The sequence below is a fragment of the Coffea arabica genome, chromosome 5c (genome assembly GCF_036785885.1).
Source record: "Coffea arabica cultivar ET-39 chromosome 5c, Coffea Arabica ET-39 HiFi, whole genome shotgun sequence".
Taxonomy (NCBI): Eukaryota; Viridiplantae; Streptophyta; class Magnoliopsida; order Gentianales; family Rubiaceae; genus Coffea; species Coffea arabica.
The window spans coordinates 40447347-40573342 of record NC_092319.1 but is presented as its reverse complement, the minus strand read 5'-3'; the positions used below and the strand labels follow the sequence as shown (position 1 = coordinate 40573342).

Below are 125996 nucleotides of genomic sequence, written 5' to 3'. Positions count from 1 at the left end.
GAAGGGTTCATCTCTTGTTTATAGCTAAGCACAACAGCGAAGTACAAATAAGTAAACCGGTAAATTTTTGTGTTAAAAGAAAAAGAAATCCAATTTCACTGCAATCTTTTTTTCTTTCCTGTTTCATTAAAACAAATGATAGCCACCATATATACCCAGAAAAGTACTAGGTACCCTTTACCAAATTTCTGCTTAGTGTATTCTTCAAAAAAAAAAATTAAATAAATGCATATATTATAGTATTAATATAGTATATCACCTCCATGTAGTGTTGATCACTTTGGCTTGCATGTTGATAGATTTTCTTAGGCAGAAACATTAGTAAACACTATACTAAATACTTTATCTTGTATAACGAGATTTTTACATGATTGTCACCGAACCAATTAAAGTGCATTTGAAGAACCATAAGCAGTGGTGAAACCAGCACAATTTTCAATTTTTCTCTGGAGGCACAAGTTCTCTATTTTTGATAATAGAAATAGACAATTATAATATTACATAGTGCATAACAACACATAATAACATAAATATTATGTAACTAAAATACGATGATGCAAAAAAAAAAATCCATTAATGCCCTACAGCTCAATATTGTACAAATTTTTATGTAATAAAAGATCGCCGCTGGACTAGACTCCTTAAAGTGCCAGGGTTATATTTGTACTTTTGTTATCATTAGTTATAATGATAGGTTACATAAAATACTTGTTATTTTATTAAGAACTGCAATTAAATGATTTTTTGGCATACATATATATATTGTAAGTGCCATATATAGGTATATTGACTTTCAATAAATTACTTGACATAAAAAGCAAAACTTTTGAAAAATTCAATACCTAAAAATAAACATTCTACTTTGGTGAGTGGGGCCATATCTACAAATATTGGGGTTGATAAGTGACTAATTTACGTAATAATTGTATGACATTTTATATTATTTTTAGTCACTTTGGGTATATTATTGGAAGAATATGAATCATTTCGGCTATAATTGGTGAAAAATGCTTTTAAGTGATTAAATGAGGTTTTTATCACTTTTTACTTGGATTTTGTGTATTTTGACAGTTTTGACACATTTTCGTATTTCGGTTATAACTTGAGCTACAATGATCGGATTGGGATGATTCTTGAATCCATTTGAAGATAAGAGATAGATCTACAACTTTGGTGAAGACATCCGAATCCAGTTTGAAGGTTTTCCAGGTCAAAAAAAAGTCAAAGTACAGAGTCAATTGCTATTGGTCGAAACTGGAACAAGGCATGGAGCAGGCAAGGGTATTTCAGTCATATCTCAGCCTACACAGATCCAAATGAGGTGATTCTTGATGCATTGGAAATATAAATCAAAAGGCTACAACTTTCGTGTTTTAGGCATGAGCTGGTTCAGCCTCTAACATCAAGAAAAGATCGGTTGAAGTTGGGCCAAAAACAGAGCAAGTGATCCACACTCGGATCCACTATTCATCCGAACCCTCGGCTGTTTCTGGGTTAGTGGATCCGAGGCACTGTAGCAGCTCGGATCACTGGTCAGAAAAGGCTGCTTTATACGCGTAAAACTCAATTGCACCTCCACCAACTCACATGTGATGCTAGACATGTGAGAGACATTACTAGCTGTAAGGAGAAAGTGTAAATCTTCATTTCTTGACCACCTTTCATCATTAAATAGCCAAATTCATTGCAAAATAGAAAAAAGGGGGGATGATAGAGTAAGAGATAGAGAGACATACGGGAGAAGCTTGGAGTCTGCAGAAATGTAGCTCTTTCATCTTCCTAATATTAGTTTAGCTTAGTATAGAGTAGTATAGTTCATCCATTCTTGTTTATTATCTAGATTAGGATGAAGATGGAGGATGAAGAAGGCAAGGAAGAAAGCTCATGTGACAAGGGTTGTATTCCTTCCAAACTCTTTATCTTTTGTATTTGATTCCAAGTTTAGTTAATATACAAGTTCTGGATTTTGTGTTTAATATGTGTATCTAAAGTTTAAGCCTTGGGTTTGGTTGAACTTTCTATGATTGTTAGTGTTTATTATTTGGTTATTTGATTGCTATGATTTGAGCAAGTTATTTAGCACTTTGGCTTCTTAAATCATGATTAATCTGGTACCATTGATTGTGATTCTCTAAGGTGTTGTTTCTGCAATGAAAATTGAGATTTAACACTAGTTCAAGAGGTGCTAAACATAGGGAGTACACTCACGAAAGTAGAGGTGCACTTATGTGGTTTTTAGTGATTCATATCATGTAATTTCATTGAAGAAATGAACTTGTAGCTAATTTCATAACCATGAAAATAGGTATGGATTAGTTATAAGTATAATTGATTCACTACGAAAGTAGGATTCAATTGCATAAGGAAATTACACCATAATTAGCCTAAATGTAGTAATTAATGATCCAAATATAGCACTTGCATGAGTAGTTAGGGATACCACAACCTAAGGAGCTTTTATTTGATATTTTGTATAATTTGAGTAGGTTAAATTTGTTATAATTCATTGATAGTCTAAATAATAGAGAAGTTTGAGTAATACCGGTAATTGCAATCTTCCTTGTGGGATCGACCCTTAATACCCTATACTCGCTCACGATTCGTATACTTACGATAAATCGCGTGTGGGGTGTTTAGGAGTTTATAAATGTAAAACTTGATTAGAATGAGGTTAAATTGATATGTATACCCTGCCCACGTCAAGTTTTTGGCGCCGCTGCCGGGGAAGATTTGGCAATATCGGTGTGAAGAGCAACTTTATTAATTTAGACAATTTCACTTGTTTTTGTTGGTTAAGTGTCTTGTTTGTTTTGAGTCTTGTTGAGTCTTTTATGTTTAATGTCTTGTTTTTGTATGTTTAAAGTCATCTATTCTTCTTGACTAAAGTTGTTTTTGAGCTACTTTGAGAGCATGTTTAGGGGATCAAGGAGAGTAGAAAACAGGGGAGGACAATGCTTGAGAAATGGAGGTTTGACAATGGATGGTTACCAAGTGCAAAGCTCCTTCAACAGAGGTAACCAAGAATTTACTGAATGTATGTATTTTGAAGATGGTTTAAGGTGCTTAAAGGCAAAATTTGATGTAATTAAGTTACAAGTTCAAATGGACACCATAATGCATGAAATTGAGCAAGGGAGGAATGCTAATGCTTTTAATTCTTATCATGTGATTTGTGACTTGTGTGGAGGTTATCATGCTACTAATACATGTATGCAAGCACAAAATGTGGATTATTATTATGAATTAGAGCATTACAATCCTTGTTTTGATCAATATAGTGCTAATTGGAGCAATTCTCCTGCTTATGGTTGGGATAATCAATTTACTTATAGTAATTCTTCATATTTTTACGATTACCAACCTGAATATGTCCAATATGAATCAAAACCATCTTGGGAGTTGGCAATTGAAATGGTAGCTAACAATTCTAAGCCATCTTGGGAGTTAGCTATAGAAAAATTAGCTAATATGACTTTCGACCGTTTTGATAGGATTGAGGAAAGAATAGATGAATTAGCTTCTCACTTTGGTCGAATACATGAGCAATTGAGTGCATTGTGTGAAGTTATTTCCTCTAATAATGTACAAAATGATCCTAGCATGAATGGTGGGAATGTTGTATGTGAAAATGGGTTGCATTTTGATGAAAATGATGAACCTCAAGAGTGTTTTAATGAGCAAATATCCATTTCACATGATAATATCTTTGGAACTAACTTTGAATCTCAAGAGGTGAGTTTTAATGACTCATTTTTCACCCCTCTTGAGGAGTGCATTGAAAGTATAGGTTCTAAGGGTATTGCTGCCCAAGATACTCTCATGGCATTTCATTTGGTAAGTTCTCAAATGGTGCATATTCAAGGTAATATCTATGAAACACTTGGGATAGGTAAGTCACTTCCATTTCTCACATCATTAGATCATGTGGCTTTTTCTATTAAGTCACCTTACAATGATCCACCAAGGCCTAAAATGGTGGATTATTCGCTAACTAAACCTCCTTGAAAAATGAGGTGAAATAGTCAAGCTATTGACTTTAAAGAAGCGCTTATTGGGAGGCAACCCAATGTTTGTTTAAGTTCATGTTATTTTGAGTGATTTTATGTTTAAAGTATGAGTTTGAGTTATTTTGTTATTTTTCATTTGTAGGTTTTGGAAAAAAATGCAAAAGTGACCAAATGAGGTGAAAAGGGCGAAGTTTGATCAAAGATCTCAATACCTCAAATTTAGTAATTATGATTTTTTATGCATTAAAGAGGTTTAGAATGCATGTTTAGATCATTTTACATGTGCGTGAATGGTTTATTTTGACATAGAAATGATCTAGGGTGTATTTTGAAGAATTGAGGTCAAACTGAAAATTGCAAAAATTCTGCAATAAGTGCAGATTTAATGGATCCAAGGCCTCGGATCCACTTCTGCAATCAAAGAAAACTTCGAGCTTCTTGATCCGAGCTCGGATCCATATGGATCCAAGGCCTCGGATCCACTTCTGCAATCAAAGAAAACTTCGATCTTCTTGATCCGAGCTCGGATCCATATGGATCCAAGGCCTCGGATCCACTTCTACAATCAGAAAAAATTCGAGTTTCTTGATCCGAGCTCACTTATCATGATCCGACCTCGGATCCTTTCCAAACGAAGCCTCGGACCACTTTTCCTCATTCTTCCCTCTTTTTCCTCCTTCAACTCCACTTTTCTTCTTGTTGGTTGCAAGCTTTTATTCTTAAGAATTGTATTTTTATTTTTTTTTCAAGGTGCATTAATTGAAGTCTCCATTCTTTCAAGTAAAGTTGGAAATTCATCACATTGCCATGGATTCGGATCGCGCAAGTTCATTAGGGGAGTATTACTTTCTCTTATTTTCGTTATTTTTCCTTTCTCACATTGAGGACAATGTGAAGTTTAAGTGTGGGGGAGGAAAGTATTAAACTTGCATTTACTTGCCATGTGATGATATTTTGTGAATATAAATGCTTAGAAATGTTGGAATTGTGTTGGAATTATTTGCCATGTGGATAATTTGCTTGAAATTGGGTTTGTTGGCAAGGAGTTTTCATCCATTTATAAGGAGAAACTCTGTAAAAAATTTTCTAAAATCTTTTCCAATATTTCACTATGGCCCAAAAGTTCTTCAAATTTTTGTATTTTCATTCAAAAAGGGCTAAATTGTTCCAACCTTATTCTTCCAATTGTTGAAATGTTATATGTATTTTGGAAGGTTTAGTCCTCATTTAACTTGGAAATAGTATTATGAAATTAGAATTTTTACATTTTAGAAAGTATATTTGGTAAAGTGAGGAAAATTATGCCTATAATTTTACATGTTTAATGAGATTTCTTCTCTTTACTTAATTTTGCAAGTAAGTGATTGATATAGTCGATAAAGGTTATATTCCTCCTTTGATTATTCTTATATATTTTCTAAGAGGGGTTATTTATTTATTGTCCTTTATTTCTGAAAAAGAAAAAAAAAGTAAAAAAAAAAAGAAAAAAAAAGAAAGTAAATAAAAATTGTTCTACTCCAATGATTCATGTACCGAGTAACCAGGGGTTGGCATCAACAAATGTCGACATTCGCGTAAAAAGGTACTTGAATTAAGAGTATGCATAGCAACTTGAATGAGTGAAATGTTGAGTAACCGGGGATCTTCACCTAAAAGTGTCGATTTTCGTGTAAAAAGGCATTCTCACTATTTAAGTAAAATTTGTGTGAATAAATCCCTCTTAGTTATAGAATTTTGAGAAAAAGATGATTATAGGAGGAGGAAAGCTATAAATTGACTATGTGATTTGCTTATTTGTAAAATTAAGTTAGGGTAAGAGATTAAGTTTAACTTGTTGAATTTAGGGTATAATTATCTTTCCTTTACTTGATATTATGAGTATTTAGTGTAAATTGAATAATTGTATAATGATTATTTTCCAAGTCTTGAGGAATTAAATTGGACAAAATGCATATATTGTTTCACCTCTTGAATCATTGCATTTGATTATGTGTGAATTGCTTGAGGACAAGCAATGATTTAAGTGTGGGGGAGTTTGATAAGTGACTAATTTACGTAATAATTGTATGACATTTTATATTATTTTTAGTCACTTTGGGTATATTATTGGAAGAATATGAATCATTTTGGGTATAATTGGTGAAAAATGCTTTTAAGTGATTAAATGAGGTTTTTATCACTTTTTACTTGGATTTTGTGTATTTTGACAGTTTTGACACATTTTCGTATTTCGATTATAACTTGAGCTACAATGATCGGATTGGGATGATTCTTGAATCCATTTGAAGATAAGAGATAGATCTACAACTTTGGTGAAGACATCCGAATCCAGTTTGAAGGTTTTCCAGGTCAAAAAAAAAGCCGAAGTACAGAGTCAATTGCTATTGGTCGAAACTGGAACAAGGCATGGAGCAGGCAAGGGTATTTCAGTTATATCTCAGCCTACACAGATCCAAATGAGGTGATTCTTGATGCATTGGAAAGATAAATCAAAAGGCTACAACTTTCGTGTTTTAGGCATGAGCTGGTTCAGCCTCTAACATTAAGAAAAGATCGGTTGAAGTTGGGCCAAAAACAGAGCAAGTGATCCACACTCGGATCCACTATTCATCCGAACCCTCGGCTGTTTCTGGGTTAGTGGATCCGAGGCACTGTAGCAGCTCGGATCACTGGTCAGAAAAGACTGCTTTATACGCGTAAAACTCAATTGCACCTCCACCAACTCACATGTGATGCTAGACATGTGAGAGACATTACCAGCTGTAAGGAGAAAGTGTAAAGCTTCATTTCTTGACCACCTTTCATCATTAAATAGCCAAATTCATTGCAAAATAGAAAAAAGGGGGGATGATAGAGTAAGAGATAGAGAGACATACGGGAGAAGCTTGGAGTCTGCAGAAATGTAGCTCTTTCATCTTCCTAGTATTAGTTTAGCTTAGTATAGAGTAGTATAGTTCATCCATTCTTGTTTATTATCTAGATTAGGATGAAGATGGAGGATGAAGAAGGCAAGGAAGAAAGCTCATGTGACAAGGGTTGTATTCCTTCCAAACTCTTTATCTTTTGTATTTGATTCCAAGTTTAGTTAATATACAAGTTCTGGATTTTGTGTTTAATATGTGTATCTAAAGTTTAAGCCTTGGGTTTGGTTGAACTTTCTATGATTGTTAGTGTTTATTATTTGGTTATTTGATTGCTATGATTTGAGCAAGTTATTTAGCACTTTGGCTTCTTAAATCATGATTAATCTGGTACCATTGATTGTGATTATCTAAGGTGTTGTTTCTGCAATGAAAATTGAGATTTAACACTAGTTCAAGAGGTGCTAAACATAGGGAGTACACTCACGAAAGTAGAGGTGCACTTATGTGGTTTTTAGTGATTCATATCATGTAATTTCATTGAAGAAATGAACTTGTAGCTAATTTCATAACCATGAAAATAGGTATGGATTAGTTATAAGTATAATTGATTCACTACGAAAGTAGGATTCAATTGCATAAGGAAATTACACCATAATTAGCCTAAATGTAGTAATTAATGATCCAAATATAGCACTTGCATGAGTAGTTAGGGATACCACAACCTAAGGAACTTTTATTTGCTATTTTGTATAATTTGAGTAGGTTAAATTTGTTATAATTCATTGATAGTCTAAATAATAGAGAAGTTTGAGTAATACCGGTAATTGCAATCTTCCTTGTGGGATCGACCCTTAATACCCTATACTCGCTCACGATTCGTATACTTGCGATAAATTGCGTGTGGGGTGTTTAGGAGTTTATAAATGTAAAACTTGATTAGAATGAGGTTAAATTGATATGTATACCCTGCCCACGTCAGGGGTACAAACACATTTTTTTTTTAAAATTCTATGCGTAAAAATTGAAGTTACCCTTTGACCAGTGGTAGCACGTGCCCAAGAATAACTCCGCCCTTGACCATAAGTGATCAGCGGTGCTGTTGATTCATCACAAGATTATACAAAAAGGGTTTCTTTTTTTTTTTTCTTGTTACTGTTTTTCCTCTCAAAATGAAGGTAGTACATTTCTAACAAAAATGGGCAAATTCCGCTTTACTCTCCTGTGATTTAGAATTTTTTTATATAACCCCCATATTATTTCAAAAGTTATACATAACTCCCTCATGATTTAGATTAAAGTGTCAAAATGACGGAAATTATCATTCTTAACGAAGTTACCTAAAATATCAAAAATACCCTTATATAAAGTTAAAAATTATTTATTAACCAAGGGGGGTTATGTGTATATTTTAAAAACCATGAGAGAATTATATGGTAAAGTATTAAATCATAAGGGGGTTATATGGTAAAATATAAAAATCATGCGGGGTTAATGTGTCATGTATTTATAAAGGCAATTTCGACATTTTTAGAAGTTCCGTTACGAATGACTATTTCCATCACTTTGACACTTTAATCCAAACCATAAAGGGGTTATGTATAGTTTTTGAAACCATAGGAGGGTTATGTAAAAAACGCTAAATCACAGAGGGGTAAAATGTAATTTGCCCAACAAAAATAACAAACTTGTAAATGGATCGTGTGCATGGATCAACTTGTAAGAGATTGTTTATATATACCTCAATATCTTGCTCATTGGCTAAGCCAAAGAGGACATGATTCCAAGAACTCGGTTGGTAGTTAGCTGACCTTCTGTCGATCAGCTCTGAGGAATGATGATGAGCTTCTTCTGCGTTTGCAACACTGCATCGTGTTTGCAATTTTTTTCTATTAATAACATGAACGTGATAGCAGAGGGATCCCCCTGGACAATCTTTGAATAGCCTCCCCTTAACATTTACGTAACTTGGAGGCAAATATTCAAGAATTTGAACCATTTCAAAATGAATGCGATAAAGAAAAGCTAGTTCCTGAGTTAGATGAATATTTTGGTAAGTGTACTCCTGGCGTGAGAAGCTAGAATGAGGGGATTCTTATATAAGGATACATTGAGCGTCAACCCTCAACTTGGGGATTAAAAAACGATCAACTTGAGGATTATTTATATAATTATGAATATTCCTTCTCCAAAAAAGATTTTCATATTGCTGGTATTTTTTTGTTAAAATTTATTGAATTTGTCTTGTTTCTTTTTTTTTTCCTCATGTCTGGACAATAATTGAACTTTTATTTTGAAGTTCGGAATATTCATTGCTTTCACTCACTCTTTTTTGCCTACACCATACGTTATCCCAAGCACTTGAAACTCATGTAATTACAAAGTAAATGCCTCTTGATTTATTTATGTCATATTTGATTAGGGTGAGCTAATTCGCAAGATACCATGAAAATAATCCATTTCATGGTCCTTAGTTTGTAAACTAACGACCATTAGAGTAATAGAAGTTAATTATTAACTTAGATACCAGCCTTGCTACATTGTGATGGGGAAAAAAGACAAAAAATCATAAATGTATTCAAATAATAAATCAAATAAAAGAATATTGTCATGGTGATACATTTCATTACTACTACTACATCTCTATAACAAAGTAGTTTTGTAACATGCAATTGTAATACCAAAAGCTATTTCGACATCTATTGTAATAGTTCCACGCGTAAAAACTTACCATACAATAAACCTAGCTTATAAACTAAAACAATATTAATATGAAATGCACACACATTAAGAATTTTAAAAAATTATAAGTGAGATGAAATGTAGGATATAATAAGTGGAAAATAAATAAATAAGTATGATTGTACATATTATTCAAAAGAACTAAGTTTGTATTGAATCAAAAAGTAAATATAGATCATAGAGTTATATAATTCGTATTATAACCGCAACTGGCTCCAAGTAACGAGATCGGGGTATAACTGTAGAGAGGTTACTTCAATATTATATGTGTCATAAGTACGTCATATATGTCATGTTGGGAAGATTATGCCAACCGTTCCTCACATAGTATTGAAGTGAAATTTTAGTCCCTTAAAATCAAAACGAGTGAGTTTGGTTCCTAACAAATAAAAAAAAAAATCCTTACTTTTGATCCTTGCTCAACTTTCCATGGAATTTTGGCCGAAATTTTGGTCCTTTGTTTATGGATTATTGGGTTCAATTTTCTCATGGGTTTTTATCTTTAGGATCCTAGAAATCATTTGGATGTAATATGATTGCAACTTTATTTGAGTCCTATGGAGAAACTAAAGAAAGAAAATTTGGAGTTTTGGATTTCTGTTTTGATTTGTGTTTATGTGGTGATTTTTATTTGATTTGAAGTTTTGGACATCTTTGAAATGATTCGAGAACTTGATTGCTGCAAAAATCAAGTTGTAAAATTTGTCAAAATAACTTTCCAACAAGTTGGGCCAACAACAAATGTACAAAATCCAATGGGGAAGATGATGGGATCCAATAGAATTATGTCAAAATTCAACCGAAAAGTAGTGTTGTTAGACCCAAACTAAACCAGCTGAACCAACCATGAACCAACCTTTTCTCGATTTTGTTAGTAGTAAAAAACTACTTTGGTTAAAAACCAATCAAAACTGTCAAGAATTGATCAAACCAGTGATCTGGTTCGACTGTTTGACTTGATTATCAAATTTTTCTTTCTTGTTTTTTCTAAACATAATTTAAATTACCTAAATTGTAAAATTGTCATTTATTAATAGGAATAAAAGAAGCCACCACGTAGTACAAACACTAAAATCACTTACACCCTAAATGATCTCTAAACCAAGATTTTTTTATCCCTATAATCTCATCAATTTATCATCAGTGATTCCAACTCCGATTAGAAAGCCATATTCCAAATAAAAAGATCTCGAATTGGGTATGATTTGTTTTAATTTAGTTTTTCAAATAGTTTTGGAGAATGGACCAATTTTAGACATGAATTCATATTTTTATATATAATTTGTATGTTTATATTTGATTGCAAACCTAGAATTTTTGGAACATTTTGGATAGTTGATCAAAATATAGCCAAAAACATAATTTCAATATTTCTAAAACTTATAAAATATAAAATAATTAAGACATCACGCTGACGTCAGTGGATTTTTTAGAGCGTTCCTGATAAGTGACTAATTTATGTTTTAATTGTATGACATTTTATATTATTTTTAGTCACTTTGAGTATATTATTGGAAGAAAATGAATCTTGTTGGCTATAATTGGTGAAAAATGCTTTTAAGTGGTTAAATGAGGTTTTTATCACTTTTTACTTGGATTTTGTGTATTTTGACAGTTTTGAAATATTTTCGTATTTCAGCTATAACTTGAGCTACAGGGATCAGATTGAGATGATTCTTAAACCAATTTGAAGATAAGAGATAGATCTACAACTTTGGTGAAGACATCTGAATCTAGTTGGAAGGTTTTCCAGGTCAAAAAGCCAAATTACAGTAGCTAATTTCTATTGGTCGAAACTGAAACAGGACAGTGAGCAGTCAAGAGTATTTCAGTCATTTCTCAGCCTACACAGATCCAAATGAGGTGATTCTTGATGCATTGGAAAACTAACTCAAAGGGTTACAAGTTTTATGTTTTGGTAAAGAGTAAATCAGCTTTTATCATTAAGAAAAGTTCAGTTGAATTTGACGCAAAATCGGAGAACAAAAGTGCACCAAAATGTCATTGTAGCAATCCGGCCGGAACCTGGCCGGATTGTGGTCAGAGAAGGCTGCTCTTTACGCGGAAAACTTATTTTCACCTCCAATAAGTCACATGAAATGCCAGACATGTGAAAACTACTTTGCAGCTGTAAAATGGTGGTGTAGCCCTCATTTTCTTGACTTCTTTCATCTTTATATAGCCAAAACTTGCAAGATTGAAGGGAGAATAGAGAGATACGGGAGAAAGCTTGGAGTGCAAAAATGTAGCTCTTACATTTTTTGAGTGTTAGGTTAGTTTAGTATAGAGTAAATGTAGTTAATCCATTCTTGTATATTGGCTAGATTAGAATGAAGATATAAATGAAAAAGGAGGAGTTGAAGCTCAAGTGACATGGGTTATCTCTTCTCCAACTCTTTATCTTTTGTATCAGATTTTTAAGTATAGTTAATATGCAAGTTCTGGATTTTGTGTTCAATATGTGTCTTTAAAGTTTATGCCTTGGGTTTGGTTGAACTTTCTATGATTGTTAGTGTTTATTATTTGGTTATTTGATTGCTATTATTTGAGCAAGTTATTTAGCACTTTGGCCCTTTAGATCATGATTAATCTGGTACCATTAATTGTGATTATCTAAGGTGTTGTTTCTGCAATGAAAATTGAGATTTAACACTAGTTCAAGAAGTGCTAAATATAGGGAGTACACTCACGAGAGTAGAGGTGCACCTATGTGGTTTTAGTGATTAATTTCATTGAAGAAATGAACTTATAACTAATTTCATAACCATGAGAATAGGTATGGATTAGTTATGAGTATAGTTGATTCACTATGAAAGTAGGTTTCACCTGTTTAAGGAAATTACACCATAACTAGCCTAGATAGTAGTACTCAATGATTCAAAAATGGCAATTGCATGAGTAGTTAGGGATACCATAACCTAAGAAGCTTTCATTTGTTATTTTTTTGCATAAGTTCAGTAGGATTTACTTGTTATAATTCATTGATAGTCTAAATAATACAGAAGATTTAGTAGTGCCGGTAATTGCAATCTTCCTTGTGGGATCGACCTTTAATACCCTATACTCGCTCACGATTCATATACTTGCAATAAATCGCGTGTAGGGTATTTAGGAGTTTATAAATGTAAAACTTGATTGGGATAAGCTTAATGTTATATGTATATCCTACGCCCGTCAGGTCCAACCAATCCAACCATTTGACACCTGACCCAATAAACCGAATTGCTATCCGATCCGATTTTAACAACGTTGCCGAAAAGTTGAACAAGGACCAAAAACTAGTATTTTGTATTTGTTAAGGCCTAAAATCTCTCATTTTGATTCTAATGAACTAAAATTTCACGTCACTAATATATGATGGACAATTGATGCAATTTTCTTCATTATATTCAAACCAAAGTGCCACACCATAACTGTTACTTCGAGACTCATCAACTCACAAAAGAACTCATCGTATCCAATTTGGTTGCGACATTAATGGAGTACAATAAGTTATTTAACTCGCCTATTAAGGCTTCCTCCTTTTCTCTTTTAATAAAATTCACTCCTAGAGTCGCCTCCTTCTTAACAAATTAAAAGTCGTACTTTAATTATAAATAAAAAAAAATTCAAAGAATGGACCAAATGTTTAATATCTCATACTTTGTCCTCCCACCAAAATCCAGCCATTACAATACATTTTTCTAGTAAGTTGCATCTTCATTGACGACACCATAGAAAGGAATCAAGGACGTTTTCTTTAGGTTAAATGTCCTTCCAACTAAAGCAAATTGATTGATTTTTCTTTTTTCTGAGCAAATTGATTGATTTTTCTTTTTTGTGAGCAAATTGATTGATATTTAATCCTTCGACTTGGCACAAGTGGCCAGTGCGTTGACATGCAACATTTGACAAGTTAATCAAAAGTCTACTTGGGATTAACATTTGAAGAAATGGAATCAAATTATTCATATTCAAAGCCAAGATCACATGTTACTACTTCCTTCCAAAGGCCAACGGATGATCAATTATTGAAACTCTCATAGTTATTAAATTCAACCCAGTCCAACAGTTGAACCAGTTGGCCCAGTGATCCGACCATTAGACCGGGCCGGATCTCTAGTTTGACCGGACAAGAAATTGACCCGATCAAACCCAGACAAACTCTTTTGATTCGGTGGTTCAACTGAGAATCCATCCGATTTTTCAATTGACCCGATTTACCGCTTTTTTTAAAAAATTGTGGGTCTTTGTTTTTTAAACAAAATATATAGATGCTTTGATAAGATTTGTACATTGGATTTTCGTTTAAATATGTATAAACTTTACCACTTGCTTAGTTTTTTTATAACTAAATATTTTTTAATAAACTTGTTTTTTTTTATTATATAATTAATCCTTTTAACTTTTAAACTAGCAATATTTGATTAGTTAGAAAATTGCTTTGCTTTTAAATAAAAAATAAAATAATGCTATATTTTTTAAAACAAGCGATATAAATTTTTATTTTATACTTGACTATATTATTTATTTATTTAAAAGTATGATAAAATGAAATTAAATCTTCTATTAATATCTATATATTTATTATATATCTTTCTAAGTATAATAACTACTATTTAAAAGATCTTTATTATATATTTTATGTATATTAAAATTACTATTTTATATTTATAAATATTAAATTAATGCTCACCAGTTTAACCAGTGATCCGTTGATTGAACTAGTGATCCATTAACCCAATCTCTCTACCGGGTTTCTTAGTGGGCCGGGTCTAATAACTATGCTCTAATATATAGCGTAAGGTCCCAATTGGCCAGATTTCTGCTTGTTAGGGAAAAAATTTAGAGTTTTTTGAAAATATTCCATTTGACACATTTCCCCTATTACTTTTTTTTATTTAATGAGAGACTTTAATTCTTACAATGAGGAAGGGGAAAAAAGGAAGACTTGATAACCGAACAAGGGACTTCAAGGTCACCTAAATAATGTTCTTACCAATTAATTTGCATTTTGGAGACTCCTAGTCATCTTTTTGCCTGAGATACATGCATCACATCTTAAAACAAAATGCAACAATATTATTTTTCTACAAAAACTCTCCAAGAATGCACTCCAAATAGAACCCTTGAATTTCCCGGTACCTGGCACTACAATTAGTAGAACTCCACTTGTACAAACCTAAATTTTCTTCACTTTTACAAACCTAAATTATCTAACTGACAACATAAATTATTTCTGTTTTATATCTCCACCTTAGGTAATCATCCAAGGGTTTCAAAAATGGATCGAAAATGCTAGTGCCCAGGGAAGGAAAACCCACTCGCAGATTCAAGATTCAACTACTAGTCCCACGAAGCCTTTCCTCTAAATGTAAACTATACAAAAGGAGAAAAGAAAAAGAAGAGCAAATTTATGAAGCTATTACAACATTAATAGCTGTTTTAGATTTTTTGTAAATATTACAAATTTACAATACTGGTAGATAAAAGCTACGTCAAAGAGGGTAGATAACAAGATTGACGTGTGAATAACTTTCCGGTTTTAGGTGCGCTTTCGTGTGGTACCGTACTGTTATTGTATTTGTTATTTTATAGGGTGTACAAAATTACAATTAGTCCATTTAAATTGTTATTTTCTAGAGTTTTAGTAAAATAATATACTACTACGATTTGATGTATGTGAGATAAAAAATAATTAAAAATACGTTCATAAAAACCGTAAAAATTTTTTAGAGAAAAGTTGCGATTCAAACAAGGCTATATTTGAGACTATTGTATTGATGAACAAGTTGATGTACATAATATAATGTTTCAAAAATCTTTGAGGCTAACAATATAATATGATTGTACATAGCAAATACAGCAATCCAACAGAATGGGATAGAATACATCCATAGAGACTTAGGTTTTAGTTGACACAAGTTAAACTTGTTTGATATTTTTTCGAAGAATAAGCATGCTTGCTTGTACTATAATTCTGGTTGTCATGACAAAGCTCAAGATCATTATTTTATTCCACGATTGATTTCGTCCCCTCTCTCACATCATTTCATCCATATTCAACTTTGTATGCAAAAAAAAAGTAATTTTAAGTATGGATTGATCATATTTAGAAGGAAGGGAATTCCTAAATTACTGCAAAAGTAAATAAAGAAAGGATAATACACACACAAAAACATACACACACTCATACTCTAGTTATGCTATTTATGCTTTAGAGACTTATAAAATGCCAAAAGTTAAGAGCAAATTGGCAAACAGTTGGACTTTTTAAAAGGATTTCCCAAAGGGTGATGTTTTATCAAGCCTATTCTTTTTTTTTTTTTTTTTGTCAGCAACGATACATTAACCACTGGGCCAATGGCTCAGTGGCCACCACCAGCAGCGAAAAAAATTTAAGAACTGTGCCATAGCACTTCCTTGGTCTAGTTGGGTCTGTATACCCACTAGCCCCTACAACAGCCTCCTTAGGCTCCCCCTTCCCCTAGATTAGGATAGAGTAAGTTTGTCAAGCCTATTCATAAAGGTGAAAAGATCATTGTTGTTCAAAAGACCTATTCAAAGCATGCTTGGATTTCTTCAAACATTTACTTCTTACAAAAGGCATTTAATGTATTTTAAAAGTCTCATGAACTGAATATTTTTTTTCAAAACAATCACTAATTGTGAACTTTCTTATTATTTGTGAACTTCTATTAGAAACTACCACAATTTGATAATTACCTCCAAAAGTTTCCAAACTGCTACTATTTCTTACTCGGAACAAAAAATGAAAAGGAAAATTACACTGTTGGAATTCATTCATTTTTCAAAAAAAAAAAGGAAACTACATAACATATCAAAGTTTTAGCATTTTAGTTAGTTCCTTCTAAATTTCATGTAAAATTTTCATCAAACGCTTCAATTACCTTGTTATGTAGTGAACACAGGACTCACACTTGATTGATAGACGCAGCCTGAAATGTTTTGTTTTTGGACGTTCATAAGGCCCGGTACAAGGCAGTCTTCTTATATGTTGAAGGCCTGTTTTTTCGTTTCGCTTTTGGAGGCCGATTTCAGCCCAATACACGGACGCAAATGTTTTCTCTCCTACATTCTTTAATTAATAGTTACGCAATTAGTTTGAAAAGTGTATTTGGATAGCCATTATTTGGTCAAAACTAATATGCTTGCATTACAAACACAATTTTTAACACACCTTTTTCTCTCACATACATCACATCACAAAAAGTGCTACCGTAATTATTTCAAATAATCTCCTACCACTTAATCTTTGGAACTTTTAGTAATTATTTCTTTCACCCGGATGAAACTAATAATTTACTAAAATCCTTGGAACATGGGTTTTTACCACTTAATCCATTTGCAACTTTTGAGGCCATAAAAGAAATTAAATATGGAAAAAAAAGATTGAAAGTATTGAATTAAATTACAAACTAAGCGAACTATAGCGCTAAACATATATGCAACTTGAAAGATGCTGCAGACATAGAGTATGTGGTTCACATTTGCATTTGGGTAAAACTTTTAAGTCACCATTGTTTTAAGGATTAATTTTCTATTATTGAAAATGTATACACTGTTAATATTGAATAAACGATAATAATGCAAAATTTGAATTTGAAATTTAATTCTTACACGTGTATCATGGGATCCAGTGGTGATAGTGTATACACTATCAGTGTATATAAAATTTACTCTTTCTTTAATATAATTGAAGCTTTTTTATTGTTAATTTTTTCTATGTCGTCAATTTTTTCGTAACACACTAATAGGTGTAAGTGCAGATGCATGTCACATATACAAAAGGAAATTTTGAAATGAAATATACTTATGTGTCATGAATCTACATTTACTAGTGTAAACAAAAATTTGAAATTGATATTTTTTGAAAAGATTATTCTTTTTTATATATAGAAAATATAATTAACGAATGTTTTTCATTGGCAGATTTTCTGCAGATGCGTGATATTTAATGTATTTATAGTCTAAAATTTGAAGGGCTCATCTATTTATTTCCCTTCTTTGAGGTTATTGCATGCGGAACTCAAACTGCCTAGGTAAAAACTCTCTGAATTTAGCAGGCGCAACTCATGGATTACTAAAGCAAAACACCAAAACTGGGCCAAAACTGCAACAACAGAATTTCTTAATTTTTGACTTTTTTTTTCACTTGAATTCATTATCATTCTTAGAAAACCATTGAATTTATTGGGTTAGACTTAATCAGCATGCACAATTAAGTAAAAGGTATATATCAAAACATTGGAAAGAGTAAATATTTGCAAAACTACAAAACTTGAGAAATGTGTGGCTAGCAAAGTTTTACTACTATAAACTATTTTGACCTTGCTTTTGACCCTGAAACATATGTAGACATTGGAAGGTGAAGTAAGAGTAGCGTCCAAGTAATTTACCTCCAGGACTTTGGTATATTTCGAACTTCAAAACAGAATTAACCTCAAACATGTAGAAATTACTAACAAATTCCATATGGATTAGTGTGACATTTACTAGGATTGGCAAAGTTTTCTCGTTGAGCATAATGTAGAAACTAAAAGGGATGGTTGCTTAGGAATAACATGTCCTTCAAACTTAAGCAAACGCACTGACACGGCAAAATCATAGCGCAAGGAATTCTTTCATCATTATTTATCCTTGTAATTGGTTCATTTGGACAGGACTTGGCGCAACATTTGACTAGTTTTTTTTTTTTTTTTAGTGCATCATTTGACTAGCTAATCATATGTTTAGCCCGAAAATTTCCCGCGGTTAACCCAAAAAGTGAAGGATTTAATTTACGATTAAAGTTATGCTGATTTATTATTGGTTATGAGTGCGATATTAGAGCTAGGACGAGATAAACAAACTATAATTGCTGAGGAAGTGATGTCAAAGCTAGATAAGAACTTGTGGTAATTTATTAAGAACTATTAATCCGATATAATGTAATGCTAAACAGGGTTTTGCTTTGTTGATAAACTGCTGCATTAACCAGCCAAGAAAGGGAGGGCAAGGTAGTTAAAGACGGACCATGAGTAAAACATGGTTGCTAAAAATTGCAGACTTTTCCCTGCCAACAGAAGGAATCATAATTAGGTTCGTCAACGACAAAAATTTGCATCATAATGCAATAGTAATCAGTGAAGCATTTGCCCCCGTGGGTAGTCGGACTGGTTCTGTAGTCTGATAGTTATCAGTAGGTTCCGTGATCTATCCTCGTATGCTATTTCGCTGTGTATTCTTGAGACAAAACTCTACACGGCTTTAGAGAATTAGTATGGCCGAAAAGTTGAAATTCCCCTAAATGAAAAAAAAAACAGTGAAGCATGGGAAACTACCATTCAGCACACCCAAAACGAAGGGAAAATGATCATGTAGAGTTCAATATATTAGTAGCACTTTTTTTGGTTTTTCCTTTAATTTATGTAATATAGTTGGCTGTTATATCTTTATTATGCTTTTATAGAATTCTGTACAAGTCAACTACAAAGTTAATCATTGGGATTGGTCAGTGACTAGAGGAGGATTCATAGAATCTTTCTCTTTATAAAGTTCAGAATTCAAATTTGTGCTAGTTGGAGATGGGGGAAGGTGCAAAGAGGGATGGGAGGGTAAAAAAAAAAAAAAGAGGGAAGAAAACTGAAAAGTTGACTTTATTTCAGTAGTACTAGTAACAGATAAGATGCTTCAGCGGTTTGGGTTAAAGATGCTTTGATTGAGTTGTCCCCCAAAAGCTAATTATCAAGGTAAGCTTTATGATTGTTAAATCATAGGTTACAAGATGAAAAAACTCACTTTTGGCAAAACTAGGCCGAATGAAAGTTTAGGATGATGGGGTTAATGATGACAGGGCATTTTCTCAATTAAATTGTCTAAAAGCTCCCTCTAATGCTGAGATTACAGTGCTCTCTCTCTCTCCCTCCCTCCCTCTCTCTCTCTCTTTTCTTTTTTTTTCTTTTTTGTGGAGTTGAGTTTTACCACTTTATCCTTGTAATTTATTTTGAATAACCACTCTGCTCTTTTTGAAAACTTCACAAACACCAATAATCTTGGAATCTGCAGACCTACCTTTGGCTAACATGATCAAGAAAGTAAAGCTTACACAACTTCATATTGAAAACTGAAATACAATGCTGTAACAAGCAAAAGGAAGGAAGGCCACTGTGACAAGGACAACCCTCAAGAAATGTCAGCATAATTTGCCTGTGCCCAACCTATCTTCTGGTTAGATAGGGAGGTGGGAGGAAGAAAGTGCAGAGAGCACTATTAGAAGATAATTGTCTTCTTGTGGACAAAGAAGATAAAAGATAAATTCAAAGACTTCTGAGCCTTAGGTGAAATCTCTTTCTATGCATCCCAATTGCCTCGAGCATCATGCATTGTCTCCATATGAGAATGATGTTGAAAGTGACCAAACCTTAGGTCTGTTATACACAAATTACAGAGAATAAACAGTTTCTGCAAGAATGTACAACACATCTTTTTTCTGTTTTTCATCTTTGTGGTTTATGTACAGCCAAGAAATTTATTCTCTGTAAGGCAGCAGCTTAACTTTATGATGCAGAAAACAAACTTTTGGTAGTCCCCATGGTGACTATTCCTCATGCTATGTACAGAGACAAGCAATGGAAAAAGGAATGAAAAATTGAATCTCATTGACAAATCTTAATCAAGAACATAGCCTGGGTAAAGATTTAGCATTGCTTTGGGCAGATAACTTTGATCTCATCATCTTTGCCATTTGAATTTGCATCTTCCTGCAAACTTTTTCCAATTCTAACACTCTCCATTGCATGCCCTGCAAATGTGCTCTGAGCCTTTCGTTCTCAGTTGAAATGTCAAGCTTCCCAGCATAAAGCACAATTTGTTGACAAGATTCATCCTTTTTCGCCTTCCCCTTTGCTTCCACCAAGCTAGAAGGTGATTCAGTGAAAGAACATGGCCTGTTGGTCTCATGAAGCAGGCTTTTGAGTTTGCATTTCTGAGAGATAAGAGCTTGCACTGCTGATCTTGATGGGAACCTTTTGTTCTTCGTGAGATGGCTACAAGCTTCTGATGATAGCTTCTCGTAATTTAGTCCACTACATACAGTCAACTTTTCTTCTTCAGACAACCCTGAATGAACCTTCATGAGATAAACAGAATTATCAATACTAGATAGCCCTTCCAAAATCAGAACAGACTAATTAGCTTGATAAAATAGGAGGACACAAACCGCATGCTACGAAATAGATAGTAATCAAAATATACACATAATGCATCAAAATACAAAGTACATGCCTCTAGATAAATATCAATTGCACTGTAAATGCCATCATATGACATTCTTGTTGAATCTGGCAGGGCTTTAATTAAAGCCAAGAACTTGGATGATTTTAGACAAGGATCTGGGGCTACTTCTGCTACATACAGATCCATCAGTGTAGCAACTTTTCTCAATCGAGTCAGTGGCAAACAACATGCCCCTTTGCCGATAAATGATTTCACTAACCTCAGCACCAGATTCACATCATAAAGGTATTTTGTTCCGGCTGGAGACGGAATTAGCAGATTATCCAATGTTGCTTGATCTAACTGTGAACCAATCAGAGTCTCCAACTGGTTCCTGCAGCATTTGCTTTTGTTCACATTCAAAGCAATTCGAAGCAATCCAAATAAACTCTTGAAGGAAACAAGGGCTGGATCTAAAGTGTGAAGCATCTGAACAACAGCCTCAGTTATTTTACATTTTTCTTCAGATGTGGCAACAGCTGCAAATCTTGACTTTTGGTAATAGAAGAGGAACTTACTGACAATGCTGTGGTCAACATTTTTGGATAACATCGACTTAACTAGCATCTCAATCAAAGAGGGGTCTAAAGCAACAAAATCTTCAAACCACCATGTTCCTTTAAATGAGCTGTTTTTCAAGCTCTCAGTACTTCTTGTGTCGCTAGATAACCTAAATCCAGAGCTTTCTGGAGAAGAAGTGGATGGACATGGACTTAATTCAGCCCCGGAGCAAGCAATCCTTCCGCTGAGAGAATCCATGTACTTCTTTAGTACTCCAGAAGTGGTTGCAACAGGTTGTAGATCTTGACATTGCCTTACAGCTAACAACAGCTCAGACCATGTCCAGTATCTAACTTCTTCCAGTGACTTCTCTGTTTGCTCAAGTAGATTTGGATTTCCAGAATCAGACCCTTTCATTTCCATGAAATGTGCAACGCAGTATAACGTAGAAACATTCACAGGACTGATATCAATCTTGCCCTTATTGTAGCAGAACCTTGTCATGAGCTCAAAACTCTCAGCTCCTCCGGGAAAGTCATTGAATATCACCTTCAGAGTTCTTGATAGACCTTTTGATTTACTGAACAATTTGTTTATTCTTCCTGAATAAAAGGACACAACTTTCTGCACATATGAGCGCGAAGAGAGTTTCAGATAACCATGCGACTTCAGCTCATAATGTAGCAAGTCAATGAAATCAAGAAGCAAAAGTTTATCACTAGCAACTAATGAAATTAAGAAGAAACGGTAGCAACCTGACAAAGTTGAGTAATATGGATTATCACATAGCAGAAATGCCAAAAATAACAAGTGAAACACTTATTACTGATTCAGATTAAGCGCCATTAAATGTAAGTGCCTAAAAGCCACCAAAATTGATTGCTAGTTGAAAATCCCAAAAAGGGAAAACAAGAATTACAGGACAAATTCTACAATTTGTAGCAATTTGCAAAAGATTGCTGAGTGGTCGTTATAAACAATAAATTTTCCGAAGGAGAATCACAAAGAGATGTCTGTTGATATTCCCAGCAAAAGGGGGAAACAACAGTAGTGACTACTGACTACTGACTGGTGAGTAAATAGAATGAGAATGAGCACCCCCTTTTTCACTCTGAAAAGATGTGAAAGTAACAAATAAAGGCTTGAACATTTAATCCCTCATAATAACTCAATCATAAATTAAAGAAGGCATGCAGGAAAATAACCCTTGACTCGTGGAAAACCCCATATTCCAGCAGTATATGCTCAGGGGGCAATTCTACGAGGAGGAAAAGGTTAATGACAACAAATTATAGCCCAATAATGCAAATACACAAAAGGGTGCACAGAGAATATTGAAAAGGTAAAATGTGAACTCAAAATTTGAACTTCACATGGAACTCATCATTAATGCGCGGAAAATTTCTCGATTTATCGTTGGATGCTCAAATGAATGTTTCCAATTAAGCAATCAATGCTCAACTGACAACAGAAATCAGTTGAAAAACCAACCTTTACTGGATTTTCATGATTTTCTCAGGAAGGAAACAGAAAAGTGCGACAGAGAGAAATGCATTTTTAGTAGAAGCAGACAAAGTAAAATCAGACAGACAACAATTAATGAAGCAGAAGACATTTGAGCAAGGAAACAAAAAAAGGAAGGATTTTAGTTTCACAAAGACAAAACAGAAGAAGAAAGACAGTAATACTCCAATTTTTACCTTATCCACCATGAAAACCTCTTCTCCATTGACATCTACTTCAAGATCACAAGAGACATCCATACCCCAAATAAAAAAAGACCAAAATCCCACTTCAAATCAAGATTCTTTATGGCAACTTATCTTGGAAAACTCGAACTTCTTGGCCCTCTTTGAGTCCTGACCTGAGCTAAATGAGAACAAGGGATGGGGGCAACAAAGCCATACTCTGAGAATATACAAGAAGACAAGCAGAAAAGGCCAGTTCTTGGTTCTCAAAAATGCATAGTCAATTACTCCTCCCTAACCTGTTCTCTGTACTATATGGTTCTTCTCAACTGGCTTCACACTTCACAGACAAGAGTGTATGTGAAGCAATATGCAATGTGATGTGGTGTATAAAAGGACAGAGATAACACACATACTTATATTAGTCATATGCATATTATAAGAGGATGAAAACAAAGAAAGATTAGAGTTCAGACAAGTATAATAGGTAAGACTAAGAAAGTAAAAAACAGAAGAGTTAGCTGAGTAGCCCACTAACTAATCTCTTTTTTTTTTTCTGACATTTCCTTCGGAAAAAGAAAAAAAAATTGTTCAGCTGCTTGATTTTGATCACAAAACATGTGATTTGGGATACCCTCTAAGGCTTAGATTGGAAGCTTTTGCTGGCCTTGTACCATCACTCTCATGAATATCTATTATTCCAGCCCACAGCAATAAGTATCTTTAGTTACTTCAGTACCTTATCAGCACTTAATTCTTAATTAATTTTCTAAAGTATATATTCTTTTCTCTTTGCCGGTTTTTGATGGTTAGATTAATGAAATAATTAAATATGGTCGTGCCTTTTCTGATTTTTAGTTGTTTCTTTTAGGGTTCTAATTTTAATGTGGTTGAAGTATGAGGGCATCTATGGAGTTAAATAGTAGTGAGCCCCACAAAGGTATTAGTATTTAATTAAGAGCCAATTGATCAGATTGTCAATCGACTGCTCTTTGGTACATATGTCTTTTCATGGTACTGTTTTTGAGTTACACCTAAAACTTTCTGAGGGTGTTAGAATGATGTGAATCTGATTGCATTGCCTTTGATTTTGAAGGAATAGAAAGGCTGTAAAATTTTTGAGCTTTCCACTAGTGATGGTAGTGTTTCATGTTTTCCTTCTTGATGCCATATGCATTAATTATGGTATAATGATTCCCTCTCAACCTTTCGTTTACCTCAATGCCTACTCTGGGAAACTAAGATCTTGCTTGGATTGTAATTTTTTCTACAAAAAGTTTTTACGTTTTCTATAAATATATTTTTAATTATTTTTTTATTTTATATATATTAAATTGTTACAGTTTATGGCCCTGCTTGGAAGCTTGGTTTTTTATCAAGTTTGTATAAAACTAGTTTTTTAACAACTTTTGCTACAGGAACCCCAAAAAACTTATCAAAATTTTTAACCTACACACTTAAAATATCCAAAATACAACAAAAAAAAATTCCCTTCCCCTTTTCTTCTTCTTCCTCCCCCACCACCACCTCCATTGCCGACTCCGTCACCAATTTCCGGTGTCGGTTTTTTTTTTTCCCCCTTTTTTCCCTCTCCCCCTCTTCCTCCCCTGCCATCATCCTCTCTTGTCTTTTTTTTTTTTTTCTATCTACGTCCGGCACAGAGGGGGAAAGGGGTGGCGGGGGAAGGGGGAAGAGGCAGAGGGGGGCGGCGCAGAGGGGGGCGGCGCAGAGAGAGGGAAGGCAGGGGGAGAGGAAAGGGGAAGAGGGGGGAGGCACAGAGGGGGGCGGCGGGGGAGAGGGGGGCGGCGGGGGAGAGGGGGAAGGCGGGGCAGAGGGGGGTCGCGAGGGGGGGGAGAGGGAAGGAGCAGAGGGGGGCGGCGCAGATGGGGGCGACGGGGGAAGGCGGGGCAGAGGGGGGCGAGCGGGAGGTGGAGTTGCTACTGGGGGTGGCGGAGGTAACGGGGAAGAAGAAGAAGAAGAAGAAAAAGAGAGGAAAGAAAAGAAAAAGGAAAGAAAAAAAAAGAAAAAGAAAAAGAAAAAGAAAGGGAAAGAGAAAAAAAAAAAAGATTTTCACTTTACAAAAACTTCTACAAAATTTTTTCAAAAACTTCTACAGTACACTACAGTAAAATTTTAGACAAACTCCCAAAAAACTCAGGTTCTAAACAGGCCCTATATTTCTATAAGAGAACAGAAAATAGAAATCCAAATCAGCTCATTTTAACCATAATATGTCTTCTGCTTTAGTATCACTTCAAAATTATAAAAGGAACGAGGAATTTTATATGAGATATGAGGCAAGATGACCCCCCCCCCAATGTTTTAATTCGTAGAAATGTACACTTCATATCACATCTAGTACATTGTTGAACATGCAGCTTACAATTTCTTCAGACTTTAATCATTTGGAATAGTTGAACTGGCAACAACTTACCTGCTCTTAGTACATCTAATATGGCCCCATCTGGTAAGTGAATTTTTTGAGTGTTTATCCAAAACTTTACTATAGTTTACAGTTTACTGTAGAAGTTTTTTAAAAAAATTTTGAAGTATGTTTTTTTTTTTAATATTTTGAAATGTATAGTTTAAAAACTTTGAGAAATTTTTTGAGGTTACTGTAGTTAAAGTTTTTAAAAAACTTATAACAGACAAACTTGGTAAAAAACTTGTCTGCCAAACAAGGCCTATATTCACACGTATAATTCAAAAAAAATTTATATATTTTGTGCTTTTTAAAAAATATTCTAAAAAAGCACTCATACATCTCACATAACCATATAAATCATATAACAAAATTTTGACATAATATAATTCTCGAATTCTACTTCAAATTTACAAAAAAAAAAAGAAATTCTTAATTTGCATAATAACAGTGACATGTCTTTTCAGTTATACATTAAAAAACACATATGTATTTCATAAACTTGTATAGACTTATACATGTAAACATAACAATGTAATAAATTTTTCTCCGTTTGGATTAGTTATTTTTGGGGGTGTTTTTGAAAAAATTTGCTGTAGCAGGGTTTCTATAGTATATTTTGGAATATTTTTAAAAAATACTTTGGGATATTTAAGAGTAGAAGAATTTTTAGAATATATTTTGAGATATTTTTTAAACATAAAAAAAATTTAGATTCCTTTTTAGAGTACCTTTTAGAGTATTTTTTTTTTAATTTTAATAGTATTTGAAAAACTAATTTTTAGTTTTTAACAAACTTAATATTTGATACACAAGAATAAGAGTTAAAAACGGTAAGTTTCTCAATTTTTAAATATATTCATACAGTTCACATACGAGTTTGTATGCATAATTTTATCAAATTTGAATTTTTACACCGAACTCTTAATCGAACTTTTATTTTAAAAATCCGTACAATATAGATACATAATATATTTCGTATTATACGTTCCTCGCATCACACTAACTGTGACTGATGTTGTGTTGGTAGCAAATTAAATTCAAATTCCAATATGATGTCTAAAAGGTGATTATATATATATATATATATATATATATATATATAATATGACCCTTTGCTTAGCCTACAACATTGTCGAGACATGTATATAAAACAAGAGGCAGCCATCTTACCTTTACGGTGAATATGGAAAATTTCTGAATATGTAGGCAGGAGCATCACGGAGCACCAAACTCCATATGGGCCCAAGCAACGAGCGATTGTGAGACAAGCACATCAACAATCTCGTGGACGATATTAGTAGTTAGGGGTGGGCAAAATTACTCATTAACTTGAAAATTCGTCATATTTGATTCAATCAAATCTGAAAATTAGAATACCTGATTTTTATAATTTGATCGAGTCAAAAAAGAGTTGGATACCCGCTAAAATGTAAGGCGAGTTAGAATCACATAATTAAAAACCCTATCTCAACTAATATGTGAGGTGGGTAAAAGTTAGAAAATAACTAACCTACAATATACGAGTCGAGTCAGCCAAATGATGGACAGGACGAGTACTCGATCCGTGCCCACCCCTACTAGTAGTTGGATAATCAATCAAATCATGCTGGACAATTTGCAGCTAGTTTATTAATAGGAATAATTTCAGAAACCTCTCCTGAGATTTCAATTGTAGAAATCTCCCCTCAAGTTTATTAAATTACACCTACCTCCCTTGCTTTTATTGTTTAGATAACAATATAGACTAAAAAGGCTATATCTTTTTCTCAAAAATCCTAAACTACCCTTTTGTACAAAAATTATTTTGCCGATTGCTTTTTTTCATATTTCAACCAAACCCACTATACGAGCAAAGTAACCTAACAAATAGTCTAATTCCAAATCCTAAACCCAAACAACTCCATCATCATAGTCATAAAATTGTTTCTTCCAAAGCATGCATTCAATTTTGAAGATTCGTTCCATTTTTCAGAAATATTCTCATCATATGGTTCTATGAAATGGTAAAACTCATAATCAATTGCCCTTATGTTTGCATAATCTTCAACATAGGATGCCATGATTTGGTTCCATATAAGTGGTTTAACTCCTACTACATGAACCACATTTTGGCTTTGAAGAAAATCCTTAGACGAGATTTAGGCATGGATGGGATTAATCAAATTTAAGAGAAAGAAATGCATCATTATAACTATAGAGATTTTCAAGAAATTCATTTTGCCAAAAACCAAAATTCCATTTACAACTAATCACACCCGAAATATCAAACCCAATGCCCACACCTTCCCAAAACAAAATAATCTAATCTACCATTAAATCTCCAAACATGTTAACGTCTTAAATATAAAGAAGAAACTCTATCTCCATAGCGAAACCACAACCAACAATTGTCAAGCATAAAAAGAAATATAAATGTACTTAATAATATCTTAAAAAGTATTTTGGATGGATAATAGACAAATTAGCAAATTTACCAATTTCAGTCCCTCTTTCTCTTTTGGCCAATGATTGCATTATTTGTTCCATTATTATTGTGTGCCTCTTCATCTCCTTTAGTTTGACCATGAAATCGAATTTTATTTTAACCATCAAATCTAATCCCTCGACTAAACTTGTTATTTGGTAATTCCAATGAGAAGAAATGAGGAATAGGAATATATAGTAGAGTTTGAGGGATTACTAGTGGTGTGATTGGCTGCTATTACAAACAATGATTGGTGGTAATTTGAGAGTGAATTATAGGAGGAAAGAGTTGATGGATGAGAGTCGAGTGATAATAAGTGAGAGATAATTGTCTATAGCTATAACTTGTAAACAGGATAGTCGAATAGGTCATGTTTCTTTTTCTTTTTTTAAATCTCATTTCATTAAACAGTGAATTATTTATTAAGCGAAAGTCATTATAGTCATTTTATTGTCATAAGGGAGGTCAGTGTAATTTGTAAAATCTGAGGAGAGCCGAATGAAATTATCATAAATCTCAGGGGAGGTTTGTGAAATTATCCCTTATTAATAATATTGACTTGTGTTTTATTAAAAAAATAAAAAGAAAAAGAAAACTGTATACTGCCACACGCCTAATAGATTCTCTCAACCAACGTGACGTAGGGGGAAGTTTTACGGAACAACTGAAACAGTGAGTAGTTGCGGCCGCAATTGGACGTTTCCTTGGGTTCATGCACCAACACATCAGCTGGATCAGCCCAAATGGAAGCGGGCATGAGCCACGTGATTGACTTTTTGTTAAATTACTATTGTAGCCCTAATGGGAATTTATTTACGGGCCAATTTATCTTTACGATAATAAATAATTAAACAAAGAAAAGGAAGGGAAAAGTTACAACAAAAGGCGTAACTTGTGATCTTTTTTTTGGGTTCATGATGCACCAAAAGGGGTGAAATCATTGGCTAATAATCTCTTTTCAATTCCAAAGGTGAAGATGGTTTAGCTGCAGAAAGGGCCAAGTCAGCTAGTAGCAGTGACGCAACATAGAAAAGGGAAGGGAGGGTTGAATTGAACGGTAAGATGGAAGAGATTGTAAATAGAAGGTATTGGGTTCAAAATCTTCCAAATTTTTCTTTTTTTTTTAAAAAAAAAAAGAAAAGAAACGAAAAAAGAAAGGGGATAAGATTTATACATTCCATTTAATTTCTTGTACACCATTTCACAATTTGTACACACAACATTTCCGCTTTAAAAGTGTGTGAAAATTAGGAAGAATGTGAAAATACCAATTACCACTCTATCTACGAATTGTGTACACTTTCTTTAAAAAAAAAATTATATTTTAATATAAAAGGTGCCACTGAAATCATATTTTATTCTGTGTTTTGAAATTGCAAAAGGCCTCGTCTGGATTGAAGAATTTCATGAAGGATTTGAAATCTACCAGTTTGCTTTAGTTATTTGGCTTGTTTAAGAGGTATTTAGATTTATAATTCACCAGTTATCAAAATACATTTTGAACACTACAACAATTTGTTTTTTATAAATTCAAATACCTCCTAAGTAATATAAACAATTAGAAGGATTTAAAAATTTTTCAAAATTTTCATCAAACTTTCAATTAAACACGTATTTGATTGAGATAGCAAATCTTTTTTTTTTTTTTGAAGCAATTGAGATGGCAAATCTAACTCTACGGTCTTAATTTCTTTGTTCCCTGGGACATGATCAATCCACATCAATATCGGAATCTCATTTTGTTTTCCTATGCTACACTTACTACGTGGCATTTGGGCTCAGTTAGTTGGTAATTAGATCTTGTCATGCCGACAACAGAAAAAGGTGATGCCCAGTTTCACAATTATAGTTTTGTGACTTTTATGTAAAGAAATTAATTTTTTGTTGGGCATTAGACTTTAAATTTTGCATCAACTTAATAACTTGTTTGGCTAAAAGTTTATTTGTTTCCTTAACTTTGAGGTCACGCTCGTTTCACTCTTCATTGAATGATTTGAACCTAGAACATAAAACACATCTATGGAAATTATAATATTTATGTCTGACACTTAAATTCAATATCAAAATGTGAACAAAATAATTAAATTTTGCTTTGCAAGGAGTCATGATAAACATAATAATCAAGTCAAATTTGAGGGGAAAGGAGAGTTATAGGTTGAGCAGTATATAGTGGGGAAGGGAGGAGAGCGTAAGTGAGAGATTTCGAATTCAAGTCCTCCTACTTATGCTATTAAAAAAAATTAAAATCTGAGTGAAAAGGACGAAGGTTGAGTTAAGTGGTAAGGGAGAAGAAATTGTAAATATAAGGTCCCGAGTTCAAAACCTTCCTCTTATTAAAAAAATTTTAAATGTCAAATTTGTTGAAAAAAAAAGGGTCAAATTTGTTGAAGATATATTAACCTAATAAGCATAGCCTTAAAAAAGGTGATTTCCACAAGTATCCATCATTTTACCTTATGCCTTCATGCCTTATCCAACTTGCAGATATATTGGCCATAAAAAGGTATCGTTAGCTGAAGCGTGCACGAAGACTGATAGTAATTGTTTGTTGAAAAAGCTGCGTTGTTCACTCGAGCCATCTATACTTGAGATTTTATATCTAAAAGTTCAAGCTAAACTATGGCTAGAAAAGTCTCACTATATTTAGACATTCGATATATATATTCTGTACTATGTAGGGATTTAGAAATTTAAATTTAATTAATAGATAATCATTGAATATCATCAATTAATAGTTATTAAAGAATAAAATAAATCAATGATATACATGTCAAAGTATTAAAAATAATCTAGGATATCTCAACAAGTGAATAAGGTATATAGATAGATTTTAACCTATTTTTATTAAAGTCATCTAATTAACAGCAATTGGCATGCAAAAGAAAAGAATGTTGTAAGTCACGAGCTGTGTTCCAAGTAGGGCTTCTTTCCATCAGCTATTGAAAATTATATGCATTTTTTTTGTTATCTGGAACATGCCCCGACCCGAGTCCTTTAGATCCGAGTCAAACACACCAAACCGAAGGACAACGCTGCGGCCCCACGCAACATTTACCCAAGCAAGTCACGGGTGCTTCAGTGAGCAGTTTTGATTTCGAAACCTTTGTGTCCTAAAGGATCGCTGCTACTACCGGACCAACCCGTGAGGGCAAATTATATTCATTTTGTTTGAGTTAAAGTGAGAACAAGGGAGAAGTAGCATTTCAAAACGGGGAGACCGTGGACCATCTCAAATTCTCAATGTATATAGCTTTAAGTTGACCTTTCTTTCTATTATAATTCATCAGTCACAATCAGCAGATTTAATGTTTAAGGAAATGAGGCCATATCTAAAGATATTTTAAGTTAAATACCCCACGCTAAAATTGAAATCTTTCATAGATACGTAAAATGTATTTAATATGAAAATTCATATTTTATGTGGGATCATTATGCCACATTTTACATGGATAAACGCACAACAGTCTTTTATTGGGCATATAGAGACGACATAACCAATTGAAGTGCATGTTTGCATTGATGCAAATCTCATTCAAATTCTTTCACATTTATGAGATTTAAAATTATGTGGGAAGATTTGAAACATCCATCAAATTATTTAGTTATTAATTTTTTTTTTCTTTTTGCAACTTGTTGTGTGGGACATGAATTATGAAGACCAAAATGTTCACAGATTAAAGTCCTTGATGGTGATGCCTCCCTTTTAACAAATTGTTGTATGGTGATTTCCCATATGTGGTGTGTAAGACCAAAACTGAGAGACTCCAAGTGGTTCCAAAAATATGTATATATATATATATATATATATATATATATAAAAGAAAAAAAAGAACGTCTGATTTTGGTCCAACCAACAATTTTTCTTAATTTGGATGGGTTAGACTGATAAGTATTGACTATTGACTGCTGAATACATATTTTGTCCAGACTGGTAAACCTATTTAGACAATAATGTTTTAACTAATATTATTTTTCTTTAATTTTTCAAATAATTCTTGGTAGCGTTATATTAGAGGGCAATAGTAAGCTCTGGGAAAGTGTCAATACTAAACCCCTAGTGTTGTCAGGAAAGTGTTGTCAGGAATGAAGGAAGAAGAGCCCGTCAAGTTTACAAAGTGTTATATCAAGTTTGTCTGCTACAAGTTTTTTAAAAATTTTAACTACAGTAATCTCAAAAAACTTCTCAAAGTTTTTAAATTATACACTTCAAAATATTCAAAAATTTACACATTTCAAAATTTTTTTAAAAAACTACTACAGTAAGTTGCAGTAAAATTTTAGACAAACATCCAAAAAAACTCACTTACCAAACGGGGGCGAATGTAAACAATCCGTACACCCGTGATTTTTTTACAAGTTACAGAACACATCATAACTGACCTTTTTTTTTTTTTTTTTTGGATAGAAGGGGGAAGGTGGGGAGAGGGCTTTTATGAACTTAGATGGTATTTGGCACCCAACGTAGAATGTAATGTGGATCACTCCAACTTCTTGATCGATTTAACGATATTTAGATCTAATCCACATGAATATTGGAGAAAAAGGTTTCTACCATAGCATGGATATGGGATATCTGATGAAAACTCAAGAGTGCAATAAATATGAATCTATATATTCACATATTAAATTAGGTGTGATTTATGTATGATTAACGGACACTTGTTCAAAAACTCCTTTATGAAAGTGAATATACCTTAAATGTTGTTGTTATAAGGTTTGAATCATATATGTAGATGTTTTCAAATCCAGACCGAGGAATGAATCGAAAGAGCTTTAGATTGGCAGTTTGATCGATTCAATCCGGTTCAAAGATTTCATTATTTTTTAAATTTTATTATAATATTAAATAATGTGAATAAAGCTGAAATATTTATTCCAAAAAATAAAAAGTTTGCAACTCCAGTAGACAGGTTTGATATAAGATGAGTGATGGCTAGATTTACCTAGTAAGTGTTTTGAAAACCAGACTGGATCATTCAACTCGTTTTATCGAATTGCAAATCGCAGTACGATTCAATAATTGGTTCAAAAATTAATTCGGTTAAAAGTCGGTTGGCCAGTAAAAAATTGGTAAAAATTGGACAGTTCCCGGGATCTGGTCTAGGATCTTATCACTGTAGGGTTCTATAATGGAAAAATGCAACAATTACACCTATTGTGCTCTTGGGTCTGTAGTAGCGTAGCATCCAAAGCTGCTTGCTGTGGGTTCTTAGCATGTGAAGTTGGTAGCATCTAAGGCTGTCAATCATGCAGGCGCTGAAATTACACCCACCAATACTTAATTTTGAGTGCCAACCTTAGAGTTAGGGCATTAGGTATAATTAATCCATTTAGTACGATTATTTTCAAAATATAGTCCAAAATTCCTTCAATATATATATATATATATATATATATATATATAGTCCAAATGAGACAATTTATCAGCAGATACATACTAAGAAATTGTATGGTAGGATAGTGGGGTCCTAAGGTCCAAGCTAGGGTGCCGCTAAATGAATGTGGCCAAAATTGACCACTTTCATCAGTAATGTCCGTTCTCATTGAGCTAGGATTGAAGACCGAATAAACGATCCGACATATGAATTAGACTATAATTAACCATATAAATTTCATAAAAGTATTTCACTAAATCTATAAGAAGATTTATTTTTGTATCAAGTCTATAGACTATAGAATCTTTGGGTGGTGGGACCCTTTGCTCAACTTATAAAATTCTTTTTTTTTACGAAAAAATTCGGGCCATCCTGTAAAATAGTTTATTTTAACCGAAATCATGTTATACAATTTCTTAAGAAATACACATGATCTTTTTTTTTTTTTTTTACGAAAACGATAGGAAATATATTGATTTCAAAAAACAAGCTATATAAACTTGAGCAAAAGCCCATCACGAGCTTTACAATTGTGTCGTTTGACACAGAGGATTTAGATATTCCTCATCTTGCGCTAAAGCAGTAGCATACTTGCTAATTCTTTTCCCTAACCTATTACGTTGGTTTTCAGCCAAGCTGGATGAGCAGTTCATAAACAAAGCTTTGAGCGTATGAATGTCTTCCAATTGAGCAAAAAGTCCGACGTCTTGTGTCTTGTGCGTCCGCAACATTCGGAACAACTCATTCAGCAACATTCGCAACATGATCTTGCCTATTATATTTCCTGTGTCCTGTTCTATTAGACTTCAATTGCTTGTGCCAGCATGCAGTTAAATATGGCCCGGGAAGTCTTGGGCTGATAACTAAACTTAGGATCTTAGATTTGGAGTTCAAATCTCCCTTTTCCTCCCTATTTCTTAGAATCTCATCATTCCCCTCCTGAAAAAAAAATATTAAAAAAGTTTAGGGGGCATCGAATTAACCATTTAGGGTCTTTGGCGTGGTTTTTTTTTTCTTATTCTCATTGGGTTACTGGGAATGAATTACATTTACTATTTCTCTCTGTATTTCAATGATATTAAAAGCACCATCTATTAATTCTGTCTGCCTCCTTGATTATCCAACGTACGGATCAAAATATATATAATACTCTTTTGCCTCGTTTAAAAAAAAAAAGAAAAGAAAAGAAAAGAAGAAGGTCTGCCAAATCATCAGATGCTGAATGCTTCTTAGTCCTTACCGATCATAATATACTAATAATTTTAACTTTTCTTTGGCAGTTGTCCTAGTACATGACATAACAAAATCTGAAGAAATGGAGAAAGGGATACGTACGTGTTTAAAATCTCTATCTACCCATCTAAAGGCTCAAATAAAATCAACTGTACAAGAAATGTGGATAGAAATTCTATCTAAACTAGAAGCTTTTTATATACTTGAGAAATTAATTGACAAGTCTCCTCCCTCTCTTTTATGATCTTGACGTACTATTTACTGGATGACATGATCTTGAGATTCAATCTGCTATCACTGTTCTGCACATGTTTTTCAGTACATGATAGAAATCTATCAGAAAGACTGGACGATGTTCTTTGGGTCTAGGCTTCAATACTAGACTTCTCATGTGGAGGTTGGAAATGCGGACAATCTCACATGAAGCATTTCTGAACCCAATTTTATGCATTTAGGGATGTGGATAAATCCGAAAAACATAAAAATTTAGTACCATCACGTTATCAGCAAATATGGGTTACAAGGAATTATTTCCTGAAATGATGGATAAGCAAAGAAGAGGTGGAGAAACAGCTAGCAAGAGCAATGGATATGGCCATATTCAAATAACCAGGTAAAGGTATGGGTAGCAGGATATGGCAGTTTGATTCACCAACTGTAGATTCTCTATATGAGTTTCGTTTAGTTGTAGTCACGATATGGTGTCACCTTCCAAGAAAATAAGCAGGCGAAATCATGGGGTAGTCATGATAGAGTTAAGATTGCCCTGCAAAAGGAGAAAGAATATATATATATATATATCTGAACTGCTACTATTCTCAAATATTTCACATGTGGATTCTTGTGATTTAATTTAATTGATGGTGAAATAACTACTTCAAGGATATTACCTGAAAAAAAAAAAAAAGAAGTTAAGCGTCCGTTCATGCTAAACTATATAGGGTACATTACACTTCCACCCCTGTGGTTTCACACTTTTTCCTTATAACCCTCGTATGATTTTAAGAGCATAGCACATATATCTCTCATACTTTGAACTAAAATAATAAGCTGGTGGGCACTATCTTAGTAATGCACCCAATTTAAATGTCAAGATTAACCTCATGTCTAAAGAAGACAATTTCCTCTAAATGGTAATATTTTAACCTCATGGTAATAATATCACCCACTCCAGGGTAAAATTGTCTGCCAAAAATTAACACAAAAATTAATATTTTACCACAAAAATTTATACCAACATGAAGTTAAATTTAATTTAACAAAAGTTAAACTTCCCGGGTAAAATATTACCAAAAGATTAATTTTTGTGGTAATTAATATTATCAGCCAAAAATTGTCTAAAGAAGACAATTAACCTCATGTAAAAACACAAGTTAAAGTTAATTTACCAAAAATATTGTAAAAATTCTTTTTTCTAAAAGGATTTTAAGATAAATTCTTAACATGTTAATAGAAGAAATTTACTTTTGAAAACTTTTCACACCATTGATCAAGCTCTAGAAGTCTATATTTGGGTTGAATTTATGAGCTTGAGTTCGAATTTGAACGAAAATTTGGCTTCAATCAAGTTATGAAAATCGAGCTCAAACTTGCTAATATTTGGTTTGAGAAGGTTTGAAAACTTTTTTATTTATTAATAAATTTAAATTATTATTCTAAAATACACATAATATATTACACTTATTACTCTATTATATAAAATAATAAAAGAATGAATTTTTTATTAGTGTTCGAGTACATCAAATGTAAGATTGAATCAATATCGAGCCCATAATTTAAGCTCGTATAGAATTCAAGCTCATATCCAAGTTTGAGCCTAAAAGCTTAAAACTAAAATTTGATTCAATTTGTTTACAACCTTACAAAGAACAAAGAGTTGATATGTTAAGGGTGAGAGTTGAGTTGGATGGTAAGATGGGAAGGTTTATAAGTAGGAGGATTTAAATTTTTTTTTCTATCAGAAGAGTGGGATTTAAGAAGCGATGAGGGAGTACGGGAACTAAAATTCAAAACCTCCGGGTTCTGGGTCTCAATCTCAACTATTAAATCAAATCTTCCTCTATAGATTCTAAGTTCAAAACTTTCCGCTTACAAAAGAAATAACTGATATGTTGCATAACTCTACATTTTGACTTATTTTATCATTTATATAGATTATTTCTTACATTTAGACAGCCACCTGCATGTAGTAGTTATACTTCTTTCTTTGATGACCAATATTTGTTGGATGAGCCTGAGACATTCAAGGAACTTGGCCGATATTTGTTTTTTTTTTTTTCACGGAAACGTTAGGAATTGTATTAATATCAAAACAAGATATACAACTTGAGCAATGGCCCATAAGGAGCTTTACAATAGTGTCGTTTGACACTGTGGACTTAGATATTCCTCATCTTGCACTAATGTAGTAGCATACTCGCTTATCCTTCTACCTGTCTGATTACACTGGTTGCCTACCAAGCAAAAAGAGCAGTTCATAAACAAAGCTTTAAGCATGTGAATGTTTTCCAGTTGAGCAAAAAGTCTTATATCTTGTGTCTTGTTCGTCCTCAAAACTCGCAGCATCTGAGTAGATGAAATTAACAATTTAACATCTGGCCATGGCTTTTCTCTAATTTTGCACAGTGTTAATTTAATCGCTGTAGCACAGTCCAGTAACCCATCCCCTGTGCTTTTGTCCTTTATGGCCCATGCAGCATGCATGTTGTTGCCTTGTTTAGCCACTATGCCAATGCCTAAAGGTTTCCATTCCTTTTGCTGGCTGACCTCCACTGCAATGATCATCATGTTGCTATCTTCATTGTTATACTGTTTCTCTTCAGCCCTTGATGTTGTTTCCTGACTGCTCTCCCACGTATTTCTACTTTGCACTTCAGTGTACTCTAGCCATTCTAGATGAGCTTTCTGTACAATGTCAAAGGATGACAGTATCTGTTGTTGAAAACCTTCTCATTCCTGGCTTTCCAAACTTGCCAAAGAATGTTAACAGTAAAAGCTTGGTGCTGATGTCCTTCAGTTCTGCTTGTTGCTTCCATCAGTCCACTTCACCATTTGTTGAAGTTCCCTCTATTGTCAGCAATTCCATCCCACTGCACTGGGGCCAGTCTCCATACTTCCTTTGCTTGCTTGCAGAAAAAGAACAGGTGTTCTATTGTCTCCTCTCCTTTGCCACATACTTGGCATATTGGCTCACCCATTCTGGTTCCGCAATATATTAGCTCATTCACTGGTAGAGCCTTGTTCAGACATTTCCACATAAAATTCTTGAGTTTGCCTTTGATGTCTATTTTCCACATCTTCTTCTAGTCATTTTCTTTTTGTCCATAGATACTTGTTTCCCCTTGCCCTCTAGTTTCCTGCTGCTGACTATTCTCCCCCTTACTCAACAACTTGTAGGCTGACTTGATAGAGTAGTTGCCATTATTGCTTGCTATCCAATAGCTGCAATCAGCCATTCCTGCTAAAACTAATTGGAATTTTGAGGATTTCTTCAGCATTTTTGCCATTGAAAGTTTTGAAGTTCATGTGTCTATTCCATCTGAAGTTTGTTATCAGCTCTTCCACTTTATGTAAGCTACAGTTTTGGGGCTTAATAGTAGTTGGTTTCCCTTCTTTGTTGTTTGGGATCCAACTGTCTTCCCAAATGTTGGTACTCTTGCCATCCCCAATTTTCTTCCAGATGCTCCTTCCCACTTCTTCTCTAACACTGGTCATACTTTTCCAAATCCATGAAAGCTGTTTGGCTCACCTTGCATTGGAATATTGACCTGTCTGGATAATACTTAGCCATCATGATCTTGCTTATCAATAGATTTGGGCATGTCATAAGTCTCCAAATTTGCTTCCCAAGTAGAGCTTTATTGAAATCCTGCAAGTCCCTGAACCCCAGTCCCCATCTACTTTTGTTCTTTGTAAGTTTAGTTCAGGAACACCAATGTATCTTCCTTCTTCCACTTTCTTCTCCCCACCAGAATCTAGCCATCATGGCACTAATATCTTTACAAAGTCTTCCTGGTAATTTGAAGTAGGACATGACGTATGTAGGTAGAGCCATTGTGATGGCTTTCAGAAGTATTTCCTTCCCTACAATGCTCAGTAGTTTGTTCTTCCAACTTTCCATTCTTCTCTGGCAGTTATTTCTGATGAAACCAAATAGTTGTTCCTTTGACCTTGTGATGACCATAGGTAAACCAAGATATTTTCCTTGGTTTACTATTTGGATGTTTCCCAACTTCCTGCACACTTCTACTTTCTCTACCTCAGGTACATTCTTACTAAAGAAAACAGAAGATTTGTCATAGTTTACTATCTGACCTGAGCTTTTTTCATATTTTGCCAAAATCTTCATAAGCTCCTCAGCTTGAGCTGGAATTGCTTTACAGAAAACTAATGTATCTTCAGCAAAAAATAGATGGGATATTGAGGGACCCCTTTTACTGATACTATTTCCTGAAAGCAGCTTCATCTCCTCAGCTCTTCTCGACAGATTAGATAACCCTTCTGAGCAGATTAGGAATAAGTAGGGGGAATGAGGATCCCCCTATCTTATGCCTCTTTTGGGGATGACAAAACCCTTCTAATCACTATTTACCTTGAAAGAGTATGAGACAGTTGATAAGCAATTCCATATCCAATTGATCCATGTCCCAGAGAAGCCCATTTTCTGCATGATGGCCCCTGAGAATTTCCACTTGACATGTTCATAGGCTTTTGACATGTCAAGTTTTAAAGCCATACAACCTACTGATCCTTGTCTTTTGTTTTTCAAATAGTGGAGGTATTAATGGGACACTATGACATTGTCTAAGATTTGTCTCCCTAGGACAAAGGCTGCCTGATTCTTGCTTATGCAACAGTCCAGAGTTTGTTTGAGTCTGTTTGCTAGCACTTTGAAAATGATTTTATACAAGACATTATGCAAACTTATGGGTCTATAGTGCTTAAGATTGAAAGGCACGTCAATTTTAGGAATCAAGGAGACAACCGTATGGTTTACAGACTTAAGCATGAAACCTAAGTGGAAGAAACGTTGGATAGCTTGAACAACATCAGATTTGACAATACTCCAGAATTTTTGGAAAAATAAAGGTGTCATCCCATCAGGACCAGGAGCTTTGTTGGGATTCATGGAGAAAAGTGCAGTCTTAATCTCATGCTTAGTAACAATTCTAGTCAAGTTAGTATTCATTTGATCAGTGATTGTTTAGTATACCCCTCAGAATTTCCTCAACACCTTCAGTTCCTTGACTATCAAAAAGCTGTTGGTAGTAACTTGCCACTTCCTTTCCTATTTCCTTTTCTGATTTTGTCCATGTCCCATCATCTCTTTGTACATTGGACATCCTGTTCCTTCTCCGTCTACCTTTGACACTAGCATGAAAGAATTGTGAATTTTTGTCACCCTCCTTCAACCAAGTCACTCTTGACTTTTGCGACCAATACATTTCCTCATTATAGTATGCTTTCTTGAGTTGATTCTTAAGCTCATCCATAGCCCCTTTATTGAAGTCAGGTGAATTTTTTAGCCTCTCCATCATAGCCTTGATTCTGTCTATTTCTTTCCTAGAGTTATTTTGAAAGCTGTTTTTCCATTTTAACAGTGCAACTCTGCAGTTTGAGATCTTTCTAGTGACTTTGTACATTTTTTATCCTTCCACATCCAACCTCCAGGCCTCATCAATCACCTGTGCCACCCCTTCTTTCTGTACCCACCTTTTGTAAATATGTACTTCTTCCTTCTTTTGTTCTCCTCAGGCTCAATATCAACCACAAATCATACTATGATCTGATATTTATTTGAACGATATTTGTTTGAATGCTAAAAATTTTAGACATCCTCCTTAATCCATCCATGCAGTAAACAGTACTTAAAGTATTTTTGAATAGTTCCTTAACTCTTTGTGGTTATTTTTCCATAAATGTATTCCTAAAATTTCAAGACAATTCATTAAATATTATTAGAGTTTCTACTGTTTATAACAAGAGAAATCTTGTTTAACTTTTCTTAACACCTGTGTCAGGCAACCAAAAATAAATCAATTAATTAATTAAAGAAAAACACGAAACCTTTTGCGCCATCCTTTTTTCTTAATCTCTTGGAACTGATACATGAATCAAAGTACTGCATACTCTTGAATCTTGATTACAATTAGTGTCCAATTATTGTACTTAATGAAGACAAAATGGCAAAAAATCTTGAATGATACTTCGTAGAGTATCTTCAATTGGTGTATTATGATTTCTTTCATGTTGTTTATCAGTAACTTACAGTAGTTAATTACCAATTCTAGGAAAATATCCAACATTAATCATCATTGATTAAAGAATGTAAAAATGTGTACTCCAACTAATGTTATCAAAAAAGAGCTTAGCCAATTAAGGTTAGTTACTTCAAACTTGCTCATACAAAGCCCGCTAGATGAGAGAAAACAAAAGTGATAGCTTTTGTCTTTCATGAAAAGACAATATGTACAATGTTTTTCCTTCTGCTTTTCACCAAACAACTCTTTCATGTGACCGTAGGTGAAGAGCTCGAACGGAAATGTTTTGCTGAAGATATTATTCTAAAATTCATGTCCCTCTGCCCTGTCTTGTCTCTTTGATCTATCTGCCACCAGGAAAAGGAACATATTTTTTTCATTGCCACTTTTTCCCCCCAGAAGGACCACTGATACGCAAAATCCATGTCGTGGTAGGCCCCCAAGAAAACATGGAAATTGAAAAATCTGCCCATGTATTATTACAATTTCAGACCTCTTGAATCATATTGTATTCAATCATTAATCGTCAAATCCACAAGGGACCCAAGCTGTAGCGTATACAGAGTTGTGACCCTTCCATGTTAGCACTAACATGTCATCTTCTTTCTTCATTCCCCAACCGCTGGCATGTTCATCTAACAAGAATTTAACTTCACTAATGGTTTCTTCACAAAATGGAACACTGAAAAAACCATTGTTTCTCATCCTTTGAGAAAATTTGGTCCCGGATTCTAATCTTTCTATCCTTTGAGTTCCTTCGAATGCAATGATGTTTTCAATCTTGTGACCAATATCGGCCTCGTACTCTATCCTTTGGGAATTATCCTTAGACAAGAACGTCTCCAAGGCATCAAAAGGAATCCAAAGATAATTGAAGCAAGTGGTGATTCTTGATGTAAGATTTGAAACATCTAACTCTGAATCCTCGTCCACCACAGTGATAATACATGGATTTAGATCTTTAATTCTATTGAGAAAAATATCACGACACGAAATCTCTTGAGACGCTCCATTATTTTGTTCATCAGGCAAGTAGCGTAGCCAATTTTGGCAATTGATCACCAAAGCCTCGTCGTCCTCAAGTTTCAATGTTGAAGGATTGAGGACTTGATTTAAGAGAAAATCATACTGCAAACTTGAGCATTCCAGAGTGCTAATGCAAGGAGACGAGGGTACTGTTGGCTGCTCTCCAATCACATTAAACTCGAATGGAACATCTTTGAATTTTGCGAAATTTCCTAACCTTTGGCCAACTTCTTCACTTGATACATTAAGCAAAGGAGGCACAGGTGGCCTCCAAGAAGGCACCGATATTCGAACCGATGGCGGCCCTTCAGGCCTTTTAGCTAATGTATCTATAAGAGTAGGCCATTGCATGCAATGAGTGATACTGAGATCTAATATATGAACTTTGTTGTACCCTTGAATGGCCTTAAAAATGGCACTATTTGATGCACAAAATCCAAATCTGTGCCAAGGGATTAGATCAACGTACCCGGCAAGCTCAGTAACAGTCATCAATCTTCTTTGAGGAGAAGAATTCCCATTCAGATTCATTGGTGTTGGACATACTCTTGAAACCCTTGAAATAAGCGCTTTTAGGAACCACGAGGTTAGCCTTTGGTTTGGATCGCCAACTGGAGATGCCACGTTATTTAGAACCCACATCACCTGTTGAGCCAAAGTTACATCATTGCTCTCAAGAGCACTTGCACAATGAAGTAGAAGCTTCTCTATGCATGCACCATCAAGGCTGCCTAGGCATCCCTTTAGCGCACCAGATAGTATTGAGCTTTGCGGACTGTCGAAAAGATTAGGGTTTTGTAATGAAATGGGAGTGTTGTTTCCTCTGAGCTCAGTTTTCATTTTTATTTTTTGTTTTAATGATGAGTTTGATGGAGACGAAGAAAATGATGAACTAGGGTTTTTTGGTGTTACCTTTCTCGCATGGAGATTATAGGCCTCAGCTGAAGAAAGGAGAAGAGACAGGAGTCATCCGGCCTTTTTCTTCACAAGCCATTTGTTAAATAATGGAGGATGTGATATGAAAGAAAGTTCTTTTTATCTGTTAAAAGAGGTGACTTTATATGATGAACAAACACGAGTCTTGCCAAAACTTTGTGTGTGTGTGTGTGTGTGTGTGAATGATTGAGAGGGAGAAGAATCAAGAAGTAGATTTTTTCCAACTAGGAAGGAACATACATATAAACACCAAGAAAGGAATGCACGGTTAATTATCACAATAATGAAGGTATAATAAGGACAAAGATGATATTTTCAACTTTAGTTTTTGAGTTAATGGAACTATAATGACAACACTGCCTAAATTTTTGCCCATATCCATCTTCCCCTACAGCTTTCTAGCGGACAAATTGGATCTGTTTGATTGTTTCTTCTACTGTTTTTCCATACCAATCATGCAAGATGACCAGTGCATGCCTCAGCTTTCAATACCTATAACTATTTCCTGACTATTTCCTGTTTAATTGGACCATGTTTTCACACACATACACATCTAATATCACAGCGGTTTTGCGGACAGCAGGATCAATTTCCTTTTTTTTTTAAATTATTGCAAGAAATTCCGTCCCCTGATGTAGTCACTTTGATTTTTCATCTATTTATGTGGCTTGAATTTTCCAACATGTAATGTATTATCGTTCTTTATCTTAGAAGAAAGATTGTATTGATAAACATGAGACCCTAAGTGGCCTGCCTTTAAATCAATCTTACTTCCCCAAAAAATGAATAACTGAATTTTGGGGTACTTTAAGCCGCAACTTTTGTTTTCCATGGAACCTAGACTCACAATATCTAGTTTAGGCATGCATTGTTGTACGTTATTTAAGTTCCAATTTACGTGTGACACTAAGCTAGCTAATATGGTGGAATGGATGGATGCTCGAAAGATTAGTGGGGAATGAAACAAAATTCATATTCCCATCTCATGATTAACTGACTTTTCTACATTGATTAAAGCCAATTCATATGTAGATTCCTTAAGTGGAGTTTTTTGGTTGGCCACATCTAAAATTCTTAAGCTGCCTTCTAGAGAATGAACATTTAGGGTTTCCGGTCTGTACGTGGCTCGATGTATCCGTATTAGCAAAGGCAAAGAAACGTTTCAAGAAGCTGTCTTTGCCGGCCACCTTTTTTGTCCAATTCCACTCAAAGAATGCCAATTAGGACAATTTTTCTTCTTAGAAAATTAATTAGTTAGATCTTATCTTTCAGTTTCGTGATTGATGGTAACCATTCATTCTCATCCTTCTACCCGCATGATGTCAAGTTAATTGTTAGTGTCATATAACGCCAGAACAAAAGACAAATGGACCTCTTAGTGTATAAGAAGACAAACTATATGTTATTTCACTCAAAATGTCATTCCATCCATCTCCTGAGGACCGTAGAATATTTGCACAAACTTTCCCAATTTTGTTTCTTTTCTAATCCATGTCTTCCGTTTATTAGTCATATGTACCTGGGTAACAATTGAATGATGACGGTTGTCACGAGATATGAGTAAACAAATCATACTGCAAACCAAGTAGAATGCAAATTTATTGGCCTTTGTTCTTTTTCATAATGTGGAACTAGAGACATTGGCTTTTCTTTTTGAGCAGTCTTTTACCTTATTGACAAACAGTTTCGAGCACTTACTATAGTTTCCACAAGCAAACTGATCGGAAACAACACCAATAAAATTATATTGCCTATATTATCACGCCTGTAATTTCTCAGTATAGTTTTTCTGATGGTGATTTCTTCGTTTACACACTTTACAAGGTAATATTACTAGACAAATGTACATGTTGAGATGGGTGGGAGGGGGGAAGTATCAGATCATTAGCATCAAAAAGTACGACATTAAAGTCGTGTTTTCACTAGGGTTGCCAATTTTAAGCTGACAATGTTGGCAAATTTTTCAATCTGTCAATAAGTTAACTCTTCATTTACCCTTCTAATGACTTGAACTTGTGACCTTTTAAGTACAGATTTTACTAATCAAGCTGTGCTTCATTGTCAAGTTCCCTTGCATATTGGACTTTATAACACGATGAAATGTGTTTTCATTAGAATTAAAGCTTTTCAGATTATCCTAAGAGTTTGTTTGGATTCTGTCAAGAGAGTTTTCAGGTATTAGTTTCTATACAAAATTAATGTTACGTATAGAAAGTGTTTAAATGTAGAAGGAGAATAGATAAAAAATTGTTCACTCACATGGTAAAATTTTGTGTGTAAAGTAGAGTTATATCATTGTAATGCACGACATGTCTACTGTTCAAAAAATAATACTATCGAACTACTTGTGAAAAAGGAAAAAAAATGAGGATTTAGAAAATGAACTTGTGGTATAAATTTAGATCTATCTTTTTTCAACTTAGATCTTTATTTGATAAATTATGTATCATGGTACCAATAATAGACCAAAATTCACTCCCCATCCTCCTTATCTCACTAGGTCATCCCTATCTACCAACCCGCCATTATTTTACTTCCTTCAATAAACTTGTGTTTATTTAATTCAGATTAAAGTTTATTTGAAAAAAATAGAATAATACTGTAGCAATTATGTAACATGATATACTTGAGATAAAAAAAAAGTAGTTGAAAAATAAAAGAAATGATTGAAAAAAGTATTTATGATATAACTAAAAACTTTTTGAAATAAAACTTTACCCAAATTCCAAACATTCAGGATTGTAAGTAAATTCTTCATGCTGATATAAACATCATACTTCAATTAAATTAGGGTCATGGTAAGCAATAAAGAGAAAACATAAACCTTATACATAAGTAGATCCATTGCACTTCTCCGTGTTCCCTCTTCAACTAATACTTTACGTTTCTTCCATGCAATCTTCCAACTTCAATTTCTTTTTCAGAAAACAAGTTTAACTAAGACAATTTTCTAGATGTCTTTAAAAGAATGTTAAGCTAAAAAAATCCAATGCTAATCTTAGCCCCTGTTTGATAACCCAGTTTCGCATTTAAATTTAATGGATTCAGATCTTAATATATCCATACCATTTGATAACAAAAAATTGAACGCCTGAATTAATGAAATGACACTGAATTTTCGAGAAAAAACTTGCTCACAAAGTTAAGTAATAAACTATTCACTTATCACTAAATGTGATATGCACTCAAATGAATTAAATTTAATACTTAACAATTCAATAACTTAATGAATTTATATTTCAGATTTCATATATCCGTTTTCAAACTTCAATTTTATTAAACGCACCCTTAGAATGGTTTTTCCTATAAGTATACCAAAAAAAAAATGGATCCAACCATAAAATCCTTACACGATCATCCACCCCTAACTTGTGCACAATTCAGCATTAAACTTTTACTTTTTCAGATAAAGTTACACAGGATCCATTATCTTTTGACCCAAACTAATATATAGCTAAAATCTGACGTATTAGCTATCACAATACAACCATAGTGCAAAATGAGGAATAAAGAAAAGACGAGAAAAACACAAGGAGAAAATCTTGGTTAAGCAATTGCCTTTCTTTTTCAAATCAGACAGATATATTCAAAGCCATTTCTATGGTCATTCTGGAATGTAGTCTTTTCTCTTTTTTTTTTTCCTAAGAAGTGCCACACATATACATTTTTACCATGGCATTTCAAGAAATACATTTCCAGCAAAAATCATTAGATTGGATAAAAGATGTTGACCACTTTAGCACTAAAAAATGTTAGGTATAATTTCAAAACTGAAAAGTAAATGACTAAAGATATTAACTTAAGAGTATGCCATATTTAATTCATTTAAGGAAAACTCTCATAGTAATGTTGGAAAGCCATATTCAGAATTTTAAGTTTTAGCTGGTGCTCCGGCTCCCTAACTGTGGAATACAAGATTAGTGAAATTGAAAACATGTAAGTGATTCATTAGGAAGATTTTAATTGATTTGCCAAAAAATAATAAAGATTTAAGGAAGGATAAATGCAAAGAGATTTTAAGAAGTTAGTATCATCTATATTAATTATAATTAAGAAAAAAATTTTAATTTTTAAAATAGAAAATTAAAAATAATTTGAAAAGAATAGTCAGAGACTGTAATGCTTTCTTGGCTCTAAATTATTGTATACATAAAGAATGGATCCTCCGAATTCATATAGGATTCCCGTTTCACCATCCTTGGAGATTATGTCTATGTTGAAGTATCATGGTTAGGATATACACACATGAACAGGACTGACAAACTAGGTACAAGTCTGCAGAAGCAGACATGTTTAGTCATTTCGATCGGCAGCATCCAGCAGAATCCACTGAATTTTTATCGAAGTTTTTGCCACTACCAAAAAGTGCATGTATTGTAGCTAGTTCTATAATGTTAGGAAACCATTTCGGTTTCCATGGTTGAAATTAACAATTAGAGCACTCTTGCTACGTGCATTGTCAGCATATTTGCTGTTCAAATGATGAAACAATATCAGCTTGATTAGGGCTTCGAATCTGATACTTCTACCTTAATTAGTTACTTTCACAAGTTACAAGAATCATTAATTAGCATATAAATATTTGTCAATTGATAGTAACAAGAATTATGGGATGCACAACAGACAAAACTTTGTTTTAGTAATTAGAAGACACCCTGAGAAGTGATTTGCTCGGCTCTTTTCCAAAGAGATGGCCAATTATGAAAGCAACACCATGGAAGACCTTTGAATCCTATCTTGTTTTATTTGCTGAGATTTTTGTCGAATTTCTAGAGTTTTAAGAAACTGTGAGGTTGAATCAGCAGATATATTTGCCCAGTGCATAGTATGCCACGTGCAAGTACAGTAGATGAAGATACAAATCAATGAACCAATGGAACCCAAGTGAACAACTTCTTCCAATTTCCTATGAACTGAAATAGCAATTTATTCCGTGAAGCCAATGGACAAAGTTTTGATACATAGTCCAAACTCCGAAGACTTGGAATATATCATTTATATGTGCTCTCAAATTTATTAACTACTTTTGCATCTAGATATTTTTGTAATTTAACTTCACGCCTCTAAGAAATTAATATCTAAAATCTCTCTTAACGAAACTCAATGTACCCATTATACAAATTGTTCTCTAATTTATGATTTTTGTAGTACGATTAATATCCTACTAGGATTTCAGGGAGAATATCATTTCTCATTAGGGTTTTTTTTTTTTTCCGGGTTCAAAGCTTGGGAATCAATTTATGAGTTTACCATCATTTTAGGTCAAATGGGATATAATTTAGGTCAAGTCATGCATCATTTTAATTGATTACCACGGATAGCTAGGAATGAAAATGAGTAATTACTAGTGACTAGTGGGAATGAAAAGCTTATCCATCGATACTTTGTCAAGCAAATTTAAAGCATTGTAGTTGTCACCATTTTTTTCACTTCACATATACTTGCTTAACCTCAATAATTTGTCTGTATCAAAAGTAGTTCTCCTCTAAAAAAGAAAAAGAATTGTTTTGTAGCACCTCTCACAAACATATATCTAATATAAATGACATGGAGTTGCTTTTGCAGTTTCGTTCAAGGTATATGTTGAAGGTGGCAATGTGTTGGGGGGATCCAATATAGGGCAATTCTTCTGATTTTTTTTCCTTTGATTTGTCGGAGCCAAAGAGGAAACAAACACAAAAATCACTAAAATGATCTTTAAAGGCCTGCAAGGCCGTTAAGAATTTTGGTATGGAGATACTGGACAAAAAGAATTCAGTAGAAGCTGCTTTGAGTGACAATGGTGAAACAAGACATGAAATAGGTCAAAAATGAATTAAGTCCGGCAACTATCATTGATTATTTGTTTCCCTAGATAAAAATGAGAACCAGATTCTGCTAATTATAAACTAAAGTTTTGAATTACGGCACATGACCAAGTTTCAATTGTTAAAAATGTTTGCCTAAGAGGTACTTAGCTAGTATGTGATTATATAGAAAATGTTCGAGTTTCTAGTGTTTATTTTTTAGAAAAATAAAATTGAACATGGAAATGCATAAATACAATGAAGACAACTAACGTAACTGTTCATTGAAATGGAAATTTAGACAACGAGATATCAGTCCATAAACATTGGAATGAGATATGAAGTGCAATGGATAAAAATCTGTTAGGAAATTGGTTTAATTTCTTTTTGTCAAGATTTCTATTTGGTGTGGGAAGTAACTAGTTTCCTAATTGGATTTAGTTACTTGAAGTAGTAGTCAAGTAAATTCCTATTTACCTAGATACTATTTTCTACTCTATATGAATTTAGGAAATAGTATTTGGTTTCCAATTGTTATTTGATTTTTTGGCAGTAATGTTCTCTATAAATAGGTAGATTGGCATATTACAAAGATACACAAGAAATGAGTGAGAGAGTTCTTAGTGGGTGAGAGGGTTATACAAGAGTTGGGGTTTGAGAATCAAGTTATAATCTTGTGGGATTTTTCTTCTCATAATAAGAACAAGTTTTTCTCTCCGTGGACGTAGGTTTGGTAATTAAACCGAACCACGTTAATTTTTGTGCATTGCTCATCGTTCGTGCTAGATATTGTTTTTCTATTAAATTGTTGGTCTTTTCTTTTTCAAATAATTGGCCTGATACCTTAACAAAATCTAATTGTGAGTAAGAATCTTCGTTTCCTGTCTTTTAATCCCATTTGATGGTAGGAAAAGAATTTTGAAGGGAACATGGACGTAATAAGCATAGAACAATTTATAAAAGAAATTCTTTGTTGCAAGATAATTTCAATTAGAACATCAATTAGAACAAGTGCTTTGGTCACTTGTACAAACTAAAAATCGATTGCTCTCCAATATCAAATTTTGAAAAAAAAAAAACTACATATTAGAGTTTTAATGAGAAGCGTAAATTAAATAACCTTATTTTTGAGGTAAGTAGAAATTAAATTAACTAATCTTCCTATATGCGTTCCTATTTTGACAAAAAGGATGTAAAAACTTTTATACTTTCAATTATTGAGATAATTTGTGAAAAAAAGAAGTAGAACCAAGTCATGATATATTCGTTAGAGACAAAATTGCAATATTATATCCAAGAGTGTGCACGATTAACCTGATTACATAAATTTTATTCAAGACCATAAATCAAATTTATAGAAAGTGGATTAAGTAGACAAATGCAAATTCCCAAAACATTTGAAGAAGAGTAAGAAGTAATAGATTTTTAAGGAAAAAGCTTGAGGAGGGGAGGAAATGAAATTTTGCCAAAATTGTGGTGGGGAGGGGGAGCGAGGAAAAAAAATCCTCCCACAAAGGTTCAACAAATTTATGGGGGGTTAAAACTAATATTTTGAAACTTCAGGCGGCGGCTGGCGGATTAGACAGTCGTATCTCTGGCTGCTCAGTCTCACGTCCATCTTAGTTCCAGACTTCCAGTGAAGGATTCTGCAATTTTTTATAATTACATTATTTATTTATTTATTTATTACTTTGTTGTTATTATTATTATTATTTTCTATGTTTTATATTTTTCGGTTCCGGGCTGGTGCCTTAGCGTTCTTGGTAAGATCTGGACCAGTGCAGTTTAGTCTACAAGAGACTGATTGGATTAGTCTTGTCATGGACCGGTTTAAAGTTTCCTAACGAATCGAATCCTAGTGGATTGGAGGAGGATAGTGTATGGGCTATTCGCCGTTGGACATACTAATACCGAGGATTTGAAAAAGCCCAATAACGATCCCGTCTAACAATTTTTACTTTTTCAATAAAAAGAATAATTTCATTGTAATATTTGTATCCAATAATTTTTAGTTATTTTCCGATTTTTTTAAGTGAGAGAATCTGAATTCTAGACCTCCTACTTATAATCATTTCCCCCTTTACCATCCAACTCAAATCTTGTTTCAATCATTTTTAGTTGAATAATAGTGCATAGCAAGGATATTTAGAATTTGACTACACCTATCATCCTATAGAAACAAATGTAGAATTTAGACATATATCTATATTTTCCAATTTTTTAGTTAAAATTCACACTATAAGAGTTTCAGAGTTTGAATTGTGTATCAACACTCTTTTTACTTTTTATTTGATAATGAAGAGGCACGAATCACAATCACAAATTGATCAACTACTTGTAGAAATACAAACCAAATACATAAACATTTTTTTCATTTGAAGAAGTACGAATAAACTTCATAGTTCACAAAGTGACCTAATCTTCTCAATTGCAAATATAGATATTGTAAAATCTTTTTTAATTTTTAAAATTTTTAACAGCACAGAGATGAGATTCAAAAAGCACAGAGAGAGAGAGAAGGAAAATCTGAGTTTAAAATCTCTAATTTTTAGACGCCTCATAACTATTGTAACATCTAATTATACTTGAATATTTTTCATAGTCCTTCAAGGAAAAATATTTCATCGTCTCACACTCAAACCCTACATTTTTGGAATTTATGCCCACAAATATAATCTGCGAAAATCAACTATGAGCCATTCTGCATTCAATATCTGAAAGCAACCAAAGCTACGGATACCTCGATTTGATAGTAATTTTACCACAAATTTCATGAAGAAACAATCTCGACATGGGCCTATATATCATTCACCAAGAGTCTTAAATGTGTAGAGTCATTTTTAGGTTTCCACTACCTTCTGTCTATTTATATTCAGAAACAATTGGTATAAACTTTTTGGACCACAGAGCCCAATGAATTGTCAAATTAACAGGTGGGCTAGCTAGAAAACGACCTTAAAAAAATTTATATATAGGAAACCACAAACAGCATTGCCATGAAAAAGAGGGATGGTTATTATCAGTGGAAAATTTTTTGTGGTGGATATAGAGTTTTATAAGTTCCCTTCAGACAACGGTACTGCACTTCTTATCAATTTCTTGCTGATTTTTTCTTCTTTTTCTCTCTTTTCTGGGCATAAATCAACCTTGAATTTAATGATGTATCTTGATTTTTCTTGATGAAATATTCTCAGCGTCAGACTTGACTTTTTGCACTTTCTGGCCCAAAGCATTAAAGAAAATTGAGGATCCTAAGGGATGAATGCGTTGCCATTCTGAAAGATGGAGACAGTTTTGAACTTTGATGCATGGACCAGTGATTTGCTCATGCTATTATTTCTTCTCTGAGGAAACAATGAACTTCTGGAATTAGCCCAAATAACTGTTAGTAAACCATTAAAACTCTGTCAAGAACAAGATGCACTGCTTCTGGGTAGGGTTTTATATCCTTTTTCAATGCATACTCTTTTGCAAGTTGCTTAATACAATCTTGTAGAAGTCCGTATCAAACTGTCCACCATATCTATGTCATCTTCAAACAAAGAATATGGAGGGGTGAAGAAAAAAAGGAAGTAATTTACCCTACATGAAAGAAACTTTCCCTTAGCATTTTTTGATATATAAGAATCAAAGTTAGTTTATTTTTTATTTTTCATTTACAAAGAGGACCAATAGTCATTCCTTAGATATTTCCTTGATTACTCGAACTCATAACCTATCCGTTACAAGTGAATCTTCGTATTCACTAAAAGTTATGTTTTATTGTCTATATATATATATACACATTTATCTTCTTGTGATGCTAACTTCGTGCTGTTTGCTTGCCTGCAGATCTGAATCAAAACAATGTGCCAAAGCACCTCAAAGCTAGCAACGTATCAGTTGGCTTCTGAATGTGCATAGAAGTACTAAAATGGTTTTCAGAAAACCATTTTCAGGGTTTGTACACAGACGAGCAATGACTATTTAGTAGGTTAGGCATTTGAATTGGAATAGTATGGCCTTCTTCATTAAGCCATTCAAATTACAGGCCAGAGCCCGAAACATAAAATTTTTGTACGAAGATTAGATCTGCGAATTTAGGATGAACTTAGGATGTGACTTTCATCAATTAGGTGACACTTAGAAACTTTTAACAATTTGTTCTTCACAGTCTGAATCATGCATATTATGTTTCACATCTTATTGCACGGTTGGAATACTCTGTGCCATTATTCAGTGTCAAATACAGTGTCAATCCCATTTATTATGTGAAATTAGAAAAAAAAAATTTTTTTGTACACATTATTGATCAAATCGAAAGCCCCACAAAATTTAGACAACCAACCTGTCTCTGTATTAGAAAAATGCTTGTAGACTTGTAGTAACCATTTATGGCTGTAGGACATGCGTTTTAATGGCAAGTGTCCAATTATCTTTATTATATGGTAGCAGAAAAAGTGGGGAAACCTAATTGCAGTTCCTAATTTGTTATCTACCAGTGAAAAGTTTTGAGGTAAAATACAATGGAAATCAAGTTCCTTTCCGACAATGATGCATGGGCTATCTTACTTCTGGTTTCCTATGCTGTTTCACTCATCAAGAATGTCAATTTTCACAATTCATCTGAGTAATTAGAAGAAAATACACTATATATACTGCATGTTAGCTGGTAATATCTCCTGTCAATTTTCCAAGTTGATAAGATAAACCAATCCGTTAATTATAAATTGATGACTGAACAACTTAATTGATCAGCTACAATATTGGACTTAAGTATCAAGATTATCCTAGGCCACATCGACTTGATTACATGCATTGAAGATGAACTCCCACAAGAATTAATTAGGTCAATTTTTTGGTTTTTAAGTCCCATGACATTAAGGCCCGATTTTCCTCCTCAACATACGCCACTGCAGCTGCTCATGCAAGCGACTTCGCTATACTTAAACAACTTTATAATTAACTAATCTGTTGCATTAGTTCTTGTTTAAATACAACAACTAAATTAATCTGCATCTTAGGCTTAATATAAAATGATAAAACTGCTTTGTAGTGATCAAAATTCATCCTTTAATTTAGAATTGACTTCTTCAAGCAGGCATAGGGAAGGGGTTGTAACTTGTGCATTGGTCCATTTGCATTTTGATATGTCCAATTGGGTACAGTTGACTAGACATTTTGCAATTTTCCTCAAGTTGTTGGGGTGGTGATTCCCAAGCATCAGCTCCATGTGGCTCTGTCTCTGATACAGACAGTTGTCTAAACTGTAAACTTGCACAGTTTAAAAAGACATAGTACACCAAAGGAAAAAAAAAAAAAAAAAAAAAGTAGATGGTGATGATTGAAGAAAAAAGAAAAAAGACATAGTACCAAGAAAAAAGAAAAACAGAAGAACATAACCTAGAATGTAATTGGCTTTTGAGTCTAGAGTTAAATAGTTCATTAGTTCTCCAAGAAAAGATAAAAAGCGAAAAATGTTAAATTAAATAAATTCAAACAAATTTGCTATGACATATTTGTTGGTAAATTAATGTATTGGTGAGGTAAAAATGTGGATTAGAAAAAATTTGAATTTTTTCTAAAACGTGTTTTTGGAAAAAGAGTTGGTGTGTAAGATAGAAGATTATTTGAGATAATTCTTTTTAAAAAAATACTGTAACATTTTTTGATGTGATGTATGTGAAATAAAAAAATAGTTAAAAATGTATTTATAATACAAGCAAATAAATTTGTGCAAAGAATATACTATCCATATAAATTCATGGAAGAATTCAGGTGAAAGCAAATTGAACTCAAATAGAAAATTATAATTAGTAAAAAAAAAAATAGGATATCCAACCAATCACGACGTTTTCTTTATTTGTTTTCACATTTTCTTCTAAACTGAAATAAGACTGGAAACTCCAAAATATATCGAAATAAAGCAATAACCCAATCACTCATAAGAAAAGAATATTTAAATGAAACCCAAAAAAACGGGAACCAACAAAAAAAAAAAAAAAAAAAAAGCAATCATCAGATTGGATTGTAAAAAATAAAAAGGCTGCTGTAAGCCCGTAAATAAACCAACCGTCAAACCAATGAAGTCGATTCAGGCCCAAACCCATTATTTTCACCTGAAATCTGTGGGACCACAACGGAACAAACTTTTGCTGCTCCACCGGCGGCTCTCCGAAACCACAGGCTGAGGCTGTCTCAAAACTAGTTTTTTGCCAAAATAACACTCTTTCTAAAAAATATTCTCACTATGATTCACTTTCAAATTTTATTCCCAAATCGATGTTATTGTTGCCACCTAATTAGCCTGATTGCCATGTAGTATAACAATAAAGGAAGGCTCCGTTTGGATTAGTTGTTTTTGGGGTTGTTTTTCAAAAACAGCACTGTAGCATTTCGTTTTTGAAATACAAGTCCGTTTGGATTAGTTGTTTTTTAGGTTGTTTTTCAAAAACTATATGAAAAACTTTTACTGTAAATGTTTTTTGGATTATTTTTAAAGGTATTTTTAAAACATATTTTTGGGTATTTTTATAATTTTATTTTTACATACATTTATGCATTTATAATACATTTATAAATATTTATAAATAAATATATTTATATATTCGCTAAAAAATATATAAATGTATTATATATAATACATAATATAAATATATTTATAAATGTATAAGTGTATATTATTATAAATGTATAAATTATAAATGAATATTATATAAATGTATAAATTATAAATTTTATATTTTTATATAAATATACATTTATGGATTTATAATACATTAATAAATATTTATAAATAAATATATTTATATAAAAATTAAAAAATATATTATAAATTTATTATATTATATATAATACATACTATAAATATATTTATAAATGTATAAGTGTATATTATTGTAAATTTATAAATTATAAATGAATATTACATAAATGTATAAATTATAAATTATAAATTATATATTTTTATATAAATATACATTTATAAATAAATATATTTATGTATTTATATAAAAATATAGAAATGTATTATATTACATATAATAATATTATAAATATATTTATAAATGTAAAAGTGTATATTATTATAAATGTATAAATTACAAATGAATATTATATAAATGTATAAATTATAATTTTATTAATATATATTAATATTAAGTATAAATGTATTAATATAATTAATATAAATGTACAAATGTATTAATATTATGTATAAATGTAAAATTAATATTATGTATATTAATATAAATGTATTATATTATGTATAATACATAATATAAATGTATATTATAAATATACATTAATATATATATTATGTATAAATGTACATTTATATAAATGTAAAATATATATTATATTATATATCATTTATATAATATATAATATTCATATAAATATATTATAATTATGTAAAAATATTTTTTAAGTAAAATAAAATATTTATAATATGTAAAAATAAATATATAAATATTTAATATATATAATATACATTAATATTAATTATAAATATTATAATATTATAAATATGGTGTTTATATAATATCTCAATTTGTAATATTTATTGTATATTTCATTATATAAATATTCATATAATATATAATATATAAATATATAATATATAATTTTCAATTTGTATAATATACATAATATTGTATATATATAATATAATATATTATACATAATATACATTATTACATTATTACATATTATGTATATTATATATTATACCTAACATTATTAGACATTATTATACACAATAATGTACATAATAATATTATACATTAATAATGTATATATTATAATATAATGTACATAATATATTATGTATAAATATTTACACATTTATGTATACAATATTACATATTATGTATATTATAATATATTATGTATAATATTAATGTATATAAATATTTATATAATATATAATATATATAATTTTCAATTTGTATATTTCAATTTATATTAATATAATATATATATAATATACATAATTGAAATATATATATGTAGTTGTTTTTTATATAATGTTTGGATATGGTGTTTTTGGAGTTGTTTTAGAAATACACATTTACTGTAGCATTTGGGATGTGAAAAACAGTTTTTCAAAAACAGCTCAAAAAACAAGGATCCAAACACACCCGAAAGTTTTAATCTAGTCTATACTTTCCAACAAAAACTAAAAATTTAAACTTTTTTATTATAGAGGCACAAGAAGATTGCATAACTTTAATAATTTCCTTATAATTATTTAAAATAAATTCTACCATTATTGACCTTGCTATAATTGCTCTCTGTAATTTTTTTAAATGTATCAAACTTATTGCATATATTTTTTGAAAATAAATTTGCAAAATACAAAATTTGCAATGAAAATTGTAAGCAATAACAAGAAAAAGTTACAAAAACTTCAAGGCTATCATATTTGTTTTATGTTATGCTTCCGACTCCTTGAAAAGAACTTTTACAAAAAGTAATCAAACTATTGCAATTGAGATAATGCTAAAGTTTCTTGAAAGTAACACAAGCCATTAATTGATGTTGAATAAATGTACAAAAATACTTCAAGTATACGAGATTATTTGATCATGTGATAGAGAGGCGCTACAAATGAACATGCTTATATATGTGGCGGAAATCAAACATATTAAGTATGAATCTATGTTGTTACGTAGTTTTCCTATTAACATTTTATCAAACACACGGTGTGAGAAATCATTTGTTAAAACAATTAGTATTCAAAATTTTTGAAGGCTATAGGAATGTTCCAAAAATTGCACAATAAAAAAGATAAGAGAATAATCTTCGTTTACCTTGAGATTATCAAATTGAGGAGAATATTTTCATCCACAGATATAATATCAGGAATGACAATGAAGTTTTATATGTTGTTAATATAAATATTGGCTTCTGGCAATTACATTTGACAAGGAAAAATAATGAAAGAACAAAAAATAACGAATCGAAAAAAAAGGTGGGAAGGTTCAAAGAGAGAATCGGGGAAAATATTAGTTGGGAAAGAGAGATGGAATGTGCCTCTATCTCTATCCTACCACATATGCAACCTATATGACAAAAAAAGAATTATAAAGGTAATAAATTTTAAAACTAGGTTACTTTGGGTATATGTTTCGAAAGAAGAGTTATTTTGGCAATAAACTCGTCTCAAAACTGGATAAATTTATGAAGGAACTTTCCCTAAATTTTGGCATAATCACCAAAATATCCCCCCCCCCCCCACCAAATAGATTTTTAAAACTAAATTTTTGGTCCACAAAACATTTTTTGTTCTTTGCAAATATTTTATTGGCTGCAAGTAAACAAAAACGAAAAAAAATTGAAGGACAATAGAACAAGCTTGCTATCTTACTAAAAGAAGAGCACCTGGATATGTTGCATTTCTTATTTTTCAAAGGGTATGTCAAAAGTGTCTATTACACACTCGTTAAGGCATATTTCAAATATAATAATTTATAAAATGTAATATTAATTGAGTACAGGTATGATTAAATAGAAAAAGTATATAAATATAAGGCAAGATAATAATTATTAATATGTGTATATATATATATATGGTAGGTTAAGTCAATTTTAGACGTGTTAACGAGGGCCTGATGAGTACCCATTAACAAAAATTTCAAAATATTTTTTGAGTTTGTTTGATGCGTGCTTAAATAGGCATTTGAAAACATAAATTTGAGTTTAAAATAATTTCTAAATGCAATGGAGCTTGAGTTAAAAAAAAAAAAAAAAAAGAGAGAGAGAGAAATTAGGTATTCTATAGACTAAACAATGCAGATTAAGTACCCCTTGAGAAAATCATAATCTGTCTTATGCGGATCAACTAATTAAGTAACTACCAAATGCCTTTCAAAGAAGAAAACAGGCAACTACCAAATGCCCATAACTTCCTTTCCCTTTTTTTTTAATTATTTTTGCTGAGCTTTCCTCCTTTTAGTTTTAAAACTTTTAGAAAAGCATATAAATTTTCCAAAAATGGAAAAACTCTTTCCAAAGAACAAGAAAAGGCAATAAAATTCAATTCCACGTCAGAAATTGACATCCTTCTAGCCCTATCCAGCGTACCTTCCTATTCCTGTATAAAACACCATGTACCATTGCTGTCAACATTACATACATTTTGCAAGCTACCATAAAAAAATCCACCCTGTAGTCCCACGTTAATTATTTCCCTTAATAATCCCACTCTTTAAATACTCCTCTCATCTTATTCTTCCCATCTTCATCACCAATCCTTCATTCTCATAATACTCTATTTCAAGTTTTCAAGAAAGCAGTTGTGACAGGTCATTCATTACCATACATTCATCATGAGATTCTTATCCGAACTGGGGTCTTGCTGGGGTGTCGCCCCCGTTACACCGGCGGCGGAAACCACCCCTTCAGCCTTGACTTCACGGAAGCAGGAGGAGGTGGTCGGTGGTGGTCTAGGCCAGGTAGGAAACAGCAGCCATGCAGCCGTGATGGCCCCTGCAGACAGCCTAAGAAGAGTGAAGTCCGCAAGTAGGCATTGGAAGCCTAGTCTTCATATGATCTCGGAAGATAGTGTACTGGTTTCTGATAAGGGAAGAACATCAAGAGTTGGATCTGATGATAAAAAATCTGCTGCTAAAGTCAAAGCTAATTCTAGATGTAAGGCAGCTAAACCAACATATCATGGAGAAGATTACTGGTAAATATTTTATTTTCTTGGTTTTCTTGATTCCTCTTTTTTTTCTTGTTTGTATCTTTTCTGAAACTCTTCACAGTTTTTCTGATTTTTTTTGTTAATTTTAACATCAAGATATAATTTCCAAGTGTTTTTTTTTTCTTGTTTAAATACATTTTCAAATAACTTTTGGGGTGATATGGGCTAATTACTGATACTATAATTTGTGAAATTTCAGGAAATCATCCTCCTTGTGGGCCATACCAGCCTTCGCTCCGTCGCCGTTTTGATTTCTGGCTAGTTTGGTTTTTTTTTTTTTTTTTTTTTCAATGGTTCTGGATCTGAACAAGTGCGTACAGATTTTGTAAGGATGAATTGTAATTTTGCTAGTTGCTAATGTATATGCCTCATCATTTTATGTTGGCGAGTAGTTTGGTATTTGTGGTCAGGAATTTCTACCCAAAAAAAAAATATTTGTGGCCAAGAAAAAAAGGATAAACAAAAAGAAGAAAAATGGTTGTTAGAGAAGAAGATAAGGGTAATTATATGTATTAGAGAAGAAGATAAGGATAATTAGTCATGGATGAATCTTTTTTATGCACATACTAATGGAGTCATGCCACATATATAAACTTTGATCTTCAAATTAATTAAGATGATGTTTCTGAGGCACGAATAGTGTAGGAAAAGATTAATCCATTAGTTATTATAATTGACATGAACTGCTATTGTCACTATATTTCTGCAATTTTCCTTTCTTTCACTAATAAGTGGAAAATCTGATTTTTTTTTTCCTGAGAAAGCAACAAAATGAATCAACATTACTTGGGGGAAAAAATGCTTTTTTACATCAGAAGAAAATGGCATCATCATTGGCTCTTCTTTACTTTTTCCTATATTTCATAAGAGGATGTCCCATGTTAGGTACGTTTGGTACTGGTTTGTTTCAATTCCAAATTCGTTCATTACCACTTTGAATTAACCGTTAACATGAAGCTTGCACATAATTCAGATCACATTATAAAAACTCATTAATAAATGAATAGATTGGTTCCTTCTTGACAAATGGTTTTTCCTTCTTGAGAAGCGATATGGATAGCTTCAATTAAAAAAATTAAATTATTAAGTCCATGTAAGTATATGGATCTAGATTTGAGTCTTCTCGGCTGTAACAGCCATAATTCTGATCTTGATATGTCTAGTCGCTTTTCTTATGGCTACTTCCTTACAGTTGATCATTTTTGTACCTCAATTTATTTAATTTTTTTTCTCTTAATAGTCTTCTGCATGCCATTATCTTATTTTTCCTCTCAGAATTTCGTACTTAATATATGTCCGTTGTTTAACTAGCCCAAAAAAGGAGAAAACTACTTCTCTCCTCCTTCTCTCTAGCCAAAATTTCTTCAACTCTCCCATGGGAGAGAGATTATATTTTCTGATATTTCCTCATGATGGAAGGAGCCTTCTTCTTTTCATATGTTTGAATAAAATCTCTTTTAGGGTTTTCTAGTGAGAGTTTCTTCTCTCCTAAGGTTATGTAGTAAGAGTTTTCTTCTCTTTTAGATTTTTCTAATAAGAATTTTCTTCTCTCATAAGGATTTCTAGTGTGAGTTTTAAGTAGTTTTTTCATTTTTCTTTTATTAAATCTAAGTTTTCTTAGATTTTGAACGTTAGATCTGAAATTCTCTTGGTCTATTCAGCAGATCTTACTATAATATTTGGACTTGAAATAGTTAGTTAATAGATCTAGAGATTGAAAATATGCCCAGATATTCATGGGCTACAATTATTTTATATCATTTTTAAAAATTTTTTTGGAGTTTTATAGTGTAATTTTTATCTATTTTTCAAATGTTTAGTATAGTGTCCATTCTTTAGATCTATTGTTTAATATTTATGTATATTTTTTTATATCTATGTGTCTGTTTGATGGTGGAATTTTTACCATTAGTGCAGATTTTAATGAAATTATGATGTTTTATCCAAAAAAAAAATCTATCAATTGTTTAGTTCTTATACATGGTCCAATTCCTCTATTAAAAACTAATTATCTCTTCTTTCTTTCTAAAAAAATTCTCTAACCAAAACTTTCTCCAACTCTCCTATGGGAGAGAGATTAGATTATTCTGATATTCCTCATAGGAGGAGTCTTCTTTCTAAAATTTTTTTTTTATAAAGTCACTTCTAAGATTTTTTATTTTAGTGGGAGTTTCTTTTCTTCTAACGTTACCTGGTAAGGATTTTTTCTCTCATCAACTCAAGTGAGAGTTTTTTTCTCTCATGGGGACTGAGTTTTAGGTAGTTTTTTCATTTTTCTTTTATTACATTTGAGTTTTTTAGATTTTATTTATCAAATCTAAAATTTCTTGGATCTACTCAGCAAATCTCACCATAATATTTGAACTTGAAGTAGTTAATTAGCAAACCTGGTGATTGAAAACATGCATAGATATTTGTGGGACTACAATTACTTTATCTCATTTTTTGAAATATTTTTTTGGAGTTTATAGTGCAATTTTTATCTGTTCTTTAGATGTAATATTCATTTTTCAGATCTATTCTTTAACATCTGTGTGTTTTTTATGATGTAACTTCTACCATTTGTACAAATTTTAATGAAATTAAGATGTTTTATATATATATATATATATAAAGGTCCAGTTCATAAATTGTGTCAATCCTTGGTAAGATTGCCAATGCATCATCAAATGTAATTCCAACACTAAACCTAGATCATTTTTGCTCTTAAGCATGAATGATTATTCTTCTTTATATAGTCATTGTGTCTTATTTAATGTCAAGGCACATATAAGCATTGGAATACTGCTTTCCTACCATACCTACTTGAAAGAAAAATTAATGAACTACTGCTGTACCTACTCGAATTGAATACTGCTAAGGAGAAAATGTACCCAAAAAAAATATTAGGACACCAAATCACAATCAATTCCACCTTCATTTTCTTGATGTGACGCCTAGGCGAACTGTAAACCTCGATTAAATGGCAAGCGTCTACACAATTAGCCATCCTTAATGATCTCTTGCAACCAACCCCACGAGTGGCTATTTTATTACAAGTGGATGTTAGTATTATAGCTATCTCTTACAGTTTTATTGGAGAAGGAGAAAGATATGTATCTTGTGCATTCATCAATCTTAATCTTAATTTGAGGTTATCCTAATACGAGCTTAAAATAAACATTTGATAATACACTGTTGAAATTAATGTGGTAAAATTTAAAAACTTTATAGGAGTGGCCCTCTACAGGGCTTCCACTTGCTTTTTTTTGTTGTGTATAGAATCCAAAAAGTCAGAAAGAGGGAGTGTCAATGACACTAATTGAAGAGAGCCAATATCATTAATTTAAGTAACTTAATAACTGTTCATTAAAAAGGAGCAAAGGCTTTTGCTTAAATAAACCACAAAGGCTCAAGTGGTTAAGAAAGTGGAGTTTCAATTAAGCAGTTTGAATATTTGTATGTCTTAGTGGTGTGCCATACAGATTAAATAGACATCAAAAAATTACAGTAGCATCCAATAGAAGCATGTAACCTAGCAACAAAAAAAAAAAAAAAAGAAAAAACTAATAGGAGACATCATAATTATTGTCAGATATGTAGCTGATTCAAGAGTGACGTTGAGGTTTTACCAAAATGTAATCAATTAGCATAACATCTTTAAGAAATTTCCACATGGCATGATTTCTTTATCCTTCTTCCCATCAATCCACTAGGGACAAGGAATAGCTTCATTATTAAAAAGAAAAAAATGGTACGTATAAAATATTAATGCCATTGCTCATACCGTGAAAAGAAAAATAAAAGGATTATTTGTCTCTATCCATTTACCAAAGAAAATTACAGCTCCTAGTAGTTCACTTAATAAGACCTTTAGAATAATATTGAACGCTTCATCCTCAAAATTTTTTTTTAAAAAAAAATGGAAAATTAATTATTATTTGATGTGAGCGTGACAGTAATGACGTGTGAAATAAAATTAATGCAAATGCTAGCGCCAATTTCGGATCAAATATGGTCAATTGATTTATACATTGGAGCAGTTAGCCCGTTTAGGTGGATAGACTCAACCAGTAGTCCATTAGGTCTTTTTTGTGTTGACCAGGCCTACTTACTTGCTTGAATTACCAAAATTGCTTTTCAACCCAATAAATTTCACATACACTCCCTCTCTCCATACCACCTAATCAGTCCCTCCTCTCACAACGCCCCGATAGAGGGTGTCAACGGGTCGAGTTTGGATCCGGACCTGACTCGGATTCAATAAGTTTTTTCAGGTTTGGGTTGAAAAGTAATTTCGATGCCCAGATCTGGATTTGAACCCGTTTGGTCTAACAAAAAAAGGGTCGAATATGAAATATAGGATTTCGATTCTATCCCATCCGGACCCAAACAATATATTAATAATTATAAAATATAAAGAATGTATTTACTAGGAGATGTGATTTTCTAAATATATTTCTAAAATGGATAGCAAATATAAATATTTCTAAATACATTCTTTTACCAAATTAACAATTTAGTAATGACTTTATATATTGATTTGTGATTAGTTTTGGATTGACTATTGCAAGTTTTTTGTGATTTAATTTTGTAATTTGATTTGTTTAAGTTTGGAGATTGGATTTGTGATTGGTTTTGGATTTAATTTTGGTATGTCTAATTTTGAACCTTTTCTTTTTGGATAGACCCAGATTAGACCCGGGACAGTTGAATCCGGTTCCAAAACGGGTTGGGTCCTGATCTGCTTTATAAAAAATGGGTTCGGGTCTGGAATTTTCAATTCCGACCTGTTGACATCCCTAGCCCCCAATACCTTCTTTCTTTGGGAATGATTACATTAGTTTTTTGAATTTAATTAGGAGATTTAGAGCATTATTTCTTTTGTAAAATATAAGGGTCAAGAAATCCTTGAAAAGCAGATATAATAAAATCATCAATTGGTTAATGGACTTAAATCTTTTTCTATTTTTGTTTGGGCAATGGGAGGCGGAGAGTTTGGGCCTTGGGGTAGGAAAGTTAGAACAAGCCCAATTTGATTTATCTTTGTGAACCAGGCGGATTCCACTAGGCCTACGCAAACAGAATGATGGATTTGGCCGCCTAGTCGGAACAAATTCCTTTTTCTTTCTTTTTTTTTTTTTTTAGTAAAAATGTATCCGTTAATCTTCCATTTTCCATAATACTAAAACTATATCATCATTGGCGTCCTCTAGACTAGTTTCATAACATTAGACTTAGGCCTTGTTTAATAATCTAATTTAGCACTTAAAATTAATAAAATCAAATCTTAATATATTCAAACCGTTTGATAATCAGAAATTGAACATTTGAATTAATTAAGTGACATTGAATTTTTTAGGCAAAACTTACTCCCAAAATTAGGTGATAACTATTCACTTATCACTGAATGTGATATGCACTCAAATGTATCAAATTTAATATTTAATAATTTAATAAATTCAGATTTCAAATTTCAATTTTATCAAACGCACCCCTAATTTAAGAAGAGATTCCAAATAAACTCTTGCCATACCACTTACTCAAGTATGCATACGCGGTTTCAATCCCCGCTTAGTTTCTAGGTAATGGACCTTTGGCCCTCCATTGTACCGAAAGAAAAAGAGATGTCATTGTGATGATTATGTCAAGTTTGCAAATCAATAATCAGAATTTGAGATTTTAAAGTGGGGTAACAAATACGACGGTAATAACAAGTTTACCCAAGTAATTGACAAGATGTAAATTGTTTTTCCTACGGGACGTGAAGAGAACAAACTCAAATAGGCAATTGCAAAGGAATTGGAGTCTCTCAGAACTTATTTTCTCCAAATGATTTGTTAACAGTGGAGTATCATAAATGTTATATGAGTGAGACTGTTTACTGCATAGGATGTTCAATCTTGTTGGTGTTGGATGTTTGGTTGAAATTTGTGACTTTGTTGGTCGGTTTGTGGCTGGGGTATGCCCCTTGCATTTTGTATTTTTCTAGTCATCTAATAAAGCCTAGTAGATGAGGGACTTGTTTTTGGTTGATCGTTTTAACTAGATTATAGAATCTGATTTTTGGATAATTATTTTTTATTTTATGTTCTTGTTCACTTTTGCATCTAGATATTAGACATTTTAGTGAACAAGAAAATTTTAAAATTCAATTTTTATCAAGTTGTAGCTTTAAGTGACTCTAATGATTGTCTACGATCAATTTTTGGAAAATATATAACGAACAAGAACAAGCCCGAAGTACAATGCAACAATTTTGTCAATATCTCTTATGTCCATTAGAAATCAAATCCATATAATACAACGAGTTACAAAAGGGATGTGAAGGGGGATGCAACTATTTAAGAAGATTCACATAGGAACAAATTAATTGAAGGATTCAAATTTAGGGTATTTTAGTCCTAGTATGTTTCACAACAAACACTAGTGTTGGATTGTATCTTTTAATCACAATCCAGATATGTTGATCGTCCAAACTCATCCATGATAAGTGAACTTGAATGTGCAATGAAGTTTAGATGGATCTAAGTAGATGATCTAATTAAACCCGTTTAACTAACTGATGGATACTGGACAGTGGTTTAATTCGCATCATCCATTTATACCTATTTAAAAATAATTACATATTTAAACTCAATTTTATGGGTGTAAAGAGAACAAATTTGAATTTTCTAGCACTCCAACAATAATAACATATCATTATTCCTCATCAAACAATATGCAAAAACAAAAGAGTAAATTTTCAAACAAGTCCTACATGAATAATTGGGTATATTCACACTCATTTATTAAATAGGTATAAATAGGCAGTCCCATTTTGACCCATTTGTTAAATGATATAAATGATTAATCTAATTATACCCATTACCTAATTATAATCCGTCCAAGCCCGTTAGAATTACCCATTTTGGCACCTCTATGAATCAAATAACTCCAATTGCCTTGTTGTTCGTAATGTACGCTTGTAATCAATTTTTAAACCATGATATTCGCACAATATATCTACAAATATAAACAAAAAAAAACTTGATTTGAATTCTTTTGAACAGAAAAAGTAAACGAATAACTGGGATTCCTATGCGTGTCATTTTCCATCTTGCTATTGAGTTGGCTTTTACACCTAGATGTTACAATCAAATATGGCCTTGAGGTCATTAATTAGCTAATTACAAAAAAAAAAAAAATTCCTGAATAATTCATCAGCCACTTTACAATCCACATGGAATTAAACTAATTTCATGACTACATTATGGATCACTGTTGGCTGCGTAATTGGATTTTACCATTCTCTAGGAAACTGACATAAAATGGTATCCCAATTAAGATGTGACACCGTGTTGATAAAGCTTGTTTATGGCATAAATTCAACGTTAGACTCTCTGTTCATATTTTAATTTCGTTTTCACCTAATTACTGTAATCATCAGTAACTAATTTCTGATTTGAGATGGTTTAAACCTAATATTCCATTGTAATGCATAGGTAAACCAATGGTTCTGATTTTGCTTTTTACCAATTTTATCAAACCCTAGATAGTAAATACCAAGTCCATTGAACCAAAAATATGTAACAAGATTGGAACTTGGTTTATTATATAAGTTAAAAACAAACAGTAAAAGACCCTAAGTAAATAATCAAACCAGGCTAATTTTGTTTCCTTAACAAAAAAAAAAAAAAAACTTTGTTTCTGACAATTATAGAAGCCCACTTGCAAAATTTAGTGCTACGTCAGAAATGAAATTTTCTGTTATATAAACTTTACCACAAGTACGGGGTTCTTCTCGGAGTGGCAACCCTCTGGCAAGTTTCCATAAGAAAAGCTCCAGCAATCCTACGTACGTTAGTTCATGATGAAGTTTTTCTTAATACTGGGTTCCACTTGTGGTGGCTCCGCCGCAATATCCACGGCGGAGACTCCCTCCATAGACCACATAGGACAAAGCCAAGCAGGGTCTAGAGAAGTAAAGTCTACTAGCACTTGCTCGAGGCATTGGAAGCCAGCTCTGCAAGTGATCGGTGAGGATAGTCAGGCGGTTTATGAGATGGGAAGGAGGTGTGGTAATGAATTTTCGAAAATAGTCAAAGCTAGAGCATGTGGCAAGGTTAAATTAACACAACATGAACAAGTTTATGGGTATGTTGTCTTAATATGTCACAAGTATTCCTTTTTGTTTTGTTTTTTTTTATTTTTAAACACTTAATTTGCACATGATTTACTTTTTTCTTCACATAATCACACTTACTATCCCTTACATTTTGATACTTTTTATTTAGTTGAAAATTTCCCCAAAAAAAAAAAAACACATGAAACTCCAACCCCAAACACAAGTTCTAGTTTTTCTTTGGTAAATGGCAAAAATACTCCAACCCCAAACACTAGTTCTAGTTATTCTTTGGTAAATGGAAAAAATAGTTACTAAACTTGTCTTTGGATTGCAAATTTTTTTGTTTTTTATGGACACATTTTCCAATCATCTTTTACCTCATATATATCAAATTGCTTCAGTAATTTTTCTACAAAAAAAATCCAGAAAAATGCAATTCAAACAAAGTCGCGGGTGTTTTGTGCAAATTGTGGAATCAGAATTGGAGTTGGAAAGAATATGCTATGAGTACGGGTTGAATGTCGAATAACTTTCATTCTAGCAAAGAGTTAATTAATTTGAAGTTCAAGCACTAAGTGACTAAGTTAGAAATGAAAGGGAACGAGATCTAACACTTTCATTCCTATTGAATAATATCCATACTGGTCTAACAACTGATAGATTTCATACTTTTTCAACTAATTTTCATTGTTTTAACAATTAAGCAAAAAGGAACTGATGGTCTAACAACTAATTTTTTTTTTGGGTAATGGTTAAAACTTGAGTGTGGTGTTAAATAAAAGTAATATTGCACCTGATTAGGTTTTCTTTTTTTTTTTTTTTCATATTGAATGAAATCCAATCAGTTATGAATATGCCAAGATCTACAAGTCCCTTCATTTGTTTCTATCCTTTCTTTTTTCCTTTTTTGTCCTGATGATTATGTTGAATCTTATGTGGCCTATAAAAAGACAGAATAAGTGTTTATATTGAATTTCTGGTGTTCATCATGGAAATTATCTTAGATTTGATGTCTAATAATTGAGAGTGTAATATATGTTTGGAATGCAAAAAGTTTTAAGGATTTCATTTGACTCTTTTCGTACATACATGCATGAGCTTTGACAGTTAGTGATTACATCAAAAGTAAAATATTCGACTAACTGTAGTGTTATACGTTCAAAGAAGACTACTCATCATCATGATTGGTCAATATGCCTATTTTAGTTATTTAGAAATTTACTTAAAGGTTCAATTTAAAATCTTTTATTTATAGAATTTAGAGAATAATTGAAGTAAAGGATCTAAAAAGATAAAGAATTGATGAAAATATTATAGGGAAAAAATAAAAAAAAATTCTTATTTATGCGAATTGTTAAGTATTAGTCTGTGTCAGTAATTTTTTATTTTTATATGGACTAGTTGTCAAAATTTTCTAAATTGATGCACACTCCTAGGGTACGAATTAAAGAATTTTGAGGCAATAATTCCACCTAAACAAAATTTTCAGGCTTAAATATTTTGATTAACCTCACTATTTCGCTAATAGAGGTCAGCTATGATAAAATTAACTCAATTTTATGGCTTCATAGATTAATTAACGCTTGAGTTCCGGTTCCCTGCACTTGCCCAATGTCTAAAAGCTGGGGATGTTTCCAATCGAGCCCAATTGAAAATTTGGGCTGTACAGCGATGGATCTACCACATTTGGTTTTTTGGGCCAGACATGGAACAAGAACAGAATGCACCAACTGACTGGATGTAATATAGGCTCGTGTTTGATTTTCCGTTTCAGCACTTAAACTTAATGAATTCAAATCTTAACATATTTAGATCGTTTAGTAACAAAAAATTGAATATTTGAATTAATTAAGTGACACTGAATTTTCTAGATAAAATTTGTTCTCAAAATTAAGTGATAAGTGAAAATTAAGTGATAAACTATTCACTTATAACTATATGTGATATGCACTCAAATGTATTAGATTTAATACTTAAAAATTTAATAACTTAATGAATTCAAATTTCAGATTTTATCACTTGGTATTATTTAGTGCTTTGTTGAGATTCATAATTTATTTTATAATAACTAGAAAATTAAATTTCTAATTTTTAAGAATTAGATTGATCTGTTGTCTCATACAATCCTTTGCATTTTCTTTTCAGCAGTAATAGTTTGGAATTTTATATAACTTTTGTCCTAAGTTTAAAATCATTTCTAGTACGGTGTTCATTAGCACTAGTATTTGTTTTGTTGATAGTGGCAATTGTGATTGGAATAATTGCATTGCGAAGATATATTTATGTAGAACAATAATGATGGTATAAATGAAACAAAGAACAAATTTAAACATTCCCAAGGAAAAAAAAAAAGGCATAAAGAAAGGAACTGCTTGAAGCATTGAGAAAAGCTAGCCATCCAAAATTGAGGATATTCCTACCGATGCATACAAATGTTAAGTTCAGATTTTTCTATGACAAGACTCTACATCATTAAGGCTTATTTTAGGAAGATTTGATTATTTTCTTGTCAAAATGGACCTACTCTTATTTTCCAAGACAACTCTGTAAAAGCTATTGGAACAAGCAGGGGTGACACAATTTTCAATCACCGTCTTAATCATATACATTAAATCAGTACAATATATATTTTTTACAAAAAACCCTTAAAAAAATAGCAATTCAGACGGGCGTGTATATTTGAGATTCGAACAAAAAACTGTTTTTGCCCCTCTACCATCTCCCTACCCAATTCCTTTTTTGTCGCTCAAGGCAGAAACACCACACAATCCAAATGGGAATGTAAATGTACATTTGAGATTCGAACAAAAAAGTTGTTTTATTAGAGTAAAACAATTTATTCTATGACAGAGAGAATATCATAACTTGATAGGAGCTGTACTCAAGAGTTGCCGACTTTTGTGATTAAATTTAATATTAAATTTAATTAGCTAACTTCAAAAGTCTGATAAAAAAAAATAGGAGCTGTACTCCACTAGTCTACAAGAACGGGTAAAAGAAACAGACGTAGTAGTATAATCCCCGTTGACTTCTAGCATTGTTGTTATCCTTGGTTCCGTTCCAAATGTAAACACAAGTCCAACCCAAGCCACAAAAATTTCCCAAAAAATAGGCTAATCCCACTCTTATGATCTTTGTCTGGAGATTCAGATTCTATTTCAAAGTCCAAACTCCAATGTCCAAATTCCAGATCTTCATGAAACTTTGGAACTCCCTCCAATTAGAATATTTTGGGTCTAAAAGTTTGAGCGCCAAAACAAAACACCCCACTTTACCAAATTCTCCCTACCCAATTTGTTTTCATCATCCAAAAATGCAGAGAAAGTACCATTACTTGTTAATTGACAATAATAGCCTTCTTGAGATTAGATGGGCATATATGAATAACCACTGTGGCAGTAGGCCATCTTTTGCCAGTGTGGCTCAGAGTAATTTACTTGATTTCTTAGCTTAATACCTCGTGGAATCTTACTTGTAATAATTACCAGCATCATACTTAATTAACTACTGAATAGATTGATTATTTTTTTTTTGCTTTACTGCTAAATTGGTCAATGATAAGCACAATTGAGTATTACACCAGGTGCAATCCATTTCTTGACAACCCAACTGGCAATCAGTATGAATTATGATGAACCATCAAACCCCAATTTTTGTTTTGCCACAGATGATGATGATGATGATAGCAAGGCAATTATTGAACAGTCAATTTAAGAAAGGGAAAAAAAAGGTATTAAATCGATTAACTACAAGACTCAAATTTGTTTCTTAATTCGAACAGCACATGTATCAATCGACAGCACTAGTGAGTTATAATATTCCTTTAAAATACTAAGTAGTACTACCATTAGTATCCAACAGTTTTGCTTATCCACATAAGTAGAACATACTACCAAACCAATATAAATAGAATATGATACAAAAGAACCAAAAATCCAGAAGTAGTAAAATAAAGTACTCCTTGATTAATTACAAAAATGCCCTCTAAAGTATATCTATTTTTACACTTTGCTCCCTTACTTTTTTTTTTCTCACTTCATAATCTAAATCGTTAGTTGACTCTAACATTACGAGACGGTAAAGCCAAAAACATATTTATATTCTTAATAGTTAAATGCAGTAATTCCACCAACTAATTTTACACGTTATCCCCCCAATACCATTTTTCCCAATTTGTCTGTTTATCACTAAAACCATTAGTTAAACTCCAATATTTTATAACACCCGAGATAAATAATGTCTAAAAAAATCAATATTCCTAACATAGTAATGAAAAAGTCATGTATTTATAGACACGGTCCTAATTAAATTTCGTCCTATAATTATACTTTTTCAAGATTGAGAGAAATATCTTGCTAATTTCAAGTAATAACGGGAAAAAATAACAAAAATTAATATATGAAATTAATATTAAAAGTCTAAAAATACTTGAATATTGTTAGTTTCTCGTTGTAATGTGCATATGGTTGCATTTTTTGTTTAATAGCTAGATATTTTCTTTATATGGGAGTAAGTATACAGTTTTTTTCTTTGTTGGTAATACTTAAAAAATAGAGAAATATGGTTGTTTTAGGTTTAAAGTTTCTATGGTCATTTCTTAATATAGCATGGTTAGATGCTATTAAAAATTGTTTGGATTGCTAAATTTTTCTAAATTTTTTTTTGTTTCATCATAAGCATGTTTCTCAATCATCTTTTTATTTTTTAACGACTTTTATATTTCATAAACATCAAATAGTAAAAATTGTTATGGTATTAAATTAAAAATTTTCAAGTAACTTTCAATCCAAACAAACCCAATCTATAGACCTTTTTAATAATACTTTTGTAGTTTATTTTCTCACTAATAATTTTTTATTCTCCCCTTATCATATAAAATGAGCGAAATATTTTCCTCTATCTAAAAATATATAATTATAGTGATAAAATTTAACAAGATCTATATCCATAAATATACAATAATTTTTATTATTATGTTAGGGATACTGATAATTTAAATATTATTTGTCTTGAGTAGTTTTAGGGACAAACAGACAAATTAAGAGAAAATAATACTAGAGGATATAGTGCAAAAAGGCAATATAACTTAAGGGGATTTATTGGAGTTAACCTTTAGGGGTATAGATGTCTTTTTGATATTTTTCATTACACAGTGTTAGAGTTGACTAACAGTTTTGGAGATAAAGTAAGAAAAAACAATATTAGAGTGTCAAATATAAAATTAGTTAAACCTTAAGGGAAGCTTTTGTAATTAACCCTAAAATAAAATACTCTTTGCTAAAGTTGGTCCTCAAATCGGAAAATGACCTCCAATGTCTTGAATCTACATTCTCAGCCTCTTTTTTTTTTTTTTTTTTCCTTCCTTTATCAAAGAAGGGGTAGGATTAAAGAAGCGATGATGGGATAGAGAGATTAGAATCTAGAATCTCTAATTTCTAGAACCTTAACCTAAACTAAAGCCTTATCACTGCATTCTTAACCTTGTATATATGAAACCTTAAATATGGAAAAGAAAAATTTCCTTCAGTTATAAAAGTGAAAAATGAAAAAGAAAAACAAATATAGAGTCAGAAGGATAGAAAAAAGATGAATATGTGCATCTGGATATCTCATTATTTGGAAACACGTGAAAAATTACTGACATTATAGACTCGTTTTCTAAATTTTTTTATCTTTTCGATCACTAATTTTATTTTAAATATATCACATTATAAAAAGTGTAATAGAATTTTTTAAAAAGATGTTTGTTGTCTCAACCTTTATAAATACACACTAATGTATGCCAACAAGGGCATCATTCCTCGGAAGGCACTTAAAAAAGAAACTTCAAAAGTCATAGGGGCCAATGACTTGGTGTTGCTAGCACCATGGAAGGCTTTGTGATGGTTTGCTTTGAGACTGGAACAATTGTCAACCATAGTAACATAGGAAACATATAACGTATTTTGGGTTTAATCACCCGGTATCCCTTTCGGACTAATCCGGATTCGGCTCGGGGAGCGCCCGCAGAGTTTGACTCTTACTCGAGGGTGAAGGCCTGACCCTGGAGTTATCGCAGGAGCGCAGTGAGGATCGAATCTTGGTCGTCCTGCTCGCATTACCAGCCGCTTACCACTGGCCCCAACTCCTCGGATTTCATATAACGTATTTTCATAGATTAGAAATCACAAAACTTGTAAGCATTGTCCATAACTTTGTAAACTTTAAATAATGTTCAAATGCATGACCACAGATTCATATTCAGAAATTTGATTACACTTTTCAAATTTGTAATCGGTTCTAACCACCAACTATGAAGGACGGTTACCATTAAGATACTATTCTTGTGAGTTGGTCTATATACTCGACCGCAACCAATATATAATTGGTCAAAACACTATGGGATGTGTTATCGTATGACTGAATTTGAGTGAAACAATTGTCAAACACAGTTTTGTATAAACCATAAAAATTTGTTAAACCATTTTCCTGTGGCTGCAAAATTCATGTTGTGTTAATGATAAGTCTAACCTTTCACTAAATTAGATTTAATCACGAGATGTGGATTAATACTTTTAATTTTATTTGGTTCCTTTTAATCGATATGATAGTTGTCACTAAAAATGATAACGGACCTTGCCTTCGACCACGTCCAATACCTCCCCCACCATCCCCAACAAAAATACCACGGTGCCCCCTCCGCCTTGCCTCAGTTCCGGCAGGCGTCTATGGGGGAGAAAACACTAGTACACAACGAGAAAATGCTACCGCTACTTCAAGTTTTCGAAGGCATACATTACCAATTGACCTAACTGAAGTAACACCATCATCTCCAACCAGCTATACTTTAACCAATGAACATCAACTGTCCTTTAACCAATGAACAAGCCAATAGAGTAGCTTCTATAAAAGGGCTAAAAACGAAACAGATGAGGAGCGGAAAATATATATATACATAGACATATATACACACACACATGTATATATACACAACCCTTATCACATAAGAATAGCAACGGTTGACTAGTAAAATAAACAATTGTATTTGTTGCTAGGCAAGGTTGAATGAATAATCCCCGATCCTTTCAAATCCAATGAATTATAACAAAGCTAAATCTTGAACTTATAATTATTAGGATATTTAAATTATATTTAATTTATACAGGGGATGGGTAGAGAGTATCCTCGCCTCTTCGTCGCTCGATCCATCTCCCCCTCTTTCATTCTCGTCCTATTATCTCCTCTATTCGTCTTCATTGTCATCTCTAGTTGTTATTAGGATACTGTTCTTATGGGGCGATCCATATGCTTGGCAATGACCAATTATGGATTTACGGTTATGCCCTTTTGCTTTAACAAAACAAAAATAGAAAATAATATCCCAGCCGAAAAAGGAAAATAGTAGAAAAAAAAAAAGCGGATTTAATCTACAGAGAGGAGAGAGAGAGATTCGTCTTCAGCTATTCTTATTTTTCGTCTCTGTCAAAAAAGTTTTTAAAGAAAATAAAAAACAAATCGATCTTTCCTTCCTTCCTCGTCAAAGGCTCTCTTCGCCTCGCCCTCTATTCTTCCATTCTCTCTCGACCTGGTTCAATTCGACTCGGTTATCTGAACTCACCGGCGATTCTACTCGTCTCAACTCATCTCAACTCCACAGTCGATCCCTCCGTGCGTCTCAACTCAGCTCTCCAAGTAAGTCTGCAGATTTCAAAACCCTAGGTTTTCTAATTTTGAAGGAAACCAAGGTTGAATTGCTATTTATATTTTCTTTTCCAATCCCAAGACCCTACATTTTTGGAGTTAAATTGAATTTCCAAAAGGTTTGATGCAGTTTCGTATTAATTCTTGGATTTTTATGTGGTTTTATTGCTGTTTATGGAAATTCTAGGGTTTTGATTGCTCGGAGGCCGGTTGGAGGCTTTTTTTTGCCGCAGTGGAAGAGAAGTATGAGCAAGGAAAGCCCAGGAGAAGTGGAGAATTAGGGTCCATTTTCTGAAAGGTGATTCCGGGGATTTCGGGTAGGGATTCTGGCATTCCATGGGCGATGGCGGTGTTGCATGCGTGCCTTCGCAGCCACATATTATGGAGCGGTTTCCGATTTGCGGAGGCAAAAATAATGGTAACAGCACCAGCGGCACCACTACCAGCACCAGTAGTAAGAGCAAGCTTAGTTCATCTTCTACAACAACTGTTGTGAAAGTGAACGGGAAGACTATGAAGAAGGTGAAAAAAGTGATTAAGAGAAAACGAGAATTGGGTCCCAAGAGTAGTGTGAATAGTGAGAAAGAAGTTGTGGTTAGTAATAGTTGCAATAGTAATATTAATAGTAACAATGGTAGCAATGTTGTTAATAGTGAGGTTAATAATAAGGATGAAGTGGAGGAGGGTGAATTGGGTACTTTGCCAATTGAGAATGGCGAGGTGATTGTGGAAAGGCCAACAACTAGGAAGCATGAGATCAGGAGTGAGATTGAAAAGGGTGAAAGTGTTGTTGATAAGTGGAAAAAAAGTGGGGAGGTGGAGAAGGGGGAGTTTTTAGGTGGGAGATGGCGAAAACCGGAAGAAAAGAATGAACCATCATCTGGGTCGTGGAGGACTTCATCGAAAGAAGAATTGGAAAAAGGGGAGTTTGTACCAGATAGGTGGCGCAAAAGTGAGGTGGTAATGAAGGATGATTACAGCTACTCGAGAACAAGAAGGTATGATTATGCCAAAGACAAAGGATGGAAAGGTGAGCGTGAGTGGACGCCTCCACCTCTGCCTTCTTCTGGGAAGTATTTGAATGAGAAGGAGCTCAGTAGAAGTGCGAATCAGCTTACAAAGAGGGGTTCTCGATATGAAGATGGTATTTTTGACAGGACTCCAAGGATCAGCTCAAAAGTTGTGGACGAAGATGGTTATGAACTCAGCAATGGCAAGAGTTATGCTAGAGAATACACTTCAGGTAACAGGCTAAAGCGCCAAGGTGCTGATATGGACAGCAGTGACAGGAAACATCGTGGTGACTGTGATGACTACACAAGTACTAGAAGCCGAAAGCTTTCTGATAATGGCACTCGGTCAATGTACTCATCAGAGCACCATTCACGCAGGTCTGTGGACAGGCAATATAGAAATTCTTCTTCTTCATCCCGGAATGTTCTCTCTGATAGGTACTCTTCTAGGCATTACGAATCTTCAAGAGCAGGTTATGACAAGTATAACAGCAGTCCACATCACTTTGAGAGGTCCCCACATGAGCGGGCCCGTTACCATGATCATCGTGATTGGAGCCCGGCCCATCGTGATAGGTCTCCATATGATCACAGCAGGTCCCCATACGATCGGAGCCGCCACTATGATCGCAGTAGGTCACCATATGATAGAAGTCACCACTATGATCGTAGGAAGCGCAGCCCGAGTTATTCAGAGTGGTCTCCACAAAATCAAGCTCGGTATCAGAGGGGTCGAAGCCCAAGTTTTTTGGAACGGTCTCCTCCTGATCATGGGAAGCCCCGTGAACCCAATCGAAAGAATGGGGCAAGTAAAAAGAGTAATGGTGGAAATAGAGGGGCAGATGAGAAACCTCCCAACCAGAAGGCTCCAATTGGAAGAGATTTGCGGATGTCAGTTAAAGAATCTGAGGATAGAAGTCACATGGATATTGTTGATGTTTCCAAGGTTAGAAATGTAGTTCCGCCCTCAAACAAGGAAGAACATTCTCAAGTTCCTGAAGTGACGGGTAAGGAAGTTCCTCAGGAAAATGGATGTGCTGAGGAGCTGGTCTCAATGGAAGAAGATATGGACATATGCAATACGCCACCACATGAACCTGCGGTGGATGATGCAGCCACTGGGAAATGGTTTTATCTTGATCACCTTGGAGTGGAGCAGGGCCCTTCCAGATTATCTGACTTAAAGAAATTAGTGGAAGAAGGTTTTCTTGTGTCAGATCACTTGATCAAGCATCTGGATGGTGATAGATGGGTAACTGTTGAAAAGGCAGCCTCTCCATTAGTGACTTCTAATTTCCATTCAATTGTTTCGGATACTATCACACAGCTGGTCAGCCCTCCTGAAGCTCCAGGTAATACACTGGTCGATAATGGAGATTTGTCTGAAATTAGTAGTCAGGTTGGCCAGGAAAAGCCACCCCCTTCCTTAGATCCAATATCCTGTGGGGACAATCTGGCGTCTGTAGAACCTCTGGAAGACCTTCATATTGATGAAAGGGTTGGTGCATTTTTAGATGGTTTTACAGTTATTCCTGGCAGGGAACTTGAGATGGTTGGAGGTAAACAAATTCTCTTCTTCTTTTTAGGTCTTGATTATTTTGCTTATTTTTAATTTAAATTTTCAATTTTGTTCTGGTGATATCATATTTGAATTTGAGTCACAAATTTCTTGCACCTTGCAGAAGTGCTTCAGATGACATCTGGGGATGGGGAGTGGGAGAGATGGGGAAAAATTGAAGGTAATATCTTTTTTTTCTTTTTTTTTTTAGGTAAAGGTATTTTTGTTGCTTGTATCTATCATATATTTCTGGGTTAATTCCTTTTGTAGTTAATAGTAATCTTTTATTGGTTGGAAGCTTAGCAGTGTTGATCCATGTAGTCTTATACAAAAGTATGTTTATAAATGTTCTGATGGATGAGGTGTTTGCTTTGTTATTCTTGGTAATTATGTAATTTGCTTTGATCTGGTGTTCAATTTTCATTTTACTCTTATTATTATTTTTGCAAAATTATCTTTTATTATTATTATTATTACTATATTTATGTTTGCTCTTTAAAGTCAAAAAGGAAAAGAAACATGGTTTTAAGTAACTCTTATCACATAAGATTTCCCAATACATTTATTGCCTTTTAATTGCCTGTGCAAGCTTTGTGCTATTTTGCATGTTCTGAAATACTCGTTTTGATTTTCATTTTTTTTTTTAATATTTAAGCTATTAGTCAATTTTATCCATTCAAGTACTAAGCTAATGTAACTGCCTTGGGATTTATGTCACTGCAACATTTTGTCTTGTAGCTTTGTTTAGTGAAAGGGAGGAGGTGGGCAAGCTGTATACTGGGGGCATTTTCAATCTGTTATACTGAATTTGATTTTGGATCATGCACAGGTTTCACTTGGCATCAACTTCACCTGGGTGATTACAATGATCAAAGATCTAGTGAGGTTATGCTCAATTCTGAGTCTGCTTCCAGAGAAAGTGTGGAGTTGAGAGCATCTTTGATGATACCAGCAGAGAAGGATGGTGCTTTTGCTTGTGAGAGTGGTGGATGCTTTTCTGGCCATTGGTCTTGCAAGGGTGGGGACTGGAAGAGGATCGATGAAGCTTCTCAAGATAAAACTTGGAGGAAAAAGCTTGTTCTCAATGATAACTATCCTCTGTGCCAGATGCCAAAATCTGGCTATGAGGATCCTCGTTGGCAGCGAAAAGATGAGTTGTATTATCCTTCGCAAAGTAGAAGGCTTGATCTTCCACCTTGGGCTTTTACCTCTCCTGATGAATGGAATGATAATAGCAGTGTGAACAGAACACCTCAAAGTAAAACTAACATTGCACGAGGATTTCGAGGAATGATGCTTCCTGTGGTCAGAATAAATGCTTGTGTAGTGAAGGACCATGATACACTTCTCTCTGACCCTCGTGGCAAAGCTAGGGTTAAAGACAGATTCTCTTCAAAGTCCTCAAGAAACTACTCAGTAACTAGTGAAACAAAGAGGTCATCGTCAGAAGGTCTTTCTAGAGTGAAAAACACACATGAACAGGGCTCACATTGTTCATGGAAGAGTTCCACATCCTTAAGTGTTCCTAAAGACCATATCTGCACTGCAGATGAGCTTCAGCTGAATTTTGGTGAGTGGTACTACTTTGATGGTGCTGGGCACGAACGAGGACCTTTATCATTTTCAGAGCTGCAAGTCTTGGCTGATCAAGGTGTAATACAGAAGCATAGCAGTGCTTTCAGGAAAGTGGATAAGATTTGGGTTCCAATTTCCTCTCCTAGAGAAGCTACTGGTCCCACTAAAGCTCTAGGAGTAAATGGTGCCTTGAATGATACAGCTGGAGCTTCTGGATTGGAAGCAAGTGATGCTATACTTGGTAGAAGTAGCTGGGCTTCCAGTATGTTTCACAGCATGCATCCACAGTTCATTGGGTATACTCAGGGAAAGGTCCATGAGTTAGTGATGAAATCCTACAAGAGCCGGGAGTTTACTGCAGCAATAAATGAAGTCTTAGATCCGTGGATCAATGCAAGACAGCCAAAGAAAGAGACTGAACGACATGTATACCCCTCTGCTCTCAAATCTGGTATGGTAATTCTTTTTTTTTTTCTTTCCATGGCGTGTTTTGCTGTGACGTATTAGTTAGTCAAAAATCATACCCTCCTAGAGTTCTGATAATTTGTTTAAAAAATTGAATTTGATCACGTATGAATGATTAGTTTCTAGTTGTGTGGAATTGTAGTGGGCAAGCCATGTTTTTAGTCTCCTCTCTATAACTGCAGAATTAGTTCCCACCTTAATGCCTACCTGACTATATCCAACAAGCTTTTACAAAGTATATTGCAGACTGCTGGCTTCTCAATTTGGTCTGCCATTTGATACTTCCTGCAAAGAAAAAGAGAGTACTTAAACATATAGCTGTAAACAATATCACGAATCTATTCTTCTTGGATACAATATGCTAGCTTGAAGTGATCAAGCAACCATGATCTATCCAGCTCATACTTTTTAGTCTTATATTTTCTTGGTGTCACCAATTCACTCTGGATGTTTGTGCAATCTGTTGAGAAGTTTCACCTTCTTCAAAGTTGCCACATAATATCTGTTCATGACAATATGCCAATGCATTACGGTCCATTGACTATTTTCTTTGCACAATAGGTTAATTTATATGCTGTCTCTGTAGTTTCTAACTGCTCAAAGATGCACTATTCCATCTTCACAGGACTAAGTTCCTCTTCTGCTAGGGGTGTGTATTCTGATGATATTAGTTGGGTTTTGTATGGGTTTCTTGTGCAAGTATCATGTTTGTTTGGTTAAAATATGTGTAATTTGAACCTATGAGATGGAAATGAGATAAAGACTTTAAGCTGAAAATTAGAAGGAGGACTCTGTAAAGCTATGGAGGCCACCTCATTTCAAGACAGTGAACTGTGCTAAGAGTTAATTTTGTATGTTGAAATCTGGATCAGTGAAACAAAGTGTATCCCTTTCCAAAATCTGCAGAATTGTTCTAACTTAAGGTAGGCGGCATGTCAGTGGTGGTGATGTCTTGAGGGTAATTGTGCTTACCATGTGAAATTGTGCATCCTATAGCATTCATTCTCTCGTTTTTCCCCTCTAGTCCCACCTGGCAATTACTGGAAAACATTTAAAATTCCATTTTGTTGAAATTTAGGTAGAGTTTCGACCTGATATTGTCATGTGGTGCTTGCAGATCAAATGCGTGCTAGTAAGAGACTGCGGATTGATGGTAGCGAGGATGAGTATGAGATGGAGGATGTCTCGGCTCCATTGAAGGATGAATGGTCTTTTGATGACATATGTGGTGATGGTAATTTTAGTGAAGCTGAAGCTGAATATCAAAATGGAAGCTGGGCTGATTTGGGAGACCGAGTTCTGGCACGAATCTTTCATTTCCTTAGAGCAGATTTAAAATCTTTTGCTATTGTTGCTTTGACTTGTAAACACTGGAGATATGTACTAAAGTATTTCAAACAAGTCTCTAGACAAGTCGACTTGTCGTCTATTGCCTCAAACTGCAATGATGCCAGCCTGTGGAATATAATGGTAATCTCGTGTTCATACAAACAAGTTCCTTGTTGTGATTGTTTTCCGTGTATGCACCATACGCGTACACACAGTATTTCTGTGATTCCTGGGGTTTTATGGGTGGGGATGTGTATGGACGTTTGAGTATTCTAAATAAGAAAGAAACTTAACTTCTTACTGAGCTATTTTATTTCTTTGCCTGCAGGATGGATATAACAATAAAAAGATTAGTACCTTGATTCTACGTGGCTGCACCAAAATTAGTTCTACTATGCTTGAGGAAGTTCTTCAGTCATTCACGAGTTTATCTTCAGTAGACATTAGAGGTTGTAGTCAATTGGAAGACTTGGCAGCTAATTTTCCAAATATTAACTGGATTAAGAGCCGGGGACTACATTCAAAAACAAGGAGTCTCAAACAGTTAACTGATGGAACTTTGTCAGCCTCTAGGAACTTCAGTGGTCTAGATAATCAAACATATGATTCCAGTGGATTGAGAGATTATCTGGAAAGTTCTGATAGGAGAGACTCTGCAAATCGGTTGTTTCGACAGAGCTTGTATAAACGTTCAAAACTGTTTGACGCTAGGAAATCTTCATCTATCTTATCTAGGGATGCTCATATGAGGCGGTTGGCCTTGAGAAAGTCTGAAAATGGGTACAAGAGGATGGAGCAATTTCTGGCTTTAAGCTTAAAGGACATAATGAAGGAAAACACTTTTGAATTTTTTGTGCCGAAGGTACACATGGTTTGCTTCTTTGTGGTTTGTGCCCCATATATACTACTGTATGCATTTTTACCATATTTTCTCCTTGTTGATCAGGTTGCAGAGATTGAGAACAGAATGAGAAGTGGTTATTATGTTGGCCGGGGCTTGAGTTCTGTAAAAGATGATATTAGGCGTATGTGCAGGGATGCTATAAAGTAAGTGCTTTCTGTTTCTGACTGGTTTGGAAATATGGATTTTTATTTTATTGGTATTGAAAGCCCCTGGATTTCCCCATTTTTATGCTACTGGAAGGATAGTCTATTGTTCAGACGCTATAGAAGAAAATTGGTAGTTAGACCTCTTAACCCTTTTTAAACCCTTTTTTAAGTGTCCCTAAAGCCTTGACATTATCTTTAAGGGTTTCTTTTAACTTGTTTTGGTTTTAATGTGTTATGACCTTAGGCTTGGTATTGGGGAAGCAGGAAGTATGGTTGCCCCACGCTAGACTTGATGTACTTTGTAAATATGATTTCTTCTTGACTGTGGTACATTGAATATTATTCCCAGTTAAAGTATCTTTTTTTCTCTCTCTTATACTAATTGAATCTCTAATTTGTCTTTCTAGCCAGTTCTAAAATATTGTCCATTTTGCTTGTGCAGAAGCTTTAAACTGAATATTGATTTTTTGGCTTTTCATCTCTATGTAACCAAAATTTGTCAATCCACATGTTCCTGAATTCCTCTTTAAATCTCAATTTTCTAGTTTGGTGGTTTCAACAGAGTTACAACATTTTTTACACCATAATGTATTTTAAACACACCACTCACAGTATCTAGGTTGCATAGTCTTTTTAACATTCGCTCTTTATTTTAATATTCCCACTTATCACATGTTCACTAGATATGATGAAGTTTTGCATTTTAATTTAATGACTTGCTCTGTGAACCAGATCAAAGAATCGAGGTGATGCTAGAAATGTTAATCGTATTATCACATTGTTTATTCGTCTTGCTACAAGTTTGGAGGATGGTTCTAAGTCATGTAGTGAAAGAGATGTGAAGATATGGAAGGAAGATTCTCCTCCAGGGTTCTCATCGTCTTCTTCTAAACACAAGAAGAAAGTTACTGAAAAGAAACACGCAAACAGGAGCAATGGGTCCTCTTCTATTAATGGTAGTTCGGATTATGGAGATTATGCATCTGATAGGGAAATCCGGAGGCGTTTATCAAAATTGAATAAGAAATCTATGGACTCAGAAAGTGAAACATCTGATGATATGGACAGATCTTCAAATGAGAGCATGACCGACAGTGAGAGCACCGCTTCAGACACTGAAAGTGACTCAGATTTAAGGTCAGAGATTGGACCGGGAGAAGCAAGAGGAGAAACATACTTCCCTCCAGATGAAGTATTCGATTCATTGGCTGATGAACGTGAATGGGGTGCTCGGATGACAAAGGCAAGCCTTGTGCCTCCTGTTACTAGGAAATATGAAGTCATTGATCACTATGTTGTAGTGGCTGACGAGGTGGAAGTAAGAAGAAAGATGCAGGTGTCTCTCCCTGAGGATTATGCTGAGAAGCTCAATGCACAGAGAAATGGAACTGAGGAGTCTGATATGGAAATCCCTGAAGTGAAGGACTATAGACCTAGAAAACAACTGGGAGATCAGGTGGTAGAACAAGAAGTTTATGGCATTGACCCTTACACTCATAATCTTCTTCTTGATTCCATGCCAGAGGAATCAGATTGGTCTCCCGTTGATAAGCATGTGTTTATTGAAGATGTGCTGCTTCGCACTTTGAATAAACAAGTTAGGCAGTTCACTGGTTCTGGAAATACTCCTATGATGTATCCACTAAAACCGGTATTCGAGGAAATCCTGGATACAGCTGAGGAAGACCATGATTGGAGAACTGTAAGATTATGTGAGTTCATTTTGAAGAACATTGATAGTCGTCCAGAGGACAACTATGTTGCATATAGAAAGGTAAGGCAGTTGATATCTTTTCCCTTTCGATAGTAGATTCTGATGTGTTTTCTCAAACTCTCCTCTGATGGGCTATTTGTGGTCACCCCCTTTTTTGGGAGCAGGGGCTTGGTGTGGTCTGCAATAAAGAAGGTGGCTTTGGTGAGGAGGATTTTGTTGTTGAGTTCTTGGGAGAGGTAAATCCTAAATTGTCACTTTCTGGCTAGTAAATTTTGCAGGATAGCTATTGTTGTTATTGTTGCTTTTTTTTTTGGGGTAGATTATCTCTGTACTGTTTTCAGTAACTCAGGGTTCTTGGTTATCAGATCTGGTACATTTCAGAGTAATGCTGATTGAGTTAGATATGTATGGTTGTTTCTGCTCTGTCATTTTGTTTGTGATATTCCTTATACTAACAATAATTGTTGCTGTGAAAAATGTTTCTGTAGAAGTGAACGAGATCTGTTGTTTCCTTTCCTTGTGTCCTATGCATGACTTTCCTGGGGTCCTTGGTGATACACATGATCGATTTGGAGTCATATATCTTTAGTTTTGTCGTTATAGTCTAAGCCCATTATTTTGAAGTAGTCTCTCAGCTGAACTTATTTGTTGCTTTATTGGAGGCTAAGTCTTGTAGCCTAACTTAAGAGTTCAGTAGTTCACTTGTTACAGTGAACCCGATTGTTATGGTGCTTTATGAAACACTTTGAGACCTCTTAGATTTTGACGCTTTCTGTTTGGTTGATTGCATGCGTTTAGTTTATTTGTGGGTTTCTTTCCTTTGGGGATCACATAATGTCATAGAGTGTTGTGTCCTCCAGAGTGATATTCAATGCAAAATTGTTGGTGCTGTAGACAGACACACCTGAGCTAGTGTATGGTGGATATCTTGATGAGTTTGAATTAGAGTGGGCTGGCCAGCCTGTATTGATAAATATCAAATCATAGGGAACAGCAGGTAGAGGTAACATCTTCAAGGGCCTAAGTGGTTTTATGTTATTCTGTGGAATTTATCAGTTTTAGATTAGGAATAGGCTGGAAGAGTGAAGTGATGTCTACCAACCTATATAGATGCACAGTGAGAGGCAGAAGGAGATTGCTGCCGTCATTGTTGACCAAAAAAAAAAAAAAAAATCCCATGAGTCTGTATATGATTTAACAGTAGGAATTCTTGACCGGAACAGAAGTGCTAGGAGAAACAAGGCTATGCGGTACCAAAAGAGATGAAACTTCATAAGGGTGGGATTATGTCAGAAATTTTGAGACTGAGCTTGCATTGCTCTGCCTCTATACACCCGTATTTGGTTTTTGGAATTAATTCTCCCAAGATCTTAATGTTTATTTTTCCTGCTTCATATTTTGGAGCTAGTCAATGAATTTTTACTGGCCTACTTGTTGATTGGTCCTTGTGTATGTTTTTTCTGTTTATGTTTTTGGGTCAGTTTTGTTCGAAAAATATGCTTCTGTGCTTCTTGCCCACACTAATGAAGATTTTCTCTGATTTCGTGTTCAGGTTTATCCTACTTGGAAGTGGTTTGAGAAGCAAGATGGTATTCGGTCTTTACAGAAAAACAGTAAAGATCCAGCACCAGAGTTTTACAACATATATCTTGAGAGGCCAAAGGTGTGTGCTATCTTTAACCTAATAGTTCTACATCAGTTTCCTATTTCCCTGACTGGGAACTTGTGTGTTCTGTTATATTCTATGGATGTATTCGTTGGTGGCTTTTCCCATTTTTCTGCATGTCTAAGTATTGTTCCAATTCGCAGGGTGATGCTGATGGTTATGATCTAGTAGTTGTTGATGCAATGCACAAGGCAAATTATGCTAGCCGAATATGTCACTCATGTCGACCTAATTGTGAAGCAAAGTAAGTTTTCAATAGAAAATTTGTTTCTCTGGGCATACTTTGTTTCCACTATCTCATGGATATTTCTCATCTCTGGTGCTAGGCTTTGAATACTTATGAAATCGAATATCTTCTGGATGGAGAGATCATCATTAATTTGGATGTAGAAGTTTAGCCATGTTATATCTTTGCTTCTAATATCCACGTGAATTTCAATTATTGTCTTCTTCCCTTCTATTTTTGATTTCTGTTATTGAAGCCCTTATGTGTGAGAGACTCACCACTTTTGCTGTGTTTTGTGCCTTTTTCATGGATTTGTGGAGTATGTATATGTGGTGTCTTAGGCGGACATAATAGTTGTACCAAATTATATTGTTGGGCAGCTGCATATTGTGCTTGAAGATTTGATCTATACTTTTAGATGAAAATCCTTTTTATACAACATATTAATTTTCATTTTTTAGATAGCATGATATGATTCTATGATGAATTTTTATAAGTGGTAACTTGTATTATTTGGACAGCTAAAAGATACGTCTTCTTTTGTTGTTCTTTTAACTGATTTGGTATGCCCTTTTCCCTCTCCAACCCTTTGGCATTGGCACATTGTCATCCACTAATGCTTAGGTTGGTCAGCTGGGTAGTGTTGATGGTTATTTTCTACATGCATCTTTGTTGTTATTTGTGGTGTTGCTTTTAGTGGCATGGAGGAGAGAATGTTTCGTTATTTGCAGGGATTTTATTTAATATTGTTCTGGCTATCTGTTAATGAGTGCAGGGTTACGGCTGTTGATGGCCAATACCAGATTGGAATCTACACTGTACGTGCAATTCAATATGGTGAAGAGATAACTTTTGACTATAACTCTGTTACTGAGGTGCGAATCTATATGTTGCTCTTAAGTCTAAGGAGAATTCATCACAACTCTACTAAGCCTTCGTTTTAAGTACAAGGAGAATTAGCCCCTGGAATCCTGAATTTTCCCAGAATCTGATAGGTAAAAGTTTGTTCCTCATTAATTCTGCAGAGTAAAGAAGAGTATGAAGCTTCTGTTTGTTTATGCGGCAGCCAAGTTTGTCGTGGCAGTTATCTGAATTTGACGGGTGAAGGGGCCTATCAAAAGGTACAGTGCATCAGTGCAATTTCCTGAAGTGTAAAGCATTATTTGGGATTCATTGGAGGATTATGATGAATTTTTGTTTGCAGAAGTTTCCATACACATCTTGTATTTGGTTTGCAAGATTTAGAAGCTTCTGCTATTTCATGATGGATGTTTGATTTTACAGTTTATGAGATCTAAATAATTTGCCATTGTCATTGTCTGATTATTTATGTATACTTAACTGCTAACTTGTCTGCCAGGTGCTGAAGGAGTATCATGGAATCCTGGACCGACACCAGCTTATGCTAGAAGCTTGTGAATTGAATTCAGTTTCAGAAGAAGATTATATTGACCTGTTAAAGGCTGGACTTGGCAGTTGTTTGCTGGATGGATTACCAGACTGGCTGATTGCTTACTCAGCTCGTCTTGTATGTTTTTTTACTCAATTTACTCTCTAATTTATAAGAAAATCTTTGAGGATCCACCTTGATTATGTTGATTGAGATGTAGGTGAGATTCATTAATTTTGAGAGGACAAAACTTCCCAAGGAGATTCTCAAGCACAATTTGGAAGAAAAGAAAAAATATTTTGCAGAGATTTCGATGGACTTTGAAAAGAGTGATGCCGAGGTTCAGGTTAGTGTTATTTTAGTTTCAGTATGGCTCTTATTCAAATAATCTCGATTATTCTCGGTTTGATGGTCCATTTTTGTACTTGGAGACATGGAGTGCTGGTCTTATATTTTCTCTTGAATGCTGCAGGCTGAAGGTGTATATAACCAAAGGCTGCAGAATTTGGCTCTTACTCTTGACAAGGTAACGGACTTCTTAATATGAAAACTATCTGCAGTACAGGCCTTTTAGAATCTTGATATTAATGAAACATTACGCGGATGCTGTAGCTATACAACCTGGATGGTTGCCTAATAAGCTTTTCCTATGCTCTAAACTTGCATGTTTTTGGTCTATAAAAAGCTTGAAGGTAACAAAAATTTTATTTTGCTGGGTGGTGTTTACAGGTGAGGTATGTAATGCGATGTGTTTTTGGTGATCCAAAGAGAGCCCCTCCCCCTCTTGAGAGGCTTGATCCCAGAGAAGCAGTTTCATATCTCTGGAGCGGAGAGGAATCCCTCGTGGAAGACCTTATTCAGTGCATAGCACCGCATATGGAAGATAATATGTTAAGTGAACTCAAGGCTAGTATTCGTGCTCATGATCCGTCTGATTCTGATGACATTGAGACGGATCTGCAGAGGTCGTTAATATGGTGAGACTCATCAGAAGCATGACGTGCTTGTGTTTGCTTTCTCATTCTTGCAGTGAATAGTAAATTTTTGGACTTCCTTTTATTGCCTCAGGTTGAGGGATGAGGTGCGGAACCTTCCTTGTACTTATAAGTGTCGGCATGATGCTGCTGCTGATTTAATCCATATATACGCCCACACAAAGTGCTTCTTCAGAATAAGAGTGAGTGATTTTTGTCTTTTGTTTTACATAGAAATCTGAGCAAATATTGTGCCTTGATGTGGTGTTAGTGCATGCTGTGACTATAGTGCTGCATCTTGCAGGAATACAAGACTGTTACTTCTCCGCCTGTGTACATCAGTCCGCTTGACCTGTGTCCCAAGTATGCAGATAAGTTGGGCTCACAGGGTCACGAGTACTGCAAGACATATGGCGAGAATTATTGTTTAGGACAGCTGATATATTGGCATAACCAAGCTAATGCTGACCCAGATTGTGGCCTTGCCAGAGCGAGCAGGGGTTGTTTGTCTTTACCAGAAATTGGTTCCTTTTATGCAAAAGTCCAGAAACCATCACGCCAGCGTGTTTATGGTCCTAGGACTGTGAAGTTTATGCTTTCAAGGATGGTAAGCTAATTCCCTTTTGATCCTTTCTTGCTTCATTTTATCTCATATCTTACAAATGATCAACCACTATACATCATGATATGGCACACTGCCCGAGCAGAAAGTCTAGAGTAATTAAACTGCTCCTGTCAGGGTAAGGTAGTAGTTTGACCTGAGGCAACATGTTAACTGACTTCATAATACTGGAACTGCATGTTCAGAATTAACTGGTCATTCCGAACTAATGGCAAGAGGAAATGATTTGTCCTGCTTAATGTCCATTTCCTTCTTCTCTGGGGTTTCACTGACACGAATTGTTGTTTCGGCTTTTTTAAATATGATCTTCAGTTTCATCTTTCAAGTGACTTATTGACCGACATGAAGGATTTTGTTATCCAATCTTCATTTTGCATCATCTGACATAGTTGTGGACTTCACAAGTACCACATATCTAGGAGTAGCCTTCCAAGTTCTTGGATATTATTCAAGTAATTGTCGGATATTTGTGGAAGCCTCTCTCAGCAATTTGATCTCCGTTCTTCTACAACTAGGACATTTCTGCAATTGTCTTCTCGTTCATGGTCATTTTGTTGTTTATTTCTCAGGAGAAGCAGCCTCAGAGACCTTGGCCAAAGGAGTGTATATGGTCATTTACAAGTTCTCCCAAAATCATTGGCAGTCCTATGCTAGATGCTGTACTAAACAAGGCTTCGCTTGACAAGGAGATGTTACATTGGTTGAAGCACAGGCCTCCCATTTTTCAAGCAATGTGGGACAGGTGAAATTTTGCAGGCAGTGAGAAGCAGCGGGATTAGATTGTTATTCTTCTACCTAGTCATTGTTTAGGAATGGTTTCCGAGATTTAGTTAACATGTGAGGTGGGGCTGGCTGTTGATTCCCCATTCTGCTGCTTCCACCCTCCATTCTTGTGTACAGTTTAATCTTTTTTTGCAATTTCATTCCTTTTTTTTTCATATGATTTGTAATTCATGATTAGTGGTAGATAGTCTTCCTTTCTAATTTAATGGAAATGGCATAAGGGCTGAAAAATCGGGTTGTCCAAGCATTTTGCTTCATGCTATATCCTAACCTCCATATGCTATATCGATTTAGGCTAATTAAAGATGAGAGTTTTTATGGTTCAAGGATTGATGAACGACTTATGATTTGATTATTTTGTCCTTTTTCGCTTTCATGGCTCATGGGTTAAAGCTGTTGCTTCTTTACCGCACCATCAAAATGACAAATTTGAAGCCTTATGAGGGCCTTTTGTTTCGAAAATTGTGTAATTCTCTTAATTATCAGGAGCATATGTGCATACCAGGTAAAAGGTATGATTCGACTTTTAATTGATGCACATATTATATTTGATATGAAGGCTTTTCTTGTCATTGGAACAAGTAAGAAAGGTATGGCAGGGTTACTTAAAAGTGAAGTGGGTGGTGCATGTTTAGGTTCTCGAACCTGCAACAAAATGTATACAGAGGGAGTTCCATTTCAAAAAAGATTTGAAGAGGTTTCGGAGTGGAATTGGAATATATCTCCATTTTTCAGGTCATAAATTATGTTGTTGGCTTTGTCATACAGTCGGACTCGGGGCATGAATTCAGTAGTGCCAGTTCATTCATTTTTCAAAATGGAATACATACAACTTTTATCAGCTTGAGAAATATTTAGATCAGTTTATCTTCTAGAAGATACATACAGAGTCTTGTAAGTAATATTCACAGGACTCGTCGAGCAGAAGTTGTGTTATTTTTCTGTTGCCTGTATGGCGGCATGAATATTCATTCCTAAATTATCAAATCCGATATTCCGATTTATCTGGGTCCGAAGGGTCACTTTTTGGCCAGATGAATAGTAATTTATAAAGTGTGATGCTCAGATATTGTACATGATTTTGGGGAAAAAAGACACTTGATACCATTATTTAAACCAAAAGGAAATGCTAAGTCCCTAAATCCTAATGATGCTCCATTTATGATTTATCCCAAAAGAGATTGAATATTTATAAATCAATTATTATTACTGCAAAATGTTAGAAAAATGGTACTACATTACGTCACTGAGTATAGAGCTTGTCATAAATTGAGAATCCGTATGTCTTTTAAAAAAGAAGGGATATAACGAGTCAGTCACTATTAATTTTTAATACTTTGCATTATACGGATAAATGGTACTGCAGTTCTTGCTGTTTACAAATATAAAATTTTGTTAACAAGATAAAAATTTAGTTTACGATTTAAAATTTGTGAACGAGATAAAAATTTAAAACGTGCAATTACATAATGCCAATAAAATTTAGACGCAATTAACATGTATAAACACGCTACGAATATTTAGTAACTAAATGTAACATCTCTAACCCTATAAAATAATAATACAAATATTTTGTAATGGATCACAAGTTTAAGAGTTGTTACTCCTTTCAAAACTCTTAATACAAGTGTGACCATTCCTAGCATCTCCCAAATTATACAATACAATACAGTATATACAGGGCCTTTTCCTTTTGTGCTCTACATCAAAAAGATAAAACTAAATCAAAACAAAATAAAAAGCCTTCGTCTTTTCTACAGCAACACAGCTCACGAATCGTGCTGTAGACACAGTACCTGTAGGACACGTGTACACCACCACATTCTGATCCTCAACACCATCATTCCCCTGTACTGATCCCTGCCCCCAAAGTGTTTCACTCGATTTCCATTTCCACCCTCCACCTGGACAGCCCCGCACAGGTAAAATATCACACAAACCCAAGGGTATAAAAGTAAAATCACTACACGTCCTACCTCATCCCCGATACAGACAAAAAATCAGTAAATCACCCTGTCTTTTTGTCTTATTCCCCAACAAATCCGTCAGTTGCACGAGCCAACAACACTCCTCCTCATTCTCCACCGTCCGATCTTCGCCCAGTATCTTCATCCAACGGATCATATAGTTCAGAAAATACACGTCAGTGTACAGCCAAAAAAAACCCCAACAGATTCTTAACCCAACCTGCCACCTGTCTCCTTCAAGCCGCCAAAATTATTTTGTACCTCATCAATGAATATTCCGCCACGTGTCCCCTCCCCCAACTATATATAGCCTCCGGAGCTTTCATACTCTTCAAGCTGTTTTTTTTCTCCCGAATATTTGAAAATTTAAAAAAGAAAATGGAGAGAAAATTTCCCGGCGGAGGACAACTACGGGGCTACTCGGCCGGAGTTAATGCTCCGGCGATGCTGGGACTTGAAGAAGCGTATCTCAACGGTTACTTTTCCGACCTGAGTTTTCAGTCTATTCTCCAACCTCCCTGTCATTACGACAATCAATCTCTGCAGCAGCCGGCTGTGGAGACTCCTGCTTTTTCTCAGGCGACGTGCGGCTACTATATCCAGGATGTTCCGGAGAGTAGTACTAGTACTTTTTCTGAGCCAAATCCTACGACCTACCAGTTTCTGAACCGGGAGGAGCTTAAAACTCCTAAACATGAAGTCTTGGACACCCAAGACTTCGCCTTCCAGCTGCTCAAACTCAACGAAACGACTCCAAGCCCAGCAGTTTCACCGACGGAGCCTCTCATCAACTTCTTCTCCACCTGCTCCTCTTCCATGGATGACCTGAGCAGCAACAGCAGCGGAGGTGCTGGTCAATTCGTATATCAAACCGGTTCTCTAAGCGACATCATGAATGTCCAAGTCCAACAGCTCACTGAGTCGTCATCGTCCTCCTCCAGATTTCCAACTCACCGAGTCGACCCAGGGAAACGGTACGTCCCGTACAATTTGTCGCCGAAACCGGACAGGAAGCGAATCAGGCAAAGGATCAGCGAGAAGACTCGTTGTTTACAGCGAGTTTTGCCCTGGGACAAGAAAATGGACATGGGAACAATGCTTGAAGAAGCCTACAAGTACGTCAAGTTCCTCCAGGCACAAATTAGCGTCCTCCAAACCATGCCGGAGAAAAGTTCTACGGCTGCTATTTCTTCTTCAGGAGGAAAGAGCAAAAACCCTAGCTATGACGTCAGCAGCAGTGGTGTCGGCGAAAACAATGTCGCTTGGGGAGATCTGGGGAAGTTGAACAGGCAGCAGTTGTTGGAGGTGGTGGTGAACTCGCGGGTGGCGCAGACGGCACTGTACTCCAGAGGCTGCTGCGTTTACTCAACGGAGCAATTGGTTTTGCTGAAGAAAATGGCGGAGAAGAAAACGCTGTCGGAACAAGTCCTCTTCGCCTCTCCTCTTCTTTTCTCCTGAATGATAACAATTCCCAAGGTTCTGTTTGGCTGGCTCTAGTTTTGTAAATGCTAAAAGCTGGGCGCGTGTTTCTTTTTGAGGGCACGTATTATGTAGTAGTAGCAGTAGTAATAGTAAAGACAAGTAGTGTGCGAGGACAATGAGGGGTTTGATGAATTTTCTATCAGTAGTGATAGAAGTAAAGTTTTGTTTCTCTCCCACAGTAATCTTTTGTCTCCGATCTTTCCCATGAAAGCAGCGTCTATGCGTGTGCATGTCTGTCTCTGTGTGTGTGTTGCAGCAAATCGAAATTTTGCATTTAAGGAAGAATATCAAGATTGTGGGAAATGGGGAAAGGTCAGAACATAGATGAGAACAACAGTAATATTGTATGGAGTTGTATTAATGGTAATTATGGGATTTTGATGATCATGAATTAATAGCAGTAAACATATACGTCCTTTCTTCAGAGTGATATTTTATCTCAAATCTTTCCATTTAATTAAGCAGCATGCATGTGTGTGTTTTGTGTGTGTTGCAGAAAGTGGGATTTTTGTATTTTGAAAGAAGAAGCAAGATTGTGGGTACTGAGGAGTTGTATTAATGGTATGCTAATTATGGGGTTTTGATGAATTACTAGAAGTGTAGTAAATATAGGTCCTTTTCTCAGAGTGGACATTTTTCTCATATCTTTTCCATGCAAGCAGCAAGTGTGTGTTGCAGAAAGTGGGGATATGGTAATTATCACAAGAGAGGTATTAAGTATATGCTGAATATATATAGTATTGGATATTCATGTCTTCGTAGAGCTCTGCCTAACCAAATAGAGTTATGCTACATATGCTTTTGTCTTGTGTTTCTGGTTTGGGACACTACTGTTGCTGAGAAACCTTCTGCTACACTTGCTTTATTGTCTAAAGTAGGTTTGCACTTTGCAGTTTGCAGTGCCTAAAGTATATGTGAATAGCCAATTGCTGCTACTACTTGCTGCTGCAAGCTGAAGTTAATACTATTACTACTACTTGTTTCTTGTATATCCAGCCAGCCAATTAGGAAAAAGAAAGGGCCTTTTTTGGTAGGTTGCAATCAATATTGCCAAAGTTGATTTTCATAAATTCAGCAAATGGCAAATGGTCAAATGGAGCGCAGTTCAAGTTCATGCTGTTTCTTTCTTGGGAAAAAGGCTTGACATGGTTTTTACTACTACCCGTACTCATGGAACCAGAAAAAACACACTAAGTGTGATTTTCTATTTGATCTTTGAGTGCTGTGGAGGGTCTGAGGATATCCACGATCAAATCTCAAATCCCAATTAAGGAAGTCTCCAAGGAATGATTGAAGAAACCACGTGCAAGATAAAATATGCTTGATGATGGGATTTTCAGTTAGCAGTAAAAACCCGTCATTTTCTTGAGAGTCTTTTTTTCATATCTCAGTTTCGCTTATTTTTGTTTGTTGGTGTCCAGTGTGTGTGTGTCTGTGTGGTTCTTTTGTGTGCACTTAAAGAAGCTACATTGTGGGAACTAGGGAGTCAGATCATAAATGACACAAACGTGTAATGAAGAAACTATCCAACATAATCATGAACAAAGTTGTGGTTATGGAGAAGGTATTATGTCAGTAAATGATTACAGATAAAAACAAAAGGGTAAAAAAATAAAAAAGTTTCGTGATTTCAAAACGTACAATAGACACCTCATGCTTTGAACTAAATTGTAAAGCTGACGGAACTGTTAAATTTAACGGAGATGGACGAAATGACAAAAATGCTCTGATATAACTAAGCAAAAAACAGCTCAATAAAATCATTTATTTTACTCTTTAGAGAGAGAGAATTGGGGATTAAAGGGTAGAACAAGTATATTTGTTAAAAATTTTGTATAAAAATTTTTTTTTAGGTTCCAATAAGTCATTTCCTTTAATTTTAAAGAATTTCGTCACCTTTACAATTTAATTCAAAATATGAGATGTCGTTTTATATATTTTAAAACCACGGGGGATTCTTCTGTATATTAGATTTACCATAAAGATTTTTTTGTTATTTACCCTAAAAAAAATTATTAGTGTTGAGAAGCTCCCTTGCTTGAGCTTAACCTAATGCTATAGTAATTGACTACTTTGTCATTTGCATATTGAATTGCAGTAAATTTTGTTTTCGCACTCGTGTTTCTAATTTGGATTTGATGCGACACTTAGCTACAAGTAGAAATCTGGGCCGAAACTTGCTTAACAGTTTGAGTATACAAGAACGGCCCTAATATATGATGCAAGTAGCCGACCATTCGGGCATCAGGCTAACACAACTTTCCATCCTTGGCCTCAATACAACGATTTTGGGTATTGGGTTTATCTCTTTTTCTTTCTATTTGTAGGGCTTTAGGCCTTTGCCACTAAAACCATAAAGACCAACAATATGCAGTTGCAAATTTCGGCTTTCCCGATGGAGGTGTAGAAGTCATTGACATTTTTTATTATGAGTGTTGCTTCATTCATGGTAGCACTTGAACACCAGAAAGATCATGATGATGCCAAGCTCTAGCTTCAATTATCCATCGCTTTGGCTTAAAAACAAGAAGAGATTAATGTAATACCGCAGACCTAACAGCATTGAGAATATTCACAAGTGGGCAAGAAAGAAAATGGAGACTCTTAATTTTTCTTTTCAATGATGTAAACACTGCCCAGCTTGTTTCGAATGGCAATCTCTTGCCCTTTCTTTCACTTGATACAACATTTTCAGTTCTTCACCTTATCTATGAACAAGTCAGAATCAAGTCTTCACCATCTTCTCTGCTGCATAATAGATCAAAAGGAAGGAGAGCTAATGTTTAGGCACATTGGCAATGCCAAGATGCGTAATAATCATAACATCCAACGAGTCTCATTTGCCAAACTCCCAGATTACACCTCCATCCTCTGCAACAACCGTAATGGCATGTAAACAAGAAGCTCAGATGTGGAAAATGTGCATGTTACATACATTAACAGACAATAAATAAACTTGGCAGCTTATAAAGTCCTTGTGTTTTACTCTGTACCACTATATGATGCAGCTTATAAAGTACAATTAGTGTTAGGTGTGGTTGCAAACCAAAAGGCTGAGATGTCTTGTCTTGATTCCAGTAAGAAACTAGACATTTCAATGATGAGGAAAGATAACTGATAACTGACATCACAATCAGAGATCACGAGGATAATTTGCTGTATACAGCAGAAAAGCAACAGGCTGATATCGAAGAATAACTGTCAACATCAAGTTTAGAGACGTATGTGACCAGATACTTTTTATGTAAAACCAGAACAGCATACATTGTAGTTTTAGTGAAAAACTTATTTAGAACTGGTATTTCAGAACCACTGCAATTGAATGTGACTCACTTATTTAACATACAAATACGACACCAAAAAACAAAGAACAAAGGCATACCTTTGATCTTCTTATTTATCCATACTTCTGCTAGCATACCAGCACCAATTCCAGCAGCAATCCATGCACCATAGAATGCAATGGCAGATGGGAGGGGTCTTCGAGGAAGGAAATAATAATCTGGAATCTGCCTAATCCTTTTTGGGAGACGTTTCTTTGCTACCTGTTCGCTACCTGGCTCATTAGACACTGATTCCCCTATATTTTTCCAGTCTAACTCTTTAACAGAGTCTTTGGTCTGTTCTGTGCCCATAATAGGAGATTATACTGGCCTTAATCCACAACTTAAATCTGTGTACTCGTTACAAAAAATGCAAAAAAAAATCATTACACATATCTTTCTCTTCTATGAATGAAACTTTACTTTGGGCAATATTTCCAAACGCCAAGGAAGTAAGGCTTTGGTTTTTGAAATTAATAGGCAATAAACAAGAAGCTCATAGTAAAAAGACAAAAGATGCTCATTGATTCTACTATACTTTTGCTCAGATTAGTGAATTCTGTAGCCAAACTACTAGCTTTATGAAGTTACAATACCCTAATGCCAGAAAAAGGGGAAAGAAGAAAATCATACACAAGAAACAATCTCTTATAGTCCTTTCTACAAACAAGTAGAGTGCAGATCAGACAAGCATTTTTATATACAAACACGAGATAATTTCCATTCTTGTGCCAATTATGACAAATGCAGTCAACAACATGAACAGATCATAAACAGTATGAAAAAGATCATAGAGGGACCCTAACAAGAGCCCTCCTCTTTCTTCCCTGGAACATACCAAACACTGTAGACTTATATGCTGAATAATCATCATTGCATTAACAAAATAAACCATATACGCGAAAATAAAGTTCTAAGCTTAATTGATTTGGAAAAGCAGGTGCCAAATAGCCAGAATGAGCAGTTAAAACTTAAGAATAGGGACATAATAGAATACCAATCTATGATGTTAATCCATTAAAAGAAAACCATCAGGAAAAAAAGGAAACAAAATAGAAAAAACCCTTAATCTGAGAAGTCAGAAACTCACCAAAGAAGCCAGAGGGTGAGGGTTCCACTGAAATGCTTGAAGAAGAGGTCTTTTTGCAGTCGCAGCTGAAAAGAACAAAATGCAAAGCAAGCTGAAATCCCAGTCTATTTTTTGAGTGAGAAATTGAGAGGAGTCAAAAATGGGCCGGCCCAGTGGGTCCAGTGGTGGAGGGTACACATTTGCGTTAATTGATGATATTTCATCATTATTTCAACATCTTAATTTTCTTCTAAATATGGATGATGTCTTCCTTTTTCTATACCCTTTAAAAATTAAATTTTAATAACATTTTCTCCTCTAAGATTGAATTTTTGGTACAATGATTGATAGTCTCAAATTATTGTTTGAAATATTAGTATCTAAGAGCTGATAAACGAGTGCTCAATCAGTACTTTTTCTACAAACTTTACCTACAAACTTTACCCATTAACATGCCCACGCGGAATCAACAATATTCACTGCTAAACCAAAGCCTTATTATGCAAATATGTGAATTAGATATCCGGAGTAGCAACTATTCATTATGGTTGATTTTTTTTTTTTTTTTATGGTTCATTATGGTTGATTGTTTATTCACCAAAAAAAAAAAAAAAATCATTACGGTTGTACAATTTTTCGTTTTTGAAAGAAATTGATTATGGTATGATTGCAAGGAGGTTCATTTACAAATAAGTTAATGGATATTAACATGGAAATCTTGCTACCAATCAACTCTCCTTTCACATTGTTCTAAGTTGCCTCTGCCACCATCAATTCTTGGACGATTCATTTTCCCTCTTTTGTTGTCATCTCTACTCTGCAACAATTATACTGTGTATCTTAACACCTAAGTACTTAACAGATAGTGTGAGAAGTTCTAGGATGGAAAATCAAACCAATTAGAGTTTTCTTGGAGAAACTTGGTCTTCATTGGGATGAAGAAAATTAGCCATGAATACTGGCAGAACACAGGCCATGCACGAGACCCTAAGTTAAAGGCAAGGATCTAATAAGATAAGGACATTATCATATCCCATTAACCCCAGATTTTGCGGAGACAAATAGACTTGAGTGTATGAATTTGAAAACCAATTTAAAGAAAAAGGATCTGTTAACCAGTTTTCGATATGGATACACGCAAAATTACTATCTGAATATGCAATGGCATATATACTCTCCATGCATTTAGATGCTTTCTTGATTTAACTTTACTTTTCCAAAAAATCGATAGTATAGGATAAAGTATTAAATATGATTTTAAATAATTGTTATAATTATTTTTCACACTGCATCTTACAGATTTTTCCCTTCCAACTTCTAATCAGGTAAACCATTAGTCAATCAAATAAGACATATTCAAGAAAATTTGGGAAGTCATTGGCCCTCGATGTCAAAAAGGCCTGTACAGAGTACAGACTATCTTTTTTACTTTTGTCTTCCATAGATTCCAAGCCGCAGTAACAAATTGCCTCTTAGTTGGTTTATACCCAACTTTGCTTGCTACCATTTGAAAGGAATCCAAAGCGAAGAAAAAAGTAGATCAAAGGAGACACAAAAGCAAGATAAAGCTAGCATTGTGTTGACAAAAGACACTTTTCCTAGCATGATCTATTATTAATTTACATATTATTTTGGTTAGATTATATATATTAATTACTGGATACATCAAACATTGGATTGCACCTTTATACTCTCTTTAGTTAGTGAATACAGCTTTCCTTTGCTCAATGTTCCTGTAGTCATCAAAATCACCACACATCAGGAAGAAGAGATAAAGAGTGTGCTTTAGGGCCAATCTTGTTTCGTTTAAACGATGGCCAAAATATTTGGCATATTTGCTTGTTTTCTGATTGTGGCTTTGGATGTTACAGCAGGGATTCTTGGTATCAAAGCAGAAGCAGCTCAAAACCAGGCAAGTCAATTGGTTTGAAATTTTGTACATTGATGGAATGATCAACTTCATGGCTGTGTTGTATAATTTGTTTTTGAGTATATACATTTGTGTCTCAATTTTGATATACAGCAAAAGCATTTGAGGGTTTTCATATTTGAGTGCAAAGAGCCAAGCCATGATGCCTTTCTTCTGGGATTGGCTGCAGCATCCCTTCTTGCAATAGCTCATATACTTGCAAACCTGCTTGGAGGATGCAGTATTTGCACTACAGATGATGTTCAGAAAGCATCCCCTAGTAGGCAAATCTCTCTAGCATGCCTACTATTCACATGGTAATTTTTGTAGAAAAGCAACATGAGTCTCTCTCTAATGGTTTTAAAACAAAATATACTGATCCATAGAGTCTAAGATATTCATATCTTGTTGCCACTTTTTAATTGGTTATGGTTATGTTTTCTTCTAATGTTTGGATTCTTCAGGATCATACTGGCTGTTGCCTTGTCTATGTTGGTGATTGGAATAATGTCAAACAGGAAGTCAAGAGCCTCTTGTGGTTTCACACACCACCATTTTCTGTCTATTGGAGGAATCTTGTGCATGGTTCATGGCCTATTTTCTGTTGCCTACTATGTTACAACCACAGCAGCAAATCCATAGGCAACAAAAGGCTCAATTTACTAATCTATGGCGTTCCCCTTTTTTCCCCTCATTTTTGTGTTCACCTTTTGGTACTTTGATTAGTCTCTCTGCACACCCTTCCTTTTGAAACCTCATGTATGATAAAAACATCCCCATCAGGCCACCACTATGGGCTTGTTCTCAATTGATTATTTTAAATGATTATAAATTCTAATTTTAGATACTCAGTTTTTGTGATGTTTTCGATTGCTTTTATATTTTGATTCTAGATTTTTTAATGATAAAAAAAGCTAAAATATATAATCACCCAAAGAATAACTATTGCTAATTCTGATTATTCTCTATAGTCAATTTTCATAATTCGATTTTGTAAAATCTAAAGAAACCGAGAACAAGCCTATGTTTTGTTAGGGAAACTGGTGTAATCTTGTACTTTGTTCCTCCAAGTTGGTTTGTATCATTGCCTTTGTGATCAGTCATACTTTCATGATAGCGTCCAGCAAAGGTACTACAATATTGAAAAACGTATTGACATCTATTGATTCTTTTAGACAGACTGTAAAGTAAGTTCGTTCATAAATTCTTTGGGCAATAAAAAGGGTGCAACATTAGTAAAACGAGGTCAAGGAAGAACAGGAGCTGATTAAGGGCCCATTTGCGCTACTAATATTTTGTGTGACATTTGAGGAATTTCGTACAAATAATTTCAGTGAACTATTTTTCAAGTATTTCACGTTTGCCTTTTTTCAAGAATAGAGAAGTCTGCTGTGTTTGCTTAATATTGTTTGGAAAAGTAGTCGATCATACTAGACATGGAAACATAACAGACTGTGTTATTTAGTGGAGTTGGGCAGTGTGGGGTGGGAGATCAAGGGTTGTCAGGGTTTAACCCTTGCCTTCCATCAAAAAGTTGCCACTTAATATGGCTTTGCTTAAGATCTATGTGGATGCTGTGCATCCGTATGGTTCGAAAGTGATTTAGTCCCTGTCGATTTCCCGTGACCCTGTTGGGTCACTCCCTAGTATAGGTTAGATTAGGACTAGGAGTAGGTGTAGATGTAGATAATAACAAGTGACAAAAAAAAAATTGGAAAAAGTTACTAGTATAAATTTGAGTCTGATATCTAAACATCTCAATTGGGATGATAAAAGCAGTAACTTGATTAACAGCGGTGTCAAGTTTGAATCCCCACACAGATTTATAGCAAATGCTAAAGAGCCAACTACATTTTTCTGATTCATCTTAAGATAGCATTTCAATAAACTGTACAACATCTTGGGTGCAGTATTGAATTTGGACCAATTCAATGGAAAGGGGTATCTTGCTGTTATTTGGATAAGGATCAAAAAGACGACGCCCAGCCTATGTTTTCAGACTCGGACCGGGTATCGACTCCGTCAGGGTCAGGGGTCAATGGGTTCGACCGGGGGTTAAATCAGATGACGTCATAAATAAAAATTATTTAGAAATTAAAATATTATATTTAAAATATCTAAGATCATGTTAATATTAACAAAGGTATATTCATATATGTTTAATGTTTCAAATGTATTTAACAATAAAATACAAAGAAATTAGAATAATCAAGGAGCAATTTATATTATTTAATGAATATTAACAAGTTTAGAATTAAAATTATGGACTTGATTAAAAAATAACACCAAACTTTAGGACAATATTTATAAAGTATGAAATATTTGAGGTATATTAATAGTTTTTAACAACTTAAGGATCAAAACATAATATTGAAAATGTTTTGATCCTATATCAGATGAAAGTGCTTTGAAGTTTGACCCCACGCCACACCTCTCATTTCTTCCTCTACTCCTGACGGTGTCATTTCATCTTCCTGCAACTCCTTTCTTCATCTTCCACGCCATTCTGCAACTCCTTTCTTCTTCTTCATCTTTTTTTTTTTATTTCATTTTCATTCTTATTTTATTAGTTATTTGTTCTCAAACCCATGAAATATCATGCTTTTATCTGATTTCTGCAAACTGTTCTCTTCTCCACGCTTTTTTTTTGCATTTTTGGGTCTTTTTTTTTTCTTTTGAATACAAGATCTAAGATTATATCTTATTTTAAAAAAGGGGTAAAACATTGATTTTTCATGCTTGAATTGAAGTCAAAGAGTGAAAATGGATTTGCGGAGGAGGCGGAGCTCACAAGGATTTGGGGTTAAGAGGTCAGGAAGGGTAAAAAAGAATTTAAAAATGGAGAATAAGAAAAACCCGGTTCGTACGGGTTCTTCAGGTTTCCGGTTAAACCTGGTCAAAACCGGGGTTTGACCGAGTCTTGACCAATCCGAGTTTTTAAGATAGCTCGGACCGGACACTTGGCCAGTTCCCGGTTCAACCGGTCGGACCGGCCGGTCCGGTCTGAGTTTAAAAACACAGCGCCCAGCACTCACCTCTTTGGATCATCAAGTTTTCTATTCCACAAGGATGGCCATTTTGTCTTCAAGTTCAAGAAATTCACACGGTTACTTGCTAATATGGGCTCAATCACCACACAAATTTGGAAACCAAGCTACGTCCAAGTTAGTTGTAGTTCAACTTTCTAGTTCTACTCCGGCAAAATACTAATTTCCGGCAGCTGCATAACTAGGGGGGAGATAGCCAGTTTTAATTTTACATACCCTGTATCTTTCATCTTAGACAAGTCATCATTCAACACAAATAAGCAAGAGTTGTCGAAAACGTAAAATTCTGAAAAGGGAGGAGTAATCAATCAATAACCAGGAGGAATCTAATAATATTTGATAACTGAACTTGAAACTACAAAGTATCCAAATGTACCACTTTCAAATCCAAGAATTTATAAATGCTATAACTTTCAGACGAACTTGAAACCTGAATTGGCAAAAACAGGAACCAATTGTTTCCATAGCTAGACCAAAACTAAGAATTATAAAGTTTCAAGATTAATGATCAACCTGAAACTCAAAAATATTATGCCTTGGTTATGCCTCAACCTAAAACTCAAAAGATTCTGCCTTAATATCAAAAGATATTTACTTGTTCTTCATAGCCTCCATCACCAATTTAGTATGCTTCTTCATCAAATCCAACTTCAACAAAACTTTTGCTTCAGCATTGTGCAATTCCTTCCACTTGTCATCCAATTCCCTTGCTTTGGCATCCCCAATCAAACTGATGTTCCTTTTCAAGAAATTCCTTTCACCTGCAAACATCATTGACATCCAAATATGAACACGAAACAATTGGCTCAAATGTGGGTAGCTGGACTCAAAATCTCCTCCATCATCATCTCTAAACAACACTCTCTCTCCACATTCTTCTTCTTCTTATCTTCTTTCACTATATCCGCATCAAAACTAACCATTTTGCCACTCTTTTTTGCTTTTCCTTCATTATTGCCATTACTCTTATCATTTCCATTCTTATCAACTCCATTGGCAATCATGCCATCACCAGATTCACCACCCCCTTTCATTGTCCTAGTTGGATTGTACAACTGCATTTGTAATCAATCATATCTTCATGATAGTAATGTCCTGTAGGAAATTATTGACATCTATTGTTCATAGAAGGGACCCTTCAAAGCTATTGCTAGTTTCGACCGAGAGAACATAGTGGCATGGGTGGCAAACATTAGAGCAGCTTATTGTCATTATCCTGTAATGAAATTGTTGGTCAGGTTGATAATGCAAATTTTATTGAGGTTGAAAATTTGTTTGAAGAATGTGGTAGTCATGAAACTACAGATTTGATTGCTAGAGTGAATGAATTTTTCAAGAGTTCTGATAGATAGGCTTTTGAATTATTTGATTATTGCTTACTGTTTTGGCAATTATGTGATGATTACATGAAAACAACTATGGTGATATTAAAAACGAGGTGACATTAATACAGTGGCAGATTTAAGGTGGGGGCACGGCACCCACTGCCCCAGTTAAATTTCTATAGTACCTATAGAATTTTGATATAATTTCAAATGTGGCTCCGGAGTTTTCTTATGAGGGAAGTTAAAGAATTGACAGGTTGTCGAAACCTATGCAATAATAAAACCTACTCAAACTAAAAGTAATTTCTGTAGATAGTGGTAAGCAGGGTTGAATCCACAGGGACTGGGAGCAATTGTTCCTTTTCAAATTCACAGTGACAAAGGGGGTGTTTTTATCTCAGGGGTGACAATTTAAGCAATCCAACTAAAAGTAAAATAATAAAAATAAAATAGCCAACTAGAAATTAAATAACAATTTACTAAAATCAAAGGATCTAGCCAAGGAATAACTTCAGCAATGGTTCACCTAATTGATCATCGATAAGCAGAGGCAATTCCAATTATTTACTAATAAATAGGTTATAACTACCAAACAAGCGATGGCAGTCAACCCCTCCTTACTGTGTCGGTGATTAAGGTACGCCCGTTAATCACTACTCTAATTGAGAAATAATCCTAGGTACGCCCGTAGAATTTAATTCCCCAATTGCCTTACGTATTAGAGGAGCCCTATTCTAATCAAATAACGCACTACCAGGGTTACTTTAGATTAGCCCGCGTATTCCCCTGACACAAATCTAATCATGCCAGTTATCACTATTTTGAGACAATTAAACAATTACGGATTTAACGTCCCATTTGACAATAGATAATTAAATCAATTAATTATCCGGATCCAAGACAATCAGTTAATTAAACAACCATAAGCACTGCAATCAGGGAATATGCAAATACCAATAAATAAAAGAAACAGATAAAATTAAATCGATCTCACAATTTTAGACGACCCAAAGCATCCGTTGCTCCTTGACTAGACAAGGGAAATTAGTTCATTGTTGCTAAACAAAGCCACAAGAAATTGTAAAGAGAGCCGCGGCCATTGTCACGGATATTTGGAGAATTCAATTCGCAAGAACTAAAGGGGCAGAAAAGTCAAAGCTGTCCTCTTTGCTCCTGCCATGCGTACCAAGACCCAAAGGAAAAGTCACCAGTAAAGCTATTCCTATTTGCTCCTGACATGCGCAGGGAAGTCCTAATCAAAAGCTTCAAAAGGAAAATCGCAAGCTAAGCTCCTCAGCAATCTTCATACGTAAGAAAGAAACTAGCTAACAAGAACTAAGAAGAAAAGTCAACAACTGCGGCTAAGCTACAAGACGGAAAACTCTCCAATGTGCGGCGGCTCCCCTTCCGGAGAGGAAGAAGAAGACTCTTTACTTCAGCCCTGCGTTCCTCCTTTTAATGCTGCCCTCTGCGAATTACCAAAAAAGACTTGTATCTCCTTATTCCAAAAGTGTCCTCGATTGCCTGCTATGTGAACTCTTTCCCGATAACTGTCAAATTGGCCTTTATTGTGATATTTTTGTTCTACTCCCTGAAATAAATATAAATTACGAAAAGTGAGTAGAATCTAATAATTAATTCACATCAGGTCAAGTAATAGGGAGAATTAATAATAAAATAAATGATAAAATTGCAACCTATCAATTTTCCCCACACCTAAACCATGCTTGTTCTCAAGCATAAGAATAGTAAACAGATACCAAAATGTGATAATGGCCATTGCTCTATCTACCAAATTGCCAAGATACTAAGAAAAATAATAATCAAGCATCAATGATCAAGTCTAAGAAATATCACTTCGGTTAGCTTCTAAACCACAAACTCCTCTAATTTCAGGTTAACTAATATAAGAAAAAGGAATGACACACAACATTCATCAGCAAATGGTCCAACTATTAACCAAAATCTCAACATTAAATTCATAATTTTGCAAGCTGACTTTTATTACACACTAACACAACCTTCACTTTTTTTTTCACATTTTTTCCTACTTTTCTCTTATTTTTTTTTATTCTTCTTTGTTTTTCAATAGTAACAAAAGACTTAGTCGCTAGCCATTTTTGCCTTTTGACGCGAACTCCAATATTGGCCAGATGAAGGAGCCCGGTTACTCAGCTTCTATCGCCACGTGACCACGTACTCATAGCAATTACTACTTTTTGACGCAAGAATCAACACTTTTAGGTGCAGATCCCCGGTTACTCAGTAGTAACTAATAGCGGAGTACAGTCAAATTTATTCATAGTTAAAAATCACAAAAACTCAATATAACACAAGAACCAAAAGAAAGCTTGCATCAGCTAGCCTCATTTTCAAACATGGAGAACTAAAGTTAATAACCGGACCAATTCACATGAAAATGCCAATAATCATTCCCTATGCCTAGGAAACTTAACCAAAAATCAAAAGAGTAAAACAATTATTGATATTTACCAAAGAGATGTTCTTGAATTCAACCACATTAACTTGATACTTTATTTTAAAAACTTGGCAAAAGCAGAAATAGAGGCAACAATCCAACATCAAACTTGGCATCACATACGAGCTAATCACTAAAAAGAAGAAAAAGAGAATGAGAAAGACACTAGCACCATAACTGCTCCCCCCACACCTAAATCCTACATTGTCCTCAATGGAGGTAATAAAGTAATTAAAGCGAAGAGAACAATGAAACTTCCCTGTTGAACAGCTAAGGGATAGGAGGGAACAGTGGAGGGAAGCCGAGTTCTGAGACATTCTTGCCACTTGGTGGGTGATGTTCGTCACTCTCTCAACTACGTGATGAATCTGAGCCCGCAAGTGGTGCGACTTACATCAGAGGCCATCGATGGGGGAGGCGCAGAAGAAGAGGGCTCGGGTCTTACCATTTTCTCCAAATGTCATTTCAATCAACAAGAGACAAAAATTGCCCACAGGTAATGTAAACAGCAAATTCAAAGCAATAACAATTTAATAGCCACCGGTGCCTCCCAAATATCAATAGAAAGCGACACAACTTACCCACTCAAAATCTCTCCAAATATTTTCAATTGTACAAGAACAACTCAGTCACACATGCCTAGCAGTCAATCAAGTATCCAACCAAGTAGAACTGACACATGCAAGGGGAAATATTCCAACCAGTATCATTAGTGCAAAACATAGTTCAAAATCAATGAAATTGCTATAGCAGAGTAGAGAAGTGGTAAAGCAATAGTTCCAAGTGTTAATCCAATCTCAGAGCAGTATCAGAGCAATATCAGAGCAGATCAATTGCTAGTAATGTCCCCCAATTCATCAGACAATTTCAAAAATAACTCAACCAAAATCTCAAAAGGAACCTCAACGAACTTAGTAGTTGAAAGCAATGGTCAGAATATTTCCCATCAATTCAATTAGATGCACCCAACTGGAGGAAGCAATGTAAATAGCATAGAAACTTCCCAGGTTAACAAACAAGTGCAATATTTCAGCTTACCCAAAATTTCAACAAATGGCTCCAGTCGGCCAATTAATTGCACAATTTCACCCAACCCAAAAGAAGCAGCAATTCGAAACGAAATAGTCCAACCAGTACCACTGGTGGAATTCACCAATTGAGAAAATAAACTCCAACCGTCAACAATTGCAACGATTGAGCAACCCAGGCAACACCAGACTTGGCCATCTACAATCTCAAAAGATGCACCCCAAACTTGCAACAATTGCCCCAATAATATGCTAAATCAAGCACTAGCAGTTCAGAAATGTAACAAGAACACAAAGTCACAAGCTCTAGGCAGACAATTAGGCATCCAACCAAATAGAGTGACCAAAGTCAAGTGAAAATACTCCCACCAGTACCACTGGGGGCAGACTCCAGTAAACGAATAGTCTCAAATAGCCAACCCAACCAGCAAAATTTCCAATGGAAATGCCAATGCCCAGTAGGATTAGCAGAGGCCCAAAACGTGACTAAATATGTAAAGAAGGGGGCCCAGGAAAAGCAATTAAATGCACAATCCGGTTAAGAAAGTTTCATAAAAAATTCAAGCAAAACAGCACTCAGTGGATTTCCATGGTCGTCCAACGATTCACTTCAATTTCCGCAATAACTAAAGCTGCAAAATAAATCCCAATTGACTCCAAGATTGCCCGATGCACTTGAAATTGCAAAATTACCAACACCAATTGCTGGATACAAAACATAACAGGAGTTAGAGGAATACCTCCACCTTGAGGACCACCGGAAGTAGACATGCGACGAGGGAAAAGGGCGGCGGCGTGCGTTTCATGTGGCGGTGGTGAGAGGCGGCGGACAGAGAGAGAGCAGGGGAGAAACGCAGCAGAGGTGGGCGTCGGCCGTGGGCTGCTGGCGACGAAGCTGGATTGTGCGCGAGGTAGAGCTGGCGCTGCTGCAAAGGTGGAAACGAGCTGGAGGGAGGCGCGGCGTGCTGGTTGGCTCGCCGCGCTTGAGATTGGGCAGCAGAGTGGGCGGCTCGGGCGGCAACATGGGAGAGATGAGCTGGTGGTGGAAAGAGCGAGGGGGTGAAGGGGAGAGAAGGGATGCGGTGGCTACTGGAGGCTCGCGTGGCAGCGGCGGGTGGCTGCGATGGTGGCGCGCAGTGGGATCTTCAGCAGTTGCGGCGGCGTGCGATGCAGAGAAAAACAGAGGAGAAGAAAGAAAGAAAGGAGAAAGAAAGAAGAAGAGAAAGAAAGAAAAAAAAATGTTTTGTTTTTTTTTTTTAGGCAAATGTTATTCTCGAAATTCAAAATTAGAGATTAACCGAAAATCGATAACCGTTCTTGAAATTCTTTTTTTTTTTTTAATACTTACCTTTCCCGCGAACGTGACGCGGGCACGTCAAGAGAGCAAGAGAGCTCCCAGAAGTTTCTGATCGTGAGCTTCCTGCACGTCACCACGCGGGCGCGTCAAGAGGGCAAGAGAGCTCCCAGAAGTTTCTGATCTTGAGCTTCCTGCTCATCATCACGCGGGCGCGTCATGACTGAAGGTCACCTACAAGTCAGTAAAAATGAAAATTAACACCCAAAATCAATCAAATTCAAGGAAAATAGATTTAAACTAAGACATGAAATCAAACAAACAATTAAAAGAAACAATTGGGTTGCCTCCCAATGAGCGTCTTTCTTTAATGTCTTTGGCTAGACATTATCATGTTTTGTTCATGGAGGATAAAATCTTGTGACTCGTCTCATTGTTTCATCCTCTACATAGTCCTGATAGCCCTCGTAGATAGAATAATCTTTGGGCATACGAGTTACGGGCTTCCATGGACTAGTAAATGGCGCCAAACGAGTCGATGATAATTTGCATTCTCCATTCACTCCTCCCTCACTTGCATTTATTGGTTCAAGATATCTTGCCATCGCCACTCTTAATTTATTCCTGTCATGAAATTCAAAATTTTCTGATATAATAAAGTCAATTTCATTAACAGGAATTGAAAAATAAGAGTTAGGAGAATATTGATGAAGGAATGGAGAAGATGCCACCGCATTTGGAGATTGTTCACTGGATTCATTCACTTGAATGGGTTGCAGTTGGGGTTCCATTTCTTCCTTTTCGGCTTTTTTTTCAACTGCATCTGTAGATTTCTCATTTTGACACTCTTGCGTCTCCTCATCACTAGTCAAGCAAGTTGCACTCTCATTTTCTTCTAGATCAACAATGGTTTTCGAGGGCAATTCTTCCATTTGAGAAGCCCATCGATTTATTTTGGATGTCAATAGACATAGTTGATCTGCCAGATAACTCATTGCATCCTTCATCATCTCATTCCTCATTTGTGTCTCCTGTTGGAATCGGTATGTATTAATAAATAATTCACCCAATTCCTGAAAAGACATACCTGACATGGACGATGGTTGTTGAGACTCTTGCTGTTGAAAATCCATTGGCCCGGTCGCATAATCAAAATTGGAATTATCCCACCATCCTTGATCATACCCGTTTGAATAAGGGTTATACTGCGTTTGATATTGGGGTGGAAAATCTCCAAAAGTATCAATTGGAGCACTTAGATTATCTTGAAATGCGGGACATGTGTCAGTTGAATAACCTGAGTCAAAATAAGTTTCACAATTTGCAACAGCCCATTGATTATTAGGAAAAACATGAGTCTCATAACCCCATTCAGGAACAAAATCCAGTCTATCATCAAAATATGGAATGTTAGCAGCCATAAACTATATAGAATAAAAAAAAATGAAAACAAGTTGAACTCAAAAAGAAACAAATAACTAGCGCCAGTCCCCGGCAACGGCGCCAAAAATTGACAGGTTGTCGAAACCTGTGCAATAATAAAACCTACTCAAACTAAAAGTAATTTCTGTAGATAGTGGTAAGCAGGGTCAAATCCACAGGGACTGGGAGCAATTGTTCCTTTTCAAATTTACAGTGACAAAGGAGGTGTTTTTATCTCAGGGGTGACAATTTAAGCAATCCAACTAAAAGTAAAATAATAAAAATAAAATAGCCAACTAGAAATTAAATAACAATTTACTAAAATCAAAGGATCTAACCAAGGAATAACTTCAGCAATGGTTCACCTAATTGATCATCGATAAGCAGAGGCAATTCCAATTATTTACTAATAAATAGGTTATAACTACCAAACAAGCGATGGCAGTCAACCCCTCCTTACTGTGTCGGTGATTAAGGTACGCCCGTTAATCACTGCTCTAATTGAGAAATAATCCTAGGTACACCCGTAGAATTTAATTCCCCAATTGCCTTACGTATTAGAGGAGCCCTATTCTAATCAAATAACGCACTACCAGGGTTACTTTAGATTAGCCCGCGTATTCCCCTGACACAAATCTAATCATGCCAATTATCACTATTTTGAGACAATTAAACAATTACGGATTTAACGTCCCATTTGACAATAGATAATTAAATCAATTAATTATCCGGATCCAAGACAATCAGTTAATTAAACAACCATAAGCACTGCAATCAGGGAATATGCAAATACTAATAAATAAAAGAAACAGATAAAATTAAATCGATCTCACAATTTTAGACGACCCAAAGCATCCGTTGCTCCTTGACTAGACAAGGGAAATTAGTTCATTGTTGCTAAACAAAGCCACAAGAAATTGTAAAGAGAGCCGCGGCCATTGTCACGGATATTTGGAGAATTCAATTCGCAAGAACTAAAGGGGAAGAAAAGTCAAAGCTGTCCTCTTTGCTCCTGCCATGCGTACCAAGACCCAAAGGAAAAGTCACCAGTAAAGCTATTCCTATTTGCTCCTGACATGCGCAGGGAAGTCATAATCAAAAGCTTCAAAAGGAAAATCGCAAGCTAAGCTCCTCAGCAATCTTCATACGTAAGAAAGAAACTAGCTAACAAGAACTAAAAAGAAAAGTCAACAACTGCGGCTAAGCTACAAGACGGAAAGCTCTCCAATGTGCGGCGGCTCCCCTTCCGGAGAGGAAGAAGAAGACTCTTTACTTCAGCCCTGCGTTCCTCCTTTTAATGCTGCCCTCTGCGAATTATCAAAAAAGACTTGTATCTCCTTATTCCAAAAGTGCCCTCGATTGCCTGCTATGTGAACTCTTTCCCGATAACTGTCAAATTGGCCTTTATTGTGATATTTTTGTTCTACTCCCTGAAATAAATATAAATTACGAAAAGTGAGTAGAATCTAATAATTAATTCACATCAGGTCAAGTAATAGGGAGAATTAATAATAAAATAAATGATAAAATTGCAACCTATCAAGAATTACCTGATCCTCTAAGTTAGTTCATATATTAATATTATAAAAGGATATGTGAGCCATAAAATTCCATTTGAAGTAAGCTAAACAAAGGCTTTTCATTTCAAATTTTTGGTGAATATTTTTTTGCTTAAAAAACTAGAAAAAAAGTAAATAAAAAATTTTAGTGTTGCTTTTGCCCCCACTAAGAATTTTTTCTGCCTCTACCACTATATTAATAACCAATGAGTGTAAGTATAAATATGTTTTTCGAAGGCCCCAAGACTTAGAGGTTATGAATTTTAATTTCCTTTTTAAATTCCACCCTTCACTTGCTAACAAAAATCTAAAAAAAAAAAAGGAAGTATGTTTTTGGAAAGGTCCGGAGAGTTTTCAGAGAGGGAAAAATCCATTTTTCGTCCTCAAACTTTAAGTCATAGACACATTTCGTCCCTCAACTTTCAGGTGGTACACATTTGGTCTCTGAATTAATTTTTTTTGGACACATTTGGTCAGAAAACGTTAATTTGTAGAAATTGGACGGAGAGGGTCACGTGCCTTGCGCGTGGCCGTTAAGTGATACACAAACCTCAGTCAAACAGTCAAAATCAAACAAAATTTCCCCAATTTCATCTTCCCGTTCCTCGCTCCTCCATTCTACCCCCTTTCAACTACACATTCGAATCTAGAAATCAGTACATTGGAGGTTAACGAATCGCGATTAAAGCCAGCATAGGAGGAGTGATGTCGATTCGGAAGAAAGAATTGAACAATAAGCTGCCGCCAACCTACGGTAAATTTCTAGGGTTTTCACATTAATTGGTCACCAGAATAAATTATGTAAATTTAGCAACTTTTGTGGCTATAATATGTCAATGTGGTCCCTGATATTTGTGTTGTGGGTGTATGAGTGAGAATCTGAGTTTGTTTTTTTGTGAAAAAATTAAATATTTTTATTTGGCTTTGTCGGAGCACATATGGTAGAATAATCTGCATGTGGTCCCTATTTTCGATTATGATATTTAAGATGGGTCCAAGCTGTTGGCATTGTTGGTTACATTTTTGCTGCTCTGAGTTGCTTTGCCTGATTCATTGATTTGTATGTGAATTTTTTTTTATCAGAACAAGGTTCTACACTTATAACACTAAAGTGTCACCACGGCGGGCTGATCTCGTACACCCCACATCCACATTATGAGGGTGGAGATGTTTGTGTCATTGACTATTTTGAAAGCATAGGTTTAAGTATTTTTGAAATAGATAGACTCACTGAAGCTGGTGGAGTGTACGGACATAAAGTGTACTATGTTTGGGATTGGAAAATCAGCAACTTTATAAGGATAGACAGTAGTAGACAATTAAATGGATATATTAAGACGAATGCTGGTTTGATTAGGGAAATTATCCTATATCTGGAGGTCTCATTCCATGAAATCTTAGTTCAACAACTAGACTATGATCCGTATAAAATTAGTGATGATGAAAGAACTGATGGCTGTGGAGTGAATAATACAGCTAATGATGACCATAGAGGGGAAGGAAATAGCAATGGAGCTGATGGGGGAAAAAAACAATGAATGTGATTCAAGGAGTGAAGCTTTCTTCTCTGCAGTGGATTCGGATTATAGTATGAATGATATGACTGATGATGATGATAATGAGTTCCATGAAAATGTAGATGACACTGCAGAATGGTTAGGTGTAGATCACCATAAGACTGATGTGCAAAATAAGACAACCGAAATTGAAAAAGATGACAGTTTGGTGATGCCTGAAGATATAGATGTTGCCCCTGATTCTGAATCTGATTTTGAGATTGTCCATGAATCATATGAAGAAATAAATAGGAGTGAAAATGTTGTGTTCAACCCAAAAAATATGGATAATCCACAGTTGAAATTACAAATGTTATTCAGTAGTATAAAAGAATGCAAGTTGGCTGTGACTAATTATAGTATTAGACAAGGTAGGCCACGTAAATTTGTGAAGCAGGATAGATTAAGAGTGAGGGCTAAGTGTAGAAGTGAAGGCTGCCATTGGGAGATTTATGCAAGAAAATTGGCAGATGAGGGTAGTGTGCAAATCAAGACATTTGAGGAAACTCATACATGTGGTTTTACCTATGACAATCCACTAGTAAATTCAGGATGGGTTGGTAGAAAATATGCTGAGGAGTTTAGGACTAATCCAAAGGTGAATATGGAGCACTTTAGGAAGACAGTAATGAGGGAAAATAAGTGCTCTTTCTCCAAAAAACAAACATATAGAGCTAGACATAGGGCTTTGAAGATTATTCATGGCAGTGAAAGTGATCAATATGGCAAGTTGGGAGCATACATGAATGAAATTCAGAAATCCAACCCTGGTAGCTCCATTATTTTGAAGACTGTGGATGAATCTACAAGCACACTAACACAACAACAGAGGTTCCAAAGGCTGTATGTGTGTTTCAATGGAGTGAAACAAGAATTTTTAGATGGTTGTAGGCCTTTGATTGGAGTTGATGGCACATTTTTGAAAGGGTCAGTTGGAGGAGTTCTATTGATAGCTGTTGGATTCGATGCTAACAACAGCATCTATCCAGTTGCATATGCCATAGCAGAGGGAGAAAACAAAGAATCTTGGGCATGGTTCTTTAAATTGCTGAAGGAAGATTTAAAGATAGAGAGGGATTATGAGCTGACAATCATGAGTGACAAGCAAAAAGGCCTAATTCAGGCCTGTGACCTTGTTTTCCCAAATGCAGCTCACAGGTTTTGTGTGAAACACATGCATGCAAACTTTTCAAGTGCTGGATTCAAAGGAGAAGCTATCAGAAAAGCGTTATGGACTGCTGCAAAGGCAACTACACCAGCTGAATTTTCTAGCAAAATGGAGGAAATGGCAGCAATTGACATTAATGCAGCTATGTGGTTTGATGATAAACCCCCAGCTCAATGGAGTAGAGCCTTTTTTAGCACTTATCCAAAATGTGACATTTTATTGAATAATCTGTGTGAGTGCTTTAACAGCAAAATAGTCGATGCTAGGGAGAAACCAATCATTGAAATGATGGAATTGTTGAGGCTATATCTGATGCAAAGGATGCAGTAAAATAGAGACTTCGCTAGATCAAGATGGAAAGAAAATGTGTACTGTCCTAGGATCGTTGATAGAATACAAAAAAGAATGGAGAAGGCCACCCAATGCTTTCCTTTCAAGTCAAGTGATGATCTGTATGAGGTTTCCTGCCCATATGGTGATCATTATGCTGTCAACATCAAGGAGCAATCTTGTTCATGCAGGAGATGGGAACTGACAGGAATTCCCTGTCCCCATGCTATATCTGCACTTTGGAGTGCAAAAAAGGATCCAATCCAGTTTGTTTCCAGCTGGTACACAGTGGAGAAATACTTGAAGTGTTATGATGGCTGTGTGTCTCCAATGAGTGGAGAAAGAAATTGGGAGAACATTGGTGTAAGTGGTCCAAAACCCCCCCTGTACAAGAAAGCAGTTGGAAGGCCAAAGAAACAAAGAAGAAGAAATGCAGATGAAGAGGAGCAAGCAAAGAAAAAGCAGTATACCAAGAAGAAAATGAGTAGAGTTGGACAAATCATCAAGTGCAAATATTGCATGCAAAAAGGCCACAATATCAGGTCTTACCAGCTTAGGAAGGATGAGCAGAATGCTGCTTCTACTGAAGTAGGTCCAGCAGCCTCCCAAATTCCAAAGAATACTTCTGCAAATGTTGAAGATGACTCCAGAGAATGTAATGAAGCTGAAGTACCACTCACATGCACTCTCCAAATTTGTGAGAACAACTTAGTTGACACGGTAGTTAAGGTAGATATTAGTTTTGTATTTTTCTGATATTACTGTTACTACAATCATTCTTCAACTTATTACTAGTTTGTTTCATTGATTTTGCAGAAAAGAAAGAAGAAAAGAATGGAGGCTGCAATAGGAAAAAAAAAAGTAAACGATTTTGCTATTTTGATTATTTCCGCATTTGGTCATCTTCACACATTATGTTTTTGTTGCTTTTGCAGAAAATGAAGGATCAGGGGAAGGGGGATGCAACTACACCAAATGAGGTTGTTGATGGTATTGGCACAGCAGCTGCTCCATCTTCACCAAATTTGTATGAGGTTTTTGGCCTAAGAAGGTCTCAAGTGAAGTATAGACAGCCTTTACACCCAAGAAAAAAAAAGGATGATGTCCCTCTCAAGATAAAGTCTGGACATTTGGATATTGCAGCTGGCAGTGTTGCTGGTTATTCTGGACTGAAGGGGAAAAAATGAAATAGTGTTGCTGATTAGTCTTTTGTTGCTATTTTTTTGTGTCCATGACAATGACACAATGACATGTTAGTCTTTTGTTGCCGTAGACCAGCTTTTGGCAGATGCCTTAGATTAGTCTTTTGTTGGTGATAGACAATGACATGTTAGTCTTTTGTTGCATTAGATTAGCTTTTGGTTTATGTCTATGGTCCACAAACAAGTGGCAAACGTGATGTTAATTTTAGTTGTTGAAATGGAAATGATGATAATTTGTCCACATTGAATGGTTTACAACTGGATCTCTCATTCATTATTGCTGACTTGGTATTCTTCTGGAAACGCAACACAGGTAAATTGCCAAAGTCAAAAGTAAGACATTTTCATTCATTACCAACAATTCGCCCAGTTAAACAAACAAAAGCAAGGCCAATATTGCATTACATATACTACTTCTACAATCTGCCATCTCCCCAGTTAAACAAACAAAAGCAGTTATTTCACTCCAACCTGCATTACTATTACAACAATTCGCCCAGTTAAACAAACAAAAGCAGGGCCAATACTGCATTACATATACTACTTTTACAATCTGCCATCTGCCCAACTATTATTTCACTCCAACCTGAGCATAAACTTTCCCTCCTTTGTATGTCGACTCTTTCCCCCAACAACTAATACAATAACAAGCATAGCTAACAAGCAGATAATGCAAATCAGAATTTTTTCCCTTTTACGCTTTTTTCAGTTGTTTCCTCCATTCGATTCATCTTTCTCAGCAAACCAGGTATGATGCTCCTTCCTCTTACACAGATTGGTTCATCGAACCATTCAAAATATTTATATCTATCCGGTCTCTGTAATACAATTACATTTGTACAGCATCAGAAATTGAACGAATTTTCACAATTGTCCTCCACAAAATATCCAACAAAATAACAAAAGCTTACTGGCCATCGTGGACAACCATAAAATCTTCTTCCAGGGTTGTCATCCCGCCAACAAGTGGTCAATTTTGCTTTTAATCCACACCCACACACGACGCGGCAGCTGCTGGATGAATTCGAGGAGGCTTCCGAGCTTCTGGACCTCATTTTTTAGGGCAATTATACTTGATTCAACTAAGTTCTTACTTGTACAAGCCAATCTAATCAAACACTTTTCCCCACTTGGCTCAATTTAAGCGTAGAATGCAATTTTTTAAGCTAGAATAGAGGAGAGAACTTTTTGTCGTTGGGTAAAATATCAGAATGGAGGAGCGAGGAACGGGAAGATGAAATTGGGGAAATTTTGTTTGATTTTGACTGTTTGATTGAGGTTTGTGTATCACTTAACGGCCACGCGCAAGGCACGTGACCCTCTCCGTCCAATTTCGACAAATTAACGTTTCTGACTAAATGTGTCCAAAAAAAATTAATTCAGAGACCAAATGTGTACCACCTGAAAGTTGAGGGACGAAATGTGTCTATGACTTAAAGTTTGAGGACGAAAAATGGATTTTTCCCTTTTCAGAGATTACGGCGACTATTTTTTGCCTTTGTCATGGTGAGAATTTCTTTAATGCTTGGGATATTAATGTCTTGATTTTGTTGCCCTTTCTCCCACATAAATTTCGGTGACTGATTAGTTTACCCTTCAATCCCATGATCTTGCAACTTTATGCTAGAGAACTCTACAAAGTAGTGTTTTATTAATAATAATAGTTTGAAAATCTTTCGTACTAGTTTTTAGAATATTTTTGGTTCTTATTTATTTAGTGGTTTGGTTTCAAATTCCCATACCCTCTTCTAGTTTCTCAAATCCCACCCATCTCTTGCATTTTTTTTTACTAGTGGTTTGGATACTTTAGTGAGTAATTTGTTATGTTACATGTCTCATATTTGGTCCGAAGGGTGTGATTGAGTGGTAAGATGGGAGAAATTGTAACTTAAAAAAAAAAAAGACGTCTCATGTTCACCAGCTTTTGTATATCTTAAAAGGATTAATTTTCTATACACAGACAATATATACACTTTCATTATTGGATGCATGATACATAATCCAAATTTGAATTTGAAACCCAAATTTTACATGTGTGTCGTGCATCCAACTGTGATAGTGTATACACTATTAGTATATATAAGATTTACTCTATTATAAGTAAGGAAATTGTTGGATTTTTTTGAAGATAATCTGGAGAATTTACTTAAAGGGTGCAAGACTAATCTTGGATTTTTAATTCTTCACTGTTTCACTGTTTGAGATGATATATCTTGTGAGTTTTTTGCAGTCTACTCCAGATACCTTGGTATGTGAGTATTTGTTTTCTTTCAAATTTATAATACAAGTACTCCTAAAATTAGGATTCTTCACGTACTAGCGATAAAACTCACTATTAGTTTAAATGATTTAGTTGCTGCTGGATTTTAGTGCGTGACCTAAAATGCTGCATTTGGTAGTGAGATTGTACTCTTTTGCAGACAGAAACTCAAGATTAATAAACTAAATTCATCGCGTTCTGCAATTACTAGTAGAATATTGAAGAAAGCAGTGTAACGTTGGGGATAGAACGAAAGAACTAATAATTGCTAGAATTAATCCATCATGTTTTGCAATAAATTGTTATGATTATGCCCTCCGTACGTTCTAACTAGATGTACGAGCTTGTCTTTGTTCTCTTGTTTATTATTTCCCACTTGTATTATTCAATTTTTTTTTGAAGAAAGTCTAGTTTTAATTAAAAATTATTCAAAACGTCCTTCATATATTATCAAATGAATGTTACCATCTCTTACCATTAAAATGTTGACTTTATGTCTCTTCCAAGTCAAATTAGTCTAAATCTTATGTATCTGGCCATTTTGTAGCCTGTATCCACCATGTAACTTACACATAATCATTTTTTTACATGTAAAAAAGTCAAGCTCCACCTTTTTAGGGGAAAAAATAGATGTGTGGGTTGAGTACTTTGTTTACATGCAAAATTTTTTTAGGGGCAAAAATAAATGTAAATCACATAATATTTTAACTACAAATGGAATATGACCATTTTTCACTTGAAAAAAAAATTGACTATGTGCAGGTCACGTACTCTATATAGGCTAAAAAAGTGATAAAAAGTCTAGTTTATGACCAGATTTAACTGACTTAATTTTCTAAAGAATGTAAAATTAGCATTTTAAAATAACAAACTAAAAATTTTACAAAATATAAGAGATATTTTGAACGATTTTCTCTTAAAATCTTTTTGGTTGATCAACTTGCTTTTCCTTTTGTGCTCGATGCTATCAGCAGATTTTTTCTCCGATTATATCTGATGTGACTTTCGATTTGGAAAATGACTTGCACGCTGCCAACTGGCAACTAATTCCTTTGTTTCTCTCTTTCTTTTGCGTTCTTAACACTAGTAGAATCGATTTTCTTAGTTGTTCTTGATCAAGTTTTATTACACAATCCTCTTATTCTTCAAAATATTTACTTAACCTCCAATGATTTTATGTGAAGTAGAAACTGGACAGAAAGAACCCAAAGTAAAATTCCAGATATGTTCTTATTCAAAGAGTAAATTTCATATAATTCTCCTAAAGTTTTACAATTGTTAGATGACCTTCTTAAAGGTTTAAAATAGTTATATCACTCTTCTATGATTTTATGTACAGTAAAAAATAAATAGAATGCACTATTTTTTACTACGATTAAATTAGAGATGCTCCAAAAGTACGTGTGATGGAATCATAATATCTATTTAAAATCCCTATGATTTGTTTGAGTATCCACTTTATCCCCTTTAGTTTTGTATTTATTCGCATAATTCACCTATGATTTATGTAAGGTAATTAGGTCGTTGTTCGATTTAGTATTTAAATAAGGGCAAAACTAATATATTAACTAGTGACATTACATAGGCTATTTCCCATCAAGTTTTCACTTTGCATGCAACTATAAGGGGATGAAGTGGGTACTTTAAAATGTTAGTGAAGTCACGTGAAAATAGGTGAAATCAAAAGGGAATTATGTGTAATTTATCCATATGTAAATAATACATAACAGAAGTACATAACTACTTTACATAAAACTATAGATGAATTACGAGTTGTCGAATGTGAGCCCGTTGGAGGTTAACTGATGTATAATTTTCAACATATGTCTTATTTTGTGATTCACATGTATTTCTAGCGCGCGTTTCAGTCAACCGCCACAACTGATAATATATTAGGTCTATTTTTCACTTTATATAAGACCACAAGGGGCTAAGGCTCCGTTTGATAACACTGAATCTGAATTCTGAAATAATTAATTTGCTGAATTTTAAGCACTGAAAAGAGATATATGAATGTCTGAATTTTAATGCTGAATCTATTTATACTGTTTGATAAATATTCATAACTTAATGCTTAATAAGCTAAATTGTACAATTTTGCCCTTCTATCTTTTAATCCAAAAAGGAAATAGAACCTATGATTTAATTAGCTTAAAATTGTTAGGTATGAAAAAGACAATATTTATTTTTAAATCAAATTAATATAAAAGAAGAAATATATTATGCAAAACATTAAAAGAAACATTACAATCCAATAATTCATATAACATATAAATTCGACCTAAAAAATTTAGAAATGATTGTTTGAATAGAGAATATCATATTGTTTTGTTTAATTAGATAAGGATTTTGAATAGAGAATATTAGGTTGTTTAATTAGATAAGAATTTTGAATGTAATTAACAAACAGGGATAGATTTGGTAGATAAGATAAAGTAGTTGAAGTAAATCTCTTGATTCTTATCAAATTAAGCATTCAGTTACGATTCTTGTGCTGAAAAAAAATACATACAAATTCAGCACCACTTAATAAGTTCAGTAGGTGAATTTTTATTTATCAAATACCCAAAACTTCTTAATGTCTGAATGAATTCAGTTTCAGCACTTTTTTATGTTATCAAACAGGCACTAAGGCTCCGTTTGATAACACTGAATCTGAATTCTGAATTCTGAACTCTGAATTCTGAATACTGAAATAATTAATTTGCTGAATTTTAAGCACTGAAAAGAGATATATGAATGTCTGAATCTTAATGCTGAATCTATTTATACTGTTTGATAAATATTCATAACTTAATGCTTAATAAGCTAAATTGTACAATTTTGCCCTTCTATCTTTTAATCCAAAAAGGAAATAGAACCTATGATTTAATTAACTTAAAATTGTTAGGTATGAAAATGACAATGATTGTGAATTGCATACAATGACAATGTTTCTTTGTGTGGAAAAATGGTATGGTTTCATCGTTTTGAGAATGGAAAAACGAGCTTTTAATACTCCAAAAACACGTTCAATTACATTTCTCAATCTTGCATGTGCTTGGTTAAAGCGTTTTTCTTTTGATATTGGACGAGAAGCATTTCGAAAATCAGACAACCAATATCTAATATTTCGATATGGTGTCATAAAGCCATGTGTGTGTGGATAAGCTGCATCACATAAATAATATTTATCTGCACAAAAAAAATATCAAAATATAAATGTTTGTGGATGAAAATTACTGCAAAAAAATATTATTGTTAAAAAAAATTTTTGAATAGAGAATATCAGGTTGTTTTGTTTAATTAAATAAGGATTTTGAATAGGGAATATTAAGGTTGTTTAATTAAATAAGGATTTTGAATGTAATTAATAAACAGGGATATATTTGGTAGATAAGATAAAGTAGTTGAAGTAAATCTCTTGACTCATATCAAATTAAGCATTCAGCTACGATTCTTGTGCTGAAAAAAATACATACAAATTTAGCACCACTTAATAAGTTCAGCAGGTGAATTTTTATTTATCAAACACCCACAACATCTGAATGTTTGAATGAATTCAGTTTCAGCACTTTTTTATGTTATCAGACAGGCACTAAGTCGATATTAGTGAACAATAAGGGTTTGGCATGATAAATGCAAATCTACAGGGTAAAACAATAAGGATTTTATTATACTTTTTGATCTTTTTTAACAGTTAAACTATTGATGAAGAACCTCAAAGATTATTGTAGCATCGTGAGAGCATTCAATCGGAAGACAAAGTCATAACATTTCTTTAATAAAGTAGTGGGACTGCCTGGCGCTCTTATTGCTTTGAAAGGTTGTATTGAGAATTCAAAAAGCTGAAATTACTGCAAGGAAGCGCCATAATTAGGCAGTGAAAAGTATGTTGAAATGCACCACAAAGTGCCAAACCACAAAAATGTTAAAAGCTAATGTCCATTCACTCACATTTACTGATACTGATCCTTCACATTGTTCACGTAGTGAATAATATATTCAAAGTACAAACTACTTAATAAAAATACAACGTTGCCAGGCAGGCGTGATCATGATACATGAACAAGACCATAAAACATTGACTCTGCTTGGGTTCCTCAATTTTTTAAAAATAATTTTTTTATATATAATGCTATAGAAATACACAAATAAAATATAATTTTAAAAATATTATATCCATACAATATATCAAAAACAATTTTAAATATATAAAAAAATATACTACTACCCATCACTCTCCATCATAGCGGCCACCACCCCTACATCCACAGCCCTCTCTCCTCTCTCTCTCCGCCCATCTTTCCTTCATTTCTTCTCTTTTTTTCCTCCTCCTCTCTCTTCTTCTCCTTCCTCCTTTTTTCTTTCCCTTTTCCCATCCCCCCAATTTCCTTCGCCTCCACTGACCGCAACCTTCCTAGTCACGATCAAATCTGATCGCGACCAGAAGCCACAACCAAGAAGGTCGTGGTCAGAGTGGTGGCTAAAGTCGCAACCACTGTCCGCAAGCAGGAGAGGGGTTTGGGGTTGGGAGGAAGGACAGGAGGGGAGAGAAGGGAGAGGAAAGAGGGAGTAGGAGGAGGGGGAGGAAAAGGGAGAGAGTGGTGGTGGTGGTGGGTAGTGTAAAATTTTCAAAAAAATATTCCAAAAAAATTGCAAATTATAAAAATACTCAAAGATTTATTTTAAAAATACCTCTCAAAAAGAACCCAAAAAACCTCTACAATAAAAGTTTTTTATATACACAATTACAATAAAGTTTTTGAAAAATATCCCAAAAAATAATTAATCCAAACATAGCCATGTTATTAGTTACTCCTAGGTTCAATGGAGTCCTACGACAGCTGTGTTTCGAATTCAGTGCTGCAACTCGATCAGCCATTGAAAAAAAAATCAATTGAAGTAGTGGAAAAGGTGTGAACAGAAGAAAATTTGAAGCAAAAACATAGGGCGACAATAAACAAAGCACATTTATGCCAATATTTCACACCATATGCAGGTTTCCGAGATGAGTTGGTCCCAAAGATGGATCAGAATAAATTTGGTTTACTGCCAAGTCTTGGCGAATCAACCGGCTTCAAAATGTAACAAATTCAATATGGTGGGATTGGCTCCAAAAATGGTACTAAATATGGTGGGATTGGCTCCAAAATTGGTCTCTCAATGCCAAATAAATAATTATATGTGTTGGTCACCGAATAATTAATGTCAAATGATTTATGTTTGGTACTTTGTTTATCATCAAACTAGTAGTTTTGTGTCTGTACTTCTCTATCTATAAATAAATGGGCTATATATGCTTTGCACGAGTAATTAGCTACATAGAATTTTCTCTTTCGATGAAGTGGAATCTTTGGTTCCATGAATCTATAATAATGGTCCAATCCCTTTCGTATTAAATTCCTTAGATTGAGAATGGCAAGCCACGGGAAAGACCCAAAGCATGCCCTGATCAAGACTTTGTTGATCCATTATTCATTAGTCAATAGCAGAAGACAAACACAACACAGCAAAGGGAGTAGTAGAAATTTCACACCCACACTTACTACTGAATTTCGCTGTAATGAAAGCACTTTTGTTAGTATCTGCTCTTTCTTACCAACTGCAGATAAGAAGACTTTGACGGAGACTTGCAAAACAATTTTTTCATAATCAATTACCAAATAAATAAACTGACAAGAAGAGCCACTGACAAATTCTCATTCCAAAACGCAAGCTTAGAATTAGAATAATTTTTTAGATAATTAAAAACTAAAATTTAAAATGCAATAAAAAAATTCAATGGAATACATATATGGATTGCAACAAAAAAAAATATAGAATGCAATAAAATTTAAAATGCAGTAAAAAAAAAAACATACACACACACGCACACACATGCATACATATATTTTATTGGAATTGGAGGAAAGGTCTCGAGATGAATTCGATGGAGTTGGGGAAGAATTGATGCTTGGATGATTAAAGGGGTTATTTGGTGTTTCTTTTACATAATGTTTCTACTTTTCTGTAATTCACGTCAATCTAACATAAATAGAATTGTAGAAGTAGTTGAATTTTTTTCTTTATCTTTGTTTCCTGTGTGTTTTTTTTTTTTTTTTTTTATCGATACGATAGCTTTCTATACTATGGAGAAGGGGAAGACCCGAAGGAATCTTGGGATAATTCAGAGGGAACTGAACCATCACTGGACCAGACGGATGCACTACGTACCCTCCTGGATTTTTTTAAGCAAGTCCACATTTAATTGTGGCAAATTGATAGGAGGCAAGGTCAAGTTTTAATGCATTGGTTGTGACCACCAATCCAAAGATGGATGGTTTTGTTTCCTGCGTAAATGGTGCTTCCTTAGTTGCTATTTTGAAGTTGGTTGGTTACAAGAGACTTGGATGGTGAGAACTTCAAGGGAGTGACAGATATGAAATAACCCGCGATAAATATAAATAAACATGTCCTTTTTGGGGGGGGTTGAGAAAAAAAAGTCTTTTTTGGAGAGGGGGCTACAGTTTAATTAAAAGCTAGGAGCTCCAGAATATTTCCTGCGCCTTCCTATTGCTTTCTTCCCTGAATCCAACAACCCTGTATTTGGACTTCTGTGGCTGTCGGCCAATTAACAAAAACCAATTGAAGTGGTCGAAATGCATTGAGAATAAGAAAATTTGAAGGTTTGATTCGTTTAGATGTAATCATGATGTGCAAAAAAAATGAGTGACAAAGATGAATATTAGATGCCAATATTTCAGACCCACGAGGCATATTGGATGAGTTGGTCTAAAAGATAGATGAGAAAGATGCTTGAAGAAGCACGGAACTTCCCCTAGCAGAGCTGACCTGACCAGCTCGGGTCGCTGATGGCAGAGCTGACTCCAAGCCTGCAAAACAGAAAGGAAGAGCTAACAGAGGGGGCCCGAGGGTGGTCCCCGAGGGCGCTCCGACGGTCAAGTTAGTTTTCCGGTGAGTAGAGTTCACGGGAGGTCGTAACAACCGGGAGTAATTTGCCTATAGTGAGCGTCCCTTGGGCAATGGGTGTGTAGCACTATTTATACCTGGGTCAGAGTCCGACCTCCGTACGTTCCGAGACCTTCCTGATATAATCTCAATCCCGCGCCGAGCGGGATCTCCTCCGACCTCTGCGGGACGGTCTCCTGATCCCCCTGGAGCCCTAGCGGGGGTGCGGCCCAGGGCGGTCGCCAGGAGCCTGGGGCCGGAGCCCAGCTCGGCTTTACCTGGGTTGCCACGTGTCTAGGCCCAGTACGGGGCCTCTGCACTAGCCCCCTAGATTAGGTAAGGCTTCCAGGCAGACCTAATCTATACTCTGTCACGTGGGAGACCAGCGTCGCGCACTGCTCTGCCCCGGTCACCTCTGGTACAGTACTGTCACTGAGAAAACCGCGCCGATCTCCCGGGTCGAGCGTCAAACTCCCAAGTTTCGACAAACTTGATCAATGCGTGCCGACCTCATGGGACCGAGCATCAAATTGCCACTGACATGGTTTAAGCCCCCGACTTTTTAAAGTTTTGAGCCTTGCCGACCTCTTGGGTCAAACAAACCCATTCAAGTTAAGGCACAACGTGCCGACCTCTTGGGGCCGAACATCGCACTTTCCGACTTCAAAATTTCAAGCCGTGCCGACCTCTTGTGACCGAGCATCATACTTTGAATGCAATCACGCCGACCTCCCGGGTCGAGCGTCGAACTCTGATTTTAGCGGATATGCCAATCTCTTGGGGTCGAGCATCACATTTCCAAGGCAGTTATGCCGACCTCTTGGGTCGAGCATTACATTCTCAGGGCAATCGTGCCGACCTCTTGGGCCGAGCATCATGCTTTGAAGGCGGTCACGCCGACCTCCCGGGTCGAGCGTCGAACTCTGATTTTAGCGGATATGCCAACCTCTTGGGGTCGAGCATCACATTTTCAAGGCAGTTATGCCGACCTCCTGGGTCGAGCGTTGAACTCCATGAATTTAGCAGACGTGCCGACCTCTTGGGGTCGAGCATCACATTTTCCAGGCAGTTATGCCGACCTCCTGGGTCGAGCGTTGAACTCCATGAATTTAGCAGACGTGCCGACCTCTTGGGGTCGAGCATCACATTTTCCAGGCAGTCATGCCGACCTCCTGGGTCGAGCATTACATTCTCAGGGCAATCGTGCCGACCTCCTGGGCCGAGCCAGCGTGCTCCCTGGTTTTGACAAGCTGCCTCAAAGTAAGTCA

General features: G+C 34.7%; 7 protein-coding genes and 1 long non-coding RNA gene across 10 annotated transcripts; 5 read left to right on the top strand and 3 right to left on the bottom strand.

The window, feature by feature from the left end:
* Positions 1 to 19991: 19991 nt before the first annotated feature.
* Positions 19992 to 23446, bottom strand: LOC113689883 (BTB/POZ domain-containing protein At3g22104). Its single transcript, XM_027207682.2, has 3 exons — positions 23068 to 23446; positions 20876 to 21991; positions 19992 to 20720 (listed from the first exon to the last, which is right to left on the bottom strand). The coding sequence occupies exons 1-3, from the start codon at positions 23128 to 23130 to the stop codon at positions 20265 to 20267; spliced, it is 1635 nt and encodes a 544-aa protein (XP_027063483.2). The 5' UTR covers positions 23131 to 23446; the 3' UTR covers positions 19992 to 20264.
* A 17456-nt stretch (positions 23447 to 40902) lies between these two features.
* Positions 40903 to 42962, bottom strand: LOC113690211 (scarecrow-like protein 32). 3 transcript variants are annotated; one of them, XM_027208037.2, is made up of 2 exons: positions 42751 to 42962; positions 40903 to 42613 (listed from the first exon to the last, which is right to left on the bottom strand). In XM_027208037.2, the coding sequence occupies exons 1-2, from the start codon at positions 42759 to 42761 to the stop codon at positions 41332 to 41334; spliced, it is 1293 nt and encodes a 430-aa protein (XP_027063838.1). In that variant the 5' UTR covers positions 42762 to 42962; the 3' UTR covers positions 40903 to 41331. The 3 variants fall into 3 exon arrangements, with proteins under 3 accessions (XP_027063838.1, XP_027063839.1, XP_027063837.1); XM_027208038.2 differs by having other exon boundaries at positions 40903 to 42483; positions 42751 to 42960; XM_027208036.2 differs by having other exon boundaries at positions 40903 to 42962.
* A 15729-nt stretch (positions 42963 to 58691) lies between these two features.
* LOC113690862 (uncharacterized) lies at positions 58692 to 59626 on the top strand. The gene is made up of 2 exons (XR_011814845.1): positions 58692 to 59232; positions 59447 to 59626. It is a non-coding gene; the product is annotated as an uncharacterized lncRNA (long non-coding RNA).
* A 15184-nt stretch (positions 59627 to 74810) lies between these two features.
* Positions 74811 to 89622, top strand: LOC113690731 (histone-lysine N-methyltransferase ATXR3). Its single transcript, XM_027208746.2, has 20 exons — positions 74811 to 75004; positions 75201 to 77585; positions 77709 to 77765; positions 78414 to 79610; positions 80742 to 81094; positions 81282 to 81815; positions 81900 to 82000; positions 82736 to 83777; positions 83882 to 83953; positions 85270 to 85380; positions 85527 to 85627; positions 86385 to 86484; positions 86635 to 86730; positions 86970 to 87137; positions 87220 to 87345; positions 87472 to 87525; positions 87729 to 87976; positions 88068 to 88176; positions 88278 to 88580; positions 89165 to 89622. The coding sequence occupies exons 2-20, from the start codon at positions 75350 to 75352 to the stop codon at positions 89339 to 89341; spliced, it is 7185 nt and encodes a 2394-aa protein (XP_027064547.2). The 5' UTR covers positions 74811 to 75004; positions 75201 to 75349; the 3' UTR covers positions 89342 to 89622.
* A 2062-nt stretch (positions 89623 to 91684) lies between these two features.
* Positions 91685 to 93001, top strand: LOC140007743 (uncharacterized). The gene has a single exon (XM_072050919.1). The coding sequence runs from the start codon at positions 91724 to 91726 to the stop codon at positions 92801 to 92803; it is 1080 nt and encodes a 359-aa protein (XP_071907020.1). The 5' UTR covers positions 91685 to 91723; the 3' UTR covers positions 92804 to 93001.
* A 2411-nt stretch (positions 93002 to 95412) lies between these two features.
* On the bottom strand, positions 95413 to 97379 carry LOC113689903 (uncharacterized). Its single transcript, XM_027207707.2, has 3 exons — positions 97241 to 97379; positions 96210 to 96500; positions 95413 to 95698 (listed from the first exon to the last, which is right to left on the bottom strand). The coding sequence occupies exons 2-3, from the start codon at positions 96460 to 96462 to the stop codon at positions 95664 to 95666; spliced, it is 288 nt and encodes a 95-aa protein (XP_027063508.1). The 5' UTR covers positions 96463 to 96500; positions 97241 to 97379; the 3' UTR covers positions 95413 to 95663.
* A 1493-nt stretch (positions 97380 to 98872) lies between these two features.
* LOC113690909 (protein VASCULATURE COMPLEXITY AND CONNECTIVITY-like) lies at positions 98873 to 99979 on the top strand. The gene is made up of 3 exons (XM_027209034.2): positions 98873 to 99131; positions 99243 to 99445; positions 99593 to 99979. The coding sequence occupies exons 1-3, from the start codon at positions 99033 to 99035 to the stop codon at positions 99768 to 99770; spliced, it is 480 nt and encodes a 159-aa protein (XP_027064835.1). The 5' UTR covers positions 98873 to 99032; the 3' UTR covers positions 99771 to 99979.
* Positions 99980 to 112764: 12785 nt separating this feature from the next.
* On the top strand, positions 112765 to 114336 carry LOC113689455 (uncharacterized). Its single transcript, XM_027207223.1, has one exon. The coding sequence runs from the start codon at positions 112765 to 112767 to the stop codon at positions 114334 to 114336; it is 1572 nt and encodes a 523-aa protein (XP_027063024.1).
* Positions 114337 to 125996: the final 11660 nt, after the last annotated feature.

What these genes read in the sequence shown, in the direction of transcription:
- LOC113690211 (XM_027208036.2), bottom strand. Translation starts at nt 42,678, where the DNA reads ATGAAAACTGAGCTCAGAGGAAACAACACTCCCATTTCATTACAAAAC.
- LOC113689883 (XM_027207682.2), bottom strand. Translation starts at nt 23,130, where the DNA reads ATGGATGTCTCTTGTGATCTTGAAGTAGATGTCAATGGAGAAGAGGTT. An exon ending in AGGTTTTCATGGTGGATAAG is followed by an intron (nt 21,992 to 23,067) that starts GTAAAAATTGGA and finishes TCATATGTGCAG; the next exon opens with AAAGTTGTGTCCTTTTATTC. An exon ending in CAATTGATATTTATCTAGAG is followed by an intron (nt 20,721 to 20,875) that starts GCATGTACTTTG and finishes TATCTCATGAAG; the next exon opens with GTTCATTCAGGGTTGTCTGA.
- LOC113690731 (XM_027208746.2), top strand. Translation starts at nt 75,350, where the DNA reads ATGGGCGATGGCGGTGTTGCATGCGTGCCTTCGCAGCCACATATTATG. An exon ending in TGGCTCTTACTCTTGACAAG is followed by an intron (nt 87,526 to 87,728) that starts GTAACGGACTTC and finishes TGGTGTTTACAG; the next exon opens with GTGAGGTATGTAATGCGATG. An exon ending in CTGCAGAGGTCGTTAATATG is followed by an intron (nt 87,977 to 88,067) that starts GTGAGACTCATC and finishes TTATTGCCTCAG; the next exon opens with GTTGAGGGATGAGGTGCGGA.
- LOC113690909 (XM_027209034.2), top strand. Translation starts at nt 99,033, where the DNA reads ATGGCCAAAATATTTGGCATATTTGCTTGTTTTCTGATTGTGGCTTTG. An exon ending in CAGAAGCAGCTCAAAACCAG is followed by an intron (nt 99,132 to 99,242) that starts GCAAGTCAATTG and finishes TTTGATATACAG; the next exon opens with CAAAAGCATTTGAGGGTTTT. An exon ending in GCATGCCTACTATTCACATG is followed by an intron (nt 99,446 to 99,592) that starts GTAATTTTTGTA and finishes TGGATTCTTCAG; the next exon opens with GATCATACTGGCTGTTGCCT.
- LOC113689903 (XM_027207707.2), bottom strand. Translation starts at nt 96,462, where the DNA reads ATGGGCACAGAACAGACCAAAGACTCTGTTAAAGAGTTAGACTGGAAA. An exon ending in GATAAATAAGAAGATCAAAG is followed by an intron (nt 95,699 to 96,209) that starts GTATGCCTTTGT and finishes CGGTTGTTGCAG; the next exon opens with AGGATGGAGGTGTAATCTGG.
- LOC140007743 (XM_072050919.1), top strand. Translation starts at nt 91,724, where the DNA reads ATGGAGAGAAAATTTCCCGGCGGAGGACAACTACGGGGCTACTCGGCC.
- LOC113689455 (XM_027207223.1), top strand. Translation starts at nt 112,765, where the DNA reads ATGACCATAGAGGGGAAGGAAATAGCAATGGAGCTGATGGGGGAAAAA.